Source organism: Triticum aestivum, chromosome 7A (genome assembly GCF_018294505.1).
Source record: "Triticum aestivum cultivar Chinese Spring chromosome 7A, IWGSC CS RefSeq v2.1, whole genome shotgun sequence".
Taxonomy (NCBI): Eukaryota; Viridiplantae; Streptophyta; class Magnoliopsida; order Poales; family Poaceae; genus Triticum; species Triticum aestivum.
The window spans coordinates 231,928,686-232,072,864 of record NC_057812.1 but is presented as its reverse complement, the minus strand read 5'-3'; the positions used below and the strand labels follow the sequence as shown (position 1 = coordinate 232,072,864).

At 45.4% G+C, this 144,179-nt stretch overlaps 1 protein-coding gene across 1 annotated transcript; it reads left to right on the top strand.

Moving 5' to 3' along the window:
• The first annotated feature begins 45,804 nt into the window (after nucleotides 1-45,804).
• On the top strand, nucleotides 45,805-49,106 carry LOC123151249 (uncharacterized). The gene is made up of 3 exons (XM_044570994.1): nucleotides 45,805-46,366; nucleotides 46,531-47,065; nucleotides 47,840-49,106. The coding sequence occupies exons 1-3, from the start codon at nucleotides 45,990-45,992 to the stop codon at nucleotides 48,818-48,820; spliced, it is 1,893 nt and encodes a 630-aa protein (XP_044426929.1). The 5' UTR covers nucleotides 45,805-45,989; the 3' UTR covers nucleotides 48,821-49,106.
• Nucleotides 49,107-144,179: the final 95,073 nt, after the last annotated feature.

Sequence of the window (144,179 nt, the reverse complement as noted above, 5' to 3'; positions counted from 1 at the left end):
GAGTCTCGCGGAGAGGGGGAGGAGGAGGAGGAGGACTCTGAGGAGACCCCGGAAGAGGCGGAGGAGACCTCCCCTCCGAGCAAGGCCGAGATTCTTCACGCCCTTCCTGATGATGCTGAGGCCGACGCCTACCAAGGAGGGAAGGAGCAACCCCTCGTCCCGACGAAGGGTAGGTCGTCGCTGGTGGACCGTGGTGCCGCCCCCACTCCAACACCTCCTGGGGCTGGATCTGGTTCCGCCTCCGCACCGCATGGCGCCACCGGAGCCCGAGCGCCTGCCTCCCAGGTCCCGAAGCTGTCGGGCCTCAAGCTCCTCAATCGAAAGGTGGAGTACCTTGCGATGGACCGGTAGGTGCTTCGAACTTCGCTTGGTCCTCGCTGGTGCTTATTTCTTCCTAACGCTCACCCTTGGTTGATCAGGTCGACATCTTCGGCGAAGAGGAGGAATGAAGGGAAGGCAGCTGTGCCTCCCTCCGCAGAGCCAGGGGCAACATCGCCCGTGTCTCCCTAGCCCGGTCGTCTTTGCGAGGCCAAGAGGAGAATCACCGCACGGAGTCAGCCCCCACGGCCCCGACGGCTCCGGAGGTGCCGGTGCTTGGCGCAGCTGATGAGGTCCTAGCTGCTCCGGAGCCCGCGGTCTCGCAAGCCCTGGTGACTGTGCCACTCCCTCCTCCTGCTGTGCCTCCACTCCTCAGTTCCTCTGCTCCTGCTGCCGTCTTGGAGCGTGCCTTTTCAGAGATGACCCAACTGCAGTCGGATCTCCTGAGCGCTGACCCGCGCCTGGTGGCCGGGCGTCTGGAGTTGGCCTCCGGCTGGCTTCACTCTGACCTGGCGGTACATGCGGCGCTGGGCCAGGCTGTTGCGGCTTCCGAGAGGGAGAAGCAAGGGGCCGCCAGCAATGCAGACGATCGTGAGGCGGCGCTGAGAGACGCCAAGGCCGCCCGCGACCGCTGCCAAGTGCTGGAGGGTGAGTTGAAGAGCCTGTGCGACAAGCACGCCGAAGAGGCACGCCGCCGCCAGTGAGAGGAGAAGGAGATGAAGGCCCGGGAGGAAGCCGTCAAGAACCATGATGCTGAGCTGGCGGAGCTGGGGAAGGAGCAGGCCACCGAGCGCAGCCGGTTGGAGGAGCTGGAGCAGAAGATAGAGGCGAGGGAGGCCGACCTTGCCGCCAAGGCGCGAGTCCTGGCAGAAGACCGTGTGGCCTTCACCGATCTCGAGAAGAGATCTCGCGAGGTGCTGAAGACGTTGTACAAGCGTGGCCTGGAGAAGCCGCTGGACACTGACAAGGACGGCCCTGCCCAGCTGCTTCCTCTCGTGGTGAAGGCGCTTGAGGAGGTCGTCGAGGGCCTTGGTCCCATGGCAGAGGCAGAAGCTCAGGTTCTGTCCGCGGCCGCACTGACTTGCGTCCTGAGCCATCTGCACCTCTGCGACCCCAACGCCCGCCTTGACGAGCTGTTGGAGCCTGTAGCTGAAGACCTCTGCGACGGTGCCGCCGCAGTTGTTCAAGGTCACGTGAAGGCTTTGTTGGGGAAGTTCCGCAGCTTTGTCTCCGATCCTTTGTCTGGCGATGGCGCGGAACCTGCGGCTGGTGCTGAAGGCGAGCGCATCGTCACCTGTGGGGAAGCACCTTCCGCAGGCGACGGCGACATCCGGGGGTGACCTGCGGCTATTCTTCTCGTTCCTTTCCTGCGACATACATCAGGCCTCGTGGAGGCATTTAGACTTTTCATTTGATATCGTGAGAACAATGTGCTTGTAATATTTGCTTCAAGATTTTGCGTTTTCCTTCCTACTTGCTTTGTTCTGCGTCGGCAGAGCCCAGCCCCGTGCATACCTCAACCGCCGTTGGGCCGACCGGAGACCAGGATGGACCAAGGAGTGAGGGGCTACGTGACTAGTTAGGCTCCTGAGTCGCGATGCTCAGGAGTCCCCCTTGACGTGTGAACAACATATAGGGAGAGTTCACGAAGATAGATTAATGTTCTACGTCGGCAGAGCCCGGCCTCGCGCATACCTCAACCGCCATTGGGCCGACCGGAGACCAGGACGAACCTAGGTGTGAGGGGCTACGTGACCAGTTAGGCACCTGAGTCGCGATGCTCAGGAGTCCCCCTTGACGTTCAAACAATTTCCATACCTGCCCTCGCTGAGGCCTTGGGAGGGGCGCATGACGCCCAGGTCCGGGGGACCTGGTTGGGTGGTGTGTGCTTGGGCGTGACCCGAGCGCAGCCCACGTGCCCAGCTGAAGAGGAACGTAGTGATTTCAAAATTTTCCTACGCACACGCAAGATCATGGTGATGCATAGCAACGAGAGGGGAGAGTGTTGTCTACATACCCTCGTAGACCAGAAGCGGAAGCGTTATAACAACGCGGTTGATGTAGTCGTACGTCTTCACGGCCCGACCGATCAAGCACCCAAACTACGGCACCTCCGAGTTCTAGCACACGTTCAGCTCGATGACGATCCCCAGACTCCGATCCAGCAGAATGTCGGGGAAGAGTTCCGTCAGCACGACGGCGTGGTGATGATCTTGATGTTCTACCGTCGCAGGGCTTCGCCTAAGCACTGCTACAATATTATTGAGGATTGTGGTGGAGGGGGGCACCGCACACGGCTAAGAGATCAATGATCAATTGTTGTGTCTATGGGGTGCCCCCCTTCCCCCGTATATAAAGGAGTGGAGGAGGGGGCCGACCAAGGAGGGTGGCACGCCCAAGGGGGGGGAGTCCAACTCCCATCGGGAGTAGGACTCCCCTTTTTCCTATTAGGAGTAGGAGAGGGAAGGAAGAGGAAGGAGGGAGGAAGGAAAGGGGGGCCGGCCCCCCTCCCAATTCGGATTGGGCTTGGGGGGGGCGCGCGCCCTCCCTTGCTCCTTTCCCGTCCTTTCCACTAAGGCCCAATAAGGCCCATATACCTCCCGGGGGGTTCCAATAACCTCCCGGTGATCCGGTATTGTCCCGATCTCACCCGGAACCTTTCCGGTGTCCAAATATAGTCGTCCAATATATCGATCTTTATGTCTCGACCATTTCGAGACTCCTCATCAAGTCCGTGATCACATCCGGGACTCCGAACAACCTTCGGTACATCAAAATATATAAACTCATAATGAAACTGTCATCGTAACGTTAAGCGTGTGGACCCTACGGGTTCGAGAACAATGTAGACATGACCGAGACACGTCTCCGGTCAATAACCAATAGCGGAACCTGGATGATCATATTGACTCCTACATATTCTATGAAGATCTTTATTGGTCAGACAGCATAACAACATACATTGTTCCCTTTGTCATCGGTATGTTACTTGCCCGAGATTCGATCGTCGGTATCTCAATACCTAGTTCAATCTCATTACCGGCAGTCTCTTTACTCGTTCCGTAATACATCATCCTGCAACTAACTCATTAGTTGCAATGCTTGCAAGGCTTAAGTGATGTGCATTATCGAGAGGGCCCAGAGATACCTCTCCGACAATCGGAGTGACAAATCCTAATCTCGAAATACGCCAACCCAACAAGTACCTTCAGAGACACCTGTAGAGCACCTTTATAATCACCTAGTTACGTTGTGACGTTTGGTAGCACACAAAGTGTTCCTCCGGTAAACGGGAGTTGCATAATCTCATAGTCATAGGAACATGTATAAGTCATGAAGAAAGAAACAACAACAAACTAAACGATCAAGTGCTATGCTAACGGAATGGGTCAAGTCAATCACATCATTCTCCTAATGATGTGATCCCGTGAATCAAATGACAACTCATGTCTATGGTTAGGAAACATAACCATCTTTGATCAACAAGCTAGTCAAGTAGAGGCATACTAGTGACACTCTGTTTGTCTATGTATTCACACATGTATTATGTTTCCGGTTAATACAATTCTAGCATGAATAATAAACATTTATCATGATATAAGGAAATAAATAATAACTTTATTATTGCCTCTAGGGCATATTTCCTTCAGTCTCCCACTTGCACTAGAGTCAATAATCTAGTTCACATCGCCATGTGATTTAATACCAATAGTTCACATCACCATGTGATTAACACCCATAGTTCACATCGACATGTGACCAACACCCAAAGGGTTTACTAGAGTCAATAATCTAGTTCACATCGCTATGTGATTAACACCCAAAGAGTACTAAGGTGTGATCATGTTTTTCTTGTGAGAGAAGTTTAGTCAACGGGTCTGCAACATTCAGATCTGTACGTATTTTGCAAATTTCTATGTCAACAATGCTCTGCACGAAGCTACTCTAGCTAATTGCTCCCACTTTCAATATGTATCCAGATTGAGAGTTAGAGTCATCTGGATCAGTGTCAAAACTTGTATCGACGTAACCCTTTACGACGAACCTTTTGTCACCTCCATAATCGAGAAACATATCCTTATTCCACTAAGGATAATTTTGACCAATGTCCAGTGATCTACTCCTAGATCACTATTGTACTCCCTTGCCAAACTCAGGGCAGGGTATACAATAGGTCTGGTACACAGCATGGCATACTTTATAGAACCTATGGCTAAGGCATAGGAAATGACTTTCATTCTCTCTCTATCTTCTGCCGTGGTCGGGTTTTGAGTCTTACTCAACTTCACACCTTGTAACACAAGCAAGAACTCATTCTTTGACTGTTTCATTTTGAACTACTTCAAAATCTTGTAAAGGTATGTACTCATTGAAAAAACTTATCAAGCATCTTGATCTATCTCTATAGATCTTGATGCTCAATATGTAAGCAGCTTCACCGAGGTCTTTCTTTGAAAAACTCCTTTCAAACATTCCTTTATACTTTGCAGAATAATTCTACATTATCTCCGATCAACAATATGTCATTCACATATACTTATCAGAAATGTTTTAGTGCTCCCACTCACTTTCTTGTAAATACAGGCTTCACCGCAAGTCTGTATAAAACTATATGCTTTGATCAACTTATCAAAGCGTATACTCCAACTCCGAGATGCTTGCACCAGTCCATGGATGGATCGCTGGAGCTTTCATATTTTGTTAGCACCTTTAGGATTGACAAAACCTTTTGGTTGCATCATATACAACTCTTCTTCATGAAATCCATTAAGGAATGTAGTTTCAACATCCATTTGCCAGATTTCATAAAATGTGGCAATTTGCTAACATGATTCGGACAGACCTAAGCATCGCTACGAGTGAGAAAATCTCATCGTAGTCAACACCTTGAACTTTGTCAAAAACCTTTTTCTGACAAGTCTAGCTTTGTAGATAGTAACACTACTATCAGCGTCCGTCTTCCTCTTGAAGATCCATTTATTTTCTATGGCTTGCCGATCACCGGGCAAGTCAACCAAAGTCCACACTTTGTTCTCATACATGGATCCCATCTCAGATTTCATGGCCTCAAGCCATTTTGCGGAATCTGGGCTCATCATCGCTTCCTCATAGTTCGTAGGTTCGTCATGGTCAAGTAACATGACCTCCAAAACTGAATTATCGTACCACTCTAGTGTGAATTTCATTCTGGTTGACCTACGAGGTTCGGTAGTAACTTGATCTGAAGTTATATGATCATCATCATTAGCTTCCTCACTGATTGGTGTAGGAGTCACAGGAATAGATTTCTGTGATGAACTACTTTCTAATAAGGGAGCAGGTACAGTTACCTCATCAAGTTCTACTTTCCTCCCACTCACTTCTTTCGAGAGAAACTCCTTCTCTAGAAAGTATCCATTCTTAGCAACGAATATCTTGCCTTCGGATCTGTGCTAGAAGGTGTACCCAACAGTAACTTTTGGGTATCCTATGAAGACGCACTTTTCCGATTTGGGTTTGAGCTTATCAGGATGAAACTTTTCCCATAAGCATCACAACCCCAAACTTTAAGAAACGACAGCTTAGGTTCTTGCCAAACCACAGTTCATACGGTGTCGTCTCAACGGATTTAGATGGTACCCTTTTTAACGTGAATGCAGTTGTCTCTAATGCACAACCCCAAAACTGTAGTGGTAAATCGGTAAGAAACATCATAGATTGCACTATATCCAATAAAGTACGGTTATGACGTTCGGACACAACATTATACTGTGGTGTTCCAGGTGGCGTGAGTAGTGAAACTATTTCACATTGTTTTAACTGAAGGCCAAACTCGTAACTCAAATATTTTACTTCTGTGATCATAACATAGAAACTTTTTATTTTTGTTACGATGATTCTCCAGTTCACTCTGAAATTCTTTGAACTTTTCAAATGTTTCAAACTTGTGTTTCATCAAGTAGATATACTCATATCTGCTCAAATCATCTGTGAAGATCAGAAAATAATGATACCTGCCGCGAGCCTCAATATTCATCGGACTGCATACATCAGTATGTATGATTTCCAACAAGTCTGTTGTTCGCTCCATTGTTCCGGAGAATGGAGTCTTAGTCATCTTGCCCATGAGGCATGGTTTGCAAGCATCAACTGATTCATAATCAAGTGATTCCAAAAGCCCATCAGCATGGATTTTCTTCATGCGCTTTACACCAATATGACCTAAACGGCAGTGCCACAAATAAGTTGCACTATCCTTATCAACTTTGCATCTTTTGGCTTCAATATTATGAGAATGTGTATCACCACGATCGAGATCCAACAAACCATTTTGATTGGGTGTATGACCATAGAAGGTTTTATTCATGTAAACAGAACAACAATTTATTCTCTTACTTGAATGAATAACCGTATTGCAATAAACATGATCAAATCATATTCATGCTCAACGCAAACACCAAATAACACTTATTTAGGTTCAACACTAATCCCGAAAGTATAGGGAGTGTGCGATGATGATCATATCAATCTTGGAACCACTTCCAACACACACCGTCACTTCACCCTTAACTAGTCTCTGTTCATTCTGCAACTCCCGTTTCGAGTTACTACTCTTAGCAACTGAACCAGTATCAAATACTGATGGGTTGCTACAAACACTAGTAAAATACACATCAATAATCTATATATCAAATATACCTTTGTTCACTTTTCCATCCTTCTTATCCGCCAAATACTTGGGGCAGTTCCGCTTCCAGTGACCAGTCCCTTTGCAGTAGAAGCACTTAGTCTCAGGCTTAGGACCAGACTTGGGCTTCTTCACTTGAGCAGCAACTTGCTTGCCGTTCTTCTTAAAGTTCCCTTTCTTTCCCTTTTCCCTTTTCTTGAAACTAGTGGTCTCATCAACACTTGATGCTCTTTCTTGATTTCTACCTTCATCGATTTCATCATCATGAAAAGCTCGGGAATCGTTTTCATCATCCCTTGCATACTATAGTTCATCACGAAGTTCTACTAACTTGGTGATGGTGACTAGAGAATTCTGTCAATCACTATTTTATCTGGAAGATTAACTCCCACTTGATTCAAGCGATTGTAGTACCCAGACAATCTGAACACATGCTCACTGCTTGAGCTTTCTCCTCCATCTTTTAGCTATAGAACTTGTTGGAGACTTCATATCTCTCAACTCGGGTATTTGCTTGAAATATTAACTTCAAATCCTGGAACATCCATATGATCCATGACATTCAAAACGTTTTTGAAGTCCTGATTCTAAGCTATTAAGCATGGTGCACTAAACTATCAAGTAGTCATCATATTGAGATAGCCAAACATTCATGATGTCTGCATCTGCTCCCGCAATAGGTCTGTCACCTAGCGGTGCATTAAGGACATAATTCTTCTGTGCAGCAATGAGGATAAACCTCAGATCACGGATCCAATCCGCATCATTACTACTAACATCTTTCAACTTAGTTTTCTCTAGGAACATATCAAAAATAAAACAGGGGAGCTAAACGCGAGCTATTGATCTACAACATAGATATGCTAATACTACCAGGACTAAGTTCATGATAAATTTAAGTTCAATTAATCATATTACTTAAGAACTCCCACTTAGAAAGACATCCCTCTAATCTTCTAAGTGATCACGTGATCCAAATCAACTAAACCATAACTGATCATCACGTGAAATAGAGTAGTTTTCAATGGTGAACATCACTATGTTGATCATATCTACTATATGATTCACGCTCGACCTTTCAGTCTCAGTGTTCCGAGGCCATATCTGCATATGCTAGGCTTGTCAAGTTTAACCTGAGTATTCTGTGTGTGCAAAACTGGCTTGCACCCATTGTAGATGGATGTAGAGCTTATCACACCCGATCATCATGTGGTGTCTGGGCACGACGAACTTTGGCAACAGTGCATACTCAGGGAGAACACTTTTATCTTGAAATTTAGTGAGAGATCATCTTATAATGCTACCGTCAATTAAAGCAAGATAAGATGCATAAAAGATAAACATCACATGCAATCAAAATATGTGACATGATATGGTCATCATCATCTTGTGCCTTTGATCTCCATCTCCAAAACATCGTCATGATTTCCATCATCACCGGCATGACACCATGATCTCCATCATCTTGATCTATATCAATGTGTCGTCACATGGTCGTCTCGCCAACTATTGCTCTTGCAACTATTGTTATCGCATAGCGATAATTGTAAAGCAATTATTTGGTGCTTGCATCTTATGCAATAAAGAGACAACCATAAGGCTTCGGCCAATTGCCGATAACTTCAACAAAACATGATCATCTTATACAAAAACTTATATCTCATCACGTCTTGACCATATCACATCACAACATGCCCTGCAAAAACAAGTTAGACGTCCTCTACTTTGTTGTTGCAAGTTTTACGTGGCTGCTACGGGCTAAGCAAGAACCGTTCTTACCTACGCATCAAAACCACAACGATAGTTTGTCAAGTTGGTGATGTTTTAACCTTCTCAAGGACCGGGCGTAGCCACACTCGGTTCAACTAAAGTTGGAGAAACTGACACCCGCTAGTCACCTGTGTGCATAGCACAGCGGTAAAACCAGTCTCGCGTAAGCGTACGCGTAATGTCGGTCCGGGCCGCTTCATCCAACAATACCGCCGAACCAAAGTGTGACATGCTGGTAAGCAGTATGACTTATATCGCCCACAACTCACTTGTGTTCTACTCGTGCATATTACATCAACGCATAAAACCTGGCACGGATGCCACCGAAGGGGAACGTAGTAATTTCAAAATTTTCCTACGCACACGCAAGATCATGGTGATGCATAGCAACGAGAGGGGAGAGTGTTGTCTATGTACCGTCGTAGACCGGAAGCGGAAGCGTTATAACAACGCAGTTGATGTAGTCGTACGTCTTCATGGCCCGACCGATCAAGCACCAAAACTACGGCACCTCCGAGTTCTAGCACACGTTCAGCTCGATGATGATCCCCGGACTCCGATCCAGCAGAATGTCGGGGAAGAGTTCCGTCAGCACGACGGCTTGGTGACAATCTTGATGTTCTACCGTCGCAGGGCTTCGCCTAAGCACCGCTACAATATTATTGAGGATTATGGTGGAGGGGGGCACCGCACACGGCTAAGAGATCAATGATCAATTGTTGTGTCTATGGGGTGCCCCCTGCCCCCGTGTATAAAAGAGTGGAGGAGGGGGCCGGCCAAGGAGGGTGGCGCGCCCAAGGGGGGGAGTCCAACTCCCACCGGGAGTAGGACTCCCCTTTTTCCTATTAGGAGTAGGAGAGGGAAGGAAGAGGAAGGAGGGAGGAAGGGAAGGGGGGGCCGCCCCCCCTCCCAATTCGGATTGGGCTTGGGGGGCGCCCCCTCCCTTGCTCCTTTCCCCTCCTTTCCACTAAGGCCCAATAAGGCCCATATACCTCCCGAGGGGTTCCGATAACCTCCCGGTGATCCGGTATTGTCCCAATCTCACCCGGAACCTTTCCGGTGTCCAAATATAGTCGTCCAATATATCGATCTTTATGTCTCAACCATTTCGAGACTCCTCATCAAGTCCGTGATCACATCCGGGACTCCGAACAACCTTCGGTACATCAAAATATATAAACTCATAATGAAACTGTCATCGTAACGTTAAGCGTGTGGACCCTACGGGTTCGAGAACAATGTAGACATGACCGAGACACGTCTCCGGTCAATAACCAATAGCGGAACCTGGATGATCATATTGACTCCTACATATTCTATGAAGATCTTTATTGGTCAGACAGCATAACAACATACATTGTTCCCTTTGTCATCGGTATGTTACTTGCCCGAGATTCGATCGTCGGTATCTCAATACCTAATTCAATCTCGTTACCGGCAAGTCTCTTTACTCGTTCCGTAATACATCATCCTGCAACTAACTCATTAGTTGCAATGCTTGCAAGGCTTAAGTGATGTGCATTACTGAGAGGGCCCAGAGATACCTCTCTGACAATCGGAGTGACAAATCCTAATCTCGAAATACGCCAACCCAACAAGTACCTTCGGAGACACCTGTAGAGCACCTCTATAATCACCCAGTTATGTTGTGACGTTTGGTAGCACACAAAGTGTTCCTCCGGTAAACGGGAGTTGCATAATCTCATAGTCATAGGAACATGTATAAGTCATGAAGAAAGCAACAGCAACAAACTAAACGATCAAGTGCTATGCTAATGGAATGGGTCAAGTCAATCACATCATTCTCCTAATGACGTGATACTGTTAATCAAATGACAACTCATGTCTATGGTTAGGAAACATAACCATCTTTGATCAACGAGCTAGTCAAGTAGAGGCATACTAGTGACACTCTGTTTGTCTATGTATTCACACATGTATTATGTTTCTGGTTAATACAATTCTAGCATGAATAATAAACATTTATCATGATATAAGGAAATAAATAATAACTTTATTATTGCCTCTAGGGCATATTTCCTTCACCAGCCCCCTCGCGTGACTCTCCCGAGGGGAGGTGTCGTGGTGGGACTGGGCTTTGAGCTCTGGGCTCCCTGAGGTTGGTACGGCCGTGGGGTCGCCCTCAGTTGTTTATCACCAGCGCGGAGCATAGTGCTTCCTCTTGTGCACGGGCATAGCTGCTCCTTGGCAGTATCGACAGCCAGCGGGGAGCATGGAGCTTCCACTCGGGCGTGGGATGGGGGCCCCCTCCGGGAGGAGCCCCCGGGGCGTGTACAGCCCCGCCCTGACACGTGGCTTGCACGGCAGGGCTGTGAGGTGTATCTGGGCACTCATGAGCCAGCGCGGGACTCACGAGGCCCTACCTCAAGGCGGGTTGCGCCTGGTCTTGAGTCTTGGTGGCTGTATGTTCCTGCAAGGTGGTTAGATGCAAGCACTCTACATCCTCACGTCCCGGCCCTCGAACGAGCTCAGCCGCCGCTAGTATGCCAGGTCGCGATGCCGTGGTCAAGGCTAGGGGGTGAGGGTTGGAGAGCCAGTAAGAGCTCCTGGGTCGCGATGCTCAGGAGCCCCCCTTTTAACGTGCAAGAAAATTGCATGGGGCGAATGGACCTGAGGTGGGCGGTAATCAAATAGGAGATAGCAGTTCGGCAGGTGATAGCAGTTGGCAGGTTAAGCATGAAGAGCATGTCAACTAGGATAAATGCAGGAAGATACATGCCACTGGGTCTGGCCCGAGCGGTGTGGGGATGATGCAGCCCGAGGGGCGCCCCCAGCAAGGTAAGCTAAAGACATAAGTAAAAGGGATACATGCCGCAGGGACGGACCCACACGGCCTGGGAATAGTGCAGCCCGAGGGGCGCTCCCAGCTTAGACGAACTTAGAAGATGTCACCTGGGTCTGTAGATGAAGTAGAGCTAGTGCAGCTGAAGCCAAGCGTCGAAGGAATGACTCCTCATGAGCCACCGGGACCCTGAGCCTCAGGAGGCTCTGGGAGCTCAGGAGGTTCCCTGAAGGCCGCCGCCATCTCCTCCCGAACGGCGTGGAATCTGGCCTCCTGAGCCGCCTGGACTTGCCGCAGGTTGCGCTGATAGGCTGACGCTGCGCTCGGCAAGCCGAAGGGCATGTGAACGTAGCTGTGCAGTGGACCCTCACAGCGGCCTGCGTGTGATGGCCAGAAGCGTTCCTGAGATGCCGCCCTGTTGAGCCCTGGATGTCGATGCAGGCGCGCAGCTTAGCACCCTCGCCTGGGTGGTGAGCCACACTCTGTGAGCGGCTGTCACCACACATGGCTCTTGCATCTTGTAGCTCTTGGGTGGTCTTGGTGATGAACTCCCGGATGACGGCATTCCTCGCCTCATGCTCTCCTGCGGAACACGTGCCACGAAGCATGCTTCCAAGTGGTGCCCAAGCGCCTCCCTCATGAGATTGGCAAGGTCTGAAGCCCTCCATAAGAGAGCCCCCGAGCCTTGCCCGAGGAGGACGCCGGGCACGCTTTCCTATGCGGTGGAGGGAGGCACCCCTGGAGTGGGCGCCGATCCTGATGAGGCTCCTGATGCGACACCATCTCCTTGGGCTCCTGCATGGTGCGGTAGCTTCTTCTCGGGGATGGTCTCCGGAGGCCCTCACTTTTCCAGACAGGATTGTCGATTGCCACGGCTTGGAAGGCGCGCTCAAGGGAGCACACCGCATCCCTTTCTTCACATGGGACCGTGATGATCCCCCCGCTTCCTGGCATCTTGAGGATGTTGTAGCCATGGTGAGTGACTGCCATGAACTTGGCCAGGGCTGGGTACCCGAGGATGGCGTTGTCCGGCAGGCAGATGTGTGTGACGTCGAAGTCGATGAGCTTGGTGCGGTAATTCTTGCGCTCCCCGAAGGTGACAGGCAGGCGGACCTGCCCTATCGGTGTGGTGGAACTGTCAGTCACTCCTGAGAAAGGCTTGGTTGGCTGGAGCTGCTCATAGGGCACTTGGAGGCTGTCGAATGTGTCGGCGGATAGGACGTTGAGCCCTGCGCCGCCGTCGATGAGAGTCTTGGTGACTTGCACATTGCTGATGACTGGGGAGCACAACATAGGGAGTATGCCAGCGGCGGCTGTGCACTTGAGCTGGTCGGCCGAGCTGAAGGTGATGGTGCATTGGGACCATCGGAGCGGGCGGATGGCCTCGAGCTTGGGGAGCGTGATACGTCTCCAACGTATCTATAATTTTTTATTGCTCCATGCTATATTATCTACTGTTTTGGACTATATTGGGCTTTATTTTCCACTTTTATATTATTTTTGGGACTAACCTATTAACCGGAGACCCAGCCCAAAATTGATGTTTTTTTGCCTATTTCAGTGTTTCGCAGAAATGGAATATCAAACGAAGTCCAAACGGAATAAAATCTTCGGGAACATGATTTTCTCACCGAACGTGATCCAGGAGACTTGGACCCTACTCCAAGGAGTCGAAGAGGAGGTCACGAGGGTGGGGGCGCCCCCCCTAGGGAGCACCCCCTGCCTCGTGGGCCCCTCGGTGCTCCACCGACATACTCCTTCCTCCTATATACACACGTACCCCCAAACGATCAGAACAGGAGCCAAAAACCTAATTCCACCGCCGCAACTTTCTGTATCCACGAGATCCCATCTTGGGGCCTGTTCTGGAGCTCCACCGGAAGAGGGCCGTCATCACGGAGGGCTTCTACATCATCCTAGCCCCTCCGATGAAGTGTGAGTAGTTTACCTCAGACCTTCGGGTCCATAGTTAGTAGCTAGATGGCTTCTTCTCTCTCTTTGAATCTCAATACAAAGTTCTCCCCCTCTCTTGTGGAGATCTATTCGATGTAATCTTCTTTTTGCGGTGTGTTTGTTGAGACCGATGAATTGTGGGTTTATGATCAAGTCTATCTATGAATAATATTTGAATCTTCTCTGAATTCTTTTATGTATGATTGGTTATCTTTGCAAGTCTCTTCGAATTATCTGTTTGGTTTGGCCAACTAGATTGGTAGTTCTTGCCATGGGAGAAGTGCTTAGCTTTGGGTTCGATCTTGCGGTGTCCTTTCCCAGTGACAGAACGGGCAGCAAGGCACGTATTGTATCGTTGCCATCGAGGATAACAAGATGGGGTTTATTTCATATTGCATAAATTTATCTCTCTACATCATGTCATCTTGCTTAAGGCATTACTCTGTTTTTAACTTAATACTCTAGATGCATGCTGGATAGCGGTCGATGAGTGGAGTAATAGCAGTAGATGCAGAATCATTTCGATCTACTTGTCACGGACGTGATGCCTATATACATGATCATGCCTAGATATTCACATAATTATGCTCAGTTCTGTCAATTGCTCAACAGTAATTTGTTCACCCACCGTAGAATACTTATGCTCTTGAGAGAAGCCACTAGTGAAACCTATGGCCCCCGGGTCTATTCTTATCATATCAATCTCCATCACTTTAATCTTGCTTTGCTTTTTTACTTTGCTTTTACTTTTTACTTTGCATCTTTATACCAAAAATACCAAAAATATTATATCTATCAGATCTCACTCTCGTAAGTGACCGTGAAGGGATTGACAACCCCTCATCTCATTGGTTGCGAGTAGCTATCGTTTTGTGCATGTACGAGGGACTTGAGCGTGGCCTCCTACTGGATTGATACCTTGGTTCTCAAAAACTGAGGGAAATACTTATGCTACTCTGCTGCATGATCCCTTCCTCTTCGGGGAAAACCAACGGAAGCTCAAGACATAGCAAGAAGGATTTCTGGCACTGTTGCCGGGGAGTCTACGCAAAAAGTCAACATACCAAGTACCCATCACAATCCCTATCTCTCGCATTACATTATTTGCCATTTGCCTCTCGTTTTCCTCTCGCCCACTTCACCCTTGCCGTTTTATTCGCCCTCTCTCTCTCTATCCTCCCTCTCTATTTGCCTCTTTTTCCCGTTTGCTCTTGTTTGCTTGTGTGTTAGTTTGCTTGTTTGTCGCGATGGCTCAACCAAGATTTGGTGATCTCCACCTCAAAAGGTTAGAGGAGATCGAAACCAACGTTAGGAAGTTTATGGTTTTGCAATTTGAGCATAATAATTTCTTTAGAAATGAGCTTAAGGAACAAAAAAGTTTTATGAGTTATATGAATAAAGAGCTAGATGATATGTCTGAAGAATTTGATGGTATAAGATCCCAAATTGCTCGTCTAGAAAAGATGACTGCTGAAATTTCGGATATGCAAGCCACCTTAGTCAATAAGATGGCCGCTAAACCAAATGCCTATGAAAATCAAGATGAAGATCTAAAAGTTATTGATGTGTCTCCTATTAAATCTTTGTTTTGCAATATGAATCTTGATGAAACTGAATATGATCTTCCTTCACATAGAAGGCTTTCTAAAAATTCGGAGTATTTAGATCTTAATGATGAAATTGATAAAAGTGGATTGAAAGAAATAAAAATCTAGATGTTGCGAAACCCACTATATTGGATTTCAAGGAAGTTAATTATGAAAGTTGTTCTTTAATTGATTGTATTTCCTTGTTGCAATCTGTGCTAAATTCTCCACATGCTTATAGTCAAAATAAAGCCTTCACCGAACATATTGTTGATGCCTTGATGCAATCTTATGAAGAAAAACTTGATTTGAAAGTTTCTATCCACAGAAAACTCTATGATGAGTGGGAACCAACTATTAAAATTAAAATTAAGGATCATGAGTTTTATGCTTTGTGTGATTTGGGTGCTAGTGTCTCCACTATTCCCAAAACTTTGTGTGATTTGCTAGATTTCCGCAATTTTGATGATTGCTCTCTAAACTTGCATCTCGCGGATTCTACTATTAAGAAACCTATGGGAAGGATTAATGATGTTCTTATTGTTTCAAATAGGAATTATGTGCCCGTAGATTTCATTGTTCTTGATATAGATTGCAATCCTTCTTGCCCTATTATTCTTGGTAGACCTTTCCTTAGAACGGTTGGTGCGATTATTGATATAAAGGAAGGGAATATTAGATTTCAATTTCCAATTAAAAAGTGCATGGAACACTTTCTAAGAAAGAAAATAAAATTACCATATGAAACTATCATGAGAGCCACTTATGGATTTCCTAGCAAAGATGGCAATACCTAGATCTATCCTCGCTTTTATGCCTAGCTAGGGGCGTTAAACGATAGCGCTTGTTGGGAGGCAACCCAATTTTATTTTTATTCCTTGATTTTTGATCCTGCTTAGTAATAAATAAATTATTTAGCCTCTGTTTTGGTTGTGTTTTTTTGTGTTTAATTAGTGTTTGTGCCAAGTAGAACCTTTGGGAAGACTTGGGGAAAGTCTTGTTGAACTTGCTGTAAAAAACAGAAACTTTAGCGCTCACGAGAACTGCTGTCATTTTTATTTGAAGAGTGATATTTAGTTAATTCTTTTTGAATATGATTAATAGATAAATTCCTCACGTCCATCAATTTAATTTAGAATTTTGGGGGTTCCAGATCTTGCGCTAGCTACATATTACTACAGACTGTTCTGTTTTTGACAGATTCTGTTTTTCGTGTGTTGTTTGCTTATTTTGATGAATCCATGGCTAGTAAAATAGTTTATAATCCATAGAGAAGTTGGAATACAGTAGGTTTAACACCAATATAAATAAATAATGAGTTCATTAAAGTACCTTGAAGAGGTCTTTTGTTTTCTTTCACTAACGGAGCTCACGAGTTTTCTATTTTGAGTTTTGTGTTGTGAAGTTTTCAAGTTTTGGGTGAATTCTTTTGATGGATTATGGAACAAGGAGTGGCAAGAGCCTAAGCTTGGGGATTCCCATAGCACCCCCAAGATAATCCAAAGACACCAAGAAGTCAAAGCTTGGGGATGCCCCGGGAGGCATCCCCTCTTTCGTCCACTTCCATCGGTAATTTACTTGGAACTATATTTTTATTCACCAACACGATATGTTGTTTTGCTTGGAGCGTCTTGTATTATTTGTGTCTTTGTGTCTTAGTATGCCACAATCATCCTTGCTGTACACACCTTTTGAGATAGCCATACATGAATTAAAATTTGATAGAATACTCTATGTGCTTCACTTATATCTTTTGAACTAAGTAGCTTTGCTCTATGTGCTTCACTTATATCTTTTGAGCGTTATAATTTTGCTCTATGTGCTTCACTTAGATCTTTTAGAGCACGGTGGTGGATCTGTTTTAAAGAAACTATTTATCTCTCATGCTTCACTTAAATTATTTTGAGAGTCTCTTAATAGCATGGTAATTTGCTTAATAATAATATGCTTGGTATTCAAGATTTGTGAAACTTTCTTTTGAGTGTGTTGAATACTAAGAAAAGATTGAAGCATGATAATTGTTTTGAGATATGGAGGTGATAATATTAAAGTCATGCTAGTTGAGTAGTTGTGAATTTAAAGAATACTTGTGTTAAAGTTTGTGATTCTCGTAGCATGCACGTATGGTGAACCGTTATGTGATGAAGTCAGAGCATGATTTATTTATTGATTGTCTTCCTTATGAGTGGTGGTCGGGGACGAGTGATGGTCTTTTCCTACCAATCTATCCCCCTAGGAGCATGTGCGTAATACTTTGCTTTGATAACTTCTAGATTTTTGCAATAAGTATATGAGTTCTTTATGACTAATGTTGAGTCCATGGATTATACGCACTCTCACCCTTCCTCCTTTGCTAGCCTCTCTAATACCGCGCACTTTTCGCCGGTATCATACACCTACCATATACCTTCCTCAAAACAGCCACCATACCTACCTATTATGGCATTTCCATAGCCATTCCGAGATATATTGCCATGCAACTTTCCACCGTTCCGTTCATGACACATTCCATCATTGTCATATTGCATATCCCGGTACACCACCAGATGCATTCACATAGAGTCATATTTTGTTCTAAGTATCGAGTTGTAATTGTTGAGTTGCAAGAAAAATAAAAGTGTGATGATCATCATTATTAGAGCATTGTCCCAGTGAGGAAAGGATGATGGAGACTATGATTCCCCCATAAGTCGGGATGAGACTCCGGACGAAAAATAAATAAAAGAGGCCAAAGAAGCCCAAATAAAAAAGAAAGAAAAGAGGCCATAAAAACAAAAAAAGAGAAAAGGCCCAAATAAAAAATATATATATATAAAAATGATGAGAGAAAAAGAGAGAAGGGACAATGTTACTATCCTTTTACCACACTTGTGCTTCAAAGTAGCACCATGATCTTCATAGTAGAGAGTCTCTCATGTTATCACTTTCGTATACTAGTGGGAATTTTTCATTATAGAACTTGTCTTGTATATTCCAATGATGGGCTTCGTCAAATTGCCCTAGGTCTTCATGAGCAAGCAAGTTGGATGCACACCCACTTAGTTTCTTTTTGAGCTTTCATATACTTATAGCTCTAGTGCATCCGTTGCATGGCAATCCCTACTCACTCACATTGATATCTATTGATGGGCATCTCTATAGCCCGTTGATATGCCTAGTTGATGTGAGACTATCTTCTCCTTTTTGTCTTCTCCGTGACCACCATTCTATTCCACCTATAGTGCTATATCCATGGCTCACGCTCATGTATTGCGTGAAGATTGAAAAGGTTTTGAAAAAGTTAGAGTATGAAACAATTGCTTGGCTTGTCATCGGGGTTGTGCATGATTTAAATACTTTGTGTGGTGAAGATAGAGCATAGCCAGACTATATGATTTTGTAGGGATAACTTTCTTTGGCCATGTTATTTTGAGAAGACATAATTGCTTTGTTAGTATGTTTGAAGTATTGTTATTTTTATGTTAATATAAACTTTTGTCTTGAATCTTTAGAATCTGAATATTCATATCACAATTAAGAAGATTTGCATTGAAATTATACCAAGTAGCACTCTGTATCAAAAATTCTCTTTTTATCATTTACCTACTCGAGGACGAGCAGGAATTAAGCTTGGGGATGCCTGATACGTCTCCAACGTATCTATAATTTTTGATTGCTCCATGTTATATTATCTACTGTTTTGGACTATATTGGGCTTTATTTTCCACTTTTATATTATTTTTGGGACTAACCTATTAACCGAAGGCCCAGCCCAGAATTGCTGTTTTTTTGCCTATTTTAGTGTTTCGGAGAAACGGAATATCAAACGGAGTTCAAATGGAATAAAATCTTCGGGAACGTGATTTTCTCACTGAACGTGATCCAGGAGACTTCACTAGTAGAAAAAGGGTCAAACGTGAAGCACATTAGTGCCGGTTTGAATTTGAGCTAGCACTAATGTGTGCATTAGTGCCGGTTCCAACGGCTAGCCGGCCACTCTCATTAGTACCGGTTCGTGGCGAACCTTTAGCACCTGTTCGTGCCACGAACCGGTACTAAAGTGAGTGGTGGCAGGATGTTGTCAGTCCGGGGCCCCTCCAGCACCTTTAGTACCGGGTCGTATCACGAACCGGTACTAAAGGTCGTCCTACATAGACCCTTCGTCCACCCAAGCTCGCTCTATTCTTCCCCTTTCCCCTCTCCTCTCTGTTCTTTTCCCTCTTCCTCTCATGCTCATCACACATTTTGCCCAAAATTTGTCAAGATTTGAAGGCCCCCATCCATTCAAATGATCACAAAGGTTAGCAACTTTGTCCTTTCATCTCTCATTGCTAGATTAGCTCGTGCAATGCTTTATATAGTGATTGATTTTTGAGTTTAGTAATTTGGGAGGAATTATATATATGTGCTAGTATTTGACTTATATGCAATTTGAGGTCAAAAATAACACTTAGTTTGCATATGTATGTGTGGTTTACTTAGTACCTTCTAAATCTCTGTCGTAACCACCATCGATCACTCGCAACGTCCCGTCGACGGCACCACCTTGTGGTGAGCCTCTTGTTCATGAAGTTTTATATAAAAAATTGATGTTTGTGTGATTTGGATATATAGTTACTCGTATAATTATCTTACCCGTATGTTGTTTGTTATACATAGTGCCATGGTTTTGATATCCGTCCCCGTCGGCCCTCGTCCGGGTTATGATTCGGATGTGGTATATTCTCTTTTAAAACTATTCATTGCATTTCTTGTTTATGACAAATTATGCCCATCAAGTTGACATAGATATTTGTATGTAGGAGGTAGTTGAACCGGAAATTCCAACCGACCCTATTGTCGAGAGGTTAAATTTAGTTGAAAGAGAAAACGGGGATTTGAAGGAAAAATTGAAAAGAATTGAGGGGGAGAAGATGGAACTAGAGTTGCATGTTGCCGATTTCGTCGATGATCAAAAGATTAAGATGGAGAAAATGCGCTTGAAGATTAGAAAGATTAGAAAATATGCCATTCATAGTGAGGCTTGGTATCATTATGCTGTTGGATCAATTGTTACCTTAGTTGCGATCTTGATCGCATTTGTTGTTGCATTTAAATTATTTAGCTAGAGAGTTATTTGTTTGTTGCATTTAAGTGTTGTATGATCTTTATGTATGAACTTTATGTATTGTATTAATTTGGTGTTTTCGGTGCTGTGTATTGAAGATGAGCCGGCAATGGATGTACGATGACCGATGCTCTCCCGAGTTCATTAATGACGTGCGTACTTTTCTGCTTGCGGCTGAGGCAAACAAGCGGGCGGATGGTTTTATGCCTTGTCCATGTGCTGGCTGTAAGAATGGTGACAATTACTCTACGTCAAGAACCATTCACGTCCACCTATTTGAGTCCGGTTTCATGCCCCACTATAATGTTTGGACCAAGCATGGAGAAATAGGGGTTATGATGGAAGACAATGAAGAAGAAGAGGACGATGACAGCTATCCTGGCCATGGGTTCCCTGAATACGATGATACAACAATGAGGGAAGAAGCTAAGCCGGTAATGCGGGAAGAAGCTGAGCCGGCAATGCGGGAAGAAGCTGAAGAAGAGGCATCGGATGAGCCCGTTGATGATCTAGGTCAGGCCATTGCCGATGCAAAGAGAAACTGCGCAAGTGATTTGGAGAAGAAGAAGTTGCAGCGCATGTTAGAGGATCACAAAAAATTGTTGTACCCGAATTGCGTAGGTGACAAGAAAAAGTTGGGCACCACACTGGAATTGCTACAATGGAAGGCAGAGAATGGTGTATCTGACAAGGGATTTGGAAAGTTGCTGGTAATGATAAAGAATATGCTTCCAAAGGACAACGAATTGCCCAAGAGTACGTACGAAGCAAAGAAGGATGTCTGCCCTCTAGGGTTAGAGGTGCAAAAGACACATGCATGCCCTAATGATTGCATCCTCTACCGCGGTGAGTACGAGGATTTGAACGCTTGCCCAGTATGCGGTGCATTGCACTATAAGATCAGCCGCGATGACCCTGGTGATGTCGAGGGCGAGCGCCCTAGGAAGAAGATTCCTGCCAAGGTGATGTGGTATGCTCCTATAATACCACGGTTGAAACGTTTGTTCCAAAACAAAGAGCATGCCAAGGAGATGCGATGGCACAGAGAAGACCGTAAGAAAGACGGAAAGTTGAGAGTACCCACTGACGGGTCGCAGTGGAGAAAAATCGAAAGAAAGTATGGGAAGGAGTTTGCAGATGACGCAAGGAACGTATGGCTTGGTCTAAGCGCAGATGGCATTAATCCTTTTGGGGAGCAGAGCATCAACCATAGCACCTGGCCTGTGACTCTATGTTTGTATAACCTTCCTCCTTGGTTGTGCATGAAGCGGAAGTTCATTATGATGCCAGTGCTCATCCAAGGCCCTAAGCAACTCGGCAACGACATTGATGTGTACCTAAGGCCATTAGTTGAAGAACTCTTACAACTGTGGAATGGAACAGGTGTACGTGCGTGGGATGAGCACATGGGGGAAGAATTTGACCTAAAGGCGTTGCTGTTCGTGACCATCAATGATTGGCCTGCTCTCAGTAACCTTTCAGGACAGACAAACAAGGGATACCGCGCATGCACGCACTGTTTGGACGATACTGACAGTATATATTTGGCTAATTGTAAGAAGAATGTGTACCTGGGACATCGTCGATTTCTTCCGAGCAGGCATCCCGTAAGAAAGAAAGGCAAGCATTTCAAAGGTGAGGCGGATCACCGGACGAAGCCTCGCCACCGTACTGGTGCTGATGTACATGATATGGTCAAGGATTTGAAGGTGGTCTTTGGAAAGGGTCCTCGTGGACAACCTGTTCCGAATAACGCTGACGGACGCGCACCCATGTGGAAGAAGAAATCTATATTTTGGGACCTGCCCTGTTGGAAAGAGCTAGAGGTCCGCTCCGCAATCGACGTGATGCACGTGACGAAGAATCTTTGTGTGACCCTGCTTGGCTTCTTGGGCGTGTATGGGAAGACAAAAGATACACCTGAGGCACGGGAGGACCGGCAACGTATGCATGGAAAAGACGGCATACATCAGGGTCATGCAAGCTACACTCTTACCAAAGAAGAGAAGGAAATCTTCTTTGAATGCATTCTCAGTATTAAGGTACCGTCTGGCTTCTCGTCGAATATAAAGGGAATAATAAACATGGCAGAGAAAAAGTTCCAGAACCTAAAGTCTCATGACTGCCACGTGATTATGACGCAACTACTTCCGGTTGCATTGAGGGGGCTTCTACCGGAAAACGTTCGATTAGCCATTGTGAAGCTATGTGCATTCCTCAATGCAATCTCTCAGAAGGTAATCGATCCAGAAATCATACCAAGGTTAGAGAATGATTTGGTGCAATGTCTTTTAAGTTTCGAGTTGGTGTTCCCACCATCCTTCTTCAACATCATGACACACGTCCTAGTTCACCTATGTGAAGAGATTAACGTTTTGGGTCCTGTATTTCTACACAATATGTTCCCCTTTGAGAGGTTCATGGGAGTCTTAAGGAAATATGTTCATAACCATGCTAGGCCAGAAGGAAGCATCTCCAAGGGCCATGAAAATGAGGAGGTCATTGAGTTTTGTATTAACTTTATTCCTGACCTTAAGCCGATTGGTGTTCCTGAATCGCGGTATAAGGGCAGACTGGATGGAAAAGGCACACTAGGAGGGGAACAAATAATATGTATGGAAGGACATTCTCTCACTGAAGCACACTACACAGTTCTACAGAATTCCGCCTTGGTGGCTCCGTATATGGATGAACACAAGAATTTGCTACGCTCCAAACACCCGGAACGGTCTGATGACTGGATTACACGTGAACAAACCAGGAGTTTCGCCAGCTGGTTGCAGACACGTACCATGCATGACGCCTCTATTGAAGATGACATGTACTTGCTGTCCCAGTTACCATCTTCGAATATAATGACTTTCAAAGGGTACGAGATAAATGGTAATACATTTTACACGATCGCCCAAGATAAGAAGAGCACCAACCAAAACAGTGGTGTCCGCTTTGATGCAGAAACCAGGACGGGAAAGGAAACATATTATGGTTATATACAGGACATATAGGAACTTGACTATCGACGTGGTTTGAAGGTCCCTTTGTTTCAGTGCAAATGGGTCAATATGACACGAGGCGGGGTAACGGAAGACCCGCAGTACGGAATGACAATAGTGGAGCTCAACAATCTTGTGTATGCAGACGAACCATTCGTCCTAGCCAATGATGTGGCACAGGTTTTCTATGTGAAGGACATGTCTACCAAGCCGAGAAAAAGAAAAGATAAGGAAGCGAATGCATTGTACGATGAGCCAAAGCGGCACATAGTTCTTTCTGGGAAGAGAAACATCGTGGGAGTGGATGACAAGACAGACATGTAAGGAGATTATGAAAAGTTTGATGAAATTGCTCCATTCACAATGAATATTGACCCGTGCATCCAGTTAAATGATGAAGATTTTCCATGGCTACGGCGCAAAGGGACACACGCGAAGAAAAAGTTTCACACCCAAAGATCTGGGATGTGATCGGCTTCACTATCATCACTTTCTTCTATGTTTCACACCCAGGAGGGAATCTTTGTAATAGTTAGGGTAGCTAGTTATGTGTTTTGGCATTTGAAACGCGAAGAAATTTTATGTGCAAGCAAATTCTTTCATGCATTTACTGATTTTTTCAGCTAAATGACCCTGAAATTGAAAAGCATTTCAAATGAACTCAGAAAAGGTTGAAAGTTGGCATGGTATCATAATTTCACCCACATAGCATGTTCAAAAAAGTAGAAAGGGTTACCGCAAAAACTGGATGCAGTTCGTGTACAAAATGGACAATCTCTTTTGAAGTATCAGGGTTCCAGACGAAAACTCATCCGTTACAAAGGCATTTCATTTTTAAATAACCTAAGCATTACCAAATTGAATATAATGATAAAACACACTAATATTAAACATAAGAAAAAAGAATCACTGAAAAATCTATTTTCAAAGTTAAGTTATTCACAAACTAGTGATTCACACAAATTTCAAATAATTCAATATTTAAACTATTCAAATTTGTAAACTACTAGTACTAACAGAAAGTTTGTAATTTTTTGTACCTAAAGCAAAAATATTCACAAACAAACTCTAAATACAGCAAAAAACAACTCTAAAATAAATAAAACAAAAATAAATAAAGCAAAAAAAAATAAGAAAAAAAGCCCACCTACTGGGCCAGCATACGACTAGAAACCCAAATTCTAGTTGGGCCAGGATGCAGGCCCGCTAGCCCAGTAGGCCCAACAGGGCATCGCAGAAGAGGTAGGCCCAGAAGGCCTGCTTAAGAGAGGAGCTCGAGACAGCAGCGACGGCGGGGCTTATAAGCAGGTGCGAGTCCCCCTCGGCTAGCGAGGTGGGACTAAACTTTTGCGCCCCTCGCCTGGCAGCGCACACCCTTTAGTACCAGGTCGTGGCTCCAACTGGTACTAAAGGGGGGGCCTTTAGTACCGGTTGGTGCCACGACCCGGTACTAAAGGGGGTGCGGTTCCCGCCGCTTCGCCTGGCCAAAACAGACCTTTAGTACCGGTTGGTGGCTCCAACCGGTACTAAAGGTGGGTTCTATATAAGAAAACACTTCAAAAAATTGTCAGTTTCTCATCTCTCCCTGCTTCTTTCTCCTCTGCCCCATCGCCGCCGCCCCTCGTCGCCGCCCCCGTCGCCGTCCGTCGACGTCGTCGTCCCCGTCGTCCCCGTCGCCGCGCCCCGCCCCGTCCTCCCGTCGTCCCCGCCCAACCCGTCCTCCCGTACGTTGTCCCTGCCCGGCCCGTCCCTGTCCCCGTCGTCGCCGCCCCGTCTCTGTCTCCGTCCCCATCCCTGCCGCCGCCCACCGTCGTCGCGCCTCGCCGGTGAGCTCCTGCCCCGGCCACCAACCACAACACACACACACACACATTGTTATAGAATTGTTAGCAATCTTTCTGTTTTTTAGTTATAGAATTATTAGAAATGTTAGTTTTAGTTATAGAAATGTTAGTTATATAGAAATATTAGAAATGTTAGTTATATAGAAATGTTTTTTAGTTATAGAAAAATTAGAAATGTTAGTTTTAGTAATGTTAGTTTTAGTTCTAAAATTTAGAATTTGCATATATGAAATCACAATCCATCATTTAAAGAATGTTACTTTACTTTTGCGGCATATAGTATTTGTTGTCGACGATGCCCAGCCCGCATCCTCGTCGTCGACCCGTTCGCGACGACGTCCTGCTTCAGAGGACCCATGTCCGGGACTGGGCTCCGCTGGGCTGGCACTGGGAGGTGCTACCTTCAGGGGCGCGACGCTTGGTGAGGAACCCGGCCCCGGGTCCCGTCGTCGACTCTCATCTCCTTTGGTGGCGTTCGCATGGGCCACTTTCGGTGCAGAGGGAGTCGGCCCCGCCGGAGGTGGTACGTCGCCGTGTCAGGGAGGAGGACGAGCACGTCCATCGCTACATGGCTGCTATGGACGTTAGGTTCTCCAATACCTGGCAGGTTCTTTTGGGAGATCACCCGAGCTATGATCCAGTGATGGTTTCTTCTCTTTGGGTGTCCACCGCCCGCACCTCAGGAACCACGAGTGGCCTAGATTACTCTGTAGTATTCAATCTTTATTAGCTTGCTAGCTAGCTAGCTAGTGATGTATTCGATATTATATCTATTATTCGAGACGATGTATTCGAGATTATATCTATTATTCGAGACGATCTATTCGAGATTATATCTATTATTCGAGATGACGTATTCGAGATTATATTCGATGATGCTTATTATGTACTATGATTGATTCAGTTTTTCCTTATTAATTGATTGCATCCATGCATTGTAATTTGAATATATTTCTTTTGGATTAGTTAAACAAAACCGGCAGAGAGGGAGAAGAGGCCCTATTCAATATCATACGCAATCCTCGTGGGCCAGATGATGATCAGAATGAAGAAGATTATGATGGCTCCGAATATCTAAACAACATCGGGAAGGGTGATATGATATTCAATCGCGACGACCGAATTGATTAAGTCAAGAACTATGCACATGATGAAGAAAATGTTGATCTTGAAACAACAAAGATCGGCGAGGTATATATATTTATATAAGCAGGCATCTGGTGATCATCACATGTTTTAAATGACTTGAAGATATATTAACGAATCGATCATTCTTCTTTCAGCCATCCGGATCGAGCAAATCTTCAGGCAACAGGAAACGAGGCCCGAACAAAAAGTTGAAGGAGGGAGTAAAGTACAATATCGAGGCCATCAAACCTAATGGCGAACCATTAGCTCCTAAGAAGATTGCGGACAAGTTCATTCGTCAGTGCAGAGTTCTTGTGAAGGACCAACTCCCGATCTCCCTTCATGAATGGAGAGAGCCAGCAAAGCCACGTCCAGGAGTTACTTTTGTCGACGACAGACAAAAACTTCTGCTTTGGGACATTTCACCCTACCAGATCATTTCACAGATGCAGATGTGGAGAAAGTCAAGGAGGTTGCTCTTAGGAAGATGGCGGTTCCATTCAAGAACCACAAGATTCGTGAATGGGCCAAGTACGTCAAGGGAGGAAGGAAGACTCCAGTATTCGAGGGAACACTAGAGAAGCAAAGTGCTCATTGGGACGATTTCGTGAAATTCAAGGATTCGGAATTATCTAAGGAACGGTCGAGAATAAACAAGGCCAATGCCGCAAAAAAGGATAAGTTCCATAAGCTGGGGCCAGGTGGCTATGTGGTGGGAATGCCTAAGTGGGATAAGTCTGAGAAAGAGATGCTGGATGCAGGTGTCACTCCAGAAACATTGAGCTGGCCCCCCAGGTACAGGACTTGGTTCTATGCGCATGGGGGGGAGTTAGACCCGAAGACAGGCAAAGTTTCGAATAAGGCATGTCTGGACGGAGCCGAAGATAAGCTACTTGTTGCAATAGAAGAGGCTCGATCGGGGGTGTTCGAGCCCAACAGAGAGAACGACGAGCTTACGCGTGCCCTGGGAAATCCTGAACACCTGGGAAGAACACGAGGCATGGGCGCTATGCCGTGGTATGAGGGGTTTTCGGACTGGAACACCGACTACATAACCCGTGCGAGAAAGAAGATTGCGGAGGAGAAGAAGAGGAAGATGGAGGAGGAGCAGAGGAAGCTAGACTATGAACGCCTTCAAGGACTAGAATCAGCGCACGCGGACTTGGCTGTCAAATTCCAGCGGCAGCAGGAGCAGATCGACTTACTTAGCCAGCAAAGGGGGTCTCAGCAGCTAGCAGATGATCCACCATTGGATAGCACCGTCCCATCCATGCCGAGAAGCAGCATGGGTTCCGCCCCAGGCGACGCATTGCTGGATAGCTACCCAGTGGATGACGTCATGGAGAACACTAACTGCGAGCTGCACTTCAAAATGAAGAACATATCCATGAAGGTGGAGGACGCCCTTGCTTTTACAAATCCCCCCGAGGCAACCTTCCATTGCAACCCGATTCCAGCGGGCTATGCTCGTGTCTTGGTTGATGAGGTGGTGGACCAATATTCGGGGCTAGAGCTTGACATTCCTGGAGGTGACGATGAGCACACACTGGGAGAGGCCAACCATCGTATCATCCTATGGAGAAAGGATTGCATCATCTTTCGAAGGCCACCGACACCGCGTCATTCGACTCCTCGTCGAAGTCCGCCACCGAGTCAGCAGACTCCCGCTCCTCCAAGTCCACCAACGCGTCAGGCCACTCCTCCTCCAAGTCCGGCACAGCTTCAGGCCACTCCTCCTCCTCCAACTCAGCCACATCAGCCGTCTTCGCCGCCTCATCAATCATGGAAGAGAGCCGCCTCAGCTATGGTGCGTAGCAGTACAACTCGAGGTAGTACTGGAGGTACAGGCGGAGGCAAGCGATTTCAATATGGTCCAAGCCTCCCGCCTCTTCCGCAGAGGCCTTACAACAAGTCCCAGGAGGAAAACGTAGCCATATCGAAGGCCGAGGTGGAAGCCCATTTTGCATCGAAACCGCCATCGCCGCCAAGGGAGCAAGTGCCTGTGGAAAAGATTGACCACTTCATTCGTATGGCTAGAGCACCAGCTCCCAAGCCTGTTGGCACAGACTATGAGCGCCACATCAAGAAGTTAAATCGAGCATGTCTACAGAAAGAGGCGAGCTCGAGCTCGAGCAAATCAGCTGGCAGAAGGAGTGGTAAAACCGTTCCCCAGCTGGGAGAACAGGCGGCGCAATCAATCCCCCCGCTTGTTGTGCCAACAACACATGAGAGTAGGCGCGCCCAATATTATTGTGGGCAAACCGTTAATGTTCCCGGAGTGGGCGATGTGGTAATAACCGAGGAGCATATTGCGCAGGCTGAAGCGATCGGGGTCACTGTTGGACAACTCCTCGATATCGAGCCCATGTCTCCAACTAGAGAGGAGGAAATAAAACGGAAATATGTCCGGGGCCAACCTTTGGTCGAGCCAGACAAGGTCAAGAACCTCCCAACGAGAATGTATGAATTGCATCGATGGTACATGGACATTACCAAGATTTCCAATCGAGAGTCCCTCATGGTGAATGTCAAGGAGGAGCATTACTACCATGAGAAAGCTCTGGCTGTTGAGTATTCAGAACTGTTTCAGCTATACAATCAAGACGCGCTCGACAAATCTATCGTCAGTTGCTATTGTCTGTAAGTGATTTCTTTCTATAATTTAACTCTCAAGCTAGGTGTAGTGATCATTTTGATCAATCATTACCTGTAATTATCCTCACTATATTCTTTTCTGTGGTATTATGCAGGATGAAGATTTATGAAATGAAAAAGGTGGACTCTATGGCATTGGGTTCGTTGAACCAAATACCATTAATGAATACACATGGAAATTAGATCCATATTACAAAAAAAGTATAGAGGAAAGCATGCTAGAGTTCTTGAAGCGCCTCAAATACAATGAAGATATACTACTTCCTTACAACTTCGAGTGAGTCACACTGTCTTGTACTACAAATTCTGTTTTTGCCTACTAGCTAGCTACATGTTTTTGCTTACATATGCCCGCTTAATTAAGACATGCAAACGTGTGTGCATGCAGATTTCACTGGATCTTGTTAATCACTAAAGTTGATGAAGGAACAGTTGAAGTACTAGACTCACTACTTAAGAAAGCAAGTGACTACACCATCGTGAATGGGGATAGTCAACGGGTAATTTCAATCATTATTAACTATATCTTGACCTATTTAATTAGTTCGTCATTTCCTAATAACAACTATTTAACAACCCATTTATTCATTTTCTTTGTCGGCGGGCAGGGCTTGGGCAAAGTTCATCAGGGCCACTCCAGGCCCATGGAACCAAAATCTGAAATGGTATAGACCCCAGGTAAGTAATTAAGTAGTACTAGCTAGCTGCCATCTCTTTAATTATCATGCTTGATTAATTATTATTTGATCAAATTCCATTCTCGTAAAGGCCCTGAAGCAGGCGTCGGGGAATAATCTGTGTGCATACTACGTTTGCGAGAACATTCGCATGATGGCGTTCGAAAGGAGCAAATCTCAAAGACAGGAGTGGGTACGTTTGTCAGAACACTATTCACAATTTTTACACCATTATCGATATCTAGTCACACAACTAATACACATGCATATCGATCTCCTTCTTAACAGTTCAAAGAGGTGCGGGAGAAGCTCCTAACAGAGGAGCGCATACAAGCAATTCAAGAGGAAATAGCGAAATTTTTGCTCGACTAGGTCATAGATCCCAAAGGAGAATACTATTACCCGCTACCGCCCCCATGAACCACTTCCAATTGTTATCATGCTCCGAAGGCACCAATTAGGAGAAATTGTATATATATACATGTATTTATATATGTATGAATTAATTAATGGTGGTTGTGAGACATTCGAATGATATATATATATATATATATATATATATATTATGATCGGTTCTACTAGAAATTCTATTTATATATATGCATAACGTGTACAATATGTAGTATCATAAAATACCAGCAAACAAAAAAGAATTCAATGGAAAACACAAAATTAAATGAAAATGAAATCATAAACCCAACCCTCCAACCTTTTAATACCGGTTGGTGACACCAACCGGTACTAAAGGGCTCCCTGCCCCCGAAGCTGGCTCGTGCCACGTGGTTGCCCTTTAGCACCGGTTCGTGCTGAACCGGTACTAAAGGGGGGGGGCTTTATGTTGGGTTTCGTAGTAATTTCAAAAATTTTCCTACGCACACGCAAGATCATGTGATGCATAGCAACGAGGGGAGAGTGTTGTCTACGTACCCAACGCAGACCGACTGCGGAAGCGATGACACGACGTAGAGGAAGTAGTCGTACGTCTTCATGATCCAACCGATCAAGCACCGAAACTACGGCACCTCCGAGTTCGAGCACACGTTCAGCTCGATGACGATCCCCGGACTCCGATCCAGCAAAGTGTCGGGGAAGAGTTCCGTCAGCACGACGGCGTGGTGACGATCTTGATGAACTACAGCAGCAGGGCTTCGCCTAAACTCCGCTACAGTATTATCGAGGTATATGGTGGCAGGGGGCACCGCACACGGCTAAGGAATAGATCACGTGGATCAACTTGTGTCAACTTGTGTGTTATGGGGTGCCCCTGCCTCAGTATATAAAGGAGCCAAGGGGGGGAGGAGGCGCCGGCCAGGAGGAGGTGGCGCAGGAGGAGTCCTACTCCTACCGGGAGTAGGACTCCCCTCCAATCCTATTCCAACTAGGAATCCCCAAAGGGGGAAAGAGGAGAAGGGTGGCCGACCACCTCTCCTAGTCCTAATAGGACTAGGGGAAGGGGGGAGGCGCGCAGCCCTGGTGGGCAGCCCTTTCACCTTCCCACTAAGGCCCATGAAGGCCCATATGGCTCCCGGGGGGTTCCGGTAACCCTCCCGGTAACCCGGTAAAATCCCGATTTCACCCGGAACACTTCCGATGTCCAAACATAGGCTTCCAATATATCAATATTTACGTCTCGACCATTTCGAGACTCCTCGTCATGTCCGTGATCACATCCGGGACTCCGAACAACCTTCGGTACATCAAAATGCATAAACTCATAATATAACTGTCATCGTAACCTTAAGCGTGCGGACCCTACGGGTTCGAGAACAATGTAGACATGACCGAGACATGTCTCTGGTCAATAACCAATAGCGGGACCTGGATGCCCATATTGGCTCCTACATATTCTACGAAGATCTTTATCGGTCAGACCGCATAACAACATACGTTGTTCCCTTTGTCATCGGTATGTTACTTGCCCGAGATTCGATCGTCGGTATCCAATACCTAGTTCAATCTCGTTACTGGCAAGTCTCTTTACTCGTTCCGTAATACATCATCTCACAACTAACATATTAGTTGCAGTGCTTGCAAGGCTTATGTGATGTGCATACCGAGAGGGCCCAGAGATACCTCTCCGACAATCGGAGTGACAAATCCTAATCTCGAAATACGCCAACCCAACATCTACCTTTGGAGACACCTGTAATGCTCCTTTATAATCACCCAGTTACGTTGTGACGTTTGGTAGCACCCAAAGTGTTCCTCCGGCAAACGGGAGTTGCATAATCTCATAGTCATAGGAACATGTATAAGTCATGAAGAAAGCAATAGCAACATACTAAACGATCAGGTGCTAAGCTAATGGAATGGGTCATGTCAATCAGATCATTCAACTAATGATGTGACCTCGTTAATCAAATAACAACTCTTTGTCCATGGTTAGGAAACATAACCATCTTTGATTAACGAGATAGTCAAGTAGAGGCATACTAGTGACACTTTGTTTGTCTATGTATTCACACATGTATTATGTTTCCGGTTAATACAATTCTAGCATGAATAATAAACATTTATCATGATTATAAGGAAATAAATAATAACTTTATTATTGCCTCTAGGGCATATTTCCTTCAGTCTCCCACTTGCACTAGAGTCAATAATCTAGTTCACATCAGCATGTGATTTAACACCAATATTCATATCTGTATATGATTAACACCCATAGTTCACATCGTCATGTGACCAACACCCAAAGGGTTTTACTAGAGTCAATAATCTAGTTCACATCGCTTATGTGATTAACACCCAAAGAGTACTAAGGTGTGATCATGTTTTGCTCGTGAGAGAAGCTTAGTCAACGGGTCTGTCACATTTAGAGCTGTATGTATTTTGCAAATATTCTATGTCTACAATGCTCTGTACGGAGCTACTCTAGCTAATTGCTCCCACTTTCAATATGTATCCAGATTAAGACCTAGAGGCATCTGTATCGGTATAAAAGTTTGCACCAATGTAACTTTTACAACGAACTCTTTTATCACCTCCATAATCGAGAAACATCTCCTTAGTCCTTACTAAGGATATTCTTGACCGTTGTCCAGTGATCTACTATTAGATCAAAATTGTATTCCCTTGCCAAACTCAGAGCAAGGTATACAATATGTCTGGTTCACAGCATAGCATACTTTATAGAACCTATGACTGAGGCATAGGGAATGATTTTTCATTCTGTTTCTATTTTCTGCCATGGTCGGGTCTTGAGTCTTACTCAATTTCACACCTTGCAACACAGGCAAGAACTCCTTCTTTGACTGTTCCATTTTGAACTATTTCAAAAATTTATCAAGGTATGTATTCATTGAAAAATCTTATCAAGCGTCTTCATCTATCTATATAGATCTTGATGCTCAATGTGTAAGCAGCTTCACCGAGGTCTTTCTTTGAAAAACTTTTATTCAAGTATCCTTTCATGCTTTGCAGAATAATTCTACATTATTTCCGATCAACAATATGTCATTCACATATACTTATCAGAAATGTTGTAGTGCTCCCACTCACTTTCTTGTAAATACAGGCTTCACCATAAGTCTGTACAAAAACTATATGCTTTGATCAACTTATCAAAGCGTATATTCCAACTCCGAGATGCTTGCACCAGTCCATAGATGGATCGCTGGAGCTTGCACATTTTGTTAGCACCTTTAGGATTGACAAAACCTTCTGGTTGCATCATATACAACTCTTCTTTAATAAATCCATTAAGGAATGCAGTTTTGACATCCATTTGCCAGATTTCATAAAATGTGGCAATTGCTAACATGATTCAGACAGACTTAAGCATCGATACGAGTGAGAAAATCTCATCGTATTCAACACCTTGAACTTGTTGAAAACCTTTCGCAACAAGTCGAGCTTGGTAGATAGTAACACTACTATCAGTGTCCGTCTTCCTCTTGAAGATCCATTCATTTAACATGGCTTGCTGATCATCGAGCAAGTCAATCAAAGTCCATACTTTGTTGTCATACATGGATCATATCTCAGATTTTATGGCCTCAAGCCATCTCGCGGAATCTGGGCTCATCATCGCTTCCTCATAGTTCGTAGGTTCATCATGGTCTAGTAACATGACTTCCAGAACAGTATTACTGTACTTCTCTGGTGCGGACTGTACTTTGGAAGACCTACGAGGTTTTGTAGTAACTTGATCTGAAGTTTCATGATCATCATCATTAGCTTCCTCACTAATTGGTGTAGGAATCATTGGAACTGATTTCCGTGATGAACTACTTTCCAATTCGGGAGAAGGTACAAATTACCTTATCAAGCTTTACTTTCCTCCCACTCACTTCTTTCGAGAGAAACTCCTTCTCTAGAAAGGATCCATTTTTTTAGCAACGAATATCTTGCCTTCGGATCTGTGATAGAAGGTGTACCCAACAGTTTTGGGTATTCTATGAAGACGCACTTCTCCGATTTGGTTTTGAGCTTATCAGGTTGAAACTTCTTCAAATAAGCATCGCAGCCCCAAACTTTAAGAAACGACAGCTTAGGTTTATTGCTAAACCATAGTTCATACGGTGTCGTCTCAACGGATTTAGATGGTGCCCTATTAAACGTGAATGTAGCTGTCTCTAATGCATAAGCCCAAAACGATAGTGGTAAACCGATAAGAGACATCATAGATCGCACCATATCTAGTAAAGTACGATTACAACGTTCGGACACACCATTCCATTGTGGTGTTCCAGGTGGTGTGAACTGTGAAACTATTCCACATTGTTTTAATTGAAGACCAAACTCGTAACTCAAATATTTGTCTCCGCGATCAGATCGCAGAAACTTTATTTTCTTGCTACGATGATTTTTCCACTTCACTCTGAAATTCTTTGAACCTTTCAATTATTTCAGACTTATGTTTCATCAAGTAGATATACCCATATCTGCTCAAATCATCTTGTGAAGTTCAAAAAATAACGATACTTGCCACGAGCCTGCATACTCATTGGTCTGCATACATCAGTATGTATTATTTCCAATAAGTCAGTAGCTCGTTCCATTGTTCCGAAGAACGGAGTTTTAGTCATCTTGCCCAAAAGGTACGGTTTGCAAGCATCAAATGATTCATAACCAAGTGATTCTGAAAATCCATCTTTATGGAGTTTCTTCATGCGCTTTACACCGATATGACCCAAACGGCAGTGCCACAAATAAGTTGCACTATCATTATTAACTTTGCATCTTTTGGCTTCAATATTATGAATGTGTGTATGAGACGATCGAGATCCAACAAACCATTTTCATTGGGTGTATGACCATAGAAGGTTTTATTCATGAAAACAGAACAACAATTATTCTCTAACTTACATGAATAACCATATTGCAATAAACATGATCAAATCATATTCATGCTCAACGCAAACACCAAATAACACTTATTTAGGTTTAACACTAATCCCGAAAGTATAGGGAGTGTGCGATGATGATCATATCAATCTTGGAACTATTTCCAACACACATCGTCACTTCACCCTTAACTAGTCTCTGTTTATTCTGCAACTCCCGTTTCGCGTTACTAATCTTAGCAACCGAACAAGTATCAAATACTCAGGGGCTACTATAAACACTAGTAAGGCACACATCAATAATCTGTATATCAAATATACTTATGTTCACTTTGCCATCCTTCTTATCCGCCAATCACTTGGGGTAGTACCTCTTCCAGTGACCAGTCCTTTGCAGTGTAAGCACTCAGTTTCAGGCTTTGGTCCAGCTTTGGTCTTCTTCACGGGAGTGACAACTTGCTTGTCTTTCCACTTGAAGTTCCCTTTCTTTCCCTTTGCCCTTCTCTTGAAACTAGTGGTCTTGTCAATCATCAACACTTGATGCTCTTTCTTGATTTCTACCTTCGTCGATTTCAACATCACGAAGAGCTCGGGAATCGTTTTCGTAATCCCTTGCATACTATAGTTCATCACGAAGTTCTACTAACTTGGTGATGGTGAATAGAGAATTCTGTCAATCACTATCTTATCTGGAAGATTAACTCCCACTTGATTCAAGCGATTGAAGTACCCAGACAATCTAAGTACATGCTCACTAGTTGAGCGATTCTCCTCCATCTTTTAGCTATAGAACTTGTTGGAGACTTCATATCTCTCAACTCGGGTATTTGCTTGAAATGTTAACTTCAATTCCTGGAACATCTTATATGGTCCATGACGTTCAAAACGTCTTTGAAGTCCCGATTCTAAGCCAAAGAGCATGGTGCACAAAACTATCAAGTAGCCATCATATTGAGCTAGCCAAACGTTCATAATGTCTGCATCTGCTCCTGCAATAGGTCTGTCACCTAGCGGTGCATTAAGGACATAATTCTTCTGTGCAGCAATGAGGATTAACCTCAGATCACGGATCAAATCCGCAACATTGCTACTAACATTTTTCAACACAGTTTTCTCTAGGAACATATCAAAATAAACATATGAAAGCAACAACGCGAGCTATTGATCTACAACATAATTTGCAAACTACTACTAGGACTAAGTTCATGATAAATTAAAGTTCAATTAATCATATTACTTAAGAACACCCACTTAGACAGACATCTCTCTAGTCATCTAAGTGATCACGTGATCCAAATCAACTAAACCATGTCCGATCATCACGTGAGATGGAGTAGTTTTCAATGGTGAACATCGTTTATGTTGATCATATCTACTATATGATTCACGCTCGACCTTTCGGTCTCCGTGTTCCGAGGCCATATCTGCATATGCTAGGCTCGTCAAGTTTAACCTGAGTATTCTGCGTGTGCAAAACTGGCTTGCACCCGTTGTAGATGGACGTAGAGCTTATCACACCCGATCATCACGTGGTGTCTGGGCACGACGAACTTTGGCAACAGTGCATACTCAGGGAGAACACTTCTTGATAATTTAGTGAGAGATCATCTTATAATGCTACCATCAATCAAAGCAAGATAAGATGCATAAAAGGATAAACATCACATGCAATCAATATAAGTGATATGATATGGCCATCATCATCTTGTGCTTGTGATCTCCATCTCCGAAGCACCGTCATGATCACCATCGTCACCGGCGCAACACCTTGATCTCCATCGTAGCATCGTTGTCGTCTCGCCAATCTTATGCTTCCACGACTATCACTACCGTTTAGTAATAAAGTAGAGCATTACATCGCGATTGCATTGCATACAATAAAGCGACAACCATATGGCTCCTGCCAGTTGCCGATAACTCGGTTACAAAACATGATCATCTCATACAATAAAATTCAGCATCATGCCTTGACCATATCACATCACAACATGCCCTGCAAAAACAAGTTAGACGTCCTCTACTTTGTTGTTGCATGTTTTACGTGGCTGCTACGGGCTTAAGTAAGAACCAATCTCACCTACGCATCAAAACCACAACGATAGTTTGTCAAATAGACTCCGTTTTAACCTTCGCAAGGACCGGGCGTAGCTATACTTGGTTCAACTAAAGTTGGAGAGGCAGTCGCCCGCAAGCCATCTTTGTGCAAAGCACGTCGAGGGAACCGGTCTCGCGTAAGCGTACGCGTGAGGTTGGTCCGGGTCGTCTCGTCCAACAATACCGCCGAACCAAAATATGACATGCTGGTAGGCAGTATGACTTGTATCATCCACAACTCACTTGTGTTCTACTCGTGCAGATAACATCAACAACAATAACCTAGGCTCGGATGCCACTGTTGGGTTTCGTAGTAATTTCAAAAATTTTCCTACGCACACGCAAGATCATGTGATGCATAGCAACGAGGGGAGAGTGTTGTCTACGTACCCAACGCAGACCGACTGCGGAAGCGATGACACGACGTAGAGGAAGTAGTCGTACGTCTTCACGATCCAACCGATCAAGCACCGAAACTACGGCACCTCCGAGTTCGAGCACACATTCAGCTCGATGACGATCCCCGGACTCCGATCCAGCAAAGTGTCGGGGAAGAGTTCCGTCAGCACGACGGCGTGGTGACGATCTTGATGAACTACAGCAGCAGGGCTTCGCCTAAACTCCGCTACAGTATTATCGAGGTATATGGTGGCAGGGGGCACCGCACACGGCTAAGGAATAGATCACGTGGATCAACTTGTGTCAACTTGTGTGTTATGGGGTGCCCCTGCCTCAGTATATAAAGGAGCCAAGGGGGGGAGGAGGCGCCGGCCAGGAGGAGGTGGCGCAGGAGGAGTCCTACTCCTACCGGGAGTAGGACTCCCCTCCAATCCTATTCCAACTAGGAATCCCCAAAGGGGGAAAGAGGAGAAGGGTGGCCGGCCACCTCTCCTAGTCCTAATAGGACTAGGGGAAGAGGGGAGGCGTGCAGCCCTGGTGGGCTGCCCTTTCACCTTTCCACTAAGGCCCATGAAGGCCCATATGGCTCCCGGGGGGTTCCGGTAACCCGGTAAAATCCCGATTTCACCCGGAACACTTCCGATGTCCAAACATAGGCTTCCAATATATCAATATTTACGTCTCGACCATTTCGAGACTCCTCGTCATGTCCGTGATCACATCCGGGACTCCGAACAACCTTCGGTACATCAAAATGCATAAACTCATAATATAACTGTCATCGTAACCTTAAGCGTGCGGACCCTACGGGTTCGAGAACAATGTAGACATGACCGAGACATGTCTCTGGTCAATAACCAATAGCGGGACCTGGATGCCCATATTGGCTCCTACATATTCTACGAAGATCTTTATCGGTCAGACCGCATAACAACATACGTTGTTCCCTTTCTCATCGGTATGTTACTTGCCCGAGATTCGATCGTCGGTATCCAATACCTAGTTCAATCTCGTTACTGGCAAGTCTCTTTACTCGTTCCGTAATACATCATCTCACAACTAACATATTAGTTGCAGTGCTTGCAAGGCTTATGTGATGTGCATTACCGAGAGGGCCCAGAGATACCTCTCCGACAATCGGAGTGACAAATCCTAATCTCGAAATACGCCAACCCAACATCTACCTTTGGAGACACCTGTAATGCTCCTTTATAATCACCCAGTTACGTTGTGACGTTTGGTAGCACCCAAAGTGTTCCTCCGGCAAACGGGAGTTGCATAATCTCATAGTCATAGGAACATGTATAAGTCATGAAGAAAGCAATAGCAACATACTAAACGATCAGGTGCTAAGCTAATGGAATGGGTCATGTCAATCAGATCATTCAACTAATGATGTGACCTCGTTAATCAAATAACAACTCTTTGTCCATGGTTAGGAAACATAACCATCTTTGATTAACGAGCTAGTCAAGTAGAGGCATACTAGTGACACTTTGTTTGTCTATGTATTCACACATGTATTATGTTTCCGGTTAATACAATTCTAGCATGAATAATAAACATTTATCATGATTATAAGGAAATAAATAATAACTTTATTATTGCCTCTAGGGCATATTTCCTTCACTTTAGTGCCTACACTTTAGCGTCGGTTATGAAACCGGCACTAAAGGGCCTTACGAACCAGTGCTATTGCCCGGTTCTGCACTAGTGCTTGGACCCTACTCCAAGGAGTCAAAGAGGAGGTCATGAGGGTGGGGGCGCCCCCCCTAGGGCACGCCCCCCTGCCTCGTGGGCCCCTCGGTGCTCCACTGACGTACTCCTTCCTCCTATATATACACACGTACCCCCAAACGATCAGAACGGGAGCCAAAAACCTAATTCCACCACCGCAACTTTCTGTATCCACGAGATCCCATCTTGGGCCCTGTTCTGGAGCTCCACCGGAAGAGGGCCGTCATCACGGAGGGCTTCTACATCATCCTAACCCCTCCGATGAAGTGTGAGTAGTTTACCTCAGACCTTCGGGTCCATAGTTAGTAGCTAGATGGCTTCTTCTCTCTCTTTGAATCTCAATACAAAGTTCTCCCCCTCTCTTGTGGAGATCTATTCGATGTAATCTTCTTTTTGCAGTGTGTTTGTTGAGATCGATGAATTGTGGGTTTATGATCCAGTCTATCTATGAATAATATTTGAATCTTCTCTGAATTCTTTTATGTATGATTGGTTATCTTTGCAAGTCTCTTCGAATTATCCGTTTGGTTTGGCCAACTAGATTGGTAGTTCTTGCCATGGGAGAAGTGCTTAGCTTTGGGTTCGATCTTGCGGTGTCCTTTCCCAGTGACAGAAGGGGCAGCAAGGCACGTATTGTATCGTTGCCATCGAGGATAACAAGATGGGGTTTATTTCATATTGCATGAATTTATCTCTCTACATCATGTCATCTTGCTTAAGGCGTTAATCTGTTTTTAACTTAATACTCTAGATGCATGCTGGATAGCGGTCGATGAGTGGAGTAATAGTAGTAGATGCAGAATCGTTTCGATCTACTTGTCACGGACGTGATGCCTATATACATGATCATGCCTAGATATTCTCATAATTATGCTCAATTCTGTCAATTGCTCAACAGTAATTTGTTCACCCACCGTAGAATACTTATGCTCTTGAGAGAAGCCACTAGTGAAACCTATGGCCCCCGGGTCTATTCTCATCATATCAATCTCCATCACTTTAATCTTGCTTTGCTTTTTACTTTGCTTTTACTTTTTACTTTGCATCTTTATACCAAAAATACCAAAAATATTATATCTATCAGATCTCACTCTCGTAAGTGACCGTGAAGGGATTGACAACCCTTGACCGCGTTGGTTGCGAATAGCTATCGTTTTGTGTAGGTATGAGGGACTTGAGCGTGGCCTCCTACTGGATTGATACCTTGGTTCTCAAAAACTAGGGGAAATACTTACGCTACTCTGCTGCATCATCCCTTCCTTTTCGGGGAAAACCAACGCAAGCTCAAGACGTAGCAGAGCGCCGCATTTACTTTGCGAGCGAACTGTTTGAAGATGCGCTGAGAGGCTAGGGCTTGAGCGTCGCCCAGGATGCAAGCGACCGCGCGCGGCTCCTGGAAGCCCCCAGCCCCCTCATCCTGGTGATGATCGTCATTCCTCCTTGGCGGCGGCAACGGGGGAAGACCGGCGTTGCCCTGGGGGCGATCATCGCGAGGCGGGTCCCTCCAGGCGCCCTCGCAAGGTTGATCCTGCCAGCGGTCCTCGCGAGGCCGGTCGCGCCACTCCTGGCGCGGGCCATGGTCGTCCCAGCGTCTGCCTCCGCGTCCTCCTCCGCGGCCGTAGCCCCGGTCGCTGCGCTCGAGGCGTCAGTCGAAGCGTCCTTCTCGAATAGCTCTAAGCTCTTGACAGTCGCTGGTGTTGTGGGTGTTCAGGTTGTGAAAGGCGCAGAAGGGCCGACCGTTCTTGGATTACTCGGGCTGATCTCTGCCTCGCTTGGTGTCGGGCTCCGCTGCGAGCACGAGTGCCTCTTTGCGCTTCACATCCTTGGCCTTGGCCTTCTTTTCCTCCACTCCTACAGCTGGCAGCTCCAGGAGAGAGTGGCGCCCCTCCTCAGCTCTTGTGCACCTGGTCGCCAGGTTGAACAGCTCCTGAGATGTGCAGAGCTCCTCATGGATGGCCAGCTCTTCCTTCATCTTGACTTTGTGGACGCCGTCGGAAAACGTGGAGATGATGGCCTCGTCCGAGACCTTGGGAATCTTAAGGCGAGTGTTGTTGAAGCGCTGGATGTACTTCTAGAGGGTCTCTTCTGGCTGTTGCTTGATGCGGCATAGGTCGCCCGCGACCGGTGTGCGGTCACGAGTGCCCTGGAAGTTGGCGACGAAGCGGTCGCGCATCTCGTTCCAGGAGGAGATCGAGCCGTGATGCAGGTTCAGGAGCCAGGAGCGGGCCCCATCCTTGAGAGCCATGGGAAACCAGTTCGTCATGACCTTCTCGTCACCGTTGGCCGCTTCAATGCTCAACTTATAGAGCTGTAGGAACTCCACGGGGTCGGCGGTGCCGTCGTACCGTGGAGGCAGATCTGGCTTGAACTTGCCTAGCCAGGTAACGCTACGCAGCTCAGGGGTGAAGGCGCGGCAGCCTGCCATGGTTGTCGGGGCCCGCCTCGGGGGCGGATCTTGGTCTTGGCGAGGTCCACGCTGCGCCACTGCAGGCGGCGTGTGGTCTTGACGAGGTGGCGCGGGGAGCGCTGGTGCGGCTTCTCGCGGTCGCGGGACTTCTTGGCGGCTCCTTTCTTCACGCGCGGGCGCCGGGCGCGGCGGATCGCGTCGCGGAGGCGCGCGCCTTGGTGCCAAGGCACCATCTTGGGGTCGGGGTGGTGGAGGTGCGCCATGGGCCCCGTTGCCCACAGCCTGCTAAGGGGGAGGCAGAGAGTGAGACGGCGCCAGAGAGCCCCCCGCGGCACGGACGAGCTCGGTGATGCGGTCGAGCCACTCTTCATAGACGTCGTCGACAGGGCGGTAACATAGGAGCTCGTTTGCCGCGATGAGCGCGGCCCGCACCTCCAGGGGAGCGCGGTGCGCGTGAGACGAAGAGCCAGCAGGAGCGAGTGATGAAGTAGCGGTGCGGCTGCCCTGCCGCACCGAAGGATTTTGCAAGGACGCCTGCTGCTCGTTTCCCACCGGGCCGGTGGCTGCGTTGGCGGCGGGGGACGGAGATCGACGAGGCGGCCCACCGACGGGTGCCGTCTGAGCGATGCGGGCGGCGAGGGCGGCCCCACGCTCATCTCGAGCACGGCGAGCGTCCGCCATGGAGACGACGGGGCGACGGAGCGATGGAGCGACAGAGAGGAAGCTACAACGCACCCCTACCTGGCGCGCCAAATGTCGGGGTTGGGGTCCCGGCAAACCCTTAAGGTTCGAACACTGGGGTGTGCGCGAAATCTATCCCTCCAACCGATCTACGCTCTAACTTGTTAGGATCACGCGGACGAACTCGACGAACTCACTACACAGATGGACACAGGGTTTATACTGGTTCGGGCCACCGTTGCGGTGTAACACCCTAGTCCAGTGTGGTGGTGGTGGATTGTCTCTTGGGCTGATGATGAACAATACAAGGGAAGAACGACCTCCTGTGGTTGAGGCGTTCTTGGGCTCGGTGAGCTTGTGTGTGAGGTGGTCTCTCTCGAGCTCAGTCGTCTCCTCGAGCTAAGTTGTTCTCTCTCGAGCCCAGTTGTCCCCTCCACTGTGTTGGCTAGTCCTATTTATAGAGGCCCTGGTCCTCTTCCCAAATATCGAGCGGGAAGGGAGCCAACAATGGCGGGCTAATTTGAAGGGGGGTAGCTAGTACAACCTATCCTGACAAAAGTAGTCTTCACCTGCACAAAGTTCTAGTGGTGACGCTGTTCCGGGCTCCACGATGACCTCCGTCTTGCAGTCCTTGGTCTTGGTCTTGTTGCACCGAAATGGCAACCTTTGCCTGATGCCTCGGTACTCTACGGTTGCGCTTGCCCCCTTTGCACCAAAGAGGAAACAAGGACGTTGTGCGCGCTGGTGCCCGCCTGGTGTCGATCGTCACGGCTCACGTCACAAAAGCCTCGTGAGGTTCGCCCCGCCTTGATATCTCCGCTCCTCATGAGCCTGCCCAGCTAGGCCACCCCAGAGGAGGTCCTGCGTCGTCCGCCTCGCGAGGCTTGGCCCCTCGCGAGGGTCTTGAGTGCTTTGCTCGTGAAGATGGGTCGTACGGCGTGCTGGCTCAGCCACGCCGCGGGCCGCAGGCAGGCAAGTCTGGGGACCCCCGTTCCCAAAACGTCGATAGTAAGAAATCCGTTATGTTTGTACGAAATCCGACCGTGTTTGCAGGAATTTCATCTGATTTGTTAAAAAATAGTTTGAAATGTATGCGGCTAGCATTGGATGTCGACTTCCCGCATTCATGTCCGTGGATGGGGCACCACCTGTCCGCATGATGGATACGTGAAGTTTTTTGCGGGTTTCCGTTGGAGATGCCCTAAGGCCAACTCCAACGCGTGACCCCATACTATCTGTCCGTTTGGGCCCAAACAGACAGACCGGACGGCCCAATGCGCGACCCCATCCCCATTTTCTTTCAGTTTCACGTCCGCCCCGACCCATTTTCGTCTCAAACATGCGCCGGATTTGCGTCCACAGGGATGATGAACGGACGCCCACGTGCCTGCTCCACATCCGTCTCGGGCACGTGTGCTAGCCGCCCACCTACTAGCCACCGCCCACATTTACGGCGCACGCACGGGCAACCCCACCTGGCAGCCACCCCGCCGAGTGGTTGGTGTCCTTTTTAATGTGGAAACCATGGACCGGTGGGAGTCCATACTCCCACTTCCCTATTCCGGCGATGCGTGCCTCCTTGAAGCCCGGCAACCAAACCCTAGCCCGCCTCTCCTCCACCTCCCCGCGACAATGGTGGGCACTGGTTCCCCGCCCGCAAGACGAGGCACGACCCCGAGGTCGGGACGTCGTCCAGCCGCCGTCGCCACTCCACTACTCCGCCTTCGCCTCCACCTCCGCCTCCACCAGCCATGTTCCATATCTCGCCGGACGGCGTCCCGCCTCGTAAGCGGCCGTACGTCAAGTACGAGATCTACAAGAGGTATTGGGAGACGTGCACGCCGCTACCGTGGAGCGACGTGGACATCCTCAACAACTCGCACCTCTTCGTGGATCGGGTGCCCATCCCGCCGGTCCCGGTGAGCGGCCATGCCCGCCGGGAGAAGATCAACCGACGCCGCGCCCGCCTACCGCCAGACCTCATCGACAATTGGAGGTACGCCATTGACTCGCCGCTATGGGATATGTGGCTCTGCGACGAGCATGACATCCGTCGACAGTCGTACTTCGTCGTCCATCCACCGAGCCCGCGGCGCGCACTCTGACCGCGGCACGCGCTTCCAGCCTCCCCAGCCGCACGGGCGCATGCTGGTTCGCGGCATCACTCCAACACCGTCATCGTCTTCGTCCTCGCCACCACCCGAGCCATTGACGGCCGAGGAGGAGGACTTCATGAGGCTGGTGATGGTGGACTCCCTCCACACCCACGACGAGCACCAATGGGAGGGCCTCGAGGAGATGATGGCCCTGTCAGCGATCGGCGACGTCGCCTTCCCCGAGCTCGACACCTATGTCAAGGAGGAGGCCATGGAGGACATGCGGGCAAAGGCGCCGAGGGAGGAGCCGGCGGGATGGAACCCGGCCTTGGTCGGGCAGTCCTGGACGAGGACAAAGACCGTGTCATGCACACCGGATGTGGACGCTGGCCCGTGGTTAAATTTGTGTGTTAAATTTCACATCCGAAAAAACAGACAATTTGAGATGCGACGAGGGGGTTGGGCGCACTGGTGGCCGCACGACCTGGGATGCAGCGGGCTGGTTAGGCGTACCGACGGCCGCACGACCTGGGATGCAGCGGGCTGGTTAGGCGCACCGACGGCCGCACGCCCGCAAGCGGGTGTGTCCGTTTGCCGCCCTCGAACGAATGAAATCAGGATGAAACGGACGTCCATTTGGGGTCGTGCATTGAAATTGGACTAAGGAAGTTTCAACTGTAGTATGTAGAGAATGTCTTTGTTTTAATTGTTTGGATTATGTTGCTACATACTCTAATGTACTACCACTGAATGAATAAAATCCGGAGAGCAGAGTTAAAAAAAAAAAAGAAAAAACACCGGACACATATCCACCATGCTCGCCACCTCGCCACGACCCGTTCCCTCGAGGCCACGACCGAAGCAACCAAGAAAAGGGCTCACCGGTTCACAAGATAGAAATGTCGTACTGATATTTTTTCTTTACATTCAGTGAGTCGCCCGATAAAAAAGAAAAACAATCACTGCCTATGTTCCACATAACTCAATCAGACGCCCGTAAGACCGTAATCTTTCTCTTTAGATGAAGACTGCAAGAGTTAAAGCTAAGAATAGTGGTTAAGATGGTGTTTGGTTAAGAAGTCCTACGATTTTTTCTAGTTTCAGGAACTAATCAAAAAGAACTTTTTAGTAGAATCTTTTTCTAGTCCCTGTAAAAATGTCCTTCCTATTTGGTTTTTAGGGACTTTTTAAGGATTTTTTTTAGTCTCTGGGACTTTTTCTACTCTCTAGGACTAAAAAGTCCCTGAAACAAACACCCCCTAAGCAACTCGGCCCTTGCTTAAGGTATGGTGGGTCCGACGTGTCAGTGCGCACTTTATTACACCGCACGGTGTGCCGCATTACCGGTCACGCTAAAGCACCGCACCATCCAACATGGATGCCTGGGAGAACATGACAGATAAACAATTCCGCTGGACAATGACATGTGGGCCGAGCGCCATAATAATTTTCCAATTAATTAGGCCCACTTTCCAGAGGAGACCCCCTCGAAACCTCAGAATTGCCCAATCGGGCTTGGTACACGATGCTTCCATTTCTGAAGATTTTAAAAAGCGAACCAGATAAAGAAAGTGGGCAGAAAAATGGGGGAGAAAAAGACGAAAAGATGGGGGCGGAACCAGAACCAAAACCTAGACGAACCACACAGAGATAGATAGGCAGAGAGGGGAAGGGAATAGGCGGGCGGGACGAGGCCAAAACAGACCAACCAAACCCTAGCGCACCTCACCGTCCATGGAGGCGGCGCTATGAGCCCTCGCCGTGGTCACCGCGTCGACGTGGCAGCGATTGGGCGGAGGGGAGGCGGATGGCGGCCAGATCGGACGATCCCGATGTCTCGCCGGAGTCGTCGTCGCCGGCGGCGGCGGCCGGCGGCGAGATCTGGGGGACTCTCGAGGAGCTGCTGCTGGCGTGCGCCGTGAGTCGCCACGGCACCTCGAGCTGGGAGTCGGTGGCGTCGGAGGTGCAGTCGCGCAGCCCCTCCGCCGCCGCGCGCCTCACGCCCACCAGCTGCCGCCTCCGTTTCCGCCTCCTTCACCGTCGGTTCGCCGCCGGCGCCGACGAGGACGGAGGCGGGGAACCTGACCCAAACGCCGCCGTCTCCGACGCGTGGGTGGATGAGCTCAGGAAGTTGCGGGTCGCCGAGCTCCGCCGCGAGGTCGAGCGATACGATCTCTCGATCGGGTAAAAAATAACAGCCAGAAATAAAAATGAAACATCAAACGCCTTTAGCTTCATCCTGTTCGTCCAGTGCGGCCTCTCGTGGGCCGTCCGATGCTGATCTGTCGGTCGCTGTTTATTTTTCTTTGAAAAAAATGCTTATTATTTATTTTCGTTGGCACGGCCAGGTCATTGCAATCAAAGGTGAAACGGCTGAAGGAGGAACGGGAGAGGAGCCTCTCCGGCGAGACCACGCCGGCGTTCAAGGATGAACGGGAGACAGGGAACGATTCGCCGGAGGAGGCCGGCGGTGAGAACGGCCTCTCCGGCGAGGCGTCCGCCCGGTCATGCAAGGAGTCCAACTCCTCAGATCTGAAGCCACCGCCGGGGCACGACTCTGGCGGTGCCGCCGCCGACCACGACGCGGAGGTGAAGGATGAGCCGGCCGCCGGCGAGATGGCCGCGAAGGATGAGGCCTCCGGCGAGTCGGCGGCCGGGTCGAAGGAAGCCGACGCGGTGAAGGAGAGCAGCGACGTGCAGAGCTCGGCCAGCCCGTCCCGTAAACGGCGTCGCCGGCTGCGGAAGGTAGGCGGTGGTGACGTGGCTTCCACGTCGGCGCCCGTGCCCCTCCCCGCCGCGGAGGCCCAGCCGCTCCTCGCCTTCCTCGAGTCGGTCCGCACCAGCAAGTCCGGCGCCGTGTTCGAGCGGCGGCTCGAGAGCCAGGTAAAAAATTTCTCTCGTTTTCTTTTCTTTTCCCGGAAGAAATCTCTTATTTACCATTTCCCACCTTCCTTACCCTCGGTAAAAAAAAGGCACAAATGCTCAATTCATCATCTTGTTCAGCTAAATAATTATCTCCATTAATTAAGCAAATTAACAATAAATAATTCAATCTTTGTGCCACATCGAGATCCGTTGGCCGGCAGTACGTAATCACGGAACAATTATTTTGATTATTAGGCAACAAAAAATACAACCGCGACCATACACGTTTGCGTTGCTTCCAAACTGGAACAACCCCTCTACACATCTTCGTCGAGGGAGAAGAGCACTTGGAATCTGGCTGTTCGCACGGTCTCGTCGTCTCGTTCGTTACGTACTGGCACGAACGCGATCGATCTGGACCGTCCAACACGCGGTGAGCTGGAGAAAGGCCTGGCAGGCGGTGCGCGTGGCCTGGTGGTGGGCCCCGCGTCCCAAATACCGATGTCTTCGTTGGAGATGCTGGTGGGCCATCCCTGTCGGCCACTTGGTACTAGTTGCCGCCTGCCCCCGCCAGAGAATACAATCCAATCTAACCTTCTCCAAATTGGCTGCTATTTTCTCCACAAGGAAAATGGGGAACGAATCGTGGTCTCACATGCGCGCTGTGTCGGGTTTCCTATTTGAAACTGATTTTCTTCCTAACTTTTTTTTTGAGGGTCCTAACTTTTTCTTTCGTATCGTATAATAATCTCTCTCTTTCTCTGCTCACCGACCCACCGAAATTATGTGCAGGAGAGCGGCAAGTACAAGGGCACCATCAGGCGCCACGTGGACCTGGAGATTATCAGATCCAGGCTGGAATCCGGTGGGGCCTCTGGCGGGCCGGACAGCGCGTGCTACGCGTCGGCCTCCGAGTTCTACCGCGACCTGCTGCTGCTATGCGCCAACGCGCTCGTCTTCTTCCCGCGTGGCTCGCCAGAGCACGCCGCTGCGACCAGGACTCGCGCGCTCGTCTCCAAGCGCATCTCCGCGACTCTCCAGAGGGACGGCCTCGGGACGGCGGGGAAAGCTGCTCCCCTGGTCGGCGGTGGCTCCTCGACGGACGGCGCCAAGAAGGCCAAGGCGGATGCCGAGGTCGCCGGTTCGCTCCTCGAGAAGGCCGCGCCCATCATTGTTTGCCGGAAGCGGAGCTCCATTGCGAAGGCTGCTGCTGCTAACAAGGAGAAAGTGGAGAAGGAGGACACAGATGAAGATGAGGAGTTCGACGAGGGAAAGAAGAAGGGAAGCGCCAAGGACAAAGCCAGGGGTATGAGGACCAACAAGGGTCGGGCTCCTGTCAGGAACGCAGCTCCAAATCAGAAAACGGGGAAAGCTTCGGAGAGTGCCGCAGCTGACGAAAGGACGAAGAAATCTGACAAGATGGGTGGCAGCGGCAGCGGTGGCAAGGCGGCGGCAGCAGCAGGTGGCGTCATCAAGAAGCGGAATGCGGTGGACTTCCTGAAGCGGATGAAGCAGAACTCAGTGCCGTCAACGGAGAGAGTTTCGTTGCTAGAGACACTGAAACTCTCTGCGACAGAACAGAAGAAGGCTGCCAAGGCTGATGGCCGGAAAGAGCCGGGCAGCTCCTCCGGCTCCAAGAAGGCTGCCGAGACAGCGTCAGGAGGGAGGAGAAGCGTTGGCCGGCCGCCGAAACGGGCCGCTGCGCCTCCGACGCCTCCACCATCCAAGAGGGCGAAGGACGACCGGCCGACGAGGAAGCGCGGGAAAAAGTGAGCGAGTGGGAGACATCAGGAAGCGACGGAGTCTCAGCTGTGTGTACATGTTGTAGGGTAGGAGCTCCTGGGTCTTTTGATTCCAGTGTTGTAGGAAATGGGGCGATGGATGGGTTCTAGTAGTTTTTCTTTTGGACGGGGGGTGTACGAAACTGACTTGCGCGCGTCTCTCCGCTCGTGGGACTCGGGGAAACAGTGTTCCCCTTCGAACTGTTGTCCTGTATGTTTTGGACTAGAATTTGGAAAATTTATACTAGAAGCACACCGATCAAAAGATTGACAAATTAGTCACCTGTGGAGTTGGGCCGGTTGCATGCCGCTTGTTGGATTGGTGCCTCTGAGTACGTCAGATCAAAGGCCTCACATCGTTCGTTTTTCCACAAAAGAAACACACAACGCAAGCAGGATGCATAGCGCAGCGCAGCGCCGCCGACACACGTCATGACTATTTGAGGCGACCGACCTTAAAGCACCGCCGGCTCGCTGCCCTCGCAGGTTTTCAGGATGCCGTCGCTGTACACAACAGTGGCCGTCTTCGTTGTCGCAGCTCTCGGCGTCACCGCTTGCGCCATCGGGTGCACCGGTTGAAGCTGTTTTCCATGCCAGTTGAAGCTTTTCCTACGCCGATTGAACTTTCCTCATGCCGGTTGAACTTTTTCCCCCTTTGTCACATCCCTAGCCTCTGGTGCTACCTTGTGTTTGCATCATGTTTAACTTTTGAAACTTGAACTGAGGAACTTTGGAAGCCTCAAAACCCTAAATAAAAAAAAGGCAAAAACACTAAAATCTCATTCATTGTTCCAAAATGCTCTTCTTAGATGTTTAATATTTTTGGCAAGGGTTTTGATCCAAACCGAAAATATTGAACATTTTTAAGGATTTATTTTTGGGACTTTGAATTTAAATCATTAGCTATTTGAATTTGAATTATATTCATATAATTAGAATATAATTTCAAACACCCCTGAAATATTTTTTGAGCTTTTGGAAAAGTCCATCTAGCAAAACAAAAATATTCAGAGGAGTTTTTGGCATTGTTTGAATTATTTTTAAATTCAAAACAGTGGCAAAACAAATTTAAAAAAAAATAGAAAACAGAACAGAAATATAAAACAGAGCAACTTACCTGGCCTTACCTGGTAGCCCACCAGCAGCCCAGCCACTTACCTGGCGCTCACCTGCAGCAGAGCCGGCCCAGCTTCCGTTTCGGCCCAGCCCACCGCCGCCTCCCTCCCCTGTCGTCTTCCTCCCTCGCCAGAAGGACAGAGGCGAGGCGTGGCGAGCGCCGACGCCGCCCCGGCCACCTCCTGCTTGCCGCTTCGCCCTGGCCTCTTCGGGTGAAGCCACGCAGCCCCCTCGCTCCTCTCTCTCACTCTCTCCCGACCCCTTCTCCCTTCTCTGCTCTCCCCCTCTCGCGCCCGAGCGCGCTCGTCGCCGCCTCCACTGCCACCACGGCCACCGGGCCTCCCTCGCTTCCCCGACTAGCCCACAAGCTCCGCCACTCCGTCCTCGACCCATCTCACCGAGCCACGCCCCTCCAGAAGCCCCCGAACGACCTCACCGGGCTCATCTTCTACCTCGGACCCGCCGGCCATCACCGTCAAATTCGTCGGCCCCGGACCGTCCCCGACCTCGCCGAGCGTTCCGTCGTCATCGCCGTGAGCTCTTGCTCCTGCTCCCCCTCTCCGCTCCCTCTCTCGCACGCTGTAGCTGCCGCACCACATCCAACCGCACGCGCCGCCGCCCGCACTCGTCGCCGGTGATGCTCCGGTGACCATTTGGTCCCGGGCATGCGCCCAACGCGCTCCCCGCATCGCGTAGAGCCTCCGAGGCACCTCGCCGCGCTCGTTTGCGCACCGCAGCCCCATCCCCACTTGCACCCGAGCTTCGGCCGCCGCCGAGCTCGTCGCCGGCGCCGATTCCGGCCGCCCCGACCCCAACCGACTCCACCAGAAGTTGCGGCATGTTCCCAGCTACCCATAGCCACCCTCCGCGGCTCGTTTGGTTGCCGAAACGGCCAAAACCACTCTCGCCGCCGCGTCGGGCTCGCCGTCGGCTAAACGCCGGCGACCGTTGACCCTTGACCGGCGTGGGTTGACCCCACTGCCCGGTTTGACTCTCCCCTCTCTCCCACTGACATGCGGGCCCCGCCCGGCTAACCAAGTTAGTTAGGGTTAATTTTAATTAGGTTAGTTAGTCCAGACACTGACACGCAGGGCCCACAGGTCAGTTTGACCCGGACCAGCCCCTGTTGACTCTGCTGAGGTCAGCATGACGCCATGCTGACGCAATATTCCTTTTCTGGAATTTATTTTATTTTATTAATAATCAGGAAATTCCAGAAATAGCTAAAACTTCAATAAATCATAGAAAATTAACCGTAACTCCAAATGAAATAATTTATATATGAAAAATTATCAGAAAAATCCAATCTATCCATCTATACCATTTTCATGCATGTTAGAACAACTTATAGCTGCTGTTTAGCACAATCAATTAAATGGCATTTGAATAATCACATATGGAGTTTGAATTTGAATCTTGTATTCAAACCAACCCCATTTAACTTGTTGCTAGTTGCATTAGCTCAAAACACATTCATATTGCCATGGCATATCATGCATCATATTGTGCATTGCATTGATTGTATTTCTTCTTTGTTGCCGGTATCTGTTCCCTCCCGGTAGACGATGTTCCGGCGATGTGATCGATGACACCGATGAAGAACTATATTATCTTCAGAAGTGCCAGACAAGCAAAACCCCCTTGTTCATTCCGATACAATCCCACTCTCTCGCTCCTGCTCTCTTTTACTGCATTAGGACAACAACGATTCATCTGTTACTTGCTGCGGTAGCTGAACCCCTTTATCCTTTGCATGACCTGTCATTCCACAGTAAATAGATGAAACTCACTAGTATGAGTAGGAGTTGTTTGAGCCCTGTTGTGCCTACTCATTCATGTTTGTTTGTCATGCCTGCTACTGCTTAGAGTTGAGTCAGGTCTGATTCATCGGGGATGAATCAGAGGTGTGTGAACATGTCCTACTATGTGTGAGCTAAGTGTGTGAACACGATTTGGTAAAAGGTATCGGTGAGAGGCCATGTAGGAGTACATGGTGGGTTGTCTCATTGAAGCCGTCCTCAGGAACTGAGTTCTGTGTTTGTGATCCATGATTCAGCTACTACCATACATTGGGCCCTGAAATATGACCCCGCTCGACTTCTTATTCACCCTTGTCCTCTGTCCAGGAGTTGCAAGTAGTTTCTGGTGCTTGTAGTATGCTGGAGGCCGTGGACAGCGCTGACCGTAGGGGTGGGCTGTGATGCGGTAGGCACGTGGCCGGGTATACCGGGCACCCGTTTGGTGTCACGGAACCCTGTTCACATCGTTTGGGGCTGTGAGCGAAACTCCGGCCGGATCTCCTCATGGATGGAACCCGAATAGGCGATAAACCTGGACTAGAGACTTGAGTGTTTAGGTAGGTCGTGGTCTACACCCACGTCGGCTTTCGCTTGAAGTCTGCCGAGCACATGTCGTGTGCAGACGCTAAGTGGTGGAAACATGTATGAAGAAGTACACCCCTGCAGGGTTAACATCATCTATTCGAATAGCCGTGTCCGCGATAAAGGACTTCTGGGTTGCTTATATCAGTTCATAGACAAGTGAAAGTGGATACTCTAAAATACGCAAGATAAGCATGAGTGCTATGGATGGCGTTCTCGTAGGGAGACGGGAGCGGATCCATAGTGGTGTATTGATATGGTGAATATGTGGACTCGTGTGCGCCACCTCAAAAGAGTTACTTGCAGTCGTAGTTCAGGATAGCCACCGAGTCAAAGCTGGCTTGCTGCAGTTAAACCCCACCATCCCCTTTGTTGATAATGATGCATATGTAGATAGTTCTGATGTAAGTCTTGCTGGGTACATTTGTACTCACGTTTGCCTATTTTATGTTTTTGCAGAGAGACCTCAGTCTCGCTAGTAGTTCCGTGTGGTCTTCGACGTTTAGCTTGTTACCTCAGCTACGATCTTGTGCCCTCGGCAGGATCTGGTAGATAGTCAGGCTTCTCAGCCTTTTTCATTTATAGATGTCTGTACTCAGACATGATAGCTTCCGCTTGTGTTTTGATTTGTATGCTCTGAATGTTGGGTCATGAGACCCATGTTTGTAATATCTCGCTCCTCGGAGCCTATTGGATAAACTACTTGAGTCGTAGAGTCATTTTGTGATGCCATGTTGTATTGCACATATCGAGCATATTGTGTGTATGTTATTGAAATGCTTGGTATGTGTGGGATCTGACTATCTAGTTGTTTATCTTTAGTAGCCTCTCTTACCGGGAAATGTCTCCTAGTGTTTCCACCGAGCCATGGTAGCTTGCTACTGCTCCAAAACACTTAGGCTGGCCAGCATGTGTCCTTCTTCGTTCCTGTGTCTGTCCCTTCGGGGAAATGTCACGCGATGAATACCGGAGTCCTGTTAGCCCGCTACAGCCCGGTTCACCGGAGTCCTGCTAGCCCAGTGCTACAGCCTGGATTCACTCGCTGATGACCGACACGTTCGATGCTGGGTCACGGATGCCTGTCCCTGTAAGTTTGTGCCACTTTGGGTTTACGACTAGCCATGTCAGCCCGGGCTCCTTATCATATGGATGCTAGCGACACTGTCATATACGTGTGCCAACAGGCGCAAACGGTCCCGGGTAAAGGTAAGGCGACACCCGTGGGAATACCGTGTGTGAGGCCGCAAAGTGATATGAGGTGTTACATGCTAGATCGATGTGGTATTGAGTCGGGGTCCTGATAGCGTTGGTATCAGAGCTTGACTGCCTGTAGGATTACCAAGCCAAACTAGTCGAAGTTGAGTCTAGAAATTCTTTAGTTATATAAGGGAATTGATTGTGGGATGGAACGTAAGACTCTTTTTACTCCTTATACTTTATGCCCTTTTGATCTGAGTCATCTTATCTTTCCTACGGGGATTAAGAACTAGGCTATCTCTTCTTTCTATCAGGATCATGTGTTACTAATCCGTAGACTTATAAGATTGTTGGATTTAAGCTTGAGTTCAGTTCCTACTACTTCTGTATGTTAACTGTTGATCTCCAAACCTTGATATTGTGCCTCTGAGTGGCTATGCCACCATTTTTGTAGCATGTTTCAAATCTTTTTGAGCATTTACAGCCGTTATGCTGTCCGAGTCATCTCAGGTCTCTAAACAGTCTGATGCACTTGCAAATTCCTTCCTCCCGTTTCAATGTTCCTTTGGGCCAGATTAACCACACTAATCAGTGAGTTGAGGTACTCTGTTACCTTGACATATATGTTGGAGATATTATTATGACCCTAGGTGTCTTAGGGGATCATCTAGTAATTTAGCCATGATTTGTGTTCCCAGTGTGATGATTCTGGCCATCATTCTCGAAAGCATCCCGTGATGCTACTTAGTAATAGGTATTCTATTCCTGGGTTCTTGAACCCGAGATTCACTCTACCTACTTCATGTTGATAGTAATTGCTAGTGCCTTTAGGATATTAGTAACCTTTGCGATAGTCCTTGAAGTCCGTGGTATCTTCTTCTTCCAAATACCATGAACTACTTATGGCAGAAGTTCCTCGTTGAACTGAAATATCACAACAGGATTATTCTTGATGAGTTCTCCATTATATATTGTGGCTCTGCCAGTTCTACCTTTCTGCATGGGTTATCCGGAAGAAATATGTTGAACTTCGTTCGACATGCTAAACCATGCATCCACAACTCAGAAAATCGTATGTTCCTTTGAGTTGTCCCTCTTTAGTTGTCTTCTGACCCTCGTTTATCAATTGATAGTCAAGAGTATGCGTGCAATCGTTCATCGATACCTATTACTCTTGTGGTCCGTCAAGCCATTCTATTCTGGAATGACTAGGAGAAACAAACCCCAGTACCTCATCCATATCTAGGATTGGGTCAAAACAATTGTACTCCGCAGATCAAAATGCCAATCCAGCTTTTGCTCTGTTCTACCTTGGAGTATTACCATCTTTATATCAAGAATGTCATGGGAATTGCACACCATCCTATGAACTCTTGACACAGTGATACTTCTCACCATCATTAGTCATTCCTCGGTCTTCGTGTTGATGCAACCGGAATGTCGACAAGTGAGTCGTGATGTGTGAAATCAATACTGCTAGCAACTCCATTGTTTGGTAGTTAAAGGACAATAATTTCATTCTTAGCATGTTGGTTAGTGAATCATCATTCTAAGATTGATCGTGCTACCTAGTCCATTCTCCTGGTTCACTCCTCGATCGATGAGTTAGGATTATTTCAAATCCTTGCCCTATTGATCATATCGTCTTGCCCTGAAAAGCAGGATTGTCCTCGATCTTAGTAACATATCGGTGGTTCGTGATTTTCCGGATATCTTCTCGAAAGTATCACCAGGTTGTCACCTGACTGTTATGTTGAGCTCGTGATCAAGTTGGTTTATCCTGTAAACCACCCTTTCTCCAAGAATCCGTGTTGGATACCCCTGAGCTAGTTGGTTAAGCTATGCATCAACTTGGAGAGTTGGAAGATAGAAGCTTGTCCGATATAGTTCATTATAAGGGATGTCTTGTATGTGTTGAAGAAAGTTGATATTTTCATCGACTAAACCTCGTGATCAGTTAATGGACCTATCATTTTTATCCAACCTTTGATTGGAGTATGGGCTATCATCCAATCAGACCAGAACCAACGATATTCGTAATGTTGTCTTACTCGTGGTTGATCCCTCGAGCATACACCATTATATCTTTTGGGTCTGACCAATGCTATCACTTGTTCACTTAACTATGGAATTCCTTTTAAAAGGAAACCCAGATGAATTGTTGTTGTGCCCATTGACAACATCCTTGTCTTCTCCATAATTTTGCTGAACATTAAGCTAGTGTTGGAAACTTTTGAAAGCATTTGTTCATGCTAGCTCATGAAGCATATGTTCGGATGTAAGAAGTGACTTCCTCTAGTTCATGTGCATTTGATGCAAGTTGCCGCCGTGGACTCGAGAAAGTCAATGTTGCTTCCTCTGGAATCATCGCAAGTCAGTCATGCACACGTGCGAAGTATTCTGTGGTCTGGAGACTTGCAACCTTCATTCCATATGTGTATCCTAGCACACCAAGCCACTGACTGATTTGTTCAAGGAGAAGGAGTATCTTCATAAGAGCTAATCCGAACTTATGAAAGAACTTCGATATCCTCGCTGATGGTTCCCAACCAGAACTCGGTAGTGTTTTATTGTAAGACTACCATGTGGGCATGCTTGTCTGGGACAACGTGTTCACATGTTTGTAGCAGAACCAACTCATGTTTTGGAGCTTGCTATCGTAGTTCATTTCCCGAGAATCCCGCAACGTCATCTCGTCGATTTGTGTTGCAAACTTTCATTTTTCTTCCTAGACTCGATGAGTCTGGAATATCCTGACACCAACCAGATCTGAATCTCAGGCAGATATGATGGTTGGAACATTTCCCCAAGAACTATAATATTGGTTCCTCGATAACTGGTAAAGTGGATGTCGTGGCCAGCACCACCCAGCTGAAAGACCTATTATTGTAGTATCTTGATTGAAGAAGTTGGCCACCTCCCCATAAGGATTTCGTAGGATTTACCTCCGTAACTGTTCCTTATGGATTCTATTGCTCCCGAAGTCCGACCTTTTACTTGATGTTCTAGTTATCAAACCATATCTATGAATGGGATACACTAGCACATCAAGGAGAACATTAGAAGCGGAGTGCTAAATGTCTCTCGGTCGATCATCCAGATTTTCTTTCCTTGGCATTGCTAGGGTGAAATCTGAGAAAGTGTTATCTTCCTTTGCATCTGCATCATCCGTCATCATTCATCATGGTAGCAAGTTGTGTTGCCAGAATCCTTGACACGGATGTTGGTAAAACCTTGATGATTATGGAAATGCTCAAGTTCTTGAGAGCACGCACAAGCGATACGTGTTATCATCGGCTCTAACTGGGATTCCTCTCAGTTTCCTCGACAATGCTATGACCTTTTCAAACAGTGAATCCACTCTCTATTGTTGGGTTCTTCCCTAGTTACCAGAATCATTCCCAGCATTTGCATTTTGTTCCTAGCTTGCACCGCCAATGTGCCATTCTATCATGGGTCTCTTTCATTTCCGGTGATAAGCAAATTCATCCATTATGTTGTCTTCAACAAGGTAATCCACATCATCCAAGTCCGAGTATGCCATTCTACCGACCCCCGCCAAACGATCGCTTGAGAATTGCCTTAGGCTGGTATAAAGGTTTTCAATGATCTCTGAATCAAAGGTAATTCTTTTTGCCACTTAAGGAAATAATCTACGAATCACCCTCCTCCAGGATGTTTCGTCGTGGTATCATGGCAACTCAACTCCTCGCTACGTGGACAATCGTTTACCACCTTCTTAAGTGTGGAATTGTTGTTCATCTAGTGAACCTTCGTCATCCGTTTCTTTCCACCCCTCTTGATGTGTATCTCGTGTCTCAACCCGAGAGATGGTTCTATGTCTCATTCCGTGAGTTGTTCGACCTTTGAGAAGATCGATCCTTCCAGAATCTTTTTTTCCCTCTCGTTGTCATGTTAGCTAGAGTTCTCAGAGCAAGACATCAAGACAAAGATGGTGATCAAATCAACGTTCCTATGAAGTGCAAGTTGGATTGTGAAGATTGCGTTAGTTGCGTTCCCCTTCATCCTACCCTACGCTTGAATCTCGGGACGAGATTCTTGTTTAGTGGGGGCGAGTTGTCACATCCCTAGCCTCTGGTGCTGCCTGGTGTTTGCATCATGTTTAAATTTTGAAACTTGAACTGAGGAACTTTGGAAGCCTCAAAACCCCAAATAAAAAAAAGGCAAAAACCCTAAAATCTCATTCATTGTTCCAAAATGCTCTTCTTAGATGTTTAATATTTTTGGCAAGGGTTTTGATCCAAACCAAAAATATTGAACATTTTTAAGGATTTATTTTTGGGACTTTGAATTTAAATCATTAGCTATTAGAATTTGAATTATATTCATATAATTAGAATATAATTTCAAACACCCCTGAAATATTTTATGAGCTTTTGGAAAAGTCCATCTAGCAAAACAAAAATATTCAGAGGAGTTTTTGGCATTGTTTGAATTATTTTTAAATTCAAAACAATGGCAAAACAAATTTAAAAAAAAAAAATAGAAAACAGAACAGAAATATAAAACAGAGCAACTTACCTGGCCTTACCTGGTAGCCCACTAGCAGCCTAGCCACTTACCTGGCGCTCACCTGCAGCAGAGCCGGCCCAGCTTCCGTTCCGGCCCAGCCCACCGCCGCCTCCCTCCCCTGTCGTCTTCCTCCCTCGCCAGAAGGACAGAGGCGAGGCGTGGCGAGCGCCGACGCCGCCCCGGCCACCTCCTGCTTGCCGCTTCGCCCTGGCCTCTTCGGGTGAAGCCACGCAGCCCCCTCGCTCCTCTCTCTCACTCTCTCCCGACCCCTTCTCCCTTCTCTGCTCTCCCCCTCTCGCGCCCGAGCGCGCTCGTCGCCGCCGTCCACTGCCACCACGGCCACCGGGCCTCCCTCGCTTCCCCGACTAGCCCACAAGCTCCGCCACTCCGTCCTCGACCCATCTCACCGAGCCACGCCCCTCCAGAAGCCCCCGAACGACCTCACCGGGCTCGTCTTCTACCTCGGACCCGCCGGCCATCACCGTCAAATTCGTCGGCCCCGGACCGTCCCCGACCTCGCCGAGCGTTCCGTCGTCATCGCCGTGAGCTCCTGCTCCTGCTCCCCCTCTCCGCTCCCTCTCTCGCACGCTGTAGCTGCCGCACCACATCCAACCGCACGCGCCGCCGCCCGCACTCGTCGCCGGTGATGCTCCGATGACCATTTGGTCCTGGGCATGCGCCCAACGCGCTCCCCGCATCGCGTAGAGCCCCGAGGCACCTCGCCGCGCTTGTTTGCGCACCGCAGCCCCATCCCCACTTGCACCCGAGCTTCGGCCGCCGCCGAGCTCGTCGCCGGCGCCGATTCCGGCCGCCCCGACCCCAACCGACTCCACCAGAAGTTGCGGCATGTTCCCAGCTACCCATAGCCACCCTCCGCGGCTCGTTTGGTTGCCGAAACGGCCAAAACCACTCTCGCCGCCGCGTCGGGCTCGCCGTCGGCTAAACACCGGCGACCGTTGACCCTTGACCGGCGTGGGTTGGCCCCACTGCCCGGTTTGATTCTCCCCTCTCTCCCACTGACATGCGGGCCCCGCCCGGCTAACCAAGTTAGTTAGGGTTAATTTTAATTAGGTTAGTTAGTCCAGACACTGACACGCAGGGCCCACAGGTCAGTTTGACCCGGACCAGCCCCTGTTGACTCTGCTGAGGTCAGCATGACGCCATGCTGACGCAATATTCCTTTTCTGGAATTTAATTTATTTTATTAATAATCAGGAAATTCCAGAAATAGCTAAAACTTCAATAAATCATAGAAAATTAACCGTAACTCCAAATGAAATAATTTATATATGAAAAATTATCAGAAAAATCCAATCTATCCATCTATACCATTTTCATGCATGTTAGAACAACTTATAGCTGCTGTTTAGCACAATTCAATTAAATGGCATTTAAATAACCACATGTGGAGTTTGAATTTGAATCCTGGATTCAAACCAACTTCATTTAATCTTGGTTTAGTTGCATCAGCACAAATCACATCATATTGCCATGTCACATTCATGCATCATATTGTCGCATTGCATTGATTGCGTTCTTCCTTGTTTGCCGGTAATTGTTCCCTCTCGATAGACGTGTACCGGCGATGTGATCGATGACACCGATGAAGAACTATATTATCTTCAGAAGTGCCAGGCAAGCAAAACCCCCTTGTTCATTCCGATACAATCCCACTCTCTCGCTCCTGCTCTCTTTTACTGCATTAGGACAACAACGATTCATCTGTTACTTGCTGCGGTAGCTGAACCCCTTTATCCTTTGCATGACCTGTCATTCCACAGTAAATAGATGAAACCCACTAGTATGAGTAGGAGTTGTTTGAGCCCTGTTGTGCCTACTCATTCATGTTTGTTTGTCATGCCTGCTACTGCTTAGAGTTGAGTCAGGTCTGATTCATCGGGGATGAATCAGAGGTGTGTGAACATGTCCTACTATGTGTGAGCTAAGTGTGTGAACACGATTTGGTAAAAGGTATCGGTGAGAGGCCATGTAGGAGTACATGGTGGGTTGTCTCATTGAAGCCGTCCTCAGGAACTGAGTTCTGTGTTTGTGATCCATGATTCAGCTACTACCATACATTGGGCCCTGAAATATGACCCCGCTCGACTTCTTATTCACCCTTGTCCTCTGTCCAGGAGTTGCAAGTAGTTTCTGGTGCTTGTAGTATGCTGGAGGCCGTGGACAGCGCTGACCGTAGGGGTGGGCTGTGATGCGGTAGGCACGTGGCCGGGTATACCGGGCGCCCGTTTGGTGTCACGGAACCCTGTTCACATCGTTTGGGGCTGTGAGCGAAACTCCGGCCGGATCTCCTCATGGATGGAACCCGAATAGGCGATAAACCTGGACTAGAGACTTGAGTGTTTAGGTAGGTCGTGGTCTACACCCACGTCGGCTTTCGCTTGAAGTCTGCCGAGCACATGTCGTGTGCAGACGCTAAGTGGTGGAAACATGTATGAAGAAGTACACCCCTGCAGGGTTAACATCATCTATTCGAATAGCCGTGTCCGCGGTAAAGGACTTCTGGGTTGCTTATATCAGTTCATAGACAAGTGAAAGTGGATACTCTAAAATACGCAAGATAAGCGTGAGTGCTATGGATGGCGTTCTCGTAGGGAGACGGGAGCGGATCCATAGTGGTGTATTGATATGGTGAATATGTGGACTCGTGTGCGCCACCTCAAAAGAGTTACTTGCAGTCGTAGTTCAGGATAGCCACCGAGTCAAAGCTGGCTTGCTGCAGTTAAACCCCACCATCCCCTTTGTTGATAATGATGCATATGTAGATAGTTCTGATGTAAGTCTTGCTGGGTACATTTGTACTCACGTTTGCCTATTTTATGTTTTTGCAGAGAGACCTCAGTCTCGCTAGTAGTTCCGCGTGGTCTTCGACGTTTAGCTTGTTACCTCAGCTACGATCTTGTGCCCTCGACAGGATCTGGTAGATAGTCAGGCTTCTCAGCCTTTTTCATTTATAGATGTCTGTACTCAGACATGATAGCTTCCGCTTGTGTTTTGATTTGTATGCTCTGAATGTTGGGTCATGAGACCCATGTTTGTAATATCTCGCTCCTCGGAGCCTATTGGATAAACTACTTGAGTCGTAGAGTCATTTTGTGATGCCATGTTGTATTGCACATATCGAGCATATTGTGTGTATGTTATTGAAATGCTTGGTATGTGTGGGATCTGACTATCTAGTTGTTTATCTTTAGTAGCCTCTCTTACCGGGAAATGTCTCCTAGTGTTTCCACCGAGCCATGGTAGCTTGCTACTGCTCCGAAACACTTAGGCTGGCCGGCATGTGTCCTTCTTCGTTCCTGTGTCTGTCCCTTCGGGGAAATGTCACGCGATGAATACCGGATTCCCTGTTAGCCCGCTACAGCCCGGTTCACCGGAGTCCTGCTAGCCCAGTGCTACAGCCTGGATTCACTCGCTGATGACCGACACGTTCGATGCTGGGTCACGGATGCCTGTCCCTGTAAGTTTGTGCCACTTTGGGTTTACGACTAGCCATGTCAGCCCGGGCTCCTTATCATATGGATGCTAGCGACACTGTCATATACGTGTGCCAACAGGCGCAAACGGTCCCGGGTAAAGGTAAGGCGACACCCGTGGGAATACCGTGTGTGAGGCCGCAAAGTGATATGAGATGTTACATGCTAGATCGATGTGGCATTGAGTCGGGGTCCTGACACCCTTCTAGTTAAATCTTCTTTCCATATCGGTTGAAGCTTTTTTTTCTGCCGGTAGAAGTTTTCGCCAGCATTCCCCGTCGTCATTTGCAGCACACCTCGCTGCTGGTTCCAGCAACGCGCGCTGCCGATTGCAACTCGGTTTTGGACGACCGCAACACTGCGCCGCAACTCGGTTTTGGACGACCGCAACACTGCGCCGCCCGTCGCATCTCTGATTTGCTGGTCACAACATCGATTAGGAGGTGGTTTATTCGCATGGCGTCAACGATGACAAGGTGACAAGCTTCCTTGATCTGGTAGCAGGAGGGAGGTAGAGGGTGCGAGCAAGGGCGGCTTGATCTGAAAGCAAGGTAGAGGGAGAGGGCGCGAGCTTGATGAGAGGAGAGAGGAAGAAGGCGACCTGTCCGGATGTGGAAGGCGACGTGTTGGCGAACTTTTGGAGATAAGGATGCGTGGTGCTCAAGCGGTATGTGGGGCCTATTAAAACATGTGGTGGCGTGTTATCCTGCCAAACGGAGAGAATGCGTAGGATGTGACTGGCGTGCAACTCGGCTGGTCGGCTGGAAGGAAGCGTTTTCCATCTAGATTATCCTCTTGTTTCCAAACACCCAATCTAAATCCTGCACGTCTACGCCACTTGAGGAAAATTCCGCTAAATTGTCCGCCGGAGCCATCTTCGTTCCAAAGTAGGGATGAAAGCAAACAAAAATGAACGTTGACGCATTTGTCTTGTATTATTTTACGCAAGTGAAAACGAAGACAAAAACCACGGAAACAGATATTAACATAAATGGATACAAATGAGTCGCGTATGATGTGAATTCGACACCTCCCATGAATCCCTGCATCCTCTTGTTCCAACCACCCTCCCACTGTTCATCTTTTTTTTGACAGCACGGTGTCACGATCCGCAAGCTTCGCCTCGCGAGTCTTGAGGTCGTCTTCCAGCTGCCGGAGTCGCTGCGCACGAGTGGCTTGCTCCCCTTGGAGCGCCTTTAGGCTGGCCTCTGCTTCATGGCAGCGCTTGGCGGCCGCCTTCGCCTCGTCAAGTGCTGCGTCGTGGGACACCCACGCCTCGTCGGCCTCCTTCTTGCTCTCGGCGGTGAGGGCTTCGGCCCTGTCTTTGGTCGCCTTGCGGGCCATGGATAGCTCGCGCCATCCTGCGGCCAACTTCAGGCGCTCCTGCCCAATGCGCTCTTCAGTGCCCTAGAGGTCCACCTTGAGCCGGTCGAGTGCGGCGTGGGCGTCGGTTAGGGCCTCACACCTGATCAAGGGGTCGTAGCTCATGAGCTCGAGGGTTGGCCATGGGGGGCCCGCCGTTACCATCTTCATGGGACGCACGACGCCCTCCATCGGAAGTGCAGGGGGCTCCTGACCGCCCCCCTGAACCAGCTCCTGCTCCGGGCGATCGGGGGCTGCCTGGTCAAACGCCATGGTCACGGATGTCGAGGAGGCCTGAGGTCGCGCAGCGGGCTGAGACCCGTCACGTCCGAAGCCCAGGGCTGGAGCAGTAGGAGGAATTAGGGCCGTCGTCCCCTCCCCTGAGGCCGGAGGTGTCGCGGTCGAGACGAGCAGTGGAACAGGCTGGATCATCGTGGCTTCCGTGACCGCCCCCTCGGGCGTCGCCGACAAGCCTCCGGGAGCGGGCGGCACACCCATATGCCCTGGCACGATGCTGCCTGTGCGCCCGAGGGTCGTGCCAGGCCGGCGCGGTGCGTTCCCGCAACCGCCATGACCGCGGTCGGGTGCCACGGGCGCCCTCGAGACAATGGGGTCCTTCGTCACGACGCCCATCTTCTTCTTCTTCGCCGCGCTGCCAACCCTGGTCATCAAGAAAGGGGGAGGGGGTGAACACACGTGCGATCAGCGCCCAGCCGAAAAGCGAAGGAGGTCACTTACTCATCTGGTGCGGCCCACTTTCTCTTCTTTTTCTCTTTGGCGGAGGCCGAGGTGCCCCCGCTCTTCTTCGGTGTGGTCTTGGCCGCGTCCTATGGGCTAGCGGAGCATCGTCAGCAGGCCCTGACATGGCATTGTCGCCTGGAGGAGCGAGGGGGTCGGCATGTGGGGTCATGGCTGAGGAGGCCGTGTCCGCCCCGGCGGGGGCCACCCCGCCCTTCGGCTGGGGGCTTGCCGAGGACCGGCCCGACTCCATGGCTGCCCCGCTGGGGCGCGAGGAGCCCCCAGGAAGGGGCAGTGCCGCGCCCGTGACTGAGGCCGCCCGGCCACATGCATGTGCCATCCGAGAGGCACGCTTCGGCCGCCTATGGACCCTGACAAAGCGCAGGGAATCCGCGACCGGCGCTCATCGGCGGCGGCGTTGTCCTCGAGGTTGCGGAGGAGCTCGCGTTGCGACGGGGGGGCACCTCCTCTAGGTCATCGTCCTTAGTTCCCTACGAGTCCTCTTCGTCGCTGCTGTCGCTAGAGGACACCGGCACGGGGGAGTTGGGGTGGTCGGACGACTCGAGCCCCAACTCGTTGAAGGCAGGCATGGCGGTGACCAGGTCCTCCCTGTCGTCGTGGTGGTACAACGAGGCGGATTGCTGTTAAGCAGGGCGGCCAAAGCATTGTCCAGTTCCTCGCCCATCAGGCCGGCGGGACGAAGCCTTACATCGTCCCTCGCACCCTGGTACTCCCACAAGGGCTTCGAGTGCGACTGGAGCGGCGCCAGGCGCTGCGTCAAGAACTCCTTCACCATCATCGCCCCCGTCAACAGCTTGGCCTCCATGTCCGTGGTTATCCTCTCCAGGACGGGCTTCTCCCGGGGATCGGTGAGCTTCACGGAACCCCACTCCGGGAGATGCTCGGGCAGCTCCATCGGCAGCTCCGGGAGTGGATTGAGACCCTTGACGTCCAAGAAGACCCAGCGGTGCCGGAAGCCCTCCGCCTTCTCCCCGGCCTTCAAGAGCACGTTCCCCTTCTAGACTGTGATGAAGGAAGCACAAGCGGACCGCTACGTCCGATCGTGCAGCCGCAAGCTGAAGTAATGGCGAAAGAGCGCTACAAAAGGCCTCATGCCCACGAAGGCCTCATAGTAGAAGGCAAAGATGGACAGGAGGAGAATGGAGTTGGGCTGAAGATGGAGGGCATGGATCTTGTAGTGGCTGAAGACGACGTAGAAGAACTCTGAGAAGGGCAGGACAAGCCCCGCGAAGATGCTATGGAGGGAGAAGGGATAGACCATCTGCGCCAAGGTGCTCCACTCCACATAGCTGGACCAGATCAAGGTCACGCCCCATTCGTTGTCAGCGCCTGCCATCTACGGGAGCGCGGAGTCGAGATCCCCCTCCTTGGCGATGGAGGATGCGTCAAGCGCTGGCGAAGGATAGGAGGAGGTCACAACCTGGACCGTGGGCTTTGATTTTCTGGGCACCATTCGCAGAGTCACCAGCGCTGGAGAAGGAGAAGGAAGGGGGCGGAGTTACGATTGTATATGGAGAAGCTTTTGGCTGGAGGAGGGGATTAGGAGCAAGGCGAGGGTGAGCAATGATGGCCCTGCAATTTGTGCCAGTCTTTTGTCAGCATGGGTGGTTGCCGAGGCAACGTGGGGAAGTGGAGGCGTCCGCATCCCATCACGTGCCACACGTCAAACATGGCCCACATGTAGTTGGGGCCCCGTCGCTTCGCCTAGAAGCCAGCCCGAGCGCGCCTTGTGAAGGAAATATGCCCTAGAGGCAATAATAAAGTTGTTATTTATATTTCCTTATATCATTATAAATGTTTATTATTCATACTAGAATTGTATTAACTGGAAACGTAGTACATGTGTGAATACATACACAAACAGAGTGTCACTAGTATGCCTCTACTTGACTAGCTCGTTAATAAAAGATGGTTAAGTTTCCTAGCCATGGACAAAGACTTGTCATTTGATGAACGGGATCACATCATTAGAGAATGTTGTGATTGACTTGACCCATCTGTTAGCTTAGCACTTTGATCGTTTAGTTTACTGCTAGTGCTTTCTCCATGACTTATACATGTTCCTATGACTATGAGATTATGCAACTCACGAATACCGGAGGAACACTTAGTGTGCTATCAAATGTCACAATGTAACTGGGTGACTATAAAGATGCTCTACAGGTGTCTCCGATGGTGTTTGTTGAGTTGGCATAGATCGAGATTAGGATTTGTCACTCCGTGTATCGGAGAGGTATCTCTGGGCCCTCTCGGTAATGCACATCACTATAAGCCTTGCAAGCAATGTGACTAATGAGTTAGTTACGGGATGTTGCATTATGGAACGAGTAAAGAGACTTGTCGGTAACGATATTGAACTAGGTATTGAGATACCGACGATCGAATCTCGGGCAATTAACATACTGATGACAAAGGGACAACGTATGTTGTTATGCGGTTTGAGCGATAACGATCTTCGTAGAATATGTAGGAACCAATATGAGCATCCAGGTTCCGCTATTCGTTATTGACCGGAGATGAGTCTCGGTCATGTCTACATAGTTCTCGAACCCGTAGGGTCCGCACGCTTAACGTTCGGTGACGATTGGTATTATGAGTTTATGTGTTTTGATGTACCGAAGGTTGTTCGGAGTTCTGGACGAGATCACGGACATGACGAGGAGTCTCGAAATGGTCGAGACATAAAGATCGATATATTGGAAGGCTATGTTTGGACATCAGAATGGTTCCGAGTGAGTTCGGGCATTTACCGGAGCACGGGGGGGGGGGGGGGGGGGGGTTACCGGAACCCCCCAGGGAGTCAATGGGCCTTATTGGGCCCTAGTGGGAGAGAGGAGGAGGCGGGGGGGGGGGGGCTTTCCTTTCTCATTCTCCATGTTCCTTCTTTTCCTAGGGGGACTAGGAAAGTGGGGAGTCCTACTCCTACCAGGAGGGGGACTCCTCCCCCCTTGGCGCGCCTAGAGGGCCGGCTGACCTCCCCCTCCCTCCTTTATATACGTGGGGAGGGGGGCACCCTAGAACACATCAAAGTTGATTGCTTAGCCGTGTGCGGTGCCCCCCTCCACAGAATTCCACCTCGGTCATATCATTGTACTGCTTAGGCGAAGCCTTGCGTCGGTAACTTCATCATCACCATCATCACGCCGTCGTGCTGACAAAACTCTCCCTCGACCTCAGCTGTATCTAGAGTTCGTGGGGCATTACCGAGCTGAAAGTGTGCATATCGCGGAGGTGCCATACCTTCGGTGCTAGGATCGGCCGGATCGTGAAGACATACAACTACATCAACTGCGTTGTCATAACGCTTCCGCTTACGGTCTACGAGGGTACATAGACAACTCTATCCCCTCTCGTTGCTATGCATCATGTAGATGGATCTTGCGTGTGCGTAGGATTTTTTTTGAAATTACTGGGTTCCCCAACAATGGCATCCGAGCCAGGTCTATGCATAGATGTTATATGCATGAGTAGAACACAAATGAGTTGTGGGTGTGGGTATATACATATTGCTTGACGTCACTAGTCGATTCTTGATTCAGCGGTATTGTTGGATGAAGTGGCTCAGACCAACATTAGGCGTACGCTTACGCGAGACTGGTTCTACCGACGTGCTTCGCACACAGGTGGCTAGTGGGTGTCAGTTTCTCCAACTTTAGTTGAATCGGATTCAATGAACATGGTTCTTTCTGAAGATAAAAAAGCAATCACTATACCGCGTTGTGGTTTTTGATGCGTAGGTAAGAACGATTCTTGCTCAGCCCGTAGCAGCCACGTAAAACTTGCAACAACAAAGTAGAGGACGTCTAACTTGTTTTTTGCAGGGCATGTTGTGATGTGATATGGTCAAGACGTGATGCTGAATTTTATTGTATGAGATGATCATGTTTTGTAACGGAGTTATCGGCAACTGGCATGAGCCATATGGTTGTCTCTTTATTGTATGAAATGCACTCTCCATGTAATTGCTTTACTTTATCACTAAGCGGTAGCGATAGTCGTAGAAGCAATAGTTGGCGAAATGACAACGATGCTTCGATGGAGATCAAGGTGTCAAGCGGTGACGATGGTGATCATGACGGTGCTTTGGAGATGGAGATCAAAGGCACAAGATGATGATGGCCATATCATATCACTTATATTGATTGCATGTGATGTTTATCCTTTATGCATCTTATTTTGCTTAGTTTGATGGTAGCATTATAAGATGATCTCTCACTAAATTTCAAGGTATAAGTGTTCTCCCTGAGTATGCACTGTTGCTACAGTTCGTCGTGCCGAGACACCACGTGATGATCGGGTGTGATAAGCTCTACGTTCACATACAACGGGTGCAAGCCAGTTTTGCACACGCAAAGTACTCAGGTTAAACTTGACGAGCCTAGCATATGCAGATATGGCCTCGGAACACTGAGACCGGAAGGTCGAGCGTGAATCATATAGTAGATATGATCAACATAGTGATGTTCACCATTGAAAACTACTCCATCTCACGTGATGATCGGACATGGTTTAGTTGATATGGATCACGTGATCACTTAGATGATTAGAGGGATGTCTATCTAAGTGGGAGTTCTTAAGTAATATGATTAACTGAACTTTAATTTATCATGAACTTAGTACCTGATAGTATTTTGCATGTCTATGTTGTTGTAGATAGATGACCCGTGCTGTTATTCCGTTGAATTTTAATGCGTTCCTAGAGATAGCTAAGTTGAAAGATGATGGTAGCAATTACACGGACTGGGTTCGTAACTTGAGGATTATCCTCATTGCTGCACAAAAGAATTACGTCCTGGAAGCACCGCTAGGTGACAAACCCGCTGCAGGAGCAACACCAGATGTTATGAACGTCTGGCAGAGCAAAGTTGATGACTACTCGATAGTTCAGTGTGCCATGCTTTACGGCTTAGAACCGGGACTTCAATGACGTTTTGAACGTCATGGAGCATATGAGATGTTCCACGAGTTGAAGTTAATATTTCAAGAAAATGCTCGGATTGAGAGATATGAAGTCTCCAATAAGTTTTGCAGCTGCAAAATGGAGGAGAGTAGTTCTGTTAGTGAATGATAACCCACCAGTATAGGGGATCGCAACAGTTTTCGAGGGTAGAGTATTCAACCCAAATTTATTGATTCGACACAAGGGGAGCCAAAGAATATTCTCAAGTATTAGCAGCTGAGTTGTCAATTCAACCACACCTGGAAACTAAATATCTGCAACAAAGTGTTTAGTAGCAAAGTAATATGATAGTAGTGGTAACGGCGGTAAAAGGTAACGGTAGCAAAAGTAATGTTTTTGGTATTTTGTAATGATGATAACAATAGCAACAGAAAAGTAAACAAGCGAAGAACAATGTATGGAAAGCTCGTAGGCAATGGATCGGTGATGGAGAATTATGCCGGATGCGGTTCATCATGTAACAGTCATAACCTAGGGTGACACAGAACTAGCTCCAGTTCATCAATGTAATGTCGGCATGTATTCCGAATATAGTCATACGTGCTTATGGAAAAGAACTTGCATGACATCTTTTGTCCTACCCTCCCATGGCAGCGGGGTCCTATTGAAAACTAAGGGATATTAATGCCTCCTTTTAATAGAGTACCGGAACAAAGCATTAACATATAGTGAATACATGAACTCCTCAAACTACGGTCATTACCGGTAAGTATCCCGATTATTGTCACTTCGGGGTTAACGGATCATAACACATAATAGGTGACTATAGACTTGCAAGATAGGATCAAGAACTCTCATATATTGATGAAAACATAATAGGTTCAGATCTGAAATCATGCCACTCGGGTCCTAGTGACAAGCATTAAGCATAGCAAAGTCATAGCAACATCAATCTCAGAACATAGTGGATACTAGGGATTAAACCCTAACAAAACTAACTCGAATACATGATAAATCTCATCCAACCCATCACCGTCCAGCAAGCCTACGATGGAATTACTCACGCATGGCGGTGAGCATCATGAAATTGGTGATGAAGGAAGGTTGATGACGACGATGGCGATGGATTCCCCTCTACGGAGCCCCGAACGGACTCCAGATCAGCCCTCCCGAGAGAGTTTAGGGCTTGGCGGCGGCTCCGTATCGTAAAATGCGATGAATCCTTCTCCTCTGGTTTTTCTCCTCGAAAGTGAATATATGGAGTCCAGGTTGAGGTCGGTGGAGCGTCAGGGGGCCCACGAGGGAGGGGGGCGCGCCCAGGGGGGCAGGCATGCCCCCCGCCCTCGTGGACAGGTGGGACACCCCCTGACGTGGATCTTCCTTCCAATATTCATTATATATTCGAAAATAACTCTCCGTTGATTTTTAGGTCATTCCGAGAACTTTTATTTCTGCACAAAAATAACACCATGGCAATTCTGCTGAAAACAACGTCAGTCCGGGTTAGTTCCAATCAAATCATGCAAGTTAGAGTCCAAAACAAGGGAAAAAGTGTTTGGAAAAGTAGATACGACGGAGACGTATCAACTCCCCCAAGCTTAAACATTTGCTTGTCCTCAAGCAATTCAGTTGATAAATTGAAAGTGATAAAGAAAAACTTTTACAAACTTTGTTTGCTCTTGTTGTTGTAAATATGTAAAGCCAGCATTCAAGTTTTCAGCAAAGATTATGAACTAACCATATTCACAATAACATTTGGGTCTCATGTTTACTCATATCAATGGCATAATCAACTAGCGAGCAATAATAATAAATCTCGGATGACAACACTTTCTCAAAACAATCATGATATGATATAATAAGATGGTATCTCGCTAGCCCTTTCTGAGACCGCAAAACATAAATGCAGAGCACCTTTAAAGATCAAGGACTGACTAGACATTGTAATTCATGGTAAAAGAGATCCAGTCAAGTCACACTCAATGTAAACTAATAGTAATGAATGCAAATGACAATGGTGCTCTCCAACTGGTTCTTTTTAATAAGAGGATGATGACTCAGCATAAAAGTAAATAGATAGGCCCTTTGTAGAGGGAAGCAGGGATTTGTAGAGGTGCCAGAGCTCGGTTTTGAAATAGATATGAATAATATTTTGAGCGGTATACTTTCATTGTCAACATAACAACCAAGAGATGGTGATATCTTCCATGCTACACACATTATAGGCGGTTCCCAAACAGAATGGTAAAGTTTATACTTCCCCTCCACCAACAAGCATCAATCCATGGCTTGCTCAAAACAACGAGTGCCTCCAACTAACAAGAGTCCCAGGGGGGGTTTTGTTTGCAATTATTTTGATTTGATTTTGCATAAAGCATGGGACTGGGCATCCCAGCGACCAGCCATTTTCTCGTGAGTGAGGAGCGGAGTCCACTCCTCTTGAGAATAACCCGCCTAACATGGAAGATACGGACAACCCTAGTTGATATATGAGCTATTCGAGCATAAAAAACAGGATATTTATTTGAAGGTTTAGTGTTTGGCACATACAAATTTACTTGGAACGGTAGGTAGATACCGTAAATAGGTAGATATGGTGGACTCATATGGAATAACTTTGGGGTTTATGGGATTGGATGCGCAAGCAGTATTCCCGCTTAGTACAGGTGAAGGCTAGCAAAAGACTGGGAAGCGACCAGCTAGAGAGCGACAACAGTCATGAACATGCATTAAAATTAATCAACACCGAATGCAAGCATGAGTAGGATATAATGCACCGTGAACATAAATATCGTAGAGGCTATGTTGATTTTGTTTCAACTACATGCATGAACATGTGCCAAGTCAAGCTACTCGAATTGTTCAAAAGAGGATACCACCCTATCATACCACATCACAACCATTTTAATAGCATGTTGGCGCGCAAGGTAAACCATTATAAGCTCCTAGCTAATTAAGCATGGCATAAGCAACTATAATCTCTAATTGTCATTGCAAACATGTTTATTCATAATAGGCTGAATCAGGAACGATGAAATAATCATATTTACAAAAACAAGAGAGGTCGAGTTCATACCAGCTTTTCCCATCTCAATAAGTTCATCATATAGACATCATTATTGCCTTTCACTTGCACGACCGAATAGTGTGGATAATAATAATAGTGCACGTGCATTGGACTAAGCTGGAATCTGCAAGCATTCAATTCAAGATAGAAGACAAGGTAACATGGGCTCTTTGTTAGATCAACAATAATGCATATGAGAGCCACTTTAACATTTTAATTATGGTCTTCTCCCATCGACCCCCAAAGAACAGGAAAGAAAATAAAACTATTAACATGGGAAAGCTCCCATCAAGCAAAAGAAGAACGAGAAATATTTTGGGTTTTCCTTTTTTAATTACTACTACTACAGGCATGGAAAGTAAACTAGCTAAAAGCTAAAACTATTTTTTTGTTTTTTTATCAAGGTTTATTAAACACACAAGAAGAAAGCATAAAAAGGAAAATAAACTAGCATGGATGATACAATGAAAAAGTATGAGCACCGACAACTAGCAATGAGTGTGTGAACATGAATGTAATATCGGTGAGAAATACGTACTCCCCCAAGCTTAGGCTTTTGGCCTAAGTTGGTCTATGGCCACGGCTGGCCTGGCGGATATCCAAAGTTGTAGCTGGGGCCGTACTAAGATGCAGCAGCTATTGCCTCATGAGCTGCCACTCGGAGGCGAGCCGTCTCCGTCCTCCTCTTATACTCGTCCGCCTCCTCCCTGGTTATAACATATCTCCTTTTTGCCTGAGAGTCAAAGAAAGCAGGAGCAAGGAGAGCGACGTGATAGGTGCGTCGTCTGTCAAAGATTAGTCGGTACTGGAGGAACTGATCGTTCCTCTCAACAAACTGATGACGAACCATAGTCTCATAATCCAGATAAACATGAGGCAACTCAATATCATACCCACGTATGGGTACACCAAGAAAATTAGCTAGACGGGTTGCATAAATTCCACCGAGAAATCTCCACTAAATCTATTATTATGCAACCTTCGGGCAACAATGGCTCCCAAATTATAATGTTTATCTTCTAATACAGCACTCCTGAGAACACCGAGGTCAGGGACAGACATGTGACATGCTTCATCCTTACCATTTATGCACCTACCTATGGAAAGAGCAAAATAATGTATAGCAGGAAAACGAATGCTCCCTATGGTAGCTTGCGTTATGTCTCTAGATTCCCCCACAGTTATACTAGCAAGAAAATCTCTAAACTTAGATTTGCGAGGCTCACTAGTGCTGCCCCATTGTGGAAGTTTGCAAGCAGTATTGAAATCTTATAAGTCCATAGTATAAGAATTTTCATAAAGATCAAATAGGACAGTTTGAGAATTATGTGATGATGAAAATTCAAACCTCCTCACAAAGGAATCAGTGAGATAGTGGTACTGGAGGCATTTGTCTGCCTCGAAGCTCTCAAGATCAGCATTACGCACATATGCATTGAATTCTTCCTTGATTCCTGCTCGATCCATAAAGTCCTCTGAAGGCCATTCACAAGCCCGCACTTGAGCTTTCCTCGGTGGTTCTTCGTCGGCATCGCGCATTGCGAGCCTGGGTCCTTGCTTCCTTGAAGGACCACCTTGGTACATTTTACTAAGCATATTTCTTCCTTTGAAAAATTTCTGAAATTTTAGTAACTTCAAAATAAAAGTGAACCAAACTCAACAATATTGATAGCAACTACTCCTACAAGTGCCTAGAGGAAATATCATGCATCAAAACTACTTTTGACCATATAAATTTGACATGCAAGCTCAAGATCAGGGTCACCTAAGCAGCAAAAATATGCAATGAATAAAGTACTAGAACAAAAACTAATTGGACCATTGGAGGAGTCACATACCAAGGAACAATCCCCCAAATCAGTTTTGTGAGAGGTGATTTGAGCAAGGAGATCGAAAATGGCAGCAAAATGAGCTTGGACTCGGGTTTGAGTTGGCTAGTGATGTTTGTGGGAGGAAGAAGGAGTGTGAGGTAGCTGGAATAAGTGGAGGGGAGCCACCATGGGCCCACGACGCAGGGGCGCGCCTAGGGGGGTGGGCGCGCCCTCCACCCTCGTGGCCAGGTGCTTGCTCCCCCTTGTGTGTTTTCAATGCCAGATATTTTCAAATATTCTAGAAAAAATCATATTTAATTTTCAGGGCATTTGGAGAACTTTTATTTTCAGGGTATTTTTTATTGCATTGATAATTCAAGAAACAAACATTTTTTTACTATTTTTGCTTTATTTAATATAAATAACATAAAGTAAAAAGAGGGTACAGAGAGTTGTGTTTTCTAAATTCATCCATCTCATGCTCATCAAAAGGAATCCACTAGCAAGGTTGATCAGGTCTTGTTAAGAAACTTATTCCGAATAACATGGAACTGGAGAATTTTCGAATAACACTAGGTTACCTCAACGGGGATATGCACGTCCCCAATAATAAGAATATCATATTTCTTCTTGACAATAGGTAGAGGAAATTCAAAACCTCCAAAAATAATTGATGGAATTTTTCCAATAGAGTTGATACTGTGGACTTGAGGTTGTTTCCTTGGAAAGTGTACCGTATGCTCATTACCATTAACATGAAAAGTGACATTGCCTTTGGTGCAATCAATAATAGCCCCCGCAGTATTCAAAAAGGGTCTTCCAAGAATAATAGGCATACTATCGTCCTCGGGAATATTAAGAATAACAAAGTCCGTTAAAATAGTAACGTTTGCAACCACAATAGGCACATCCTCACAAATACCGACAGGTATAGCAGTTGATTTATCGGCCATTTGCAAAGATATTTCAGTAGGTGTCAACTTATTCAAATCAAGTCTACGATATAAAGAGAGTGGCATAACACTAACACTGGCTCCAAGATCACATAAAGTAGTTTTAACATAGTTTCTTTCAATGGAGCATGGTATAGTTGGTACTCCGGGATCTCCTAGTTTCTTAGGTATTCCACCTTTAAAAGTATAATTAGCAAGCATGGTGGAAATTTCAGCTTCCAGTATCTTTCTTTTATTAGTAACAATTTCTTTCATATACTTAGCATAAAGATTCATTTTAAGCATATCAGTCAAATGCATACGCAAAAAGATAGGTCTAATCATTTCAGCAAAGCGCACAAAATCCTCATCATCCTTTTTCTTGGATGGTTTAGGAGGAAAAGGCATAGGTTTCTGAACCCATGGTTCTCTTTCCTTACCGTGCTTCCTAGCAACAAAGTCTCTCTTATCATAACGTTGATTCTTTGATTGTGGGTTATCAAGATCAACAACAGGTTCAATCTCTACTTCATTGTCATTACTAGGTTGAGCATCAACATGAACACCATTATTATCACTAGGTTCATGCTCATTACTAGATTGTGTTTCAGCATCAGAAATAGAAATATCATTGGGATTCTCATGTGTGTCAACAACAGGTTCACTAGAAGCATGCAAAGTCCTATCATTTTTCTTTTTCTTCCTTTTAGAAGGACTAGGTACATAAATATTATTTCTCTGAGAATCCTGCTCAATTCTCTTAGGATGGCCTTCAGGATACAAAGGTTCCTGAGTCATTTTACCAGTTCTAGTAGCCACTCTAATAGCAAAATCATTATTCTTACTATTCAAATCATTGAGCAGATCATTCTGAGCTTTAAGTACTTGTTCTACTTGAGTGGTAACCATAGAAGCATGTTTACTAATAAGTTTAAGTTCACCATTAACATTAGCCATATAATCACCCAAGTGTTCAAGCATATCATCATTGCATTTTAATTCTCTACCAAAATAAGCATTGAAATTTTCTTGTTTAACCATAAAGTCATCAAACTCATCCAAGCATGGGCTAGCAAACTTAGTAAGAGGGATTTCAGCTTTATCATATCTATAGAGAGAATTTACCTTTACTACCTGTGTCGGGTTATCAAGACCATGTATTTCTTAAACATGCGGTAAACTAATACCATGTATTTCTTCAATAGGAGGTAAATTCTTAACATCTTCAGCTTTAATACCTTTTTCCTTCATAGATTTCTTTGCCTCTTGCATATCTTCAGGACTGAGAAATAGAATACCCCTCTTCTTTGGAGTGGCTTAGGAGTTGGTTCAGGAGTTGGTTCAGGAATTGGATCAGGAAGTGTCCAATTATTTTCATTAGTCAACATATTATTCAATAGAATTTCAGCTTCATCTGGTGTTCTTTCCCTGAAAACACAACCAGCACAACTATTCAGGTGGTCTCTGGAAGCATCAGTTAGTCCATTATAAAAGATATCAAGTATTTCATTTTTCTTGAGAGGATGATCAGGCAAATCATTAAGTAATTGGATAAGCCTCCCCAAGCTTGTGGGAGACTCTCTTCTTCAATTTGCACAAAATTATATATTCCCCTTAAAGCAGCTTGTTTCTTATGAGCAGGGAAATATTTAGCAGAGAAGTAATAAATCATATCCTGGGGACTACGCACACAACTAGGATCAAGAGAATTAAACCATATCTTAGCATCACCCTTTAATGAGAACGGAAATATCTTAAGGATATAATAATAGCGAGTTTTCTCATCATTAGTGAACAGGGTAGCTATATCATTTAATTTAGTAAGATGTGCTACAACAGTTTCAGATTCATAGCCATAGAAAGGATCAGATTCAACCAAAGTAATTATATCATGATCGACAGAGAATTCATAATCCTTATCAGTAACAAAGATAGGTGAAGTAGCATAAGCAGGATCATATTTCATTCTAGCATTCAGAGTTTTTTGTTTCAACTTAGCTAATAATTTCTTAAGATCACTCCTATCATTGCAAGTAAGAAAATCTCTAGCAATTTCCTCATCCATAACATAACCCTCAGGCACAAGAGTTAATTCATATCTAGGGGGGAATCTTCATCATCACTTTCATCAATATTAACAGTTTCAATAATTTCATTCTCTCTAGCCCTAGCAAGTTGTTCATCAAGAAATTCATCAAGTGGCACAGTAGTATCAAGCATAGAAGTAGTTTCATCATAAGTATCATGCATAGAAGAAGTGGCATCATCAATAACATGCGACATATCAGAATTAATAGCAGAAGCAGGTATAGGTGTCGCAAGCTTAGTCAAAACAGAAGGTGAATCGAGTGCAGAGCTAGATGGTAGTTCCTTACCTCCCCTCGTAGTTGAGGGATACATTTTTGTTTTAGCGTCTTTCAAGTTCTTCATAATGATACGCAGATATAAATCCCAAGTGACTCAAAGAATAGAGCTATGCTCCCCAGCAACGGCGCCAGAAAATAGTCTTGATAACCCACAAGTATAGGGGATCGCAACAACTTTCGAGGGTAGAGTATTCAACCCAAATTTATTGATCCGACACAAGGGGATCCAAAGAATATTCTCAAGTATTAGCAGCTAAGTTGTCAATTCAACCACACCTGGAAACTTAATATATGCAGCAAAGTGTTTAGTAGCAAAGTAATATGATAGTAGTGGTAACGGTGGTAAAAGGTAACGGTAGCAAAAGTAATGTTTTTGGTATTTTGTAATGATGATAACAATAGCAAGGGAAAAGTAAACAAGCGAAGAACAATGTATGGAAAGCTCATAGGCAATGGATTGGTGATGGAGAATTATGCCGGATGCGGTTCATCATGTAACAGTCATAACCTAGGGTGACACAGAACTAGCGCCAGTTCATCAATGTAATGCAGGCATGTATTCCGAATATAGTCATACATGCTTATGGAAAAGAACTTGCATGGCATCTTTTGTCCTACCCTCCCATGGCAGCGGTGTCCTATTGGAAACTAAGGGATATTAAGGCCTCCTTTTAATAGAGTACCAAAACAACGCATTAACATATAGTGAATACATGAACTCCTCAAACTACGGTCATCACCAGTATGTATCTCGATTATTGTCACTTCGGGGTTAACGGATCATAACACATAATAGGTGACTATATACTTGCAAGATAGGATCAAGAACTCTCATATATTGATGAAAACATAATAGGTTCAGATCTGAAATCATGGCACTCGGGCCCTAGTGACAAGCATTAAGCATAGCAAAGTCATAGCAACATCAATCTCAGAACATAGTGGATACTAGGGATCAAACCCTAACAAAACTAACTCGATTATATTAATCTCATCCAACCCATCACCATCCAGCAAGCCCACGATGGAATTACTCACGCACGGTGGTGAGCATCATGAAATTGGTGATGGAGGAAGGTTGATGATGACGATGGCGATGGATTCCCCTCTCCGGAGCCCCGAACGGACTCCAAATCAGCCCTCCCGAGAGAGTTTAGGGTTTGGCGGTGGCTCCGTATTGTAAAATGCAATGAATCCTTCTCCTCTGGTTTTTTTCTCCCCGAAAGTGAATATATGGAGTCCAGGTTGAGGTCGGTGGAGTGTCAGGGGGCCCACGAGGCAGGGGCGCGCCCCCACCCTCGTGGACAGGTGGGACACCCCCTGACGTGGATCTTCCTTCCAATATTCATTATATATTCCAAAATAACTCTCCATTGATTTTCAGGTCATTCCGAGAACTTTTATTTCCGCACAAAAATAACACCATGGCAATTCTGCTGAAAACAACATCAGTCCGGGTTAGTTCCATTCAAATCATGCAAGTTAGAGTCCAAAACAAGGGCAAAAGTGTTTGGAAAAGTAGATACGACGGAGATGTATCAGTGAACATATAGTTAGAATGTCTGGGTACCACAACCACTTGACTCTGTTGGGAGTTAATCTTCCTGATGATAGTGTCATTGACAGAGTTCTTCAATCACTGCCACCAAGCTACAAGAGCTTCATGATGAACTATAATATGCAAGGGATGGATAAGACAATTCCCAAGCTCTTCACAATGCTAAAGGCTACGGAGGTAGAAATCAAGAAGGAGCATCAAGTGTTGATGGTCAACAAGACCACCAGTTTCAAGAAAAAGGGTAAAGGGAAGAAGGGGAACTTCAAGAAGAACGGCAAGCAAGTTGCTGCTCAAGTGAAGAAGCCCAAGTCTGGACCTAAGCCTGAGACTGATTGCTTCTACTGCAAAGGGATTGGTCACTGGAAGCGGAACTGCCCCAAGTATTTGGCGGAGAAGAAGGATGGCAAAGTGAAAGGTATATTTTATATACATGTTATTGATGTGTACCTTACTAATGCTCGCAGTAGCGCCTGGGTATTTGATACTGGTTCTGTTGCTTATATTTGCAACTCGAAATAGGGGCTACGGATTAAGCGAAGATTGGCTAAGGACGAGGTGATGATGCGTGTCAGAAATGGTTCCAAAGTCGATGTGATCGCCATCGGCACGCTACCTCTACATCTACCATCGGGATTAGTTTTAGACCTAAATAATTGTTATTTGGTGCCAGCGTTGAGCATGAACACTATATCTGGATCTTGTTTGACGCGAGACGGTTATTCATTTAAATCAGAGAATAATGGTTGTTCTATTTATATGACTAATATCTTTTATGGTCAGGCACCCTTGTTGAGTGGTCTATTTTTACTAAATCTTGATAGTAGTGATAAACATGTTCATTGTATTGAAGCCAAAAGATATAAGTTTAGTAATGATAGTGCAACTTATTTGTGGCACTGCAGTTCAGGTCATATTGGTGTAAAGCGCATGAAGAAACTCCATGCTGATGGGCTTTTGGAATCACTTGATTATGAACCACTTGATGCTTGCGAACCATGCCTCATGGGCAAGATGACTAAGACTCCGTTCTCCAGAACAATGGAGCGAGCAATAGACTTGTTGGAAATAATACAAAATGATGTATGTGGTCCGATGAGTGTTGATGCTCACGGTGGGTATCGTTATTTTCTTACCTTCACAGATGATTTGAGCAGATATGGGTATATCTACTTGATGAAACATAAGTCTGAAACATTTGAAAAAGTTCAAAGAGTTTCAGAGTGAAGTGGAAAATCATCTTAACAAGAAAATAAAGTTTCTACGATCTGATCGTGGAGGAGAATATTTGAGTTATGAGTTTGGTCTTCATTTGAAACAATGCGGAATAGTTTGGCAACTCACGCCACCTGGAACACCATAGCATAATGGTGTGTCTGAACATCGTAACCGCACTTTATTAGATATGGTGCGATCTATGATGTCTCTTACTGATTTACCGCTATCGTTTTGGGGTTATGCTTTAGAGATGGCTGGATTCATGTTAAATATGGCACCATCGAAATCCGTTGAGACGATACCTTATGAACAGTGGTTTGGCAAGAAACCCAAGTTGTTGTTTCTTATAGTTTGGGGTTGCGATGCTTATGTGAAAAAGCTTCAACCTGATAAGCTCAAACCCAAATCGAAGAAATGTGTCTTCATAGGATACCCAAAGGAGACTGTTGGGTACACCTTCTACCACAGATCCGAAGGCAAGATATTCATTGCTAAGAATGGATCCTTTCTAGAGAAGGAGTTTCTCTCGAAAGAAGTGAGTGGGAGGAAAGTAGAACTTGACAAGGTAATTGTACCTACTCCCTTATTGGAAAGTAGTTCATCATAGAAATCAGTTCCAGTGATTCCTACACCAGTAAGTGAGGAAGCTAATGATGATGATCATGATACTTCTGATCAAGTTACTACCGAACCTCGTAGGTCAACCAGAGTAAGATACGCACCAAAGTGGTTGGGTAATCCTGTTCTGGAAGTCATGTTACTTGACCATGACGAACCTACGAACTGTGAGGAAGCGGTGATGAGCCCAGATTCTGCAAAATGGCTTGAGGCCATGAAATATGAGATGGGATCCATGTATGAGAACAAAGTATGGACTTTGGTTGACTTACTCGATGATCGGCAAGCCAAAGAGAATAAATGGATCTTCAAGAAGAAGACTGACGCTGACGGTGATGTTACTGTTTACAAAGCTCGACTTGTTGCAAATGGTTTTCGACAAGCTCTAGGAGTTGACTACGATGAGACCTTCTCACCCGTAGCGATGCTAAAGTCCGTCTGAATCATGTTAGCAATTGGCACATTTTATGATTATGAAATTTGGTAAATGGATGCCAAAACTGCATTCCTTAATGGTGTAACATCCCAAATTTTCAATTTGGAATGTTATACATTTGATCATCAATGCATATCATATTTTTTTGCTTTTGGTTTTGATCCTAGAAATTCCACGCAACTCAAGGACCCACGGAGAGAGTTGGGGATTTCGTTATTTTCATATTTGAGTTTTCTCAAATTTTGAGAATAGGATCATTTGGTTTTAATTATTTTACCATAAATTATTTCTATTACAAAAGTATGAGAATGGAAATAAAATGACTTTCCCAAAATAAACAAATATTGAGGATTCAATAATAAAATCAAACAAGATTTTATTTCGGAGTTTTTCGGTATTTTATTTGAATTTAGGAAACATGTGGGTTTTTCAAAATTGCATTTAGGCCCCAAATAAATGTTCACCTTGTGCGGCTTGATTTTAGAAGCGCGGGAAAATTTATTTCGGGATTTTTAGAGTCTGTTTAATATTTCTTTTATTTGTTTTTCTGCGCGGAATAATTAAAAAAAAACACGAACCGACTTCGGGCCGTACCCGAGCGGGACTCCGCCCGGGGGCAGCCTTTAAATAGCCGCCGCCCGAGCCGCCCCAGCCCACCAGAGCTGCCGCCTAGCCGTGCCTTGATCCGTGCGCCGCCGCCCGCCGCCGACCCGCCTCCCGAGGTTACCTCGATCCGGGCGCTGTTTTAAAAAAAAAGAGTAAAAAAAGTCGCGGTTTTTTTATTTTTAAGTTTCGGTTTTTTAAATAGATCGGTTTTCCGGTTTATTTATTTAGCGAGCATTCGTCCGTTCGTTCGTTCTAGCGAACATTCGTCGTTTTTCTTTTTCTCGGATTAAATCCGCGATTTTTCTGATCGCGATTCCTAATCCGATTTTCGTTTTAGTATAACTTTTCGCTCGTTTATCGGAATCAGGTGATTCAAGAGCCTGGAGTTTCGTCTAGAAACCCTCTATCCGTTTGACCAACTTAAACAAGTTTTTGCCACTATAAAAATTGCCCTAGATCCAGAATAGTAGACGAAGCTTGTTTCTTTTGCCGTTTGACTTTCGTTGCTTCGTTTGATTTGATTCTTTTTGCAAACCGGAGTTCTTAAGTTGAACCTTCTTGTTAGATATCTTATTTGCGTTTTACTCTTGCATTAGATGAATACTTATTGTATGCTTGTTTGTTTGTCTGCGATAGAATACCCGGAGTGCGCCGCCTGTTAGTTCGAATCTCTAGGTTTCGCGGATCATCAGCAAGGCAAGTAACACTTTGATCATACCTCTTACTACCCAGTTTTATTGCATTAGATCAATCCTCAAACATTGCATGATTAAGATCTAATTAAATTGTGGGATGAGAAGTAGTTGAGGTAGTACCTATTACCTGTTATATTATCAAACCTTTGGGAGTTACTTCTATGTTTGCCTATTATGCCATGCTATGCTAGTAGACGTGGATTGGGTGAGTGATATCCATGACAGATGTGAGTTTGTTAATTAATGGTTTATCTAAGGTGGCAACTTAAACACACATCTGGGTGGATTGAGGTACCTGGGTATTCCAGGATTGCCTGTTTTTCTTTATGGACCGCCACCCAGGCTCAAAGGGATCATGAGATTTTTCATACTAGAAACTTCCGTGTGCAGCCACAAGCTATTATGGGCTCTAGCATAGTTGATTAAGTCATGCGAACTCTTACAGGGTAGACTAGCAGATGTAGGGGAAAGTTGGTGTAACGGTCTATCCATCGTAAGGTGCTAGCGCTTCTGAAAGACTATGTCTCAGTCATCCGTTTCTCAAACACCGTGTAGTGCGAGAAACCAAACGGAGGCGATCGAGTCTTGTAGGGAAAAGTGCGCAAACCTCTGCAGAGTGTATAAACTAATCATGGTTAGCCGTGTCCCCGGTTATGGACAGTTTGACTATCTAGTACTTGGATTATCATGTGAATCTCAACATGTTACTCTAAAAATTAATTTTGTTGGGTTTTGTTTAATGATGATGCTTAATTGGGATTGAGGATGCTGTCAACCATTCTCAATGTTTAACAACTACCATGATAGTTAAATAAAATTTATTCTTTTGCAATAGGGAAAAATTGGCTTTACGCAAAACTGTAACCATAGAGCTTTCCACTAGCCAAATATGCATGTAGTATAGGCTAAATCTTTCATTACTCTCTATGTGTTACTTTGCCAGCATATTCCATGTGCTGACCCATTTCGGGCTGCAAGGTTAATGTTGCAGACTTTTCAGACGACGATTAAGGAGTTTTAGGTCATGGTTCTATACTCAGTGATGCCGTTGGAGTTGATGGACTCACTTATCTTCCAAGACGTCCGCTGTTATCGTTATTAGATGGCCTTAAGCCATATTTATTGTAATAAGTTCTCTATTGAGACACTCGATGTAATAAGTGTGTGATTGCTACTCTGTTATAAATCCTCCGAGTACTGTGTGGTGTCAGCATTACTGATCCAGGGATGATACCTGAGCACAGAGATCAGACTGTTTGAGGTCGGGTCGTTATAGAGATGGTATCAGAGCACACACTGACTGTAGGACACGACCACTAAGCTAAAGACCTAGATCACTATTCACTCTCTTCTCTTCTGACCTCTCATCTTTTCTACTCTTTAGGATGGCGGATACAAGGAACAAGTTTATGTAACCGGATGACGATACACCCTTTGGACGTCACTTGAAGGAAGTCACTAGATACCTGAACATAGGAGTACCAAGCTTCACCAGAACCTACAATGCCACTTTACCTGAAGAAGAGCGCTGGATGATTCAAGTTTAAATTCCAGGAAGGACGTTCATGCCAGTCACTAAGCCCATAGAGTTTTCTTGATGCACCAACTTGGAGTCTAGGAAAGAGCATGGCAGCTCACATCGCCGTGGGACGCATTGGAGAAGTCTATCGCAATGATCTCAAGGATACTATCTACCAGATTTGTGGGCGCCGAGATGAACACTGGGAGATGATCAGCACTAGGAAGGATAGATCAGTTGCAGCTTTTATCCAGGAATTAAACCAGCACATTCAATGACAGGAGAACCAGATGTGCGCCGACATGATAGATCTAAAGAAGGCTAGGACAAGAATCAAGGAACTAGAGGAAGAACTTAAGGCTACACGTGAAGATTATGAAGAGGAAATTGAAGTATTGGTGGAGAAGAATGACGATCTGATCAAGAAGATCAGGATATTTATGGGAGGCCCTACACCAGTAGATGAAGACAAAGAACCCAAGAAGATTCGCCCGGAAGACTACATCATCATCGACGACACCGACTCAGACCTAGATGATAGCGATGATGACTATGTTGATGAAGCCGGAGCAGATATCATGGAGTCTGCAATCGAAGAATATTTCTATTAGACCACCTCATCAGTAGTAGTAGTCCACCATGTAAATACAGTAGTCCGAGCACTTTTGCGATAGTTAGAAAGATTGTATACCCTTGTTTGAATGAATGAAGTGAATTGTTTGCTTTTTCCTCATGTGCATATGGGTAGTGTTTTCTCTTTAGACCCCCTCTATTCTTAAATCTCATATTTTCTAAACCCTCAGATGCCTCCGAGACGTGACCCCGGTTTCACCTTTCCACCGGAGCTCACCCAGTTGATCCAGCAACAGAACACATTGATGCAGTTGCTAGTCCAGAATCAGAATCAGGGGAACAACAACAACAACCCACCACCACCACCACCACCACCTGTTGATCACTTAGCCCATTTTCTTAGGCTGAATCCGCCGGTGTTCTCCAGTAGCACCGAGCCGATAGTAGCAGATGATTGGCTCCGTAAGACAGCTAGAGAGTTGACCACAGCAGGATGCACAGGTGCGGAGAAGGTGAAGTTTGCCGCACATCAGCTTGAAGGACACGCAACATCATGGTGGGAGAATTTCACAGCCACTTTCCCTGTCGACACTGTCACTTGGGACCAGCTTCAGCAGGCTTTTCGAACTGCCCATGTTTCAGCAGGAGCTATGGTCATGAAGAAGCGTGAGTTTCGCAACCTGCGCCAAGGAGGACGGACAGTTGGCCAGTATGTGGAGGACTTTAGTAAATTAGCACGTTATGCCCCAGATGACGTTGCTACGGATGCATCTAAGCAGGAGAAGTTTCTGGAAGGGTTGAATGATGAGTTGAGCATGCAGTTGATGGTAGCAACCTTCAACAACTACCAGGAGTTGGTAGACCATGCTCTTATGATTGAAGGCAAGCAGCAGCAAATTGAGAACCGCAAGAGGAAGTATGGACAAGGGAAGTACAATTCTGGAGCCCAGCAGAAGCCACGTTTTACCCCTAGGTCAGGAGGACATTTTCAGCATACCCATGGAGGAGGTAGCTCGCACAATCACAACGACACCAAGAATGGTAATGGCAATGGAGGAAGCAACGGCCAGAATCGTACCAACCCATCAACCCCATCCAAGAAAGACCTGAGCCAAGTCACTTGCTTTAAGTGCCAGAAGATCGGACATTATGCCAATGAATGTCCTGAAGGCCAGAATGACAATGGAAGCTCTGGGAAGAAGACGAACCCTTTCAACATGGGAAAGGTGAACCACGTTAACGTGGAGGAGGTTGAAGAGCAACCGGATGCAGTAATCGGTAAGTTTTTGGTTAAGTCAATTACTGCACTCGTTCTTTTTGATACTGGTGCATCACATTCATACATATCAAGGGGATTTGTGTATAAGTATAACTTACCCACTAAGGTTCTTAGAACACCTATGCTAGTAAGCTCACCAGGAGCGGAGTATATGGCCAGTCAAGGATGTTTTCAAGTGCCATTGAGTATAGGTAGGCAAGTGTTTCCCTCGGAGTTAATCATTTTGGAATCACAAGGATTGGATGTAATTCTGGGTATGGATTGGCTGTCGATGTACGGAGGAAACATTGATTGCGCCAGTAAGACAATTTTGCTTACTATCCCAGAAGGGAGAAGGATCAAGTATGTATCCTGGCATGCGCCAAATAGGACTCAAGTAAATTGTTTAACAGGAGTTGAGCAGGAGGAAGTACCAGTGGTAAAGGATTTCCCTGAAGTATTTCCAGAAGAGTTGCCAGGCATGCCACCGGATAGAGATATTGAGTTTTTGATTGAGCTATTGCCAGGCACAGGGCCAATATCAAAGAGACCATACAGGATGCCTGCAAAGGATTTGGTGGAAATTAAGAAGCAGATTAAGGAGTTACTGGATAAAGGTTACATTCGCCCAAGTTCGTCGCCTTGGGGATCGCCAGTACTTCTAGTGGAGAAAAAGGATGGAACGTTAAGGATGGTTGTTGATTATCGAGGATTGAATGAAGTAACCATTAAGAACAAGTACCCACTACCAATGATCAATGATCTTTTGATCGATTGCAAGGAGCTAAAGTGTTTTCCAAGATCGATCTGCGATCAGGATACCACCAGTTGAAGATTCGAGAACAGGATATACCTAAGACATCTTTTACCACCAGGTATGGGTTGTACGAGTATACTTTTATGTCATTTGGTCTGACTAACGCACCTGCCTATTTTATGAACATGATGAACAAAGTGTTTATGGAGTTCTTGGGTAAGTTCATCATGGTGTTCATTGATGATATTCTGGTTTACTCGAAAAGTGAAGAGGAGCATAAGGAGCATTTGCGATTGGTACTTGAGAAGCTCAGAGAACATCAGTTGTATGTCAAGTTCAGCAAATGTGAGTTTTGGTTGAAGGAAGTAGGATTCCTCGGACACGTTATGTCTGGAGAAGGTATATCAGTAGATCCCACTAAAGTTGATTCCGTGACCAAGTGGGAGGCACCAACAACAGTTGGAGAGATTCGGAGTTTCCTTGGACTCGCAGGATACTACCGGAGATTCATTGAGAATTTCTCAAAGATTGCGAAGCCTATGACGGAGTTGTTGAAGAAGGATACCAAGTTCATATGGACTGAGGAGTGTGAGGCTAGTTTTCAGGAGTTGAAGAAACGCTTGGTTACTTCACCAGTGTTGATTTTGCCAGACCAGACCAAGGATTATGAGATGTATTGCGATGCTTCACGTCGAGGACTTGGAGCAGTGCTTATGTAGGAAGGGAGAGTTGTTTCATATGCCTCAAGACAACTGAAACCTCACGAGTTGAATTATGCTACGTATGATTTGGAGTTAGCAGCCGTAGTGCATGCACTGAAGACTTGGAGACATTTCCTCATTGGAAATCATTGTGAGGTGTACACGGATCACAAAAGTTTGAAGTACATTTTCACGCAGAAGGAGTTGAACCTCAGACAAAGGAGATGGTTGGAGCTCATCAAGGATTATGATATGAGATTGCATTACCCTCCCGGAAAAGCTAATATAGTAGCTGACGCATTAAGCCGCAAGAGCCACGTCAACACCCTAATGACGGGAGAAATACCAAGGGAGTTAGCTGAATATCTTCATGAACTATGTTTGGAAATAGTTCCGAGAGGCTATGTAGCAGCATTGGAGATTCAGTCAACTTTGATGGATAGAACCAGAGAAGCTCAGAAGACTGACAAGGAGATTGCCTCTATAAAGGAGAAAATGAGCGAAGGAAAGGCTAAAGGATTTCGTGAGGATGAGCACGACACCCTATGGTTTGAAGATCGTGTTTATGTGCCCAATGACCCGGAGATCAGGAAGTTGATTCTGCAAGAGGCACACGATTCACCATACTCGATTCACCCAGGAAATACCAAGATGTATTTGGATTTGAAGGATATTTTCTAGTGGACCGAATGAAGAAAGATATTACGGAGTATGTAGCAGTTTGTGATGTATGTCAGAGAGTAAAGGCAGAGCATCAGAAGCCAGCAGGATTGCTACAACCATTGCCGATACCCGAATGGAAGTGGGATAGGTTAGGCATGGATTTTATCACGGGATTACCCAGGACTCATTCAGGCTACGACTCGATTTGGGTTGTAGTTGATCGGTTGACGAAAGTAGCTCATTTCATCCCGGTAAAGACCACTTACACCAGTGCTAAGTTGGCAAAGATATACATGACCAGGATTGTATGCTTACATGGAGTTCCGAGGAGTATAGTATCAGATAGAGGAACCCAGTTTACCTCAAAGTTCTGGAATCAGTTGCACGAAACTTTGGGTACCAGGCTAGAGTTCAGCACAGCTTTTCATCCACAGACAGATGGACAGACCGAGAGAGTCAATCAGATTTTGGAGGACATGCTGAGAGCTTGTGCGCTAGATTATGGATCTAGTTGGGACGAGAATTTGCCGTATGCAGAGTTCTCTTACAACAATAGCTATCAATCCAGTTTAAAGATGGCCCCTTTTGAAGCCTTGTACGGAAGGAGGTGCAGGACACTGTTGTCGTGGGATGAAGTTGGAGACCACCAGTTGTTTGGAGCTGACTTGATTAAGGAGTCTGAACAAAAGGTGAAATTGATTCGCGATAGGCTCAAGATAGCCCAGTCCAGACAGAAGAGTTATGCAGATTCTAAACGCAAGGAGACAGTTTACGAAGTTGGAGATAGAGCTTATCTTCGAGTATTCCCACTTCGGGGAACAAAGCGTTTTGGTGTTAAAGGAAAGTTAGCGCCACAATTTGTAGGACCATACCGAGTATTGGAACGTATGGGAGAAGTGGCCTACAAGTTGGAATTGCCTGAAGGATTGTCAGGAGTTCATGATGTGTTCCATGTTTCTCAATTGAAGAAGTGCCACGCGGAGATGGCTGACATACCCTTGAGAGACACCGTACCATTGGAAGAAATTCAGTTGGATAACGATTTGACCTATGAGGAGAACCCAGTTAAGATTCTAGAGTATGCCAGTCGAGTCACCCGCAACAAGGTTATCAAGTTCTGTAAGGTTCAGTGGAGCCACCCCACGGAGGATGAAGCCACCTGGGAGCGAGAGGAAGATTTGCTCAAGGACCACCCTCACCTATTTTCTAGCCAACCCGAATCTCGAGGGCGAGATTCATCTTAAGGGGGGTAGGTTTGTAACATCCCAAATTTTCAATTTGGAATGTTATACATTAGATCATCAATGCATATCATATTTTTTTTGCTTTTGGTTTTGATCCTAGAAATTCCACACAACTCAAGGACCCACGGAGAGAGTTGGGGATTTCGTTATTTTCATATTTGAGTTTTCTCAAATTTTGAGAATAGGATCATTTGATTTTAATTATTTTATCATCAATTATTTCTATTACAAAAATATGAGAGAGGGAATAAAATGACTTTCCCAAAATAAAGAAATATTGAGGATTTAATAATAAAATCAAATAAGATTTTATTTCGGAGTTTTTCGGTATTTTATTTGAATTTAGGAAAAATGTGCGTTTTTCAAAATTGCATTTAGGCCCCAAATAAATGTTCGCCTTGGGCAGCATGATTTTAGAATCCCGGGAATATTTATTTCGGGATTTTTGGAGTCAGTTTAGTATGTCTTTTATTTGTTTTTCTGCGCGGAATAATTTAAAAAAAACGCGAACCGACTTCGGGCCGTACCTGAGCGGGACTCCGCCCGGGGGCAGCCTTTAAATAGCCGCCGCCCGAGCCGCCCCAGCCCACCAGAGCCGCCGCCTAGCCGCGCCTCGATCCGTGCGCCACCACCCGCCGCCGCCGACCCGCCTCCCGAGGTTACCTCGATCCGCGCGCTATTTTTTTAAAAAAAGAGAAAAAAAGTCGCAGTTTTTTTATTTTTTTAGTTTCGGTTTTTTAAATAGATCGTTTTTTCCGGTTTATTTATTTAGCGAGTGTTCGTCCGTTCGTTCGTTCTAGCGAACGTTCGTCGTTTTTCTTTTTCTCGGATTAAATCCGCGATTTTTCTGATTGCGATTCCTGATCCGATTTTCGTTTTAGTGTAACTTTTTGCTCGTTTATCAGAATCAGGTGATTCAAGCGCCTGGAGTTTCATCTCGAAACCCTCTATTCGTTTAACCAACTTAAACAAGTTTTTGCCATTGTAAAAATTGCCCTAGATCCAGAATAGTAGACGAAGCTTGTTTCTTTTGCCGTTTGATTTTCGTTGCTTCGTTTGATTTGATTCTTTTTGCAAACCGGAGTTCTTAAGTTGAACCTTCTGGTTAGATCTCTTATTTGAGTTTTACCCGTGCATTAGATGAATACTTATTGTATGCTTGTTTGTTTGTCTGTGATAGATACCCGGAGTGCGCCGCCTGTTACTTCGAATCTCTAGGTTTCGCGGATCATCAGCAAGGCAAGTAACACTTTGATCATACCTCCTACTACCTAGTTTTATTGCATTAGATCAATCCTCAAATATTGCATGATTAGGATCTAATTAAATTGTGGGATGATAAGTAGTTGAGGTAGTACCTATTACCTATTATATTATCAAACCTTTGGGAGTTACTTCTACGTTTGCCTATTATGCCATGCTATGCTAGTAGACGTGGATTGGGTGAGTGATATCCATGACAGATGTGAGTTTGTTAATTAATGGTTTATCTAAGGTGGCAACTTAAACACACATCTAGGTGGATTCAGGTACCTGGGTATTCCAGGATTGCCTGTTTTTCTTTATGGACCGCCACCCAGGCCCAAAGGGATCATGAGATTTTTCATACTAGAAACTTCCGTGTGCAGCCACAAGCTATTATGGGCTCTAGCATAGTTGATTAAGTCGTGCGAACTCTTACAGGGTAGACTAGCAGATGTAGGGGAAAGTAGGTGTAACGGTCTATCCATCGTAAGGTGCTAACGCTTCTGAAAGACTATGTCTCGGTCATCCGTTTCTCAAACACCGTGCAGTGCGAGAAACCAAATGGAGGCGATCGAGTCTTGTGGGGAAAAGTGCGCAAACCTCTGCAGAGTGTGTAAACTAATCATGGTTAGCCATGTCCCCGGTTATGGACAGTTTGAGTATCTAGTACTTGGATTATCATGTGAATCTCAACATGTTACTCTAAAAATTAATTTTGTTGGGTTTTGTTTAATGATGATGCTTAATTGGGATTGAGGATGCTGTCAACCATTCTAAATGTTTAACAACTACCATGATAGTTAAATAAAATTTATTGCTTTGCAGTAGGGAAAAATTAGCTTTACGCAAAACTGTAACCATAGAGCTTTCCACCAGCCAAATATGCATGTAGTATAGGCTAAATCTTTCATTACTCTCTATGTGTTACTTTGCCAGCATATTCCATGTGCTGACCCATTTCGGGCTGCAACGTTAATGTTGCAGACTTTTCAGACGATGATTAAGCAGTTTTAGGTCGTGGTTCTATACTCAGTGATGCCGTTGGAGTTGATGGACTCACTTATCTTCCAAGCCTTCCGCTGTTATCGTTATTAGATGGCCTTAAGCCATATTTATTGTAATAAGTTCTCTATTGAGTTACTCGATGTAATAAGTGTGTGATTGCTACTCTGTTATAAATCCTCCAAGTACTGTATGGTGTCAGCATTACTGATCCAGGGATGACACCTAAGCACAGAGATCAGACTGTTTGAGGTCTGGTCGCTACAAATGGATATCTTAAAGAAGAGTTGTATATGATGCAACCAGAAGGTTTTGTCGATCCAAAAGGTGCTAACAAAGTGTGCAAGCTCCAGCGATCCATTTTTGGACTGGTGCAAGCCTCTCGGAGTTGGAATATACGCTTTGATAGTGTGATCAAAGCATATGGTTTTATATAGACTTTTGGAGAAGACTGTATTTACAAGAAAGTGAGTGGGAGCTCTGTAGCATTTTTGATATTATATGTGGATGACATATTGGTGATCGGAAATGATACTGAATTTCTGAATAGCATAAAAGGATACTTGAATAAGAATTTTTCAATGAAAGACCTCAGTGAAGCTCCTTATATATTGGGCATCAAGATCTATAGAGATAGATCAAGACACTTAATTGGAATTTCACAAAGCACATACCTTGATAAAGTTTTGAAGAAGTTCAAAATGGATCAAGCAAAAAAAGAGTTCTGGCCTGTGTTACAAGGTGTGAAGTTGAGTTAGATTCAATTCCCGACCACTTCAGAAGATAGAGAGAAAATGAAAGTCATTCCCTATGCTTCAGCCATAGGTTCTATCATGTATGCAATGCTATGTACCAGACCTGATGTGTGCCTTGCTATCAGTTTAGCTGGGAGGTACCAAAGTAATCCAGGAGTGGATCACTGGACAACGGTCAAGAACATCCTGAAATACCTGAAAAGTATTAAGGATATGTTTCTTGTTTATGGAGGTGACAAAGAGCTCATCGTAAACGGTTACGTCGATGCAAGCTTTGACACTGATCCGGATGACTCTAAGTCACAAACCGGATACATATTTTTATTGAATGGTGGAGCTGTCAGTTGGTGCAGTTCCAAGCAGAGCGTCCTGGCGGGATCTACGTGTGAAGTGGAGTACATAGCTGCTTCGGAAGCAACAAAATGAAGGAGTCTGGATGAAGGTTCATATCCGATCTAGGTGTCATACCTAGTGCATCGGGTCCAATGAAAATCTTTTGTGACAATACTGGTGCAATTGCCTTGGCAAAGGAATCCATATTTCACAAGAGAACCAAGCACATCAAGAGACGCGTCAATTCCACCCGCGATCAAGTCAAGGAGGGAGACATAGAGATTTGCAAGATACATACGGATCTGAATGTTGCAGACCCGTTGACTAAGCTTCTCTCATGAGCAAAACATGATCAGCACCAAGACTCCATGGGTGTTAGAATCATTACAATGTAATCTAGATTATTGACTCTAGTGCAAGTGGGAGTCTGAAGGAAATATGCCCTAGAGGCAATATTAAAGTTATTATTTATATTTCCTTATATCGTGATAAATGTTTATTATTCATGCTAGAATTGTATTAACCGGAAACTTAGTACATGTGTGAATACATAGACAAACAGAGTGTCACTAGTATGCCTCTACTTAACTAGCTCGTTAGTCAAAGATGGTTAAGTTTCCTAGCCATGGACAAAGAGTTGTCATTTGATGAACGAGATCACATCATTAGAGAATGATGTGATTGACTTGACCCATCCGTTAGCTTAGCACTTTGATCGTTTAGTTTACTGCTATTGCTTTCTCCATGACTTATACATGTTCCTATGACTATGAGATTATGCAACTCATGAATACCGGAGGAACATTTAGTGTGCTATCAAACGTCACAACGTAACTGGGTGACTGTAAAGATGCTCTACAGGTGTCTCCAATGGTGTTTGTTGAGTTGGCATAGATCGAGATTAGGATTTGTCACTCTGTGTATTAGAGAGGTATCTCTGGGCCCTCTCGGTAATGCACATCACTATAAGCCTTGCAAACAATGTGACTAATGAGTTAGTTACAGGATGTTGCATTACGAAACGAGTAAGGAGACTTGCCGGTAACGAGATTGAACTAGGTATTGAGATACGACGATCGAATCTCGGGCAAGTAACATACCAATGACAAAGGGAACAACATATATTGTTATGCGGTTTGACCGATAAAGATCTTTGTAGAATATGTTGGAACCAATATGAGCATCCAGGTTCCTCTATTGGTTATTGACAAGAGATGAGTCTCAGTCATGTCTACATAGTTCTAGAACCCATAGGGTCCGCACGCTTAACGTTCGGTGATGATCGGTATTATGAGTTTATGTGTTTTGATGTATCAAAGGTTGTTCGGAGTTCCGGATGAGATCGTGGACATGACGAGGAGTCTCAAAATGGTCAAGACATAAAGATCGATATATTGGAAGGCTATGTTTGGACATCAGAATGGTTCCGAGTGAGTTCGGGCATTTAACGGAGTACCGGGGGGGGGGGGGGGGTTACCGGAACCCCGTGGGGAGTCTATGGGCCTTATCGGGCCCTATTGGGAGAGAAGAGGAGGCGGCCCAGGTGGGCGCTCAAGCCCAATCCGTATTGGGTGGGGTGGGGGGGGTGGCCCCCTTTCCTTTCTCCCTCTTCCTTCTTTTCCTAGTGCGCCTAGAGGGCTGGCCGGCCGGCCTCCCCCTCCCTCCTTTATATTCGTGGAGACGGGGCCACCCTAGAACACATCAAAGTTGATTGTTTAGCCGTGTGCGGTGCCCCCCTCCACAAAATTCCACCTCGGTCATATCGTTGTAGTGCTTAGGTGAAGCCCTGCGTCAGTAACTTCATCATCACCGTCACGCCGTCGTGCTGACGAAACTCTCCCTCAACCTCAGCTGGATCTAGAGTTCGTGGGATGTGACCGAGCTGAACGTGTGCAAATCGCGGAGGTGCCGTACCTTCGGTGCTAGGATCAGTCGGATTGTGAAGACGTATGACTACATCAACCGCGTTGTCATAACGCTTCCGCTTACGGTCTACGAGGGTACGTAGACAACTCTATCCCCTCTCATTGCTATGCATCACCTAGATGGATCTTGCATGTGCGTAGGAATTTTTTTGAAATTACTGCGTTCCCCAACACCTTGGGCCCGGGGGCTACTGTTGGTGTTTTGGGACTGGGGGCACCCAGACTTGCTTGCCTGCAGCCCAGCACGTGGGCTCATCGATGGCCCGGTACGGCCCAGCTATAGGATCTCCAGGACAAGACCCTCGCGAGGACCCACAGCCTCGCGAGGCGGATGACGCCAAGACCTCCCATGGAGTAGTGCCTCGACCCTGCCTAACGAGGGACGAAGACTTCTATGGAGGTACCCAGCCTCATAAGGCCTTCGATGACGTGAGCCATGACGACCAAGGCCAGGCGGGCGCCAGCGGGCGCAGGAGAGGACAATTTCCTCTTTGGTGCCAAGGAGTCAAGGACCAGCACGGGTTCCCGAGGGATCCTCCCAAAGGTTTCCCTTCCGGTGCAACGAGACCAATACTGCGAGCTCGGCTGGACGGATGTCATCACCGAGCCCACCTCTACATCATGACCAGAAGCTTTGCAGGCGAAGACCACCTTTCGTCAGGATAAGATGTACTTCCTGTCCCCTTTCAAATTGGCCGTTGTGGAATCCCTTCCCACCTAAGCTATGAGGGAAGAGGACTGGGCCTAGTATAAATATAGGCTAGTCTCCACCGTAGAGAGGGGTCGATCCATCCTCACTCCCCGAGCCCTCACAAGGCAGCTCATCCACTATACTAGTTCGTCCTCAAACCTCGTCGCGAGGCTAATCCACCACAAAGTAGGGTTTTACACTGCAAGGTGGCCCGAACCTGGGTAAATCTCCATGTTTATCTTCTTCCCCGCTCGCACGAACTCGACTAGGCCAGGCCATGAGGTGATGAGCTTGAGATTGAGGCTAGGGTAGATCTTTGTACACGCCCCAGAGTTCGAACCTTGTTGGGTCCATGGAGCCCCGATTCTGACACCAATACCGGAGCTGCTGTCTGTTTGCCATCATGCACTTGGCTGTTTGCCTCTTACTTCGTGTTGTCGGAGCTGCTTCGACGACGACTGAGTGAACCATACCAGAGCCGATTCACACCCGCAGTTGCGCACGGCTCCGGAGCAGCTCCAACTTCGGATGCGCTAGGGGCTCGGCACTGCTTCCCAGTAGCCGTCGACCATCGCGATATATCTGCTTTCCTACCGCCGGGAGCCACCGCAACTGCGTTGGCCTCACCGACTCGGTAGATGGAGTTGCCTACTTCACCGGGCCATAAGATAGGTCGTACACTCATCTTAAATCACTTTGTTTAGGCATCAGTCATCTGAATTTTTATTCTGGGCCAGTCGATTCCCAATTGGAAGCAACACACCTCAAGGCAGCGGAGCTCCTAGGCTGCCGGTTGGCTGGTGTCTATAGTAAGGGTGCGGGGGCGCAAGTTCGCAGCAGAGGCAATGTAGGTGGCTATCTTAGAGTTGCGTGGGTTGAAGGTACTGCCACCGCCGGATTTGGATAACCGTGAGTCTTTATGGATTGGTCAAGGGCGGCTCAACCATGGCAGTGCAGTGAGGCGGGGAGCGGGGTTTTTGTCGGAGCTCTCGCGGCCATGGACGGCGGAGGCAGGCTACTCAACCGGTGATTGCTAGCTCTTCGGGGAAGATTCTGAATAGTGTCAGACGAGAGGCACAAGACGAACATCAAGCCATCCGGCGTAGATCGGGCAGTACCAAAATAAAATAAAATAGTGTGACCCCAATTTAGTTTTCAATCAACAGACATGTGACCACTCTTGTACTTTACTGTTGATCTCTTAGGGTATTTCTTTAGATCAGAGATATGTGTCGTTCTTAACATTACGTGTTTTCTGCATCTTCAGCCACATCGTCTTTCTTCTCACCGCAGCTGCTCCAACAAGGGAAGCATACACCACAAGGGAGCTATAGTCCCTACTCAACAGTTCCCTTCATCGAATGTGCGTGCCCGATATGGACAACCACAACAACTGTAGGGCCATTGACAAGTCAGCACATGATGCTCACTCCTATGGATGGCGGCCTAATAGGTTGTACCCTCATCTTGCTTGTGTGCAACATTTATAGCTTTATTATTCATCCAAGCATGGAAAATAGATTATCACATTTCACTGTATATTCATGCTGATATCTTAAGAGTCTTGCTCAGGAGTTAACGATGTTCCATAGTTCAGATAAGATACTTATTCTTTAGGTAAAGCTGTTCCATATTTATCATCCATCAACCGATGCTATCCCATAGGCTGGTGATTATACCACTTCTAGTATTACCTATGTTGTTCTTTAATACTTTTGTGTGCCATCTAGTTAATCAAGAGTACAAACGATACATATTCTGTAGCTTTCATCTGTGTTCTCCCTTTAGTTTTTGAGACCTGTTGCTGCTAGTTAAGCCCAGTCCTACTATTTATGTCATCTCCTACAAGCACTCATTACGTAAATTTAGGTACTAGTTGTCTTCCATAATTGCACACACTGATATATCCACAAGAACCTCACGGAGCAATGTAACGGCCAACAAACTTGACGTCAATGATACCCAATATGATGGAACATGTAAAGGCAGTTCTTCGGAAGACTTGCAGAAAGATGATGAATCCTATTTACCCCACAAGGTCCTTGCTCTAACTTTGCCCGTGATATGGGTATAACATCATATAATGTCCTGGAGTGCATTGCTACCCCTTGAGCACTGCGTTGGATTTCCCCGAAGAGGAGAGGATGATGCAGCAAAGTAGCGTAAGTATTTCCCTCAGTTTTTGAGAACCAAGGTATCAATCCAGTAGGAGGTTGCACGCGCGTCCCTAGTACCTGCACAAAACAAACAACTCCTCACAACCAACGCGATAAGGGGTTGTCAATCCCTTCAAGGACACTTACGAGAGTGAGATCTGATAGATATGATAAAATAATATTTTTGGTATTTTTATGATAAAGATGCAACATAAAATAAAAGCAAAATAAAAGTAAAGGAAATAATTAAGTATTGGAAGATTAATATGATGAAGATAGACCCGGGGGCCATAGGTTGCACTAGTGGCTTCTCTCAAGAGCATAAGTATTTTACGGTGGGTGAACGAATTACTGTTGAACAATTGGCAGAATTGAGCATAGTTATGAGAATATCTAGGTATGATCATGTATATAGGCATCACGTCCGAGACAAGTAGACCGACTCCTGCCTGCATCTACTACTATTACTCCACTCATCGACCACTATCCAGCATGCATCTAGAGTATTAAGTTCATGAAAACAGAGTAACGCCTTAAGCAAGATGACATGATGTAGAGGGATAGATTCATGCAATATGATAAAAACCCCCATCTTCTTATCCTCGATGGCAACAATACAATACGTGCCTTGCTGCCCCTACTGTCACTGGGAAAGGACACCGCAAGATTGAACCCAAAGCTAAGCACTTCTCCCATTGCAAGAAAAGATTAATCTAGTAGGCCAAACCAAACTGATAATTCGAAGAGACTTGCAAAGATAACCAATCATACATAGAAGAATTCAGAGAAGATTCAAATATTGTTTGTAGATAAACTTGATCATAAACCCACAATTCATCGGTCTCAACAAACACATCGCAAAAAGAAGATTACATCGAATAGATCTCCACAAGAGAGGGGGAGAACATTGTATTGAGATCCAAAAAGAGAGAAGAAGCCATCTAGCTAATAACTATGGACCCGAAGGTCTGAGGTAAACTACTCACACTTCATCGGAGAGGCTATGGTGTTGATGTAGAAGCCCTCCATGATGGATACCCCCTCCGGCAGAGCTCCGGAACAGGCCCCAAGATGGGATCTCGTGGATACAGAAAGTTACGGTGGTGGAATTAGGGTTTTGGCTCCGTATCTGATCATTTGGGGGTACGTAGGTATATATAGGAGGAAGGAGTACATCGGTGGAGCAAAAGGGGCCCCACGAGGGTGGAGGGCGCGCGTAGGGGGGGGGGGAGGCACGCCCCCCACCTCGTGGCCTCCTCTTTTGTTTCTTGACATAGGGTCCAAGTCTCCTGGATCATGTTCGGCGAGAAAATCACATTCCCGAAGGTTTCATTCCGTTTGGACTCCGTTTGATATTCCTTTTCTTCAAAACCCTAAAATAGGCAAAAAACAACAATTCTGGGCTGGGCCTCCGGTTAATAGGTTAGTCCCAAAAATAATATAAAAGTGGAAAATAAAGCCCAATAATGTCCAAAACAGTAGATAATATAGCATGGAGCAATCAAAAATTATAGATACATTGGAGACGTATCAAGCATCCCCAAGTTTAACTCCCGCTCGTCCTCGAGTAGGTAAATGATAAAAACAGAATTGTTGATGTGGAATGCTACTTGGCATAATTTCAATGTAATTCTTCTCAATTGTGGCATGAATATTCAGATCCGAAAGATTCAAGATAAAAGTTAGTATTGACATAAAAATAATAATACTTCAAGCAAACTAACTAAGCAATTATGTCTTCTCAAAATAACATGGCCAAAGAAAGTTCATCCCTAACAAATCATATAGTTTAGTCATGCTCCATTTTCGTCACATAAAAATACTCTCATCATGCACAACCCCGATGACAAGCCAAGCAATTGTTTCATAATTTAGTAATCTCAAACCTATAAACTTTCACGCAATATATGAGCGTGAGCCATGGACATAGCACTATGGGTGGAATAGAATATGATGATGGGGGTTATGTGGAGAAAAAAAGGAGAAAGTCTCACATCAACGAGGCTAATCAATTGTGTATGGAGATGCCCATCGATTGATGTTAATGCAAGGAGTAGGGATTGCCATGCAACGAATGCACTAGAGCTATAAATGTATGAAAGCTCAACAAAAGAAACTAAGTGGGTGTGCATCCAACTTGCTTGCTCACGAAGACCTAGGGCACTAGAGGAGGCCCATTGTTGGAATATACAAGCCAAGTTCTATAATGAAAATTCCCACTAGTATATGAAAGTGACAAAACAAAAGACTCTCTATTATGAAGATTATGGTGCTACTTTGAAGCACAAGTGTGGCAAAGGATAGTAGCATTGTCCCTTCTCTCTTTTTCTCTCATTTTTTGGGCCTTCTCTTTTTATGGCCTTTTTTTATTTCCTCACTTGGGACAGTGCTCTAGAAAATGATGATTATCACACTTCTATTTATTTACAACTCAATGATTACAACTCTATACAAGAACAAAAGCTGACTCTATATGAATGCCTCCGGCGGTGTACCGGGATATGCAATGAATCAACAGTGACATGTATGAAAATTATGAACAGTGGCTTTGCCACAAATACTATGTCAACTACATGATCATGCTAAGCAATATGACAATGATGAATGTGTCATGATAAAAGGAATGGTGGAAAGTTGCATGTCAATATATCTCGGAATGGCTATGGAAATGCCATAATAGGTAGGTATGGTGGCTGTTTTGCGGAAGATATAAGGTGGTTTATGTGTGAAAGAGCGTATCATATCACGGGGTTTGGATGCACCGGCGAAGTTTGCACCAACTCTCAATGTGAGAAAGGGCAATGCACGGTACCGAAGAGGCTAGCAATGATGGAAGGGTGAGAATGCGTATAATGCATTGACTCAACATTAGTCATAAAGAACTCACATACTTATTGCAAAAATCTACAAGTCATCAAAAACCAAGCACTATGCGCATGCTCCTAGGGGGATAGATTGGTAGGAAAAGACCATCGCTCGTCCCCGGCCGCCACTCATAAGGAAGATAATCAAAGAACACCTCATGTTTCAAATTTGTTACATAACATTTACCATGCGTGCATGTTACGGGACTTGCAAACTTCAACACAAGCATTTCTCAAATTCACAACTACTCCACTACCACGACATTGATATTATTACCTCCATATCTCCAAACAATCATCAAGCATACAACTTCTCAAAACACTCATAAGATTTTTTTACTAATCTTGAATACCTAGCATATTAGGATTATTTAAGAAAATCACCATGCTATTTAAGACTCTCAAAATAATCTAAGTGAAGCATGAGAGGTCAGTAGTTTCTACAAAACAAATCCACCACCATGCTCTAAAAGATATAAGTGAAGTACTAGAGCAAAACGATATAACTCAAAAGATATAAGTGAAGCACGTAGAGTATTCTAACAAATTTCAAATCATGTATGGCTCTATCAAAAGGTGTGTACACAAAGGATGATTGTGGTAAACTAACAAGCAAAGACTCAAATCATACAAGACGCTCCAAGCAGAACACATACCATGTAGTGAATAAAAATATAGCTCCAAGTAAAGTTACCGATAGAAGTAGACGAAAGAGGGGATGCCTTCCGGGGCATCCCCAAGCTTTGGCTTTTAGGTGTCCTTAGATTATCTTGCGGGTGCCATGGGCATCCCCAAGCTTAGGCTCTTCCAACTCCTTGTTCTATAATCCATCAATTCTTTACCTAAAACTTAAAAACTTCACAACACAAAACTCAAAGTAGAAAATCTCATGAGCTCCGTTAGCGAAAGAAAATAAAAGACCACTTCAAGGTACTTTAATGAAATCATCCTTTATTTATATTGGTGTTAAACCTACTGTATTCCAACTTCTCTATGGTTTATAAACTATTTTACTAGCCATAGATTCATCAAAATAAGCAAACAACACACGAAAAACAGAATCTGTCAAAAACAGAATAGTGTGTAGTAATCTGTAGCTAACGCAAGATCTGGAACCCCAAAAATTCTAAACTAAATTGCAGAAAGATGATGAATCCTATTTACCCTACAAGGTCTTTGCTCTAACTTTGCCCGTGATATGGGTACAACATCATATAATGTCCTGGAGTGCATTGCTACCTCTTGAGCACTGCGTTGGATTTCCCCCAGGAGGAGAGGATGATGCAGCAAAGTAGCGTAAGTATTTCCCTCAGTTTTGAGAACCAAGGTATCAATCCAGTAGGAGGTTGCACGCGCGTCCCTAGTACCTGCACAAAACAAATAACTCCTCACAACCAACGCGATAAGGGGTTGTCAATCCCTTCACGGTCACTTACGAGAGTGAGATCTGATAGATATGATCAGATAATATTTTTGGTATTTTTGTGATAAAGATGCAAATAAAATAAAAGCAAAGTAAAAGTAAAGGAAATAACTAAGTATTGGAAAATTAATATGATGAAGATAGACCCGAGGGCCATAGGTTTCACTAGTGGCTTCTCTCAAGAGCATACGTATTTTACGGTGGGTGAACGAATTACTGTTGAGCAATTGACAGAATTGAGCATAGTTATGAGAATATCTAGGTATGATCATGTATATAGGCATCACGTCCGAGACAAGTAGACCGACTCCTGATTGCATCTACTACTATTAATCCACTCATCAACCGCTATCCAGCATGCATCTAGAGTATTAAGTTCATGAAAACAAAGTAATGCCTTAAGCATGATGACATGATGTAGAGGGATAGATTCATGCAATATGATAAAAACCCCATCTTGTTATCCTCGATGGCAACAATACAATATGTGCCTTGCTGCCCCTACTGTCACTTGGGAAAGGACACCGCAAGATTGAATCCAAAGCTAAGCACTTCTCCCATTGCAAGAAAGATCAATCTAGTAGGACAAACCAAACTGATAATTCGAAGAGACTTGCAAAGATAACCAATCATAAATAAAAGAATTCAGAGAAGATTCAAATATTGTTCACAGATAAACTTGATCATAAACCCACAATTCATCGGTCTCAAGAAACACACCGCAAAAAGAAGATTACATCGAATAGATCTCCACAAGAGAGGGGGAGAACATTGTATTGAGATCCAAAAAGACATAATAAGCCATCTAGATAATATCTATGGACCCAAAGTTCTGAGGTAAACTACTCACACTTCATCGGAGAGGCTATGGTGTTGATGTAGAAGCCCTCCGTGATGGATACCCCCTCCGGCAGAGCTCCGGAATAGGCCCCAAGATGGGATCTCATGGATACAGAAAGTTACGGCGGTGGAATTAGGGTTTTGGCTCCGTATCTGATCGTTTGGGGGTACGTAGGTATATATAGGATGAAGGAGTACGTCGGTGGAGCAACAGGGGGCCCACGAGGGTGGAGGGCGCGCCTGGGGGGGGGGAGGGGGTAGGCGCGCCCCCTACCTCGTGGCCTGCTCCTTTTTTTCTTGACATAGGGTCCAAGTCTCCTGGATCATGTTCGGCGAGAAAATCACGTTACCGAAGGTTTCATTCCGTTTGGACTCCGTTTGATATTCCTTTTCTTCAAAACCCTAAAATAGGCAAAAAAAACAACAATTCTGGGTTGGGCCTCCAGTTAATAGGTTAGTCCCAAAAATAATATAAAAGTGGAAAATAAAGCCCAATAATGTCCAAAAGAGTAGATAATATAGCATAAAGCAATAAAAAATTATAGATACATTGGAGAAGTATCAAGCATCCCCATGCTTAATTCCTGCTCGTCCTCGAGTAGGTAAATGATAAAAATAGAATTTTTGATGTGGAATGCTACTTGGCATAATTTCAATGTAATTCTTCTTAATTGTGGCATGGATATTCAGATCCGAAAGATTGAAGATAAAAGTTCATATTGACATAAAAATAATAATACTTCAAGCATACTAACTAAGAAATCATGTCTTCTCAAAATAACATGGCCAAAGAAAGTTCATCCCTACAAAATCATATATTTTAGTCATGCTCCATTTTCGTCACACAAGAATACTCTCATCATGCACAACCCCGATGACAAGCCAAGCAATTGTTTCATACTTTAGTAATCTCAAACCTATAAACTTTCACGCAATATATGAGCGCGAGCCATGTACATAGCACTATGGGTGGAATAGAATATGATGATGGGGGTTATGTGGAGAAGACAAAAAAGGAGAAAGTCTCACATCAATGAGGCTAATCAATGGTCTATGGGGATGCCCATCGATTGATGTTAATGCAAGGAGTAGGGATTGCCATGCAACGAATGCACTAGAGCTATAAATGTATGAAAGCTCAACAAAAGAAACTAAGTGGGTGTGCATCCAACTTGCTTGCTCACGAAGACCTAGGGCACTTGAGGAGGCCCATTGTTGGAATATACAAGCCAAGTTCTATAATGAAAATTCCCACTAGTATATGAAAGTGACAAAACAAAAGACTCTCTATTATGAAGATTATGGAGCTACTTTGAAGCACAAGTGTGGCAAAGGATAGTAGCATTGTCCCTTCTCTCTTTTTCTCTCATTTTTTGGGCCTTCTCTTTTTATGGCCTTTTTTTATTTCCTCACTTGGGACAATGCTCTAGAAAATGATGATCATCACACTTCTATTTATTTACAACTCAATGATTACAACTCGATACTAGAACAAAAGATGACTCTATATGAATGCCTCTGGCGGTGTACCGGGATATGCAATGAATCAAAAGTGACATGTATGAAAATTATGAACGGTGGCTTTGCCACAAATACTATGTCAACTACATGATCATGCTAAGCAATATGACAATGATGAATGTGTCATGATAAAAGGAATGGTGGAAAGTTGCATGGCAATATATCTCGGAATGGCTATGGAAATGCCATAATAGGTAGGTATGGTGGCTGTTTTGAGGAAGATATAAGGAGGTTTATGTGTGAAAGAGCGTATGATATCATGGGGTTTGGATGCACCGGCGAAGTTTGCACCAACTCTCAATGTGAGAAAGGGAAATGCACGGTACCGAAGAGGCTAGCAATGATGGAAGGGTGAGAATGCGTATAATCCATGGACTCAACATTAGTCATAAAGAACTCACATACTTATTGCAAAAATCTACAAGTTATCAAAAACTAAGCACTACGCACATGCTCCTAGGGGGATAGATTGGTAGGAAAAGACCATCGCTCGTCCCCGACCGCCACTCATAAGGAATATAATCAAAGAACACCTCATGTTTCAAATTTGTTACATAACATTTACCATGCGAGCATGCTATGGGACTTGCAAACTTCAACACAATCATTTCACAAATTCACAACTACTCAACTAGCACGACTTTGATATTATTACCTCCATATCTCAAAACAATCATCAAGCATCAAACTTCTCAAAACACTCATAAGATTTTTTTACTAATCTTGAATACCTAGCATATTAGGATTATTTAAGCAAATTACCATGCTATTTAAGACTCTCAAAATAATCTAAGTGAAGCATGAGAGATCAATAGTTTCTATAAAGAAAATCCACCACTGTGCTCTAAAAGATATAAGTGAAGTACTAGAGCAAAACTATATAACTCAAAAGATATAAGCGAAGCACATAGAGTATTCTAAAAAATTTCAAATCATGTATGGCTCTATCGAAAGGTGTGTACAGCAAGGATGACTGTGGTAAACTAACAAGCAAAGACTCAAATCATACAAGACGCTCCAAGCAAAACACATACCATGTGGTGAATAAAAGTATAGCTCCAAGTAAAGTTACCGATAGAAGTAGAGGAAAGAGGGGATGCCTTCCGGGGAATCCCCAAGCTTTGGCTTTTAGGTGTCCTTAGATTATCTTGGGGGTGCCATGGGCATACCCAAGCTTAGGCTCTTGCAACTCCTTGTTCCATAATCCATCAAATCTTTACCTAAAACTTAAAAACTTCACACACAAAACTCAAAGTAGAAAATCTCGTGAGCTCCATTAGCGAAAGAAAACAAAAGACCACTTCAAGGTACTGTAATGAACTCATTCTTTATTTATATTGGTGTTAAACCTACTGTATTCCAACTTCTCTGTGGTTTATAAACTATTTTACTAGCCATAGATTCATCAAAATAAGCAAACAACACAAGAAAAACAGAATCTATCAAAAACAGAACAGTGTGTAGTAATCTGTAGCTAACGCAAGATCTGGAACCCCAAAAATTCTAAAATAAATTGCAGAAAGATGATGAATCCTATTTACCCTACAAGGTCCCTGCTCTAACTTTGCCCGTCTTATGGGTACAACATCATATAATGTCCTGGAGTGCATTGCTACCTCTTGAGCACTGCGTTGGATTTTCCCGAAGAGGAGAGGATGATGCAGCAAAGTAGCGTAAGTATTTCCCTCAGTTTTTGAGAACCAAGGTATCAATCCAGTAGGAGGTTGTGCGTGCGTCCCTAGTACTTGCACAAAACAAATAACTCCTCGCAACCAACACGATAAGGGGTTGTCAAGCCCTTCATGGCCACTTACAAGAGTGAGATCTGATATATATGATAAGATAATATTTTTGGTATTTTTGTGATAAAGATGCAAAATAAAATAAAAGCAAAGTAAAAGTAAAGGAAATAACTAAGTATTGGAAGATTAATATGATGAAGATAGACCCGGGGGTCGTAGGTTTCACTAGTGGCTTCTCTCAAGAGCATACGTATTTTACGGTGGGTGAACGAATTACTGTTGGGCAATTGACAGAATAGAGCATAGTTATGAGAATATCTAGGTATGATCATGTATATAGACATCACGCCCGAGACAAGTAGACCGACTCCTGCCTGCATCTACTACTATTACTCCACTCATCGACTACTATCCAGCATGCATCTAGAGTATTAAGTTCATGAAAAGAGAGTAACGCCTTAAGCAAGATGACACGATGTAGAGGGATAGATTCATGCAATATGATAAAAAACCCATCTTGTTATCCTCGATGGCAACAATACAATACGTGCCTTGCTGCCCCTACTGTCACTTGGGAAAGGACACCCCAAGATTGAACCTAAAGCTAAGCACTTCTCCCATTGCAAGAAAGATCAATCTAGTAGGCCAAACCAAACTGATAATTCGAAGAGACTTGCAAAGATAACCAATCATACATAAAAGAATTCAGAGAAGATTCAAATATTGTTCATAGAAAACTTGATCATAAACCCACAATTCATCGGTCTCAACAAACACACCGCAAAAAGAAGATTACATCGAATAGATCTCCACAAGAGAGGGAGAGAACATTGTATTGAGATACAAAAAGAGAGAAGAGGCCATCTAGATAATAACTATGGACCCAAAGTTCTATGGTATACTACTCACACTTCATTTGAGAGGCTATGGTGTTGATGTAGAAGCCCTCCATGATGGATATCCCCTCCGGCGGAGCTTCGGAACAGGCCCCAAGATGGGATCTCGTGGATACAGAAAGTTACGGCGGTGGAATTAAGGTTTTGGCTCCGTATTTGATCATTTGGCGTACGTAGGTATATATAGGAGGAAGGAGTACGTCGGTGGAGCAACAGGGGGCTCACGAGGGTTGAGGGTGCGCCTGGGGGGGGGGGGGTAGGCGCGCCCCATACCTCGTGGCCTGCTCCTTGGTTTCTTGACATAGGGTCCAAGTCTCCTAGATCATGTTCGGCGAGAAGATCACATTCCCGAAGGTTTCATTCCGTTTGGACTCCGTTTGATATTCCTTTTCTTCAAAACCCTAAAATAGGAAAAAAAACAACAATTCTGGGCTGGGCCTCCAGTTAATAGGTTAGTCCCAAAAATAATATAAAAGTGGAAAATAAAGCCCAATAATTTCCAAAAGAGTAGATAATATAGCATGGAGCAATCAAAAATTATAGATACGTTGGAGACGTATCAAGCATCCCCAAGCTTAATTCCTGCTCGTCCTCGAGTAGGTAAATGATAAAAACAAAATTTTTGATGTGGAATGCTACTTGGCATAATTTCAATGTAATTCTTCTTAATTGTGGCATGAATATTCAGATCTGAAAGATTCAAGATAAAATTTCATATTGACATAAAAATAGTAATACTTCAAGCATACTAACTAAGCAATTATGTCTTCTCAAAATAACATGGCCAAAGAAAGTTCATCCCGACAAAATCATATAGTTTAGTCATGCTCCATTTTCGTCACACAAGAATACTCTCATCATGCACAACCCCTATGACAAGCCAAGCAATTGTTTCATACTTTAGTAATCCCAAACCTATAAAATTTCACGCAATATATGAGCGCAAGCCGTGGTCATAGCACTATGGGTGGAATAGAATACGATGATGGGGGTTATGTGGAGAAGACAAAAAAGGAGAAAGTCTCACATCAACGAGGCTGATCAATGGTCTATGGAGATGCCCATCGATTGATGTTAATGCAAGGAGTAGGGATTGCCATGCAACGAATGCACTAGAGCTATAAATGTATGAAAGCTCAACCAAAGAAACTAAGTGGGTGTGCATCCAACTTGCTTGCTGACGAAGACCTAGGGCACTTGAGGAGGCCCATTGTTGGAATATACAAGCCAAGTTCTATAATGAAAATTCCCACTAGTATATGAAAGTGACAAAACCAAAGACTCTCTATTATGAAGATTATGGTGCTACTTTGAAGCACAAGTGTGGCAAAGGATAGTAGTATTGTCCCTTCTCTCTTTTCTCTCATTTTTTGGGCCTTCTCTTTTTTATGGCCTTTTTTTATTTCCTCAATTGGGACAATGCTCTAGAAAATTGTCACATCCCTAGTTCTGGCCTGACCTATGCTTGCTTCCATCTGTGCATCATGTTTAAATTTCTGAAACTTGAACTGAGGAAATTTGGAAGCCTCAAAAACTTAAATAAAAGAAGGGCAAAAACCCTAAAATCTCATTCATTGTTCCAAAATGCTCTTCTTAGATGTTTAATATTTTTGGCAAGGGTTTTGATCCAAACCAAAAATAATGAACATTTTAAAAGGATTTATTTTTGGGACTTTGAATTTAAATCATTAGCTATTTTGAATTTGGATTATATTCATATAATTAGAATATAATTTCAAATACCCCTGAAATATTTTATGAGCTTTTGGAAAAGTCCATCTAGCAAAATAAAAATATTCAGAGCAGTTTTTGGCATTGTTTGAATTATTTTAAATTCAAAACAGTGGCAAAATAAATTGAAAAACAAAACAGAAGAAAAGTACAACAGAGCAGAACTTACCTCAGCCTACCTGCGCGGCCCGCTACTGTTGCCGGCCCAGCTGTGCAGCCTAGCCCACCGAGGGCAGAGCCGTCTTCTTCCTCCTGCCAGTAGGCAGAGGGGAAGCATGGCGCGCGCGTGCGTTCCCGGCCACCTCCTGCTTGCCGACGATCCCCTGGTCGCATGGACGATTTTCCCGTGTCGTCCTGATCCCGCTGACCCCCTCGCTCACTCTCCCCCTTCCCTGGCCCTCTCCTCCCCCCCATCGCTCATCCCCGAGCTCGGTCTGGAGCAGCCATGGCCGCCACCCATCGTCCTCGCGGCCATCAGCCACCCCTCGCCCTTCCACCGACTCCAGAACCACCGAAGAAACCTCCTCGTCCTCCCAATCGAGCTACGGGACGCCGGGAGGCCCTGCATCGCCGTCAACCGTCGTCTTCAACCTCCGGATCCGACGGCCCCCTCCGGTTAATTTGCGGCCTCAGCGTGTCCCCGGCTACACCGAGTTGCTCCCCTTCACCGCTGTGAGCGCCCGCTTCGATTCCCCCTCTTCCCCGCCTCGTTTGCGCCCTGTAGCCTCGATCCCACCGGAGCCGGAGCTTGCTTGCCGCCATCCATGTATCTGTCGCGGCTAGAACCCACATGTGTCGCGTCCGAGCACGCTGTCGTCCTCAGCGTGCTCCCGGGAACCCAAAGCACCTAACCACTCGTCCTCCCGTGCACCGCAGCGCCGGTCCCGTGAACCCCCGAGCTCCGGCCGCCGCCTAAGTGGTCGCCGCCGTCGACCCCGGCCTCCCCGTGCCCAGCTGCGTGCGCCCCTAGATGCGCGGGAGCACGGGCTCCCTCTTGGTGCCCTCAGCGCGACCAGCCGCGGGCGGTAGCGCCGTCCCGAGCAACTCCGGCGAGGTCTCACCGTCGCCGTGGTCGCCGGCGTCACTAGACGATGTGGCCGCGTGATTAGCGCTAATCACGGCCAGCTAACCCTTCCCAGAGCCACTGACGTATGGGCCCCATGCCCTTATTTAATCTTTATTATTTTCTATTAAGTTTTAACCTAACCACCATGGGCCCACACGTCAGCTTTGACCGTGCTGACGTGTCTGTTGACCCGGCCCCACCTGTCATTGGCACTATCCAGCCCCAGTCACTGACCAGTGGACCCCACTGGTCAGGTTTGACCTGGACCCGCCTAGTTGACCTGCTGACATCAGCATGACCTAGTGCTGACGCAATAAATCATTTTCTGGATTTATTTTAATTCAGGAAATTCCAGAAAATTGTATAAACTTCTAAAATTCATAGAAATTCAACCGTAACTCCAAATTAAATAAATTATATATGAAAAATTATCAGAAAAATTCAAGGAATCCATCTGTACCATTTTCATGCATGTTTGAACAATGTTTGTCCTCTGTTTAGGACAATTCAATTAAATGGCATTTAAATAATCACATGTGGAGTTTGAATTTGAACCTAGGGTTCAAACCAACTCCATTTAACTTGCTACTAGTTGCATTTGCTCAAATCACATCATATTGCCATGTCACACATGCAGCATATTGTCGCATTGCATTGATTGTGTTCTTCCTTGTTTGCCGGTAATTGTCCCCTCTCGATAGACGTGTACCGGCGATGTGATCGATGACACCGATGAAGAACTATACTATCTTCAGAAGTGCTAGGCAAGCAAACCCCCTTGTTCATTCCGATAAAATCCCACTCTCTCGCTCCTGCTCTCTTTTACTGCATTAGGAAAACACCGACTCAACTGTTACATGCTGCGGTAGTTGAACCCCTTTATCCTTTGCATGACCTGTCATTGCCACAGTAAATAGATGAAACCCACTAGCATGAGTAGAAGTTGTTTGAGCCCTGTTGTGCCTACTCATTCATGCTTGTTTGTCATGCCTGCTACTGCTTAGAGTTGAGCCAGGTCTGATTCATCGGGGATGAATCAGAGGTGTGTGAACATGTCCTACTGTGTGTGAGCTAAGTGTGTGAACACGATTTGGTAAAGGTAGCGGTGAGAGGCCATGTAGGAGTACATGGTGGGTTGTCTCATTGCAGCCGTCCTCAGGAACTGAGTTCTGTGTTTGTGATCCATGATCAGTTACTACCACACATTGGGTTCCGGGCGCTCCAAGCTCTCTCGACTTATTAATCAACATGATCTTTGTCCAGGAGTTGCAACTAGTTTCTGGTGTTTGTAGGTAGTGTTAGTAGTCTACCAAGTGGCACCCGATACAGGTGGGCTTGGGACAGACTAGGCACAGTGGCACGGTGTACCAAGCGTACATCCACCCGTCGAGGTGGGCTTGGGAACCCTGCACACATCGTTTGGGGCCGTGAGCGACACCCCGGCCGGATCTCCTTGCGGATGGAACCCGAATAGGTGATAAACCTGGACTAGAGACTTCTTCGGTTAGTCAGGTCATGGCCGACTCCCTCGCCCGGCTTCCGCTTGAAGGTTGCCGAGGTACATGACGTGTACAGGGCGATAAGTGGCGAAAGCGTGTGTGAAGAAGTACACCCCTACAGGGTTAACATCATCTATTCGAATAGCCGGATTCCTCGGATATGGAAACTTGGACCCCTTGTACAGTTCATAGACAAGTGAAAGTGGATACTCTAAAATACGCAAGATAAGCGTGAGTGCTATGGATGGCGTTCTCGTAGGGAGACGGGAGCGGATCCATAGTGGTGTATTGATATGGTGAATATGTGGACTCGTGTGCGCCACCTCAAAAGAGTTACTTGCAGTCGTAGTTCAGGATAGCCACCGAGTCAAAGCTGGCTTGCTGCAGTTAAACTCCACCACCCCTTTATTGATAATGATGCATATGTAGTTAGATCTGATGTAAGTCTTGCTGGGTACATTTGTACTCACGTTGCTTAATTTATGTTTTTGCAGAGAGACTTCAGTCTCACTAGTAGTTCCACGTGGACTTCGACGTTTAGCTTGTTACCTCAGCTACGATCTTGTGCCCTCGGCAGGATCTGGTAGATAGTCAGGCTTCTCAGCCTTTTTCATTTATAGATGTCTGTACCCAGACATGATAGCTTCCGCTTGTGCTTTGACTTGTATGCTCTGAGTGTTGGGTCATGAGACCCATGTTTGTAATATCTCACTCCTCGGAGCCTATTGAATAAACTACTTGAGTTGTAGAGTCATGTTGTGATGCCATGTTGTATTTGCACATATCGAGCATATTGTGTGTATGTTATTGAAATGCTTGGTATGTGTGGGATCTGACAACCTAGTTGTTTATCCTTGGTAGCCTCTCTTACCGGGAAATGTCTCCTAGTGTTTCCACGGAGCCATGGTAGCTTGCTACTGCTCCGGAACACTTAGGCTGGCCGGCATGTGTCCTTCTTCGTTCCTGTGTCTGTCCCTTTGGGGATAAGTCACGCGATGAATACCGGAGTCCTGTTAGCCCGCTACAGCCCGGTTCACCGGAGTCCTGCTAGCCCAGTGCTACAGCATGGAATCACTCGCTGATGACCGACACGTTCGATGCTGGGTCATGGATGCCTGTCCCTGTAAGTTAGTGCCACTTTGGGTTCACGACTAGCCATGTCAGCCCGGGCTCCTTATCATATGGATGCTAGCGACACTGTCATATACGTGTGCCAAAAGGCGCAAACGGTCCCGGGCAAAGGTAAGGCGACACCCGTGGGAATACCGTGCGTGAGGCCGCAAAGTGATATGAGGTGTTACATGCTAGATCGATGTGGCATTGAGTCGGGGTCCTGACAGCGTTGGTATCAGAGCTTGACTGCCTGTAGGATTACCAAGCCAACTGGTCGAAGTTGAGTCTAGAAATGCTTTAGTTATATAAGGGAATTGATTGTGGGATGGAACGTAAGGCTCTTTTTACTCCTTATACCTCATGGCCTTCTGATCTGAGTCAACCTCTTCTCTTCTACGGGGATTAAGAACTAGGCTATCTCTTCTTTCTATCAGGATCACGTGTTACTAATCCGTAGACCTATAGAACTGTTGGACTTAAGCCTCAGTTCAGTTCCTACTACTTCTGTATGTCTCTGATGATCACGAAACCTCGATATTGTGCTTCTGAGTGGTTATGCCACCATTTTTGTGAATGTCTCAAATTTTTTCTGAGCATTTACAGCCGTTATGCTGTCCAAGTCATCCCATGTTTCTAAACAATCTGATGCACTTGCAAGTCCTTTCCCTCTGGTTTTTATGTTCCTTTGGGCCAGGTTAATCACACTAATCGGGGAGTTGAGGTACTCTGTTGCCTTAACATATATGTCGGAGTTATTACTATGACCCTAGGTGTCTTAGGGGATCATTTAGTAATTTAGCCATGATTTGTGTCCCAGTGTGATGATTCTGGCCATCATTCTCGTAAGCATCCCGTGATGCCACTTAGTTAGTAGGCATTTCACTTCTGGGTTTTGAACCCGAGATTCACCCTACTTACATCATGTTGATAGTGTTGCTAGTTCCTTTAGTATATTAGTAACCTTTGCGATAGTCCTCGAGGCCCGTGGTATATCGTTCTTCCAAATACCATGAACCATTATGGCAGAAGTTGTTGGATCAAAAGATCACAACAGGCCCTCTATGAGTTCCCCATTCTATATTGCGACTCTGCTAGTTCTACTTTTCTGCATGGGTTATTCGGAAGAAACTTGTTGAACTTGGTTCGACATACTAATCTATGCATCCACAACTCAGAAAGTTATATGTTCCTTTGGGTTGTCCCGCTTTAGTTGTCTTCCGACCCTCGTGTATCAATTGATAGTCAAGAGTATGCATGCATTCGTTCATCGATGCCTATTATTCTTGTGGTCCGTCAAGCCATTCTATCGCGGAATGACTAGGAGAAACAAACTCCAGTACCTCTTCCATTTCCGGGATTGGGTCAAAGAAGTCGTACTCCGCAGATCAAATTGCTAATCTTGCTTTTGCTCTGCTCTACCTTGGAGTATTACCCTCTTTATATCGGGATTGTTATAGGAATTCCACACCATCCTATGAACTCTTGGTACAGTGATACTTCTTGCCATCATTGTTCATTCCTCGGTTCCTGTGTTATTGTAACCGGAATGCCGACAAGTGAGTCGTGGTGTGTGAAATCAATACTGCTAGCAACTCTGTTGCTTGGTAGTTAAATGGATGATAACCTCATTCTTAGCGTGTTGATTACTGAATCGTCACCCTAAGACTGATTGTGCTACCTAGTCCATTTTCTTGGTTCACTCCTCGATCAATGAGTTAGGATTATTTCAAATCCTTGCTCTATTGATCATATCATCTTGCCCTGAAAAGCAGGATTGTCCTCGATCTTAGTAACATATCGGTGATTCGTGATTTTCTGAATATCTTCTCGGAAGTATTACCAGGTTGTCACCTGACCGCTATGTTGAGTTCGTGATCAAGTTGGTTTATTCCTGTAAACCACCCCTTCTCCGAGAGTCTGTGTTGGATACCCCTGAGCTAGATGGTTAAGCTGAACATCAACTTGGAGAGTTGGAAGATAAAAGCTTGCCCAACTTAGTTCATTTCTCAAAAGGGATATCTTGTGGTTGTGTGTGTTGAAGAAAGATGATATCTTTATTGGTTGATCCTCGTGATCAATTGTTGGATCTATTATCTTACCTAAACCTTTGATTGAGTATGGGCTATCGTCAAATCAAATCAGAACCAACGATATTCGTAATGTTGTCTTACTCGTGGTTTTTCCTCGAGCATACACCATTATATTCTTTGGTCTGACCAATGCTATCACCGTGTTCGCTTAACTATGGAATTCCTTTTAAAAAGGGAACCCGGATGAATTGTTGTTGAGCCCATTGACAACATCCTTATCTCCTCCATGATTTTGTTGAACATTAAGCTATTGTTGGAAACTTTGTAAACAATGCCTTCGAGTTCCGTCTCTGAGGTATATGTTTGGATGAAAGAAGTGACTTCCTTTGATTCACGTGCATTTGATGTAAGTTGCCGCCGTGAATTCGAGAAAGCATGTTTTACCTCCTCTGGAACCATCCCAAGTCAGTTATGCACGTGCGAAGTATTCTGTGGTTTGATAGACTGATCATCTTCATTCCATATGTGTATCCTAGCACACCAAGCCACTGACTGATTTGTTCAAGGAGAAGGAGTATCTTCATAAGAGCTAATCCGGACTTATGAAAGAACTTCGATATCCTCGCTGATGGTTCCCAACCAGAACTCGGTAGTGTTTTATTATAAGACTACCATGTGGTCATGCTTATCTGGGACAACATGTTCACATGTTTGTAGCAGAACCAGCTCATGTTTTGGAGCTTGCTATCGTAGTTCATTTCCCGAGAATCTCGCAACGTCATTTCGTCGAATTGTGTTGCAAACTTTCATTTTTCTTCCTAGACTCGATGGGTCTGGAATATACTGACACCAACCAGATCTGAATCTCAGGCAGATATGATGGTTGGAACATTTCCCAAGAACTATAATATTGGTCCCTCGATAACCGGTAAAGTGGATGTCGTGGCCAACACACCCAGCCGGAAGACCTATTATTGTAGTATCTTGTTTGAGGAAGTTGGCCACCTCCCCATAAGGATTTCGTAGGATTTACCTCCGTAACTGTTCCTTATGGATTCTATTGCTCCCGAAGTTCGACTTTTACTTGATGTTCTGGGAACCAAACCATTTTAATTAATGGGTTGCACTAGAACATCAAGGAGAACGTTAGAAGCGGAGTGCTAAATGTCTCTCGGTCGATCATCCAGATTTTATTTCCTTGGCCCCGCCAAGGGTGAAATCTGAGAAAGTGTTATCTTCCTTTGCATCTGCATCATCCATCATCATTCATCACGGTAGCAAGTTGTGTTTCCAGGATCCCTGACACAGATATTGGTAAAATCTTGATGATTATGGAAATGCTCAAGTTCTTGAGAGCACGCACAAGCGCTAGGTGTTATCATCGGTACTAACTGGATTGCTCTCAGTTTCCTCGGCAATGCTATGACCTTTTCAAACAGTGAATTCACTCTCTATTGTTGGGTTCTTCCCCAGTTACCAGAATCATTCCCAGCATTTGCATTTTGTTCCCAGCTTGCACCGCCACTGTGCCATTCTACCCTGGGTCTCTTCCATTTCTGGTGGTAAGCAAATTCATCCATTACGTTGTCTTCAACAAGGTAATCCACATCATCCAAGTCCGAGTATGCCATTCTACCGACCCCCTCCAAACGATCGCTCGAGAATTGCCTTAGGCTGGTTTAAAGAGTTTCAATGATCTCTGAATCAAAGGTAATTCTTTTTGCCACTTAAGGGGATATATCTACGAGTCACCATCCCTAAGGTGCCTCGTTGTGGTATCATGGCAACTCAACTCCTCGCTATGTTGACAATCGTTTACCACCTTCTTAGGTGTGGAATTTTTGTCCACCTAGTGAGCCCTCGTCATCTGTCTCACTCCATTTCTTCAGATGTATGCTTCGTGTCTCAGCTCAAGAGATGTTGCTATGACTCACTTGGTGAGCTGATCCTAAGTTGATTGGTCTTCGAGAAGATCGATTCTTCCGGAGTTGTCCTTTTCCTCTTGCTGTCATGCTAGCTGGAGTTCTCAGAGCAAGACGACGGGACAAAGATGGTGATCGAATCAACGTTCATTTGAAGTGCAACCTGGATCGTGAAGATTATGTTAGGTTGCGTTCCCCATCGTCTTACCCTACACTTGAATCTCGGGTCGAGATTCTTGTTTAGTGGGGGTGAGTTGTCACATCCCTAGTTCTGGCCTGACCTATGATTGCTTCCATCTGTGCATCATGTTTAAATTTCTGAAACTTGAACTGAGGAAATTTGGAAGCCTCAAAAACTTAAATAAAAGAAGGGCAAAAACCCTAAAATCTCATTCATTGTTCCAAAATGCTCTTCTTAGATGTTTAATATTTTTGGCAAGGGTTTTGATCCAAACCAAAAATAATGAACATTTTAAAAGGATTTATTTTTGGGACTTTGAATTTAAATCATTAGCTATTTTGAATTTGGATTATATTCATATAATTAGAATATAATTTCAAATACCCCTGAAATATTTTATGAGCTTTTGGAAAAGTCCATCTAGCAAAACAAAAATATTCAGAGCAGTTTTTGGCATTGTTTGAATTATTTTAAATTCAAAACAGTGGCAAAATAAATTGAAAAACAAAACAGAAGAAAAGTAAAACAGAGTAGAACTTACCTCAGCCTACCTGCGCGGCCCGCTATTGTTGCCGGCCCAGCTGTGCAGCCCAGCCCACCGAGGGCAGAGCCGTCTTCTTCCTCCTGCCAGTAGGCAGAGGGGAAGCGTGGCGCGCGCGCGTGCGTTCCCGGCCACCTCCTGCTTGCCGACGATCCCCTGGTCGCGTGGACGATTTTCCCGTGTCGTCCCGATCCCGCCGACCCCCTCGCTCACTCTCCCCCTTCCCTGGCCCTCTCCTCCCCCCATCGCTCGTCCCCGAGCTCGGTCTGGAGCAGCCATGGCCGCCACCCATCGTCCTCGCGGCCATCAGCCACCCCTCGCCCTTCCGCCGACTCCAGAAGCACCGAAGAAACCTCCTCGTCCTCCCAATCAAGCTACGGGACGCCAGGAGGCCCTACATCACCGTCAACCATCGTCTTCAACCTCCGGATCCGACGGCCCCGTCCGGTCAATTTGCGGCCTCAGCGTGTCCCCGGCTACACCGAGTTGCTCCCCTTCACCGCTGTGAGCGCCCGCTTCGATTCCCCCTCTTCCCCGCCTCGTTTGCGCCCTGTAGCCTCGATCCCACCGGAGCCGGAGCTTGCTTGCTGCCGTCCATGTCTCTGTCGCGGCTAGAACCCACATGTGTCGCGTCCGAGCACGCTGTCGTCCTCAGTGTGCTCCCAGGAACCCAAAGCACCTAACCACTCGTCCTCCCATGCACCGCAGCGCCGGTCCCGTGAACCCCCGAGCTCTGGCCGCCGCCTAAGTGGTCGCCGCCGTCGACCCCGGCCTCCCCGTGCCCAGCTGCGTGCGCCCCTAGATGCGCGGGAGCACGGGCTCCCTCTTGGTGCCCTCAGCGCGACCAGCCGCGGGCGGTAGCGCCGTCCCGAGCAACTCCGGCGAGGTCTCGCCGTCGCCGTGGTCGCCGGCGTCACTAGACGACGTGGCCGCGTGATTAGCGCTAATCACGGCCAGCTAACCCTCCCAGAGCCACTGACGTATGGGCCCCATGCCCTTATTTAATCTTTATTATTTTCTGTTAAGTTTTAACCTAACCACCATGGGCCCACACGTCAGCTTTGACCGTGCTGACGTGTCTGTTGACCCGGCCCCACCTGTCATTGGCACTATCCAGCCCCAGTCACTGACCAGTGGACCCCACTGGTCAGGTTTCACCTGGACCCGCCTAGTTGACCTGCTGACATCAGCATGACCTAGTGCTGACGCAATAAATCATTTTCTGGATTTATTTTAATTCAGGAAATTCCAGAAAATTGTATAAACTTCTAAAATTCATAGAAATTCAACCGTAACTCCAAATTAAATAAATTATATATGAAAAATTATCAGAAAAATTCAAGGAATCCATCTGTACCATTTTCATGCATGTTTGAACAATGTTTGTCCTCTGTTTAGGACAATTCAATTAAATGGCATTTAAATAATCACATGTGGAGTTTGAATTTGAACCTAGGGTTCAAACCAACTCCATTTAACTTGCTGCTAGTTGCATTAGCTCAAATCACATCATATTGCCATGTCACACATGCATCATATTGTCGCATTGCATTGATTGTGTTCTTCCTTGTTTGCCGGTAATTGTCCCCTCTCGATAGACGTGTACCAGCGATGTGATCGATGACACCGATGAAGAACTATACTATCTTCAGAAGTGCCAGGCAAGCAAACCCCCTTGTTCATTCCGATAAAATCCCACTCTCTCGCTCCTGCTCTCTTTTACTGCATTAGGACAACACCGATTCAACTGTTACATGCTGCGGTAGTTGAACCCCTTTATCCTTTGCATGACCTGTCATTGCCACAGTAAATAGATGAAACCCACTAGCATGAGTAGGAGTTGTTTGAGCCCTGTTGTGCCTACTCATTCATGCTTGTTTGTCATGCCTGCTACTGCTTAGAGTTGAGTCAGGTCTGATTCATCGGGGATGAATCAGAGGTGTGTGAACATGTCCTACTGTGTGTGAGCTAAGTGTGTGAACACGATTTGGTAAAGGTAGCGGTGAGAGGCCATGTAGGAGTACATGGTGGGTTGTCTCATTGCAGCCGTCCTCAGGAACTGAGTTCTGTGTTTGTGATCCATGATCAGTTACTACCACACATTGGGCTCCGGGCGCTCCAAGCTCTCTCGACTTATTAATCAACATGATCTCTGTCCAGGAGTTGCAACTAGTTTCTGGTGTTTGTAGGTAGTGTTAGTAGTCTACCAAGTGGCACCCGGTACAGGTGGGCTTGGGACAGACTAGGCACAGTGGCACGGTGTACCAAGCGTACATCCACCCGTCGAGGTGGGCTTGGGAACCCTGCCCACATCGTTTGGGGCCGTGAGCGACACCCCGGCCGGATCTCCTTGCGGATGGAACCCGAATAGGCGATAAACCTGGACTAGAGACTTGTTCGGTTAGTCAGGTCGTGGCCGACTCCCTCGCCCGGCTTCCGCTTGAAGGTTGCCGAGGTACATGACGTGTACATGGCGATAAGTGGCGAAAGCGTGTGTGAAGAAGTACACCCCTGCAGGGTTAACATCATCTATTCGAATAGCCGGATTCCTCGGATATGGAAACTTGGACCCCTTGTACAGTTCATAGACAAGTGAAAGTGGATACTCTAAAATACGCAAGATAAGCGTGAGTGCTATGGATGGCGTTCTCGTAGGGAGACGGGAGCGGATCCATAGTGGTGTATTGATATGGTGAATATGTGGACTCGTGTGCGCCACCTCAAAAGAGTTACTTGCAGTCGTAGTTCAGGATAGCCACCGAGTCAAAGCTGGCTTGCTGCAGTTAAACTCCACCACCCCTTTATTGATAATGATGCATATGTAGTTAGATCTGATGTAAGTCTTGCTGGGTACATTTGTACTCACGTTGCTTAATTTATGTTTTTGCAGAGAGACTTCAGTCTCACTTGTAGTTCCACGTGGACTTCGACGTTTAGCTTGTTACCTCAGCTACGATCTTGTGCCCTCGGCAGGATCTGGTAGATAGTCAGGCTTCTCAGCCTTTTTCATTTATAGATGTCTGTACCCAGACATGATAGCTTCCGCTTGTGCCTTGACTTGTATGCTCTGAGTGTTGGGTCATGAGACCCATGTTTGTAATATCTCGCTCCTCGGAGCCTATTGAATAAACTACTTGAGTTGTAGAGTCATGTTGTGATGCCATGTTGTATTTGCACATATCGAGCATATTGTGTGTATGTTATTGAAATGCTTGGTATGTGTGGGATCTGACAACCTAGTTGTTTATCCTTGGTAGCCTCTCTTACCGAGAAATGTCTCCTAGTGTTTCCATGGAGCCATGGTAGCTTGCTACTGCTCCGGAACACTTAGGCTGGCCGGCATGTGTCCTTCTTCGTTCCTGTGTCTATCCCTTCGGGGAAATGTCACGTGATGAATACCGGAGTCCTGTTAGCCCGCTACAGCCCGGTTCACCGGAGTCCTGCTAGCCCAGTGCTACAGCCTGGATTCACTCGCTGATGACCGACACGTTCGATGCTGGGTCATGGATGCCTGTCCCTGTAAGTTAGTGCCACTTTGGGTTCACGACTAGCCATGTCAGCCCGGGCTCCTTATCATATGGATGCTAGCGACACTGTCATATACGTGTGCCAAAAGGCGCAAACGGTCCCGGGCAAAGGTAAGGCGACACCCGTGGGAATACCGTGCATGAGGCCGCAAAGTGATATGAGGTGTTACATGCTAGATCGATGTGGCATTGAGTCGGGGTCCTGACAAAAATGATGGTCATCACACTTCTATTTATTTACAACTCAATGATTACAACTCGATACTAGAACAAAAGATGACTCTATATGAATGCCTCCGGCGGTGTACCGGGATATGCAATGAATCAACAGTGACATGTATGAAAATTATGAATGGTGGCTTTGCCACAAATACTATGTCAACTACATGATCTTGCTAAGCAATATGACAATGATGAATGTGTCATGATAAAAGGAATGGTGGAAAGTTGCATGACAATATATCTCGGAATGGCTATGGAAATGCCATAATAGGTAGGTATGGTTGCTGTTTTGAGGAAGATATAAGGAGGTTTATGTGTGAAAGAGCGTATCATATCACAGGGTTTGGATGCACTGGTGAAGTTTGCACCAACTCTCAATGTGAGAAAGGGCAATGCACGGTACCAAAGAGGCGAGCAATGATGGAAGGGTGAGAATGTGTATAATCCATGGACTCAACATTAGTCATAAAGAACTCACATACTTATTGCAAAAATCTACAAGTCATCAAGAACCAAGCACTACGCGCATGCTCCTAGGGGGATAGATTGGTAGGAAAAGACCATCGCTCGTCCCCGACCGCCACTCATAAGAAAGATAATCAAAGAACACCTCATGTTTCAAATTTGTTACATAACATTTACCATGCGTGCATGCTACGGGACTTGCAAACTTCAACACAAGCATTTCTCAAATTCACAACTACTCCAGTACCACGACATTGATATTATTACCTCCATATCTCCAAACAATCATCAAGCATAAAACTTCTCAAAACACTCATAAGATTTTTTTACTAATCTTGAATACCTAGCATATTAGGATTATTTAAGAAAATCACCATGCTATTTAAGACTCTCAAAATAATCTAAGTGAAGCATGAGAGGTCAGTAGTTTCTACAAAACAAATCCACCACCGTGCTCTAAGAGATATAAGTGAAGTACTAGAGCAAAACTATATAACTCAAAAGATATAAGAGAAGCACATAGAGTATTCTAACAAATTTCAAATCATGTATGGCTCTATCAAAAGGTGTGTACAACAAGGATGATTGTGGTAAACTAACAAGCAAAGACTCAAAATCATACAAGACGCTCCAAGCAAAACACATACCATGTGGTGAATAAAAATATAGCTCCAAGTAAAGTTACCGATAGAAGTAGACGAAAGAGGGGATGCCTTCCGGGGCATCCCCAAGCTTTGGCTTTTAGGTGTCCTTAGATTATCTTGGGGGTGCCATGGGCATCCCCAAGCTTAGTCTCTTGCAACTCCTTGTTCCATAATCCATCAAATCTTTACCTAAAACTTAAAAACTTCACAACACAAAACTCAAAGTAGAAAATCTCGTGAGCTCCCTTAGAGAAAGAAAACAAAAGACCACTTCAAGGTACTATAATGAACTCATTCTTTATTTATATTGGTGTTAAACCTATTGTATTCCAACTTCTCTATGGTTTATAAACTATTTTACTAGCCATAGATTCATCAAAATAAGCAAACAACACATGAAAAAAAGAATCTGCCAAAAACAGAACAGTGTGTAGTAATCTGTAGCTAACGCAAGATCTGGAACCCCAAAAATTCTAAAATAAATTGCAGAAAGATGATGAATCCTATTTACCACACAATGTCCTTGCTCTAACTTTGCCCGTGATATGGGTACAATATCATATAATGTCCTGGAGTGCATTGCTACCTCTTGAGCACTGCGTTGGATTTCCCCGAAGAGGAGAGGATGATGCAGCAAAATAGCGTAAGTATTTCCCTCAGTTTTTGAGAACCAAGGTATCAATCCAGTAGGAGGTTGTGCGCGCGTCCCAAGTACCTGCACAAAACAAATAACTCCTCGCAACCAACGCGATAAGGGGTTGTCAATCCCTTCACGGTCACTTACGAGAGTGAGATCTGATAGATATGATAAGATAATATTTTTCGTATTTTTGTGATAAAGATGCAAAGTAAAATAAAAGCAAAGTAAAAGTAAAGGAAATAACTAAGTATTGGAAGATTAATATGATGAAGATAGACCCGGGGGCCATAGGTTTCACTAGTGGCTTCTCTCAAGAGCATACGTATTTTACGATGGGTGAACAAATTACTGTTGAGCAATTGACAGAATTGAGCATAGTTATGAGAATAGCTAGGTATGATCATGTATATAGGCATCACGTCCGAGACAACTAGACCAACTCCTGCCTCCATCTACTACTATTACTCCACTCATCCACCGCTATCCATCAGGCATCTAGAGTATTAAGTTCGTGAAAACAGAGTAACGCCTTAAGCAAGATGACATGATGTAGAGGGATAGATTCATGCAATATGATAAAAACCCCATCTTGTTATCCTCGATGGCAACAATACAATATGTGCCTTGCTACCCCTACTGTCGCTGGGAAAGGACACCGCAAGATTAAACCCAAAGCTAAGCACTTCTCCCATTGCAAGAAAGATCAATCTAGTAGGCCAAACCAAACTGATAATTTGAAGAGACTTGCAAAGATAACCAATCATACATAAAATAATTCAGAGAAGATTCAAATATTGTTCATAGATAAACTTGATCATGAACCCACAATTCATCGGTCTCAACAAACACAGCGCAAAAAGAAGATTACATCGAATAGATCTCCACAAGAGAGGGGGAGAACATTGTATTGAGATCCAAAAAGAGACAAGAAGGCATCTAGCTAATAACTATGGACCCAAAGTTCTGAGGTAAACTACTCACACTTCATCGGAGAGGCTACGGTGTTGATGTAGAAGCCCTCCGTGATGGATACCCCCTCTGACAGAGCTCCGGAACAGGCCCCAAGATGGGATCTCGTGGATATAGAAAGTTACGGTGGTGGAATTAGGGTTTTGGCTTCGTATGTGATCGTTTGAGGGTAAGTAGGTATATATAGGAGGAAGGAGTACGTCGGTGGAGCAACAGGGGGCCCACGAGGGTGGAGGGCGCGCCTGGGGGGGGGGGGTAGGTGCGTCCACTACCTCGTGGCCTCCTTCTTTGTTTCTTGACATAGGGTCCAAGTCTCCTAGATCATGTTCGGCGAGAAAATCACATTCCCAAAAGTTTGATTCCGTTTGGACTCCGTTTTATATTCCTTTTATTCGAAACCCTAAAATAGGCACAAAAACAACAATTCTGGGCTGGGCCTCCGGCTAATAGGTTAGTCCCAAAAATAATATAAAAGTGGAAAATAAAGCCCAATAATGTCCAAAACAGTAGATAATATATCATGGTGTAATCAAAAATTATAGATATGTTGGAGACGTATCATGCATCTACTCTGTTGCAATGCCATGTGCTTAGCCTGCTGATCATGCATGTAAATATACCATGCCTTCCTATTTTCAGTACCTATTCCATTCATGATAACTTGTTTTCAAATTCAAGTACCGTCATTCTACTCCGTCGCAATGCCATCTCCTTAGTTTGGACATCATGCTTCTGAATATGTTATGCATTGTTATTCATTAGTATGTACTCCATCTGTCTACCATACCATATTTTTTTACATTGAAGTGTTGTTCTAGTGGTCTGTTGCAATGCCATCTTAGTTTCCCAATCATAGACACATATATTGCCTTAGTGTTTTTCTGTATGTATTCCTTTATCATACAATTTTACATTGAACTAGTGTTTTTTACTCTGTTGTCCTGCCGTATCCCTAGCTCTTACATCATACTCCCTTCGTCTGGACTACATGTCGCAGAAATGGATAAAAATGGATGTATCTAGAACTGAAATATGCCTAGACACATCCATTTATTTATGAATGGAGGGAATACATGTCAATAGGTCATGCATTTCTATTCTTCAGTACCTATTCCATCTCTCTGTCGTAGCATGTTTTATAACTGAAGCACCATTCTTCTATATAAGGCATGCAAGGGGAAGATGACTATGTTAGAATCTGAAGGGTTACAAACAAGGTCTTTGCAAAAGTTCCAAACGCCAGGAGATAGTAAACCAACTCCAGTGTTCATAGATACTGCTCCAACACAGAGAAATCCAACTCCTACCGATAATAAGCAGATTCAAGTGGCCATAGAACTAGTCAGCTCTAGTCTAGCAAAAATCTGTCAACTCCATTCTAAAAAGCGTGTGCGTATCCTCACATCATGAAATTTTATAGCATTCAGATCATATTTTTTTACATGTTTCTTACCCATCTTTCTTTTAGAAAATAAGCTTAAAGGATAGAAGACTTTCTAAACTGGGATCGTGTCCGAGGAAAGTATCTTGTGGGAATTCTCTGTGCTGCAATGCTGATGTAAGTACCTATTGTATATCATTGTAATTTTACATCAGCATGTATTTTGTTAACTGGCATGAATCCAACCTTTATCTGAACTAAATTTACTTGTAGCAATATGTATAATTAAAGGAGACAATATTGGTTTTTGTAAGGAAAACTGCCTGGTAGTTTTGCATACTGATCTGCATGAGTGTACTATCTCATATCATGCACATTACTAAATTGTAGAGTTGTTCTGGTTGCCCAATCATTCATTGTGTCAATGTTGCATTCCTATTACCTTTCCTGGCTGATGATAGCTATGCCATAATGGGTTAATTTGGTGTACACTAGTGTGGTTTGGTTGCCCAAACGTTCGTTGTGTCAATGTTGCTTTGCTATTATCTGACCTGGCCAATGACAACAATGCTAGTGTGTTAATTTGGTGCAGGCTATTGAAGACAAGAAGAAAAACTCTGAAAATAGCAAGGCAACCCCATTGTTTCTTTCCAATAAATCTAGGCCAGGTAATATGGCAATAACTCTTGATTAATCTGTTCGGTTCCCATCCTAATTTATGTTATGATGTAGTGGTCGAGACACTTTCCACTATCAATAATACAAGCTTGCCAAAATCGTCATCTGAATCTGTATAGTTTCCTCTGTCTCGAATCCAACAGAAAAAATGTATGTTTGTGAACCAATTACTAGCTGAAGCAATGATGGAAATTGTGGAGGACTCAGAGGTGGACATTGTTGCACAATAACAACTGATCAATGTTTTCAGAGACAGTGTAGCAAAGAAGGAAGAACTTGCTCACATGCTTATGGGCATCATCCGCGCTGAGATTGCAGACAGTGAGGTTGCAGGTCGTTAAGTTCTGTTCATTTATTTGCACTGACATCAATCTTTGATTGCCCAGTGGGTGTAATTTCCTGTAATATATGCTAGATGTGCTACGTTTTTCCTTGTATGCCGTATGTTTGCTTAGCGCGCCTCGCATTCCAGCTAACTGGTTGCTAGGAAGCCAAAAAAGTAGTGAAATTATTAGTTAGCACGAACAGTCATGGGCCCTATATGAAGGATAGCGGCCCACTGCCCTTAATGGGCTTCCCTAGTGGGCTCGCAGGGGACAAAGTTCTCATAGGCCTTTGATTGATCGGTTTTGGTCCTATCCATAATTGCTCGCCATAATGGGTTCAAATTATAGCTGGGTCGGAATCGACGTTATCTAATTGGGCCTATAGACATGTACGAACTTTAGTAGGCCCATTAAGTTGACGGGCTGCAACCAGGCCGAAAACTCTATTGGACCGCTATAATTGAAATGAGCCAACAGTTAATGCTTGGCGATGTTACCTCCCGGGTGTTAACAGGCTGACATCGAAGAGGGCAATAAGTGGGCCCATTCGATTTCATGGGCCGTTAATAGGTCGATACTAAGGTCAGCCTATATATGGCCCGACTGTACTATGGGCCTTTAGCAGGCCGAAAGAGACAACAGGCTCGTACTGGACCATGAAGAGCATGGGGCGCTAAGAGGCCGGAAGTCAGGTCGGACTATATATGGCCCAACTGTGTTGTGGGCCTTTAGTAGGCCAAAAGAGAAACCAGGCTGGTATTGGACCATGAAGAGCATGGGCTGTTAAGAGGCCAAAACTTAGGTCCGACTGCAAATGGCCCAACTCATTTATGGGCTGTTAACAGGCTGGAAGACACACCAGGCTAGAAATTGGCCCAACACTTAAATGGGTCGCTAAAAGGCCGAAAGACGTACATCCTAAAAATTGACCCATCCCTTGAATGGGTCATTAACAGGCCGAAACCACATCAGGCCAATATTGAGCCCAAATATATAGCGGACTGTTAACGGGCTTGAACTCATGATGGGCTACAATGGTGTTAAGTAGTTAACAGGCCATTGATGGGCCGAATTGGCACATCTCATATGGGCCGTGCGCTTAAATGGAGCAGACACGAGTAGGCCCTATATGGGCCGGCCTGCTAATTTTGACTGGGCTGGCCTCTTTCACCTAAATGGGCCACTGTTGGGCCTTGCCATGTGCCAACGTATCATAGGCGCCTCCCGTACAATGAGTGGATGACATCTGTCCCAACTCTGAGCCGACACGTGGATCCTCCGACAAATGAGAATTTTACAAGTGGAAACTCCCCATTGGTCAAGGCTATTAACAGGTTATCGGATCCAAACCGGAACCCGATAGCTTAACGGCGACCCGTTATGGTGGATGCCATGTGTGGGTTACCCTTGATGAAAACACTTCCATGACGCGCCATTTATCGTCATGGAAGTGGACACTTCCGTGATGATAATTTTGGTGTTGTCATGGAACACTTCTACGACATCACAACTATGACCATCTTGATTCTATCATAAAATTGTCATGGATGTACATGCATGACAGAAAACGTGACCAACTGCGACAAACACATATCATCACAAACGTGTATTTTTTTTGTAGTGCTACTCGGTCCTTGATACGTCTCCAACGTACCTATAATTTTTCATTGTTTCATGCTATTATATTATCAATATTAGATACTTTATATGGAATTTTATATAAATTTTGGGGAACTAGCCTATTAACTAAGTTCCCAATGCCAGTTCCTGTTTTTGCCTATTATTTTGTTCATAGAAAATCAATACCAAACGAAGTCCAAACACAATGAAACTTTACGGTGATTTTTTTTGGACCAGAAGGGGCCCTAGAAGCTTCGGGAGGAGGCCAGAAATGTATGAGAGGGCCACAAGCTCACACAGCACAACCCCAAGGGGCGCGCCACCTAAGTTTGTGGGCCCCAGGTAACTCCGTTTTACCTAATTTCACTTCTATAAATTATCATAAATCCCAAAACTAGCAGTGAGCCACCCGAAACAATTTTTTCATCGTCACAAGCTTCCGTTCTTCCGTGATCCCATCTGGAGGCCTTTTTCATACTCTGCCGATGGGGAATCGATCATGGAGGGTTTCTACATCAACCTTGCCGCACCTCCGATGATGTGTGAGTAGTTTACCACAGACCTATGGGTCCATAGTTATTAGCTAGATGGCTTCTTCTCTCTTTTTGATCTTCAATACAATGTTCTCCTCGGAGATCGATCTAATGTAATATTTTGATGAATTGTGGGGTTATGATCAGGTTATTCATTGAAAGTAATTGAGTCTTTTCTGAACTTTATCATGCATGATTATTATATCTTTGTATTTATCTTCTATCTACCCGTTTAGTTTGGCCAACTAGATTAATTTATCTTCAGTGGGAGATGTGCTTTGTAGTGGGTTCAATTTTGTGGTGTGCTCACCTCATGACAGAAGGGGTAGTGATGCATGTATTATATTGTTGCCACTAAGGGTAAAATTATGGATTTTAATCATATTGCTTGGTTTTATTCTGTCTACATTATGCCATCTTGCTTAAAGCATTACTCTGTTTGCCATGAACTTAATAACATATATGTAGGCCGGATAGCGGTCGATTGGTTGATTAATAGTAGTAGATGCAGGCAGGAGTCGGCCTACTTGTCACGGACGTAATGCCTATATACATGATCATTGCCATGAATAACGTCACAACTACGCACTTTTCTATTAGTTGCCCAACTTTAATTTGTCTACCCACCATATACTATTGTTATGAGAGAGAAGCCTCTAGGAAACTATGGCCTTGGGACTATTTTAATCATATTACAAAAACCAAATATACCTTGATGAAATTTTACTCCTTTTATTTTACTTAGAAATTTATCTATCTACCTATACCAGATTTGATCCTTGCAATTAACGAGTACAAGGGGATTGACAACCCTCTTGCACGCGTTGGGTGCAAGTATTTGCTCTTGTGTGTGCAGGTACTATTAACTAGGTGTTTGCGTGGTTCTCCTATTGGTTCGATAACCTTGGTTCTCAATGAGGGAAATACTATCCGCTACTATATTGCTTCACCCTTTCTCTTCGAGGAAAATCCCAATGCAGCTCACAAGTAGCAATCCCTGCCTGGGATATAGTTGAGGTTGGGTGCACAAATCCAGGTGAAAACCTAGCATTGACCTTGTCGGTGCTGGCGATAATGATGTCCGCATATGTCATCTTCCTCCTTGGAGGTGCCTTCATGGATCTGGCGCACCTACTAACCTCTTTTCCTGGGACTTTGAGTGAGAATCTTTGATCTAGCTTTGCTGGAATGGATGATGGTGTTTTCCTTGACATCACTACCTCCTTGGAGGCGTCAATGGTGGAGTCATTGATGATTGTTATCAAGGAGTGTCTTGTTGTTGGGGGAGCTCGGATAGTCATGCTACTAGCAGGGGAGCTGATTGGGGCATGTGATCAGTTGAAGGTGGAGCGGCATCGTATCTACCGTGTCGATGACAACAGGTCTTGGCAGCATGGCATAGTGGAGTCTCGATGATGGATGCGACTTGATGGACACATGCGGGGAGGTGGCATTGTTTGGCGCCATGGTGGTGTCACTGATAGCAAGGCCTTGCAATGTGAATGTGTTGATCGCTCCTGAAGGTGAGATGGCAGAAGATGACGACGGCTGATTCTAGAGGGTGCACATACAGTGCGTAGAGGGTCCGCTAGATCGGTTGGTGCTCTCAGGTTGCCAGCGGGCGGCTTGGTGTGGCAACTAGATTATATGGTGTGTGTTATTGCGAGGTCCGGGCACATCATCAAGTTTGTAGGGGTAGCAACAATGGTTGCCAGGAATATGGCTTTTGGTCGATCCATGTACTTGTTTTGTCGGGTCCTATTGAATAATATAATAAAAATAGTTGTGTGCATCGCTTGACGCAGAGGTCGGGTACTACTACTCCTTTTTGAAAAGAAGTTCTCACAAAAAGTAAATAATTTTGGAACAATTTCAGTGATCTGTGTCCTCAACCATGCAAGAGACGGAACTACAAAATAATCTATTTTATGCATCCATGGTACAGCATTCACATAGATGTTACAGAACTGCACCATGGAGTCTACTATCTTTACCTTAAAATCTACATGGATAAAAGTATTGAGGAAATATTTTGGAATTCCAGCGAAGATAGGAACCAAACCATTACGATTACGAGTAAAACACATATATGACTTCCCTTCGAAACATAAATTTGCATATACCTTCACACTATTACATATGCAAGAATTAATCTTAGTAAGAAAATGGGAAATTAGAAAAAAGTTAAGAGTTATAGACTCCATCAAGTAGCACATCAATTCAAAATTGGTTGAGTTATTTCGTTTACCATCTAGCACGCTATCTTTATAATGTGTCCACCAGAAGCAATGCAAAATAATACAAATCATTGGAACATTTCAGCAACTTTTCTTTTCTACCGAGGGTTTCAGTGAATTTAGCGCCCCATTTTGTGTGTATACACCAAGATCTCTAACAAAAATATATCACAAGAGATAGAGGTTGATGGTGCCACAACATGTCACATCAATTTTAGAAACAACGGGATTACTGTGAGATACGTCCATTTTTGCATCATGTTTTCCTACTGTTATTTATGATGTTATTATCCATAATAATGCTTTTTGGAGTAATTCTAATGCCTTTTCTCTCATAATATGCAAAGTATACACAAAGAGGGAGAATTCCGGCAGTTGGAAATCTGAACCTGGAAAAGGTACGTCAGCCTGCCTATTCTACACAACTCCAAACAAGATGAAACTTCACGGAGACTTTTTATGGAATATATGTAGAATATTGGAGCAAATAAGTACTAGAGGGGTCCCACCAGGTGGGCACAACCCACTTGGGCGCGTCAGGGAGCCCAGGCATGCCCTGCTGGGTTGCTCTCACCCAGGCCCACCTTCGATGCCCATCTTCTGGTATATAAGTCATTTTTACCTAGAATAAAAAGGAGAGGACTTTCGGGACGGAGTGACGCTGTCTCGAGGAGGAACTTGTGCAGGAGCACTTTTGCCCTACGGCGAAGCGACTCCCGCCAGGGGAACTTCCCTCCTGGAGAGGGAAATCATCGTCCTCATCATCACCAACAACTCTCCCATCTTGGGGAGGGCAATCTCCATCAACTTCAACAACACCATCTCATCTCAAACCCTAGTTTATCTCTTGTGTTCAATCTTGTTACCGGAACTATAGGTTGGTGCTTGTGGGTGACTAGTAGTGTTGATTACATCTTGTAGTTGATTACTATATGGTTTATTTGGTGGAAGATTATATGTTCATATCCCATATGCTATTTAATACCCCTCTGATCTTGAGAATGATTATCATTTGTGAGTAGTCACTTTTGTTCTTGAGGTCACGGGAGAAATCATGTTGCAAGTAATCATGTGAACTTGACATGTGTTCGATATTTTGATAATATGTTTGTTGCGATTCCCTTAGTGGTGTCATGTGAACATCGACTACATGACACTTCACCATATTTGGGCCTAAGGGAATGCATTGTGGAGTAAGAATTGGATGACGGGTTGAGAGAGTGACAGAAGCTTAAACCCCAATTTATGCACTATTCCGTAAGGGACCGATTGGATCCAAAAGTTTAATGCTATGGCTAGAATTTATTCTTAATACTTTTCTCGTAGTTGCGGATGCTTGCGGGAGGGTTAATCATAAGTAGGAGGTTTGTTCAAGTAAGAACAACACCTAAGCACCGGTCCACCCACATATCAAATTATCAAAGTAGCGAACACAAATCGAACCAACATGGTGAAAGTGACTAGATGAAATTCCCGTGTACCCTCAAGAACGCTTTGCTTATCATAGGAGACAGTTTTGGCCTGTCCTTTGCCTCAAAAGAATTGGGCTACCTTTCTGCACTTTTGTTAGTACTATCATTACTTGCTCGTTACAAATTATCTTGCTATCAAACTACTCTGTTACTTACAATTTCAGCACTTGCAGACATTACCTTGCTGAAAACCACTTGTCATTTCCTTCTGCTCCTCGTTGGGTTCGACACTCTTACTTATCAAAAAGAGCTACAATTGATCCCCTATACTTGTGGGTCATCACTGTTTTCCTTGTTAACCCGGGACATGGAACAATGGATATATGCACAATGTTATCAAAATTGGTCATAGTAGTTACACAACATTTTAGCACATCAAGCGAGCATAGTATTGGAAAACACCATAATTATCCTCTCAAAATAAATATTTACATCACCACAAAAAATGTTACAAGGAGGGGAGAGTTCATTGAGGCGATGCTACCCAGACATGATGGCGTTGTAGTCACAGGAGCTCTAATCCAAGGCAGCCAAGAAGAACCCCTGCCTCTAGGAAGAAACATGTGTCACAACCTTTGCAAGGATCGATTTAGTTGACTAGAGGGGGAGGGGGTGAATAGGCAACCACCAATTTTTAGCTTTTCTAAACAAATTAGGTTTAGCAACAAATAGGTTGTCTAGATATGCAACTAGGTGAGCATCCTATATGATGCTACAAATAACAACAACATAAGCAAGCAAGATAAACAACACAAGTAAAGCTTGCACAAAGTAAACGTAAGAGATAACCACAAGTGGAGCCGGAGGAGACAAGGATGTGTTATCGAAGTTAATTCCCTTTGAGAGGAAGTATTCTCCATTGGAGCGGTGTGGAGGCACAATGCTCCCCAAGAAGCCACTAGGACCACCATATTCTCCTCACGCCCTCACACAATGCGAGATGCTATGATTCCACTAGTGGTGCCCTTGAAGGCGGCAACCGGACCTTTACAAACAAGGTTGGGGCTCTCTCCACAACCGAATTGAAGGCACCCAACAACACCATGAAGCTTCACCACAGTGGAATGTGGCTCTGAGGTGACCTCAACCATCCAGGGTGCTCAAACACCCAAGAGTAACAAGATGGTGGAAGTGTAGATCTAGGCCATCTCAATCAATCCCTAAAGAACCAATAAGTTTGATTGGCTAGGGAGAGAGATCGGGCAAGAATGAGCTTGAGAACAACAATGGAGCTTGGGGAGGAAGAGGTAAGTCAACTTGGAGAAGATGACTCCCTTGTATAGCGGAGAATGAAATCGGACCGTTATGAACCCCACAGCCTGTGCACAAGTGGTAGTACTGCTCAGGGAGGCGGTAGTGCCGCCAGAGCGGTACTTCTACTTAGTGTTGAACTACAATTGGAACCAGCGGTAGAAGATAAAGGCACGATGGTAGTGCCGCCTAGGGTGGTACTACCACTAGCAACTCCTGCTCTACTTCCGCTTGAGGGACAGAGCTATCTAGAGAGCAAAAAAATAAGCGGTACTTCATGCGGTAGAGGAACAACGGTAGTTCCGCGGAGTGGTACTACCGCTCCACATGAGCGGGTACTTCCGCTCAGCTGTTTCATGCCCACTAAATCCGCTATAGTGGGGTGGTAGTTAGAGCCACAGTACCGCAAGAGCGGTACTACCACGCTAAAGTACCGCTCTACTACCGCCCACTTACAGAACATAAAAATAACCAGAAGTGGGGTTAGCATTGAACTGCGACAGTACCGCTGGAGCGGTTCTACCGTTAGGCAGAGCGGTGCTACCATTTAGGATGCTCTAGAAAGCTCATGCACAAGGGAAAGACAAGCTCAAATGTCGGGAAAGAAAGAGGGTGCAAAAGGACTGTGTATGTGTGGATTCCACCCAAACCTTTCCAAAGTGGACCGCTGCTTAATAGTACGGTGATCCTACGACTCAAATCCATCGAAAATGAAATGCAAGAAAAACACCATCTTCTTAATAGCTCAGACGGGCACGAATCGTCTTGTGCCATATGATAGATTATCTAAAATGCTCAACGCACACGATTAGTCTGCAAATGCATTTGCATAAATCACCAAAACCACTAAGGGAGAAATATGCCCTAAGAATCTCCCCCTTTTTGGTGGATTGATGACAACATGGGATTTGCACAAGAATGGAAGTAGAAAGTAGGCAAACCCAACATCTACAAAATATAGACGGGCTCCCCCTAGATGTTTGCACTAATTAAGTATGCCTTTGGAATGCGAATCACACACACTAGGATCAACACTCCCCCTATATTTTATAGACTGACAATACTTGCATTCATAGAATATGATAGATCAGCATAGATGCAAGGAAATAGCATGTGAGCATAAAGATAGGCACACAATAGATAACATCTCACAAGCTAATAAGGTACTTCACATAAAGATAAAGATAGGGTCGCATATGTCTCACACCATATGATTACTTTAGTTTCCACACACAAACGAAAGCAAAAGAAAGAGAATTCACAAGAGAATGAAATCACAGCAAAGAAGACACACTCATGACTCGACAAATCCCTAAGCTCTCCCCCCTTTGGAATCGAGACACCTAAAGGGTAAAGATAACTAAACTAGTCCAAGGTGATGGAGATGCTACAGAACATCAGTACTCCTCATGCTCCTCTGAGTCCTCGTCCTCCTCAGACTCCTCTGCTGTCCCTGCTGCCTCATGCTGATGCTCAACCTCTGAGCCTACCCACTGATAGTGCTACGAGATCCAAGTCTCCTCATCTGTGACTCGCTCCTCAGAGCCACTAGTGACTTCCTGACCCAGGTGCCCCATCGTGGTCTTATGACGTGTGTGAGCCGCCTTCTTAGCCACATGAGCCCTATACTTACCCTTGGCTTGCATGCAGAGAGCTTCTTCATCTTTGATTTGAGATTGGAAGCCCAAGATGGTACCTTCACCGGAGAGGGGACAAACTCATAATCAGGCTCAGGATCATCATCTGAGTCAGTAGGTGCAATCTCCTCAGTAGGGGCAGTAGGTGCAGTACCCCAGTTCTCCTTCTGGCACAAGTTCGGAACCCTATGAGATACCATATGCTCAGTGGGAAGGGACTCTCCTGGAAACCCAACAGCCCATGTCTCCTCAATCAACTTAAACAGATAAGGGCCATAGAGTGCCTTATCGAGCTTGTATACATGAATGGAAAACCTGGGATCCTCGAACCCCGGGGGTTGCTTGAAATATACCAATCCATTAAGAGGACCATTAAGAAATGCACTCTTCACATCCATTTGTTATAATTTGAAATCATCATGAGATGCATATTGATACGTCTCCAACGTATCTATAATTTTTGATTGTTCCATGCTATTATATTATCCATCTTGGATGTTCTATATGCTATTTTATATCATTTTTTGGGACTAACCTATTAACCTAGTGCCCAGTGCCAGTTGTTGTTTTTCCTTGTTTTTGTCTTCTACAGAAAATCAATACGAAACGGAATGAAACTTTTTAAGAATTTTTCTTGGACCAGAAGACAACCACGAGGCTTCAGGAGGAGGCTAGGAGAGCCACGAGTGGGCCACAAGCTCACAGGGCATGCCGGGGGGGGGGGGGGTGCAAGCTTGTGGGCCCCTCGTAGCCCCTAACCCTAATTCCAGCTCTATAAGTACCCAAGTATTCCCCGTACACCATAGGGCACACCAAAAATACTTTTCCTCCACCGCAAGCTTTTGTTCTTGTGAGATCCCATCTTGGGGCTTCTTCTGGCACTCTGCCGGACGGGGATTCTATCTCGGAGGGCCTCTACACCAACCTTGCCGCCCTTCCGATGATGTGTGAGTAGTTTACCACAGACCTAAGGGTCCATAGCAAGTAGCTAGATGGCTTCTTCTCTCTCTCTCTCTTTGATCTTCAATACAATGTTCCCCTCGATGTTCTTGGAGTTCTATTCGATGTAATCCTCTTTTGCGGTGCGTTTGTTGAGATCCGATGAATTGTGGGTTTATGCCTAGATTATCTATGAATATTATTTGAGTCTTCTCCGAACTCTTTTATGCATGATTAAGATATCTTTGTATTTCTCTCCAATCTATTGATTTGGTTTGGCCAACTAGATTGATCTATCTTGCAATGGGAGAGGTGCTTTGTTTTGGGTTCAATCTTGCGGTGTCCTTACCCAGTGACAGTAGGCGTAGCGAGGCACGTATTATATTGTTGCCATTAAGGATAAAAAGATGGGGGTTTTACCATACTGTTTGGATCTATCCCTCTATATCATGTCATCTTGCTTAAGGTGTTACTCCATTCTTCTTAACTTAATACACTAGATGCATGCTGGATAGCTGTCGATGTGTGGAGTAATAGTAGTAGATGCAGAACTGTTTCGGTCTACTTGTCATGGATGTGATGCCTATATTCATGATCATTGCCTTAGATATTGTCATAACTATGCGCTTTTCTATCAATTGCTCATTAATTTGTTCACCCACTGTATGCTTTGTTCAAGAGAGAAGCCTCCAGTGAATCCTATGGCCCCCGGGTCTATTTCCTATCATATTATTTTCAGATCTATAAAACCAAAAACCCAAAAATACCTTGATGCAATTTATTTATCTTTACTTTATTTTACACTTTTATTTATCTTTTATACCTATCTCTATCAGATCTCACTCTTGCTAGTGACCATGAAGGGATTGACACCCCCTTTTTCGCATTGGGTGCAAGTGTTTGTTAGTTTGTGCAGGTGCATCTATTAGGGACTTGTGTGTTCCTCCTACTAGATTGATACCTTGGTTCTTAACCGAGGGAAATACTTATCTCTAATTTGCTGCATCACCATTTCCTCTTCAAGGAAAAAAATCAATGCAAGCTCAAGAATTAGCACATATGCAAGCAACATGCGAATAGATTCAAGATGTCGGTGTGTGCGAACTTCTATGGGGCCATCTAGCCCCTTTGTGGTTCGGCAAAGGGAGTACACAGGGTGCAAAGAGCAGGACTAATAGAGGGCGCAAGGATCTTTTACCCAGGTTCGGTCCACCTTTGAGGTGTAAAACCCTACTCCTGCCTTTGATGTATTGGAAGTGTGGATGCATAAGTACAAGGAGCGCTTTACCTCGGCAAGGTGCAAGGAGAAGGCAGCTACACGTGCAAGTGTGAGTGGAGTTTGAATCGGTTCGAACACTTGTAAAGGTTGACATGACCCTCCTTTTATAGCTCAAGGGGTTACCAAAGTGGCAAAAAGGTAATTACATGTTGATTAGACAGCAAACAATGCTATCATACCTAACTCTGCTACTTAGGACAAAAAGCATTAAATGCTAGGTTAGGTGTCATGAGGAGGAGGAGCCCCGGCAAGATTCTTGCACCGCTTACCTAGCCGCCTCCTATTATCTTGACATGCCTATAGGGCAGGTGTCATTAAAGGTAATCTTGCTTCCAGCGAGCTGCCACGTGCCCGACGGACCTCACCAAATAACTTGCGGGCTCGACACCTCACCAATCACTGACATCTGGTCAATGAAGTGGAGCACCGGAAGCTGGTGGGAGCTTGTCGGGCCTTCGCCTTGTCAGCTTGGCCTTGCCGGCAAGTGTTGCTTCTAATGCTCTGTCTAATTCTTCTCCTTAGTCAAGTAGATCACTTGGCCTTGAATCTTAGACTTCTTGATGCACTCCTATAAGTGCTTCTAGTGCCACCCCTAGTTGGTTTTGGAGTATTGACGACAAACCTAGTTGAGGGACTAATGTGTTTGTGAGAATTGCAGGATAACACAGGTAGAAGTCCCTCATTGATTCGGTTTTCCTACTGGAGATGACCCCTAAAATGTATGAAGACACACTAGTCAAATGTGGTATGTGAAGACATTCACATTGAAGACTATGACAAGAGAAGACATCGCGTGAAGACTATGGAGCGCGAAGACTTAGTTGTTTCGTCGTTCTTTTTCTTCTTTGTTGAGTCATAGGAACCATCGTACTATTAAGTGGGGTCCAAGTGAACCAGTCAGAATGACTGAAGTGATGCTTAACCAAAATCCTAGGTCTTCGAGCGAAGACAATGAGAGCAAATCTTATCCATAGCTGGATAAGTCAGCTTTGCTTGTAGCTCAAGTAAAGTTGTCGTGTGTGTTTGAAATCTGACCGTTGGAACACGTGTCAGTTCCTTAGAGACCCAGGGTCATTTCGGACAAATAAGGTCGGGTTGCCTAGTGGCTATAAATAGCCCACCCCCTACACCATAAATTGGGGCTGCTCAGAGTTAGTGCACAGCTTTTGTCGTTTGAGAGCAACCCACCTCGAAGCCTTTGAGAGAGAAATCCTTGCGAGGACAAAGCCCTAAACACCCAGAGCCAAAGAGTGTTAGGCATCACTGAAGTCTTCTTGTCTGTGTGATCTAAAGACTTATTACACTTGAGGATTGTGAATCCTCCAGCCGGTTAGGCATCGCGTTCTGAGTATCCAAGAGTCATTGTGGATCGCCGGTGAACGAAGTCTATGAAGGTTTGGAAGTCTACCTTGAAGACTTACCAGAGTAATTGGGCGAGGACTGGATGTCCTTAGCTCAAGGGGAATAAGGTGAAGACGTGGTCTTCTGAGTTGAATCTCAGCCTCCCTAACCAGACGTACAGTTGTCACAACAACTCGAACTGGTCCAACAAATCATTGTCTTCAACGAGCCACTGATTCTATCCTTTCCATATCTTTATTTACAGTTGGTCCTTGTGAAGTCATTGCCTGTTTGCATTATCTCTTATCTTCACTGAGTGACTACTTGTTTTGATTGGCTTCATACTATCTTCCATCCTGATCTATACAGCCTAGCTGCTATTAGTCTTTGTGCTTTCATTTCATTGAATACTTGACTATGGCGTGCTTAGTGTAGTCTACCTTCCGCTGCATGGTAATAGGTTTATTTCTATCATTTGTCTTCAAAACTTCCATGTTTTGAAGACTTTCATAAAAATCGCCTATTCACCCCCCTCTAGTTGATCACTAGCACTTTCAATTGGTATCAGAGCAAGGTACTCCCTTATTCTGTGTGATTCGGTTTAACCACCTGGAGTTTTAGCTATGTCGACTGCAGGGATAATCAAAGTCTCCGCTGCGTGCCCAGTCTTCGATGGAACATAATATCCCTACTGGAAGAATAAGATGCGCATGCATCTGGAAGCCATTGATGTCGACCTCTGGTATGTCTGCAAGAATGGCGTCCCCAAGGCTGGTGAAGGTGTCACCGCTGATGATGTCAAGAAGTTCGTTCAACTGGATTCCACTGCCAAGAACATCATCTGTGGTCATCTGACCAAAGGACAGTATGGCCGTGTGAGTGCTCTGGAAACATCCAAGCTAGTCTGGGACTGGCTCTCCAAGGTCAACGAAGGCGTCTCAACCCAGAGAGATCCAAGAATCAGTGTCCTTCACAACCTCTTCAACCGCTTCAAGAGAAACGGCAATGAGAATGTTCAGCTCACGTTTGATCGACTCACTGACATCACAAATGAGCTTCAAGCTCTCGGTGCTACTGAGATCACCAAGCATGAAATCGTCAAGACACTCCTGAGATCACTTGACAGCTCGTTTGACACCCTAGCCCTAATGATTCAAGAACGCCCTGACTTCAAGAAACTCGATCCGTCTGAGATACTTGAAAGGCTCAACACACATGAGTTTCAGCTTTCTGAGAAAAGAGACATCTACGGTCCCAACTATGGGCGAACTCGTGCTTTGAAGGCAAAAGTTGTTTCCTCATCTGAAGAAGAATCTGATTGCAGTTCTGATAATCCTAAAGACATTGGAAAGGAGCTTGCTATGCTTGTGAAGAAGTTCCAGAAATTCACCAAGAAGAAAGGCTTCAGAAAGTCCTCACGATCCAGCTCAAGCAATGATGAAGCTTCTGCTCATGACTACAAGAAGAGAACATGCCACAAGTGCAAGAAACCTAGTCACTACATCTCTGAGTGTCCGCAGTGGGACAATGAGAACAACAAGAAGAAGATCAAGGAATATGATTCTGACAACAACAAGAAGAAGAAATACTCACATTCTTCTTCCAAGTCTTCATCAAAGTCTTCATCACACAAGAAGAGCTCATCTAGCAAGGCTCGTGCGTTTGTTGGCAAGGAAATGGATTCAGAGGAGGAGTCTGCTTCTGAGGAGGCGGAGGTGGAGTCTGAGGAGGAGTCCGATTCTGGCATTGCAAGTCTAGCTATAGCCTATGTTGCCAAGTCCATCTTCAACACTGAAGACAATGACTTCATCACCGACGCCGATGCTAATGACAAGGACGACTCTGCTCCCACCTACTGCTTCATGGCACGCGGTGCCAAGGTAAACTCACGCACTACTCACTATCAAACATCCAGTGAAGATGACTCTGATTGTGGTTCCAAACCCAGCTACAGAACACTTGCTAAAATTGCAACTGAACAACAGAAAGCTATGGAACATATTCAAAAACTGTTACACAAAAGCGATGACCTGTTAGACGCTGAAATGACTCGATCTCAGTCCTTAATTGAAGACATAAAAAACCTTCATGTTAAGTATGAGGAACTTGAAAGTCGTCATGTCATGAAAAGCTTTCCTATGATTATCTTCAAAGGAAGCAAGATCTTGAGAAATTGAGAGCGGCTCATGAAGATCTTCAAAAGGAAAATGAGTCACTTCGCGCCAAACAGATTAGTTCCGCTCAGGAAGGATTTGAACCACCATGTCTTAAATGCATTGAGCGTGACAATGCTACTTCTGTTGCTGGATGTTCTACTGCTGCTACTGTTGCAATATCTTCAACTGTTGATGTGGTAACTAACCCCTCTGCTGAGGATGCCACTGCTATTGCTGATGAAAATGCTAGGTTGAAGATATTGCTTGAAACAGGGATGTACAAAAGTCTCAAAGGGCATCAGACACTATGTGATGTCCTCAAAAGGCAGATCCTGAACCGAAACCCTAGGAAAGAGGGTGTTGGGTTCGAAAGGAAAATGAATGCTGATGGCTCTTACTGGAAACCTGAGCAGTACCCCAAAACCACATGGGTTGCTGCAAAGGAACCTTCAGTGGATCCATCCACCCTATCTGGCTTCACTTGTGCTAATCCCATTGTTATTGATGAATCCTTTGATGCAAACTATAAACTGTTTAAGAATCAGAATGGTGAAGTGTTTGCCAGGTATATTGGTACTAACTGCAGGAATGGGCCACCTATGAAGAAAGTCTGGGTGCCGAAAAAGTGTATGGAAAATCTTCCTGTGTATGTCGTCATGACACCACAAGTGAAGAAGACAAACCCCAGACCACGGGCTTCATATGGTCCAAAGGCTTCATACAGATAGAGGACTCACCTGAGTCGCACTAACGCAAATGTTTTGCAGGGAAACCATACTCAGGCCTATGAATATGAGCGCGTTTCATCAAACCGCCATGTTCATAAGACCAAGAACTACTCTGCTTATTCTTATGAGTACTATTGTCCACCTGCAAGACTATTTGCTAGGGCTCCAAAGCCAAAGTTCTCAGATGCTGCACTTAGACTCATTGCTTCGAAGCCACCCTTGAAGATGTGGGTGGCTAAGAAAGCTTAACTCTCTTTTGCAGGGAAGGGTCTCCAGCCGAAAATCAAATGCGTCTGAAGCTATTGCTGGGGACCTTAAACATCTTGTAGGGCGCAAGATCAAATGCCCAAATGGTCTTATTATGTATTTTGTTCCTGAGTCGCTTGCTACTTGCCCTATCAGTCCTAACCTCGATCTAAGCTTTCATAATCCACTTGCTCGTCAAATGTTTATGCTTCACAATCTCTTCGTGAAGCCTATCCCCCTAACTGCACTGTAGGGTATGACACCAGCTGCTTCAGAATGGATTATTGACAGTGGATGTACTAATCACATGACTGGCAAGCGAAGTCTTCTCATGGACTCAACCTTACGTCCATCTGACAAGAGTCACATCACATTTGCTGATACTGGTAAAAGCAAGGTATTGGGTCTAGGTAGAGTTGCAATCTCAAGGGATCAGCACATGGATAAAGTGATGCTTGTTGAATCCCTTGGTTTCAACTTAATGTCTGTCTCAATGCTTTGCGATTTGAAACATGATTGTGATGTTTGGAAAATATCGTTGCCTTGTTCTAATGGAATCTGACAAGTCTCTAGCCTTTGAAGGGTATCGGAAAGATGATTTGTACATGGTAGATTTCTCAGCAGGACCACAACTTGCCGTATGTCTTCTTGCAAAAGCTTCAGAATGCTGGCTCTGGCATCGGAGGCTAGGGCATGCTGGCATGAGGAATTTGCACACTCTTGCAAAGAAGAAGCATATCATAGGCATCGAGGGCGTCAAGTTCAAGAAGGATCACTTATGCGGTGCCTGCGAAGCTGGAAAGATGACGAGGGCCAAGCATCCCTCGAAGACAATCATGACAACGACTCAACCCTTCGAACTGCTACACATGGACCTCTTCGGTCCCACTCACTACTCAACTCTTACTACTACTGCTTGTCTCTATGGCTTCGTCATTGTTGATGATTATTCAAGATATACATGGGTGCATATAATCCTCTACAAGACTGAAGTGCAGGATGTCTTCAGACGCTTCGCCAATCGAGCCATGAACAACTATGGCGTCAAGATCAAGCACATCAGAAGTGACAATGGCACTGAATTCAAGAACACCGGCCTCGACACTTATCTTGATACTTTGGGCATCACTCATGAGTTCTCAGCTCCGTACACGCCGCAGCAGAATGGCATCGTGGAACGCAAGAACAGAACACTCATTGAGATGGCCCGGACGATGCTCGATGAATACAAGACTCCAAGAAAGTTCTGGCCTGAAGCCATTGATACTGCATGCCATGTCATCAACCGTGTTTATCTTCACAAGCTTCTGAACAAAACATCCTATGAGCTCCTCACTGGTAAGAAGCCAAATGTCAGTTACTTCAGAGTATTTGGTGCCAGGTGCTGGATCAAGGATCCACATCACACTTCAAAATTTGCACCGAAAGCACATGAAGGTTTTATGCTTGGATACGGAAAGGATTCGCACTCCTACAGAGTCTTCAACCTCTTTCACTATAAAGTGGTTGAAACTGTGGATGTGCGGTTCGATGAGACTAACGGCTCGCAAAGAGAGCACCTGCCAAATGTGCTAGATGAAGTTCCATCCAGTGAATCCATCAAGCTTATGGGAACTGGAGAAATCATACCGTCTGAAGCACAGCCCGAAGAGGAACTCATCATCTCTGCACCTGATCAACCTGAAGACAATACTCAGCCTGAAGACAATCCTTCTAACGATGACAATGATCAGCAAGAGCAAAATCTTCGTCCTGTTCATCCTCGTGTTGCAAATGAAGTACAGATTGAGAAAATAATTGATAGCATCAATGCACCTGGTCCACTCACTCGTTCAAGGGCAACACAACTAGCAAATTTCTGTGGACACTTCGCATTCGTCTCAATATCTGAACCCAAGAAAGTTGATGAAGCCTTCATGGAACCTGAATGGATTCAAGCTATGCAAGAAGAGCTTCAACAGTTTGAGCTGAATAATGTATGGGAACTGGTCAAGCGTCCTGATCCTCGTAAGCACAATATCATAGGCACTAAATGGATATATCGCAACAAGCAAGATGAGCATGGTCAAGTTGTCAGAAACAAGGCTCGTCTCGTTGCTCAAGGATACACTCAAGTTGAAGGAATTGACTTCGATGAAACATTTGCTCCTGTGGCTAGGCTTGAAGCTATACGCATACTGCTGGCCTATGCAAATCATCATAACATTCTTCTGTATCAAATGGATGTGAAGAGTGCCTTTCTCAATGGCAAGATTGAAGAAGAAGTGTATGTTGCACAACCGCCTGGCTTTGAAGATCCAAAACATCCTGACATGGTTTACAAGCTCAACAAGGCACTGTATGGCCTCAAACAAGCCCCTCGTGCTTGGTATGACACACTCAAGGACTTCCTGAAGAGCAAAGGCTTCAAACCTGGTTCCCTGGATCCCACGCTCTTCACGAAGACATATGATGGTGAACTGTTTGTGTGCCAAATATATGTGGATGACATTATCTTCGGCTGCACTAATCAGAAATACAGTGATGAGTTTGGATACATGATGCAAGAGCAATATCAGATGTCCATGATGGGTGAGCTGAAGTTCTTCCTTGGTCTTCAAATACGACAGCAACGCAACGGCATCTTCATATCTCAAGAGAAATACCTCAAGGATTGCCTGAAGAAGTTTGGAATGCAAGACTGCAAAGGTTACACGACGCCAATGCCTACCAAGAGTCATCTAGATTCTGACGCCAATGGTAAAGAGTTCGATCAAAAGGTATACCGCTCCATGATTGGTTCTTTGCTTTATTTATGTGCATCTAGGCCAGATATCATGCTTAGTGTTTGCATGTGTGCCCGATTCCAAGCGGCACCAAAGGAATCGCATCACTTAGCTGTGAAGCGAATTCTTCGATATTTGGCTCACACCCCAACACTAGGATTATGGTATCCAAAGGGCTCAGAGTTTGATCTAGTTGGATTCTCGGATGCTGATTATGCTGGTGACAAGGTGGATCGCAAGTCTACATCAGGCACATGTCACTTTCTGGGACGATCACTTGTGTGTTGGTCTTCAAAGAAGCAGAACTGTGTATCTCTCTCCACTGCTGAATCTGAATACATTGCTGCTGGATCTTGCTGCGCTCAGCTTCTATGGATGAAGCAAACACTCAAAGACTATGGCATTCATCTGAAGCAAGTGCCACTCTACTGCGACAATGAAAGCGCCATCAAGATCGCCAACAACCCAGTTCAGCACTCGAAGACAAAGCACATTCAGATCCGTCATCACTTTCTCAGAGATCATGTCATGAAGGAAGATATTGATATCAATCACGTCAGCACTGAAGAGCAACTGGCAGATATCTTCACAAAGCCCTTGGATGAGAAAAGGTTTTGCAAGTTGCGGTGTGAGCTAAATATCTTGGAATCCTCAAATGTCCTGTGATCATGCACACATCCTAACACTTATGCATGTTGATGACTTAGATGTGCAAACACACGAAGCAACATATATCTTCAACAAATGAAGACTTACACTCTAAGTGTGAATACATTAACGCGGAATTTGTCTTCGGAGCGCCACGATAATTGTGCGCCGTGTCTGGGTCAAATATTTCCTATACGGTGGGTAACGCCACCACCAAACTCTTGTTTGGAATACCTTCTGTTGGCGTTACATTTGCAAAGTCTTCGCATTTTGTTTGTCTTCATTATTAACATGGCTTCATGTTTATCTTCAATGTGCTGATTTGGTTTCTGTCCTCTACAGCATTCACTTATAGCTATGTCTTCTAGTTGAATCTTCTGAACTAAGTGAATGTGATCGGACCCTGACCT

Excerpts from the sequence above, each read along its gene's own strand:
- LOC123151249 (XM_044570994.1), top strand. The coding sequence starts at position 45,990 with ATGGCGGCCAGATCGGACGATCCCGATGTCTCGCCGGAGTCGTCGTCG. Across the intron at positions 46,367-46,530 it reads CGATACGATCTCTCGATCGG|GTCATTGCAATCAAAGGTGA; the intron begins GTAAAAAATAAC and ends TGGCACGGCCAG. Across the intron at positions 47,066-47,839 it reads AGCGGCGGCTCGAGAGCCAG|GAGAGCGGCAAGTACAAGGG; the intron begins GTAAAAAATTTC and ends AATTATGTGCAG.